This window comes from Phyllobates terribilis, unplaced genomic scaffold, assembly GCF_046119375.1.
Source record: "Phyllobates terribilis strain yellow unplaced genomic scaffold, ASM4611937v1 Scaffold_14__1_contigs__length_39327217, whole genome shotgun sequence".
NCBI classification, from domain to species: domain Eukaryota; kingdom Metazoa; phylum Chordata; class Amphibia; order Anura; family Dendrobatidae; genus Phyllobates; species Phyllobates terribilis.
The window spans coordinates 31315338-31459516 of record NW_027362774.1 but is presented as its reverse complement, the minus strand read 5'-3'; the positions used below and the strand labels follow the sequence as shown (position 1 = coordinate 31459516).

At 50.9% G+C, this 144179-nt stretch overlaps 2 protein-coding genes across 4 annotated transcripts; one reads left to right on the top strand and one right to left on the bottom strand.

Moving 5' to 3' along the window:
* The first annotated feature begins 31415 nt into the window (after positions 1–31415).
* On the top strand, positions 31416–52862 carry KATNB1 (katanin regulatory subunit B1). 2 transcript variants are annotated; one of them, XM_073659852.1, is made up of 20 exons: positions 31416–31527; positions 36076–36242; positions 36505–36635; positions 37282–37399; positions 38840–38940; positions 42792–42833; positions 42907–42990; positions 43183–43298; positions 43371–43442; positions 43569–43719; positions 43827–44014; positions 44102–44199; positions 44279–44329; positions 48839–48912; positions 49860–50009; positions 50077–50226; positions 50733–50809; positions 50897–50971; positions 52383–52499; positions 52577–52862. In XM_073659852.1, exons 2-20 carry the CDS (start codon positions 36203–36205, stop codon positions 52707–52709), a joined length of 1968 nt encoding a protein of 655 aa, XP_073515953.1. In that variant the 5' UTR covers positions 31416–31527; positions 36076–36202; the 3' UTR covers positions 52710–52862. The 2 variants fall into 2 exon arrangements, with proteins under 2 accessions (XP_073515953.1, XP_073515952.1); XM_073659851.1 differs by having other exon boundaries at positions 43827–44199.
* A 5663-nt stretch (positions 52863–58525) lies between these two features.
* KIFC3 (kinesin family member C3) lies at positions 58526–99719 on the bottom strand. Of its 2 annotated transcripts, XM_073659849.1 has the most exons (17): positions 99203–99719; positions 95601–95645; positions 94335–94442; positions 94017–94238; positions 67066–67239; positions 66564–66711; positions 66166–66296; positions 65977–66088; positions 65422–65603; positions 65247–65351; positions 65046–65176; positions 59973–60096; positions 59759–59888; positions 59449–59678; positions 58979–59116; positions 58792–58855; positions 58526–58691 (listed from the first exon to the last, which is right to left on the bottom strand). In XM_073659849.1, the coding sequence occupies exons 1-17, from the start codon at positions 99566–99568 to the stop codon at positions 58666–58668; spliced, it is 2436 nt and encodes an 811-aa protein (XP_073515950.1). In that variant the 5' UTR covers positions 99569–99719; the 3' UTR covers positions 58526–58665. The 2 variants fall into 2 exon arrangements, with proteins under 2 accessions (XP_073515950.1, XP_073515951.1); XM_073659850.1 differs by lacking the exon at positions 95601–95645.
* Between the last annotated feature and the right edge of the window lie 44460 nt (positions 99720–144179).

The following is a 144179-nucleotide window of genomic DNA, read 5'->3' as shown; positions in this document are numbered from 1 at the left end:
TTCCCAACAAAACATTTGCAGGTAGATTTCCAGATACTCCCACTTCCTTCACCCCACTCCCCGCACCCCAATCAATAAAAACCCGGGCCATGGGCAAGGGGCATCGGACGCCCCCAATCCCGGTGACAGTCAGGGTTTTTCCCGGAATAAGCTCTTCAGCGGACACCAGTTCGGGTCGGATGAGGGTTCGTTCGGCCCTAGTGTCCTTGAGGCCTACAGTGACAGTGTCCCCCACCATGACAGACTGCAAGTTTTCACAGGCCCTCCCAACCGGCCTACCCACCAAAAGAACTGATGCATTAGGCCCTGGGGCCTTGGATGGGGGGTTCTTCCTCTGCTTCTCTGGGCACGTGGCGGTGAGATGACCAGTCTGGTTGCAGAAATAACACCTCCGGGCATGAGATGCAGGCCGGGCATTGGAACGGAAAAAAGGCCTCCGGAAGGTCTGCTGGCAGGGGCAGGGATGGTGGTTGATGGCTTACCCCCTTTCCAGCTGGCGACGACCAGCTTCCGCACCTCCGGTCTCCGGTTGGCCTCGTAGGTGTCTGCGATCTGAACTGCTTTATTGGCATCTGGTGGCTCCCGATCCATCACGAACTGCCGTACCTCGGTCGGACACGTGATGTGACAGGACGTATATATACCACCGGTTCCTTCCAGGAACGTATATATACCTCCGTCCAGCCACCCTCAAACCACAATATCACATAAATACTGGTATACTGCCACCACCGATCGCTTAACAGGTGGATCGGGTACCTAGTAGGTAACGTGAATTAGCGGGTGAGGAACGTGTTTGCTCGACATAGGACAAGAAGAACGAAGCTGGTAAATAATAATGATTTACTCCCGAAAGTGGGCAGTGTTTACAAAATATATACAAGATATTATAAAGGAGACAATTTACATGTATGCATCAACAGTTATTAAAATAAAAGGGATAAGTAATAGCAAAACCTGCTCCACGAGGTGATGGTCTCAGATTTTTTTGGGGGGACGGCTCCCCGGAAATTAAATGTGATTCTTCCACGCAACGAGGAGTGCATGCGTCTGACATCCCAGGGTAAGAATGAAGTAAAATGGCCGATCTGGTTTTTAGTAAGGGGCCAAAACTCTAGGAGACACCCATGTTGTTTACCTCACACGGGGGCTCGGTTTTGTGAACCCACCCAGCTGCATAAGACATAAAAATCCTTCAGATTTCATATCTTGGTATGGGGGTATCCCACATCCAAGATGGAGACATCATGTTTGCCGTCACCAATATTCATGAAGATGGATATCAAATATGATATCTCTATGACGCTCAGAAGCTCAGAACCCATTTCCCAGGTTCCTGGTGGTCTCCCAGCCATGAAAACCACACCATCACATTTGGAAACAGGTGAACATCTCAAAAATGTGGTCCCTGTGTTTGTGACAGTCATGGGCATTATTAAAATCGACATTAAAAGTTTGTACAGTTAAACAATAGGATTGGAGGGAAAATCCAGGGTATACCAGTATGCTTGCTGACGTTTTATGGCGGTAATAAAAATTCCTTGATAGGGGGAAGCAAAAGTGAGTTCTATGTAGCCTCTTCCAAATGAGCAGGGGGTGGAGATTTAAGACATCTCTCATTTTTAAAACTAGGACAAAAATACATTTTGCCTGACAAGAACTGTACGTTTCCACTGACCGAATCCCCTGCTGAAGGCAACGTAGCCTAGACTCGGCCAAGCCGACTCAGTCGGGGTCATCATAGATGAGGGCCAGAGCTCCGAAAAACCCTCCACAGACTGGAGACAAACCGATTCCTGCAGTAACGAAAACGCCCATGACTGAGGATCGCCCTGCAGTAGAGAGATCACAATACCAACCCGCTCCTCCTCATTACCGCAGGAGTAGGGGCGAAGTTTAAAATACAATTTGCAGGCCTCCTTGAATACAAAAAACTTGTCCCTACCTCCTGAAAACCTGTCTGGGAGGGCAACCTTGGGTTCAGGCTGGACAGGAATACCTGCAGAGACCCCCACATTGGCGGCCTGTAACCGCTGCTACTGCTGCTGTATCTCACCATGGAGGTCATTCACCTCCAGAGACAGACAGTGCAGCCGCTCTGCAAGCTCTGCAACTGAACCCATACCCAAGGGAGAAAGGAAAAAAAAAGGTGCACACCCAAAAACACACATAGAAAAAAAACACCAAAATGTCAGTTCCCTTTTTTTTTTTTCTTCCTTTTCAAACGTGCTCGGTCAGCTATAATGTCACACCAGTTGTGGGAAAGACTTAGTGCAACACAGAGGGAAAAGGGAAAGGGAGCCCAGATACTAGGGAAAGGGGGAGTGGAGACCTCCTAGTCTGGTCTAGTTTGACCCTGTCTCAACTGTCGTCCCTGCATTGCCGCTTCAGCAATCGCTGTACGTGTGCCTCGCCCTACTCTCCCTGGCGTATGGCTACGGCTAGGGATGGAAGGAGCTGAGCACAAGTCAACCTCCACTAAACTCTATAGACAACAAGGGTGGACAAAACAGGGGAAATGGCTTAGCTTTAGATGAACTCCAAATAAGTACACGGCCTCCAGCTCCAGAGAGAACGAAGTACTGCTCCTGCTAAGTAGAAATGGATATAGCCGGCGACTCCCTCTCAGACACACCAGGTATTTATACACCCAGGCAGAGAGCTAATTAGCAAGAGGGAGGTGACCGCTAGGTCCTAAAGACAGCCTCTCATCTAAGAAGCTGTCTGCAATGCCAAACGTAGAGATCTCCTGCAACCCACTGCAGGGCGACTGTCACCTATGACACACCCATGACACCACTTCTCCGATGTGTCCTAATTTTCAGAGAGACAGCTCCGTAGATTGCCAGCTTTTCTACTCTGACAAATAGTATAGAGGAGGGGGAATGAGGGGTTTGGGAGAAATTCTTTATATTTCTATGACATCTCCCCCTCTTTGAGGTAGCGTAGGGGCTGATTTTGAGATCGCCCCTTAAGCCTACCTCGCGGCCCACCCTTCCTGCTAATGCTACAAGCCGTGGACCCAACTCACCCACTACCCTGACCGACTTGGGATCTAGCTTTCCGATCACCCTGACCAGTTCGGGGTACATCTTGCCCACTCCTCTGACAGGCTATGGGTACCTTCTTCCCATACTCCTGACAGACAGTGGGACACACATTTCTTTTACCTTGCCCGGTTGTCGGGCCTACCTTTCCTGTCATCATGTTTACCTTGGGAGCTGGGCTAACTATGAGGCAGCTACCCCTGACCACATCACCATCTGGCGTGACACTGGTCGGCGGCATGGGACCACTTTATTTATGATCCCCATGTTTCTCCCCATCCTTTCCCGTTACCTCTGGAGCCGTGCTAGTCATGGGGCAGCTACCACCGACCATGTCACCATCTGGCGTGACACTGGTCACCTGCACGACCTGCTTCCTGGTGTCCGTGCCTGCTTCCCTTGCCCCTAGCACTTAATCTGGCTCTTTTTAGGGGATCCTCAGCAGCATCACCCCGCAGTGTGAGGTGGCTGAGTTCTCCTTTACCAGAACACACATTTTCATTATGCATCACATTGACATTACTGACAGTGGCATTATATGACATATCGGATCTAGGAGGGTTGTCAGGAATGTATCAGGCAACCAACCATCCCAAATCAGTTCCCAATAGCACATTAGTGGGGAAATTCTTTGACACCCCCACTTCTTGTAACCCCCTCCCCACACCCCAGACCAGGAAAACTCAGGCCATCGGTATGGGACGGCCAACACCCCCAAACCCGGTGACTGTCAGGGTCTTCCCAGGAATGAGTTCTTCTGGTAACACGAACTCAGGGCGGATCAGGGTGCGTTCTGCGCCAGTGTCCTTAAGGCCAACAGTGATGGTGTTGCCCACAGTAACAGGTTCTAAGTTCTCCCGGGCCCGGCCAACCTTCCCACCCACAAAAAAAATGGCTGCAGTAGGCCCTGAGGCCTCAGATGTGGGGTTCATCTTCTGCCTCTCTGGGCAGACAAGGCTGATGTGACCCGTTTTGGCTGTCATTTTACACCCTATCCAGCTGGCGACAGCTGACTTCCGCAACTCTGGTGTATGCTTAGCCTCATAGGCATCCGCGATATGGGCTGCTTTGGTGGCCTCCTTTGGCTCCCGGTCCAGCACAAACTGTCGCACTTCCACTGGGCAAAGATGAAGAAACTGGTCCTTCACCATCAGATCCTTCAGGTCCTCGAAAGTGGTGACTGACAGTCCTTGGACCCACTGCTCAAAGTTGGTCCTGAGCCCATCTACCACATCGCCGTAGTTGTTATGTGGTCCACGTTGGAGGGCTCTGAACTTTTTCCGGTAAACCTCCGGAGTCAGCTGGTACTTTTTCTTTATCAGGGCCTGCTTGACGGCCTCATAGTCTCCATCTTGGTCTCGAGGGAGAGAAGCAAACACCTCCAAAGCTTTTCCTCGGAGTCCTGGAGTTAAATATCTGGCCCACTGGGCCTCGGGCAGCTGGTACTGCCGACAGGCTTTTTCAAATCCCCGTAGAAATATGTCCAAGTCCCCGTCTTTTTCCATTACAGAAAAAACTCAGGACAGGGTTTAAAGCTGTTGGCTCTGTTCTCGGGTCTGTGTGGTGGAGGTCTGCAGCTGGACTCAGGCTAACTCCAGCTGGTACAGAGTGTCTTGGGCCCGTTGCTCAGCTCTCTCAGCCTCTCGGTCAGCTTGGGCCCATTGCTCAGCAGCCTCTCGGTCAGCTTTGGCCTGTTGCTCTGCTCCCTCCTGGAATCTCAGGATCAGCTGCAGTCGTCCATCACGATAGTCTGCGGCGAGCTGCTCCAGGGCCATCTGCAGGTGGGGGTCCACACTACCTTGGTTGCGGGTATGGCTGGCAATAACAGGTGGGACCTCTGCAGCAGCGCCATCCGGGCCTTGGCTGGCCGCCCCATCTTCAGGGCTCTGCGGCACCTTGCAACAGTTCAGCAATCATTTGGGCCTTGTTTTTGCCCGTGGGATCAATCTGCCTCAGCTCACAGAGGGCGATGAGAGTGGTCTTCATCTGCTGGTGATACCCGGGCTCTCCACGTGTAGCTATCATTGCCAAATAAAAGATAGGACAGAAAAACAAGAGAAGGGGAGGGGATGCAACTGCTACACGTACAGTAATGTCCCAGGTAAAAATATTACAACACTGAGTCTGATTTCTTAAAACTCTGCACAGAAGTCTTGCAAGAACCGTGCAAGTTTTCAGTGACAGGAATGATTGCTCAATCCAGCCACTGATGTTCTGTAATATCCCACCGCTGCCACCAATCTGTCAGGCACGACACCGGCCGGATCATACAATATCCCACCGCTGCCGTCACTTTGTCAGATACGTCAGGGATTCGAGCACACATGATTCCGATTATCCTTTCATTGGCATTAATCTCCAACGTGGCTTAATTACACCGATTGATTTGTAAAGTTCATTGTTCTACATTTGTATTTATAAATATACACAGTTGTGCTAAAAAGTTTACACACCCCGGCAGAATTTTTCCTTTCTTGGCCTTGTTTCAGAGAATAGGAATGATAACAAAAAAGCTTTTCCTCCACTCATGGTTATTGGTTGGGTGAAGCCATTTATTGTCAAACTACTGTGTTTTCTCTTTTTAAATCTTAATGACGACAAAAAACATCCAAATGACCCTGATCAAAAGTTCACATACCCCAGTTCTTAATACCGTGTATTCCCCCTCTAACATCGATGACAGCTTGAAGTCTTTTGTGGTAGTTGTGGACTGAGATGGCCACTCCAGAACCTTCACTTTGTTCTGCTGTAGCCAATGACAGGTCGACTTGGCCTTGTGTTTTGTATCGTTGTCCTGTTGGAACGTCCAAGTACGTCCCATGCGCAGCTTCTGGGCTGATGAGTGTAAATTTCCCTCCAGTATTTGCTGATAACGTGCTGCATTCATCTTTCCTTCAACTTTTACCAAGTTTCCTGTGCCTTTGTAGCTCACACATCCCCAAAACATCAGCGATCCACCTCCGTGCTTTACTGTAGGAATGGTGTTCCTTTCATCATAGGCCTTGTTGACCTCTCTCCAAATGTAACGTTTATGGTTGTGGCCAAAAAGTTCAATTTTGGTCTCATCACTCCAAATTACCTTGTTCCAGAAGTTTTGAGGCTTGTCTCTGTGCTGTTTGGCGCACTGTAGGCGAGATACTTTGTGGCATTTACGCAGTAATGGCTTTCTTCTGGCGACTCGACCGCGCAGCCCATTTTTCTTCAAGTGCTTCCTTATTGTGCATCTTGAAACAGCCACACCGCTAGTTTTCAGAGAGTCCTGAATTTCAGCTGATGTTATTTGTGGGTTTTTGCATCCCGAACAATTTTCCTGGCAGTTGTGGCCGAATTCTTTGTTAGTCTACCTGACCGTGGTTTGGTTTTCACAGAGCCCCTGATTTTCCATTTGTTAATCATAGTTTGAACGCTGCTGACTGGCATTATCAATTCTTTGGATATCTTTTTGTATCCCTTTCCTGTGTTATACAATTCAACTACCTTTTCCCGTTGATCCGTTGACAATTCTTTTGCTTTCCCCATGACTCACAATCCAGAAACATCAGTGGCTGGATGAAAGATGTAAGAGTCTGTCTGGATCCCAGAAACTCACTCAGCTTTTATGCACACACACTGATTACAAGCAAACAGGTCACAGGTGAGGATGTTTCCTTTAGTAGCCATTCAAACCCATTTGTGTCAAATTCTGTGCATGTTATCAGGCCAAAATCACCAGGGTATGTGAACTTTTGATCAGTGTCATTTGGATGTTTTTGGTTGTCATTAAGATTTAAAAAGAGAAAACACAATAGTTTAACAATAAATGGCTTCACCCAACCAATAACCAGGAGTGGAGAAAAAGTTTTTTTGTTATTCATAGTCTCTGAAATAGGCCTAGAAAGGAAAAATTCTGCCGGGGTGTGTAAACTTTTGAGCACATCTGTATATCTTTCTCCTTTTTGTTATATAAATAATTCTATGTGTTGTAATAAAAGTGTTTGAGAGCAGGTGGCTTCATTTTCATTTCTATAATTATAAATTACCACATTGGATCTGTATCAGGGTTAGTTCAGACATTGCGATTTGTGGGGAAACAATCTGCAACAAAGTCCTCACATGTAGCCCCGCATTAAATCCTTCAGATCTCGCAGACAGTTTATTTTGTCTTCAGCAGCAACCTTTAAAAAAAAAAAAAACATGATACTTGGCTCTCCATGTGGCCCATACAGCCTGATTAGTCATCCAGATTGTTACGCTCACGCCCGGACTGACTGATGTGAGCGTGTTTAGTGGTCCCACTGGGCCACGAACTGAGGAGTGCCTGGAAGGGCATGACTAGGGGCCTCGCCAGATCTGACCACGGACGCACAGCAGCTTAATCGACTCCGTGGTCCGAGGAGGGACGTGGGAGGTGGCCCAGGTCCTACTCCAGGTCAGACTCCGGTCACAGCTGTTGACCCACACCGGGGAATGCAGGAACGGGCAGGTTTGGCTGGTATGCAGACAGGTGGGTACTGGCAGGCACGGCTGGTATGCAGACAGGTGGGTACTGGCAGGCACGGCTGGTATGCAGACAGGTGGGTACTGGCAGGCACGGAAGGTATGCAGACAGGTGGGTACTGGCAGGCACGGCTGGTATGCAGACAGATGGGTACTGGCAGGCACGGCTGGTATGCAGGCAGGTGGGTACTGGCAGGCACGGCAGGTATGCATCCAGGCGGATACTGGCAGGCACGGCTGGTATGCAGACAAGTGGGTACTGGCAGGGGCATGGCTAGTATGCAGACAGGCCGATACAGGCAGGTAGGAAAACAGGCTGGATAGGGATACAGGAACAGAGCCGCAGGTGCGGAGGGCAAGAGGAACAGGGCAGAGCTGCAGGTGCGGAGGACAAGCGGAGCAGAGCAGAGCTGCAGGTGCGGAGGACAAGCGGAGCAGGGCAGAGCAGAGACACAGGTGCGGAGGACAAGCAGAGCAGAACCACAGACGCAGAGGACAAGCGGAGCAGAGCAGAGCAGAAGCGGAGGACAAGCGGAGCATAGCAGAGCAGAACCACAGATGCGGAGGACAAGCGGAGCAGAGCAGATGCAGAGGACAAGCAGAGCAGAACCGCAGACATGGAGGACAAGCAGAGCAGAGCGGAACCGCAGGCGCAGAGAACAAGCAGAACCAGATACACACAAGGTACTTGCAATGAAGTAGCGAGTGAACACAAAACTCACAAACAGAAGTACAGAGACAACGAGTTGGAGTTAGGTGTAGGTTCAGACACTGCAGGAAAAGGGAAGGATCGGACATAGAGACAAACAGGTAACGGACTAGGACACAGTTCAGACAAGAACTGACACTGGAACGAGGTATAGGAGCGAGCCTGGGTACTCAGCCCCCAGGGTGGCGGAAATAGACTAGAAGTCACAGATACAGGTAACGGGCCTGGGTACTCAGCCCCCAGGGTGGCAGAAACAGACTAGAAGTCACAGATACAGGTAACGAGCCTGGGTGCTCAGCCCCCAGTGTGGCGGAGATAGACTAGAAGTAACAGATACAGGAACGAGCCTGGGCATTTAGCCCCCAGGGTGGCAGGAACAGACTAGAAGTCACAGATACAGGTAATGAGCCTGGATACTCAGCCCCCAGGGTGGCAGAGATAGACTAGAAGTCACAGATACAGGAACGAGCCTGGGCATTCGGCCCCCAGGGTGGCTGGAATAGACTAGAAGTCACAGATACAGGTAACGGGCCTTGGTACTCAGCCCCCAGGGTGGCAGGAATAGACTAGAAGTCACAGATACAGGTAACGAGCCTGGGTACTCAGCCCCCAGGGTGGCGGAAACAGACTAGAAGTCACAGATACAGGTAACGAGCCAGGGTACTCAGCCCCCAGGGTGGCGGAGATAGACTAGAAGTCACAGATACAGGTAACGAGCCTGGGTACTCAGCCCCCAGGGTGGCGGAGATAGACTAGAAGTCACAGATACAGGTAACGAGCCTGGGTACTCAGCCCCCAGGGTGGCGGAGATAGACTAGAAGTCACAGATACAGGTAACGGGCCTGGGTACTCAGCCCCCAGGGTGGCAGAAACAGACTAGAAGTCACAGATACAGGTAACGAGCCTGGGTACTCAGCCCCCAGGGTGGCAGAAACAGACTAGAAGTCACAGATACAGGTAACGAGCCTGGGTACTCAGCCCCCAGGGTGGCGGAGATAGACTAGAAGTCACAGATACAGAAACGAGCCTGGACATTCAGCCCCCAGGGTGGATGGAATAGACTAGAAGTCACAGATACAGGTAATGGGCCTGGGTACTCAGCCCCCAGGGTGGCAGGAATAGACTAGAAGTCACAGATACAGGTAACGAGCCTGGGTGCTCAGCCTCCAGGGTGGCGGAGATAGACTAGAAGTCACAGATACAGGTAACGAGCCTGGGTACTCAGCCCCCAGGGTGGCGGAGATAGACTAGAAGTCACAGATACAGGTAACGGGCCTGGGTACTCAGCCCCCAAGGTGGCAGAAACAGACTAGAAGTCACAGATACAGGTAACGAGCCTGGGTACTCAGCCCCCAGGGTGGCAGAAACAGACTAGAAGTCACAGATACAGGTAACGAGCCTGGGTACTCAGCCCCCAGGGTGGCGGAGATAGACTAGAAGTCACAGATACAGAAACGAGCCTGGACATTCAGCCCCCAGGGTGGATGGAATAGACTAGAAGTCACAGATACAGGTAATGGGCCTGGGTACTCAGCCCCCAGGGTGGCAGGAATAGACTAGAAGTCACAGATACAGGTAACGAGCCTGGGTGCTCAGCCTCCAGGGTGGCGGAAACAGACTAAAAGTCACAGATACAGGTAACGAGGCTGGGTACTCAGCCCCCAGGGTGGCGGAGATAGACTAGAAGTCACAGATACAGGAACGAGCCTGGGCATTTAGCCCCCAGGGTGGCAGGAACAGACTAGAAGTCACAGATACAGGTAACAAGCCTGGGTACTCAGCCCCCAGGGTGGCGGAGATAGACTAGAAGTCACAGATACAGGAACGAGCCTGGGCATTTAGCCCCCAGGGTGGCAGGAACAGACTAGAAGTCACAGATACAGGTAATGAGCCTGGGTACTCAGCCCCCAGGGTGGCGGAAACAGACTAGAAGTCACAGATACAGGTAACGAGCCTGGGTACTCAGCCCCCAGGGTGGCAGAAACAGACTAGAAGTCACAGATACAGGTAATGAGCCTGGGTATTCAGCGCCCAGGGTGGCAGAGATAGACTAGAAGTCACAGATACAGGAACGAGCCTGGGCATTCAGCCCCCAGGGTGGCTGGAATAGACTAGAAGTCACAGATACAGGTAACGAGCCTGGGTACTCAGCCCCCAGGGTGGCGGAGATAGACTAGAAGTCACAGATACAGGAATGAGCCTGGGCATTTAGCCCCCAGGGTGGCAGGAACAGACATGAAGTCACAGATACAGGTAACGAGCCTGGGTACTCAGCCCCCAGGGTGGCAGAGATAGACTAGAAGTCACAGATACAGGAACGAGCCTGGGCATTCAGCCCCCAGGGTGGCTGGAATAGACTAGAAGTCACAGATACAGGTAACGAGGCTGGGTACTCAGCCCCCAGGGTGGCAGGAATAGACTAGAAGTCACAGATACAGGTAACGAGCCTGGGTACTCCGCCCCCAGGGTGGCGGAAACAGACTAGAAGTCTCAGATACAGGTAACGAGCCTGGGTACTCAGCTCCCAGGGTGGCGGAGATAGACTAGAAGTCACAGATACAGGAACGAGCATGGGCATTCAGCCCCCAGGGTGGCAGGAACAGACTAGAAGTCACAGATACAGGCAATGGGCCTGGGTACTCAGTCCCCAGGGTGGCAGAAACAGACAAGATTCAGGACAGGACCTGGCAACTCAGCTGCACAGAACACACTGAAAGAAAGTGTTGCTCAGGCACCTCCTACTGGGTGGAGGAGGTTTAAGTATCCAGTGACTCACAGCAATAGGCTGGGGACCCATTAGGACTGTGCACACTGTAACTTTAAGAATCAGGAAGTAACAGGGCCGCCGCCCTAAGCCAGCAGACAAGAGACAAGCACACAGCAAGTAATGGAGCAAAGTGTGCAGCCTGGACTGATAGGTAAGTTGGCGGTCTTGCATTGTGGGAGATGGTAAGCCATGCCAGCACGCCGCCAGGGATGTTACACAGATCATATACAGTGGTGGCCAAAAGTATTGGCACCCCTGCAATTCTGTCAGCTAATACTCAGTTTCTTCCTGAAAATGATTGCAATCACAAATTCTTTGGTCTTATTATCTTCATTTAATTTGCTTGCAAGGAAAAAACACAAAAGAGAATGAAGCAAAAATCAAATCATTGATCATTTCACACAAAACTCCAAAAAAGGGCCGGACAAAAGTATTGGCACCCTCAGCCTAATACTTGGTTGCACAACCTTTAGCCAAAATAACTGCGAACAGCCGCTTCCGGTAACCATCAATGAGTTTCTTACAATGCTCTGCTGGAATTGTAGACCATTCTTCTTTGGCAAACTGCTCCAGGTCCCTGATATTTGAAGGGTGCCTTCTCCAAACTGCCATTTTGAGATCTCTCCACAGGTGTTCTATGGGATTCAGGTCTGGACTCATTGCTGGCCACCTTAGAAGTCTCCAGTGCCTTCTCTAAAACCATTTTATAGTGCTTTTGGAAGTGTGTTTTGGGTCATTGTCCTGCTGGAAGACCCATGACCTCTGAGGGAGACCCAGCTTTCTCACACTGGGCCCTACATTATGCTGCAAAATTTGTTGGTAGTCTTCAGACTTCATAATGCCATGCACACGGTCAAGCAGTCCAGTGCCAGAGGCAGCAAAGCAACCCCAAAACATCAGGGATCCTCCACCATGTTTGACTGTAGGGACCGTGTTCTTTTCTTTGAATGCCTCTTTTTTTTTCCTGTACACTCTATGTTGATGCTTTTTCCCAAAAAGCTCTACTTTTGTCTCATCTGACCACAGAACATTCTTCCAAAACGTTTTAGGCTTTCTCAGGTAAGTTTTGGCAAACTCCAGCCTGGCTTTTTTATGTCTCGGGGTAAGAAGTGGGGTCTTCCTGGGTATCCTACCATACAGTCCCTTTTCATTCAGACGCCGACGGATAGTACGGGTTGACACTGTTGTACCCTCGGACTGCAGGGCAGCTTGAACTTGTTTGGATGTTAGTCGAGGTTCTTTATCCACCATCCGCACAATCTTGCGTTGAAATCTCTCGTCAGTTTTTCTTTTCCGTCCACATCTAGGGAGGTTAGCCACAGTGCCATGGGCTTTAAACTTCTTGATGACACTGCGCACGGAAGACACAGGAACATTCAGGTCTTTGGAGATGGACTTGTAGCCTTGAGATTGCTCATGCTTCCTCACAATTTGGTTTCTCAAGTCCTCAGACAGTTCTTTGGTCTTCTTTCTTTTCTCCATGCTCAGTGTGGTACACACAAGGACACAGGACAGAGGTTGAGGCAACTTTAATCCATGTTAACTGGCTGCAAGTGTGATTTAGTTATTGCCAACACCTGTTAGGTGCCACAGGTAAGTTACAGGTGCTGTTAATTACACCAATTACAGAAGCATCACAGGATTTTTCAAAGGGTGCCAATACTTTTGTCCGCCCCCTTTTTTAGGTTTGGTGTGGAATTATATCCAATTTGGCTTTAGGACAATTCTTTTTGTGTTTTTTTATTGAAGACAAATTAAATGAAGAGAATAAGACCAAAGAATTTGTGATTGCAATAATTTTCAGGAAGAAACCGAGTATTATCTGACAGAATTGCAGGGGTGCCAATACTTTTGGCCACCACTGTATGGTGCAAAACATTTTTTGACAGATTTTTTTATTCTATACCGTATATACTCGTGTATAAGCTGACTTTTTCAGCACATTTTTTATGCTGAAAAAGCCCCCCTAGGCTTATGATTGGGTATATACTTTATATAGTATATACATTCCAGTGGTGGATAGTGGTGGGGGGGGTGATTGCGGAAGTGGAGGAGCGGTCCACAGGCAGGAGCCAGGTGCTGCAGCTGCCACGTGTGCCCGCTGCTAAAGAAAATGAATATTCACTCTTCTCCACGCCCATGGGAGTGGAGTGAATATTCATTTTCTTTAATAGCGCATGTCATAGAAAATATTAAGAATTTCTCTCTCCCCCTGAAACCCCTCATTTCCCCTCCTCTATACCTCTATACTATTGGTCACCAGACCAAGAGCTGACGCTCTAGAGAAGTGGCTAATATGCAAATAGCAGTATAAAAAAAGCCCCTCGCTTCCCCCCTCCCTTATCGACCATCTGTCAGAGTAAAAGTAGCTCAATAGTCCATTCAAATTAACATATCAATGTATTTCCTAGTGGCACCGGCCTACGATAAATATACACCTAGGTGAGAAGGATGCAGTTCCTGGCACTCTTGAGAAGAGTGAATATTCATTCTCTTTAGTAGCGGGCACACAGGATGGCTGAGCCGCAGCAGGAGGCTGCGGCTGCAGTGTGCACTATTGTAACATACCTGGCGGCGTCCTTGAATAGTGGTCCATCTCCCACTGTGCAAGAGCGCGCACTTGATCTCCAGTCCATTCTGCTAGCCTGGCTTCCCTCCATGCTGTCTGCTTGCCTCTGTTTCTGCTGCTTAAGGGTGGCGCCCGATCACTTCCTGCTTCTTGTAGCTGCTGCAGGCACACCCCTTGTGTGTCCTCAGCCTATTGCTGTCACCTGGTATTTAACCCAGCTCCTCCCTGGAATCCATGCCTGAGCATTGTGTTCTGTCAGTTGGCGTCCTGTCACTGATGTGCCAGGTCCTGTATGTTTCCTGCCTTGCGGTATCAGTTCCCGTGTCTGAACTGTGTCCTGTCTGAACTATCTTCTAGTCTGTTGTCTTCTGCCTATCCTGGAGGCTGTATTTCCAGGCCAGTGTGAACACGCTCCTAGCCTGTTCTTTCCGCCTTCTAGGGGCCACATACCTAGACCCGTTCCTGTATCTTGCCTGTTCCTGTCTGAACACGCTCCTAGCCTTTTCTTTCCGCCTTCTAGGGGCCGCATACCTAGACCCCCTCCTGTATCTTGCTGCTGTGTCTGTTCTTGTCTGAATACTCTCCTAGCCTGTTACCTGTTTTTCTCTATGTCCGTACCTTCCCTTTTCCTGCAGAATCTGATCCCGTACCTAACTCCTACTCGTTGTCCCTGTACTCCCGTTTGTGAGTTTGTGGCCCACTCGCTACTTCATTGCAAGTATCCTGTGTGTACCTGGTTCTGCCTTTCCCTTCCAGTCTGTTCCGTGTGAACAGAGCCCTGTCCCCTCTGCTCTCCCTTTGCTCGCTGCTCCGGCAGTCTCGCTCTGCTCTGACCCTTTGCTCGCTGCTCCGGCAGTCTCGCTCTGCTCTGACCCTTTGCTCACTGCTCCGGCAGTCTCGCTCTGCTCTGACCCTTTGCTCGCTGCTCCGGCAGTCTCGCTCTGCTCTGACCCTTTGCTCACTGCTCCGGCAGTCTCGCTCTGCTCTGACCCTTTGCTCGCTGCTACGGCAGTCTCGCTCTGCTCTGACCCTTTGCTCGCTGCTCCGGCAGTCTCGCTCTGCTCTGACCCTTTGCTCGCTGCTCCAGCAGTCTCGCTCTGCTCTGACCCTTTGCTCGCTGCTCCGGCAGTCTCGCTCTGCTCTGACCCTTTGACGCTGCTCCGGCAGTCTCGCTCTGCTCTGACCCTTTGACGCTGCTCCGGCAGTCTCGCTCTGCTCTGACCCTTTGCTCGCTGCTCTGGCAGTCTCGCTCTGCTCTGACCCTTTGCTCACTGCTCCGGCAGTCTCGCTCTGCTCTGACCATTTGCTCGCTGCTCCGGGAGTCTCGTCCTGCTCCTCTCTCGCTCACCGCTCCAGGCGGCCTTGTCCTGCTCATCTCTCGCTCACCGCTCCAGGCGGTCTCGTCTTGTTCTGCTCTTGCTCGCCGCTCTGGGCGGCCTCACTCTGCTGTTTGTCCACCACGTCTGCGGTTCTGTTCCTGAGTCCCAGTCTGTACTGGGTCCTATCCACTCGGTGCTCCAACCTGTCGTACCTGCCAGTACCTCCCTGCCTGCATACCAGTCGTGCTTTCCAGCATCCGCCAGTCTGCATACCAGCCGTGTCTGCCTATGCCCAGCAGTCTGTGTGCCAGCCTAGCCTGCCTGTTCCTGTATTCCCCTGTGTGGGTCAACAGCCGTGTCCGGGGTCTGTCCTGGAGTAGCACCTGGTCCCTCTGCTCGGTTCCTCCTTGGTGTACTGGCGTCGTATGCCGTCGTGCGACCCTGGTCGGATCGGGTGGATACTTAGTTACGCCCCTCCAGGCATTCACTCTCCGGCACGGTCCAGTGGAATCACTACATATACACGCACACGCCACTCAGCCCGGGCGTGTGCATTACAACTATTAAGGAAAATGAATATTCACTCTTCTGTAGGCCCACGGTCTCAGCGTGGAGAGGAGTGAATATCCCCGCAGCTCACCTCAGCCTCTGAGGGAGCATGGCAGAGACGTCATGTGCTGCTCAGATGCTAAGATCAGCGGCTGGCAGAACAGGACGCAGCGCTGGAGCAGAGGGAAGGAAGGTGAGTAGAAGTGTTTATTATTTTCATGTGTGCAGTGATGGGGGGCCATGTATACCAGGATGATGGCCCATGCATACCAGGATTGGGGATGAGGGGGCCATACATACCAGGATTGGGGATGAGGGGGCCATGTATACCAGGATTGGGATGAGAGGGGCTATGCATACCAGTATTGGGGATGAGGGGGTCATACATACCAGGATTAGGGATGAGGGGGCCATGTATACCAGTTCTGGGATGAGAGGGGCCATGCATACCAGGATTGGGGAATGAGGGGTCCTATAAATACCAGAATTGGGGGATGAGGGGTCCTATACATACCAGGATTAGAGATGAGGGGTGCCATGCAAACCAGGATTGGGATGAGAGGGGCCATGCATACCAGGATTGGGATGAGGGGGCCATGTATACCAGGATTGGGGATGAGGGGGCCATGCATGCCAGGATTGGGGATGAGGGGTGCCATGTATATTAGGATTGGGGATGAGGGGGCCATGCATACTTGGATTGGGGATGAGGGGTGCCATGTATACCAGGATTGGGGATGAGGGGGCCATGCATATTTGGATTGGGGATGAGGAGGCCATGCATACCGGCTCTGTGGTTAGCACTGCAGCCTCACAGCACTGGGGTCCTGGGTTCAAATCCTACCAAGTACAACATCTGCAAGGAGTTTGCATGTTCTCCCCGTGTTTGTGTGGGTTTCCTCCGGGGTCTCCGGTTTCCTCCCACACTCCAAAGACATATTGATAGGGAATCTAGATTATGAGCCCTAATGGGGACAGTGCCCATAATGTCTGTAAATTGTCTGCATTGTAAAGCGGTGTGGAATATGTTGGCGCTATATAAATAAAAAGATTATTATTATTATTATTACCACGATAGGGATGATGGGGCCATGCATACCAGGATTGGGAAAAGGGGTGCCATGCATAACAGGATAGGGATGAGGAGTACCATGCATACTAGGATTGGGGATGAGGAGGCCATACATACCAGGATTGGGATGAGAGGGGCCATGCATACCAGGATTGGGATGAGAGGGGCCATGCATACCAGGATTGGAATGAGGGGGCCATACATACCAGGAGTGGGGATGAGAGGGGCCATGCATACCAGGATTGGGGATGAGGAGGCCATGCATACCAGGATTGGGATGAGAGGGGCCATGCATACCAGGATTGGGATGAGGGGGGCATACATACCAGGATTGGGATGAGAGGGGCCATGCATACCAGGATTGGGATGAGAGGGGCCATGCATACCAGGATTGGAATGAGGGGGCCATACATACCAGGAGTGGGGATGAGGGGTGCCATGCATATCAGGATTGGGATGAGGAGGCCATGCATACCAGGATAGGGATGAGGGGGCCATGCATACCAGGATTGGGGATGAGGAGGCCATACACACCAGGATTGGGGACGAGGGAGGCCATGCATACCAGGATTGGGATGAAGAGGGCCGTGCATACCAGGATTGGGGATAAGGAGGGCCATGCATTCTGGGATTGGGGATGAGGGGTGCCATGCATACCAGGATTGGGATGACAGAGGCCATGCATACCAAAATTGTGATGAGGAGGGCCATGCATACCAGGATTGGAATGAGGGTGCCATGCATACCAGGATGGTGATGAGGAGGGCTATGCATACCAGGATTGGGGATGAGGGGGCCATACATGCCAGGATGGGGATGAGGAGTCCATGCATACCAGGACTGGGGATGAGGGGCCCATGCATACCAGGATTGGGGATGTGGGGCCCATGCATATCAGGATTGGGGATGAGGGGCCCATGCATACCAGGATTGGGATAAGGGGGGCCATGCATATCAGGATTGGGATGAGGAGGGATATGCACACCAGGATTGGGGATGAGGGGTGCCATGTATACCAGAATGGAGATGAGTGGCCCATGCATACCAGGATTGGGATGAGGAGGACCATGCATACCTGGATTGGGGATGAGGGGTCATGCATACCAGAATGGAGATGAGTGGCCCATGCATACCAGGATTTTGGATGAGGGGCCCATGCATACCAGGATTGGGGATGAGGGGCCCATGCATACCAGGATTTGGGATGAGGAGGCCATGCATACAAGGATTGGGGGTTAGGGAGCCATGCATACCAGGATTGGGGATGAGGAGGCCATGCATACAAGGATTGGGGGTTAGGGAGCCATGCATACCAGGATTGGGGATGAGGAGGCCATGCATACCAGGAATGGGGATGAGGGGGCCATGCATACCAGGATGGGGAAATTTAACAGTAGCTGCAGCATTTCCCACTCTAGGCTTACACTCAAGTCAATAAGTTTTCCCAGTTTTTTGTTGTAAAATTAGGTGCCTTGGTTTATACTCGGCTTGGCTTATACTCGAGTATATATGGTAAGTTGCTTTTCGCTGAGGGTCCGCCTGCTGGTGCCCCCGCTGTTCCATAGGACAGAATCTGGCAGAGGTCACATTAAATATTTTACAGAGGGGTAAAAATGCACCTCTTACAAATTTTGTAAGCCATTTTTAGTCCAGGAGGAGGACATAATTTGCAGTAACTCAAATCTAGAGTACATGGATAGGTATACATAATACTGTTTCATCTCATTAATAGTATGTTATAAGAATGCTATCAAGCATGAGTAGAGAGAACTTATCACCCGTCCTATCTGGCAGAATGCAGCACTGTTATCTCTTGTAGGATTGAGCATCAGTGCACATGCTCAGTCTGAGCTCCATTCTTTGAGCAGCATTGCATGTGCTCAGTCTGAGCTGCATTCTTTGAGCAGAAGTGCACATGCTCAGTCTGAGCTCCATTCTTTGAGCAGCAGTGGACATGCTCAATCTGAGCTCCATTCTTTGAGCAGCAGTGCACATGCTCAGTCTGAGCTCCATTCTTTGAGCAGCAGTGCACGTGCTCAGTCTGAGCTCCATTCTTTGAGCAGCAGTGCACGTGCTCAGTCTGAGCTCCATTCTTTGAGCAGCAGTGCACATGCTCAGTCTGAGCTCCATTCTTTGAGCAGCAGTGCACATGCTCAGTCTGAGCTCCATTCTTTGAGCAGCAGTGCACGTGCTCAGTCTGAGCTCCATTCTTTGATCAGCATTGCACGTGCTCAGTCTGAGCTCCATTCTTTGAGCAGCAGTGCACATGCTCAGTCTGAGCTCCATTCTTTGAGCAGCAGTGCACATGCTCAGTCTGAGCTCCATTCTTTGAGCAGCAGTGCACATGCTAAGTCTGAGATCCATTCTTTGAGCAGCATTGCACGTGCTCAGTCTGAGCTCCATTCTTTGAGCAGCAGTGCACGTGCTCAGTCTGAGCTCCATTCTTTGAGCAGCAGTGCACATGCTAAGTCTGAGATCCATTCTTTGAGCAGCATTGCACGTGCTCAGTCTGAGCTCCATTCTTTGAGCAGCAGTGCATGTGCTCAGTCTGAGCTCCATTCTTTGAGCAGCAGTGCACGTGCTCAGTCTGAGCTCCATTCTTTGAGCAGCAGTGCACATGCTCAGTCTGAGCTGCATTCTTTGAGCAGCAGTGCACGTGCTCAGTCTGAGCTCCATTCTTTGAGCAGCAGTGCACGTGCTCAGTCTGAGCTCCATTCTTTGAGCAGCAGTGGACATGCTCAATCTGAGCTCCATTCTTTGAGCAGCAGTGCACATGCTCAGTCTGAGCTCCATTCTTTGAGCAGCAGTGCACGTGCTCAGTCTGAGCTCCATTCTTTGAGCAGCAGTGCACGTGCTCAGTCTGAGCTCCATTCTTTGAGCAGCAGTGCACATGCTCAGTCTGAGCTCCATACTTTGAGCAGCAGTGCACGTGCTCAGTCTGAGCTCCATTCTTTGAGCAGCAGTGCACATGCTCAGTCTGAGCTCCATTCTTTGAGCACAGTGCACATGCTCAGGCTGAGCTGCATTTTTTGAGCAGCAGTGCACATGCTCAGGCTGAGCTGCATTTTTTGAGCAGCAGTGCACGTGCTCAGTCTGAGCTCCATTCTTTGAGCAGCAGTGCACGTGCTCAGTCTGAGCTCCATTCTTTGAGCAGCAGTGCACGTTGTAACGGGTCTGGGAGGCGGAACCTCTGAGCTACTATACAAGGGGGCGGTCCTTGTAAGGGAGCGGGTGGCGACCAGGGTAGACGGGCAGGAAGTCACAGCAGGTGACCGGGACAGTCTCTGAGTGAACGGGCTGGAGGTCACGGCAAGTGACCGGGGCAGTCTCTGGATGAACGGGCAGATGGTCACGGCAAGTGACCGGGGCAGTCTCTGAATGAACGGGCAGATGGTCACGGCAAGTGACCGGGGCAGTCTCTGGATGAACGGGCAGATGGTCACGGCAAGTGACCGGGGCAGTCTCTGGGTAAAGGGTTGGTACGACCTGTGGCGGCTGATGATAGACGTGAGCTCCCAGGTGAGCAGGCGAGAGTCTTTGGATGAACGGGTGGTCACAGCATGTGACGGCGGAGCCTCCAGGAAGACCAACAGACAGGCGGCAGATGAGCGCTCCCAGGTGAGCGGGCAGAAGTCTCTGGACAGGCGGGTGGTCACAGCACGTGACGGCAGAGCCTCCAGGTAGGCTAGCAGACAGGCAGCAGATGAGCGCTCCCAGGTGAGCGGGCAGGAGTCACTGGACAGGCAGGTGGTCACAGCACGTGACGGCGGAGCCTCCAGGTAGGCTAGCAGGCAGGTAGCAGATGTGTGCTCCCAGGTGAGCAGGCAAGCTGGTCCATAGACAGACTGACAGGAGTTGGAAGGCAGACCGTCGGACCTCAGGCAAGCAGGCAGGTGGCTGAAGTGCGCTCCCAGGTGAGCGGACAGGCTGGTCCTTAGACAGACTGACAGGAGTAGTAAGGCAGACCGTCGGACCTCAGACTAGCAGGCAGGTAGCAGATAATCAGGCAGGAATAAGACAGCAAGCTGGCAGGACTCTGGCAGGTATCTGGCAGGTAACTGGCAGGACTCTGGCAGGTATCTGGCAGGTAACTGGCAACGGGACCTGAGGGCTGAAGCAGAGTAGTGAACAGTGCAACAACATTGCTCGGGCACCTCCATTTTGGAGGAGGTGCCTTATATATGGTGAAGTCCTCCGGCCATTGGCCGGGGACTCCTTAGGACGGCGCGCGCGGCCCCTTTAAGAGGGAGGAAGCGCGCGCGCGCCCTAAGCACAGTGGCCGGGAAGGAGCGCGCGCTGCCAGCAGAGCGGGAGGAGGACGCCGGGCACGGAGCAGAGAGGTGAGGGGAACAGCGTCCCTGCCTAGCAGAGGGCAGGGACGCCGGCGCTACAGTACCCCCCCCTTTAGGCCCCCCCTTTTTTAGGCCAGACAGAAATTTAGCTAGGATAAGAGGGGCATGGATGTTCTCCCGGGGCTCCCACGTTCTCTCCTCAGGACCAAACCCCTTCCAATCTACTAGAAAAAAGGTCTTTCCTCTTACCCTTTTGGTGGCAAGAATGTTCTCTACCTCAAACTCGTCCTCAGCAGAAACCGTAGCAGGTGGCGTACCTGTAGACTTGGAAAAAGAGTTAAGTACCACAGGTTTGAGGAGATATACATGGAAGGAGTTAGGGATCCGTAAGTTGGCCGGGAGTTTCAATTTATAGGCCACCGGGTTGATCTGACTGATGACCTCCAGAGGACCGATGAACCGAGGCCCTAACTTGTAAGAAGGTATCTTGAGTTGGACATATTTAGATGAGAGCCAGACTTTATCTCCAGGACGAAATTGTGGAGGATCCAGGCGTTTTTTGTCAGCGTGTCTTTTCATCCGTTCGGACGACTGAAGGAGTGCGGATCGGGTACTCTCCCAAATGGAGGAAAATTTGCTAACGAGAGATTCCGCAGCCGGGTTGTCCACAGAGGTGGAGACAGGAAAAGGAATCCGAGGATGCTGACCGAAGACAACAAAAAACGGGGATTTGGAGGAGGATTCGCTCTCGTGATTGTTATAAGAGAACTCGGCCCATGGTAGGAGATCCACCCAGTCTGAATGATGGGCATTAACGAAGTGCCGGAGGTAACTGGTCAGGTTCTGATTGATCCGCTCCACTTGACCATTGGACTGTGGGTGGTAAGCGGAAGAGAAGTCTAGGGTGACGTCTAGCAGTTTACAAGTGGCTCTCCAGAAACGTGAGGTGAACTGTACCCCACGATCCGACACGATGTGGAGGGGCAGGCCATGAAGACGGAAGATGTGGCGGATAAAGTCTTTAGCCAGCTCGGGTGCAGACGGGAGGGCTGGCAGGGGAATAAAGTGAGCCATCTTGGAAAAGCGATCAGCGACCACCCAAATGACCGTACAACCGGCGGAGACGGGGAGATCAGTTATGAAGTCCATAGCAATATGCTGCCAGGGGGCAGCAGGCACAGGAAGCGAAAGGAGGCGACCGGCTGGCAGGTGTCTCGGGACTTTGTTGCGGGCGCAGGACACACAGGCAGAAACAAAGTCTATTACGTCCTTGTGCAGGGTAGGCCACCAGTAGTGCCGGGCAATAAGCTGGAGGGTCTTTTTCTGACCGGCGTGGCCAGCTAGTTTAGACGAATGGCCCCAGTGTAGGATCTTCTTCCGATCAGGTACTGAAACAAACGTCTTACCGGGAGGGAGACGATTTAGACTCACGGGAGCCACCTGCATTACTCTGGCGGGATCGATGATATGTTTAGGTTCTTCCTCGAGATCGGACACCAGAAAGGATCGGGACAAGGCGTCTGCTTTGACGTTTTTGTCAGCCGGGCGAAAATGAAGAACAAAATCAAAGCGAGCAAAAAACAAGGACCACCGGGCTTGGCGCGGGTTAAGTCTCTGGGCATGCTGGAGGTAAGCCAAGTTCTTGTGGTCAGTGTAAATTATTACCGGGTGAAGAGCCCCCTCGAGTAGGTAACGCCACTCCTCCAACGCCAGCTTGATGGCCAATAACTCTCGGTCTCCTATGGAATAGTTGCGCTCAGAAGAGGAGAAGAGTTTGGAGAAGAAGCCACAAGTTACCATTCTCCCGGAAGATGATTTTTGAGTAAGTACCGCTCCGGCTCCAGAGGAGGAGGCGTCAACTTCCAGGAAGAACTGCTTGTTGCCGTCCGGGCGATGCAGTACCGGGGCGGAAGAGAAGGCCTGTTTTAGGGAAAGAAAGGCCTCCTCTGCTTCGGGCGGCCACTCTTTGGGATTAGTACCCTTATGGGTGAGCGCGGAAATTGGGGCAGTCCGGGAAGAGAAGTGTGGTATGAAGAGGTGGTAGTAGTTAGCGAAGCCCAGGAATCGCTGAATGGCCTTCAACCCCTCCGGTCGAGGCCATTTCTCGATGGCAGACAGTTTCTCTGGATCCATTCGTAGGCCGGTCTGAGAAATAATGTAGCCCAAAAACGGAAGCGAGGTCTGCTCAAAGAGGCACTTCTCGTATTTAGCGAAGAGGTGATTCTGCCTGAGCCTGAGCAGGACCTGACGAACGTCCCTCCGGTGAGTCTGGAGATCCGGAGAGAAGACCAAGATGTCGTCCAGGTACACCACTACGCAGGAGTAGAGAAGGTCCCGGAAGATGTCATTGACCAACTCTTGAAAGACGGCAGGAGCGTTACAGAGACCAAAGGGCATTACCAGATATTCATAGTGGCCGTCCCGGGTGTTGAATGCCGTCTTCCATTCATCCCCCTGACGGATACGAACCAGGTTGTACGCCCCACGGAGGTCCAGTTTGGTGAAGATTCTAGCCCCCCTCAGACGATCAAATAACTCCGGAATGAGCGGAAGGGGGTACTTATTCTTCACCGTGATCTGGTTTAGGCCTCTATAGTCTATACAGGGACGGAGAGAGCCGTCCTTCTTTTTGACGAAAAAGAAGCCTGCTCCCGCCGGGGAGGTAGATTTCCGGATGAATCCCCTGGCCAGATTCTCCTCAATATATTCGGACATCGACCGGGTCTCAGCAGCGGATAATGGATAAATACGCCCACAGGGAGGAGTAGTACCAGGTAACAGGTCGATAGGGCAGTCGTATGGTCTATGAGGGGGTAATGTCTCTGCCTCCTTTTTATTAAAGACATCAGCATAAGACCAATAAGGAATCGGAAGTCCAGGTAGATTAGCTGGGGTAGGAGAAGGACGGACGGGATGGACGGGAACCAGACAAGTCTTATGGCAGTCCTGTCCCCAGCGAAGGACTTCTCCGGTCTGCCAGTCAAGCACGGGTGCATGTCTCTGGAGCCAAGGTAGGCCTAGCAAGAGGGCGTGGGAGAGTCCAGGCAGAACATGAAAGGAGATACTCTCAGAATGCAGCATTCCCACCTGCAGAGTAATGGATTCGGTGATGAGTTGGATGGGGCGTGGTAAGAGACCCCCATCCACGGCAGCAACAGACAAGGGTACAGCCAGAGGTTTGGTGGGGATGCGGTATTTCTCTACCAGGGACTGTGAAATAAGATTCCCGGCTGCTCCAGAGTCAAGTTGGGCTAGTTCGAAATAACGGTTCTCCCCGCAGACGATTGAGACTGACAACAGCAGAGATGGAGAGGATTTATTCTTGTCTAGGTCAACCTCTCTGAGCGAACCTAGACACAGGCGTTTCCCGACCTCTCCGGGCAGGTACGGATCCGGTGCTCCTTACTGCCACAGTAGAAGCAGCTCCCCTCGGCACGGCGTAAGTCCTGACGGGTTTTGACCATCTTGGTCTGGTCGACCTGCATAGGCTCAGGAGGGTGTACCTGGGTAGAGACGGAGGGAGTGACGGGTTTCTGAAAAGTAGGAGCTAGACGTGGTAACCTCCTCTCACGGGTGACCTCTTTGGCACGCTCCTGGAACCGTAGGTCAATCCGGGTGGCAAGAGTTATTAGGTCATCGAGAGTGGTAGGGATGTCCCGACCGGCAAGTTCATCTTTAATACGGCCGGACAGACCCTCCCAGAAGACGGATACCAGAGCGTCATTATCCCAGGCCAGCTCCGAGGCAAGGGTACGGAACCGTATGGCATATTGGCCCACGGTGAGACTTCCCTGACGGAGGCGTAGCAGTGATGATGCGGATGAGGTCTTCCGTCCGGGTTCATCGAAGACTTTCCGGAAAGCCGTGAGAAAAGCAGGCAAGTTGGACACCAGGGGGTCTCCTCTCTCCCATAGAGGATTTAGCCAGGCCAGGGCCTCCCCGGTGAGATGGGACATGATGAATGCAATTTTGGCTCGGTCGGAGTTAAACTGGTGGGACAATAGTTCAAAGTGCAGGGTGCACTGATTTATGAAGCCCCGAGCCTGGGCGGAGTCGCCTCCGAAGCGAGGAGGTGCAGAAAGCCGGGGTCCGGGGTAGGATACCATGGTATTAGTGGGCAGCGGAGCTGCCGGATTGCGAGACATGGCACTGGCGGAGGTTGCTGGTGGAGCAGTCAGAGTGTCCAGGCGAGTATTGACATTCCGCAGGTGACCCAGGATGGACTCCTGTTGGGACCTTTGACGGGACAGTTCATGACACAGGTCCGAGAGCGAGGGAGCTTGGGTGCCACCGGGTTCCATGTCCCGAGCAAACTGTAACGGGTCTGGGAGGCGGAACCTCTGAGCTACTATACAAGGGGGCGGTCCTTGTAAGGGAGCGGGTGGCGACCAGGGAAGACGGGCAGGAAGTCACAGCAGGTGACCGGGACAGTCTCTGAGTGAACGGGCTGGAGGTCACGGCAAGTGACCGGGGCAGTCTCTGGATGAACGGGCAGATGGTCACGGCAAGTGACCGGGGCAGTCTCTGAATGAACGGGCAGATGGTCATGGCAAGTGACCGGGGCAGTCTCTGGATGAACGGGCAGATGGTCACGGCAAGTGACCGGGGCAGTCTCTGGATGAACGGGCAGATGGTCACGGCAAGTGACCGGGGCAGTCTCTGGGTAAAGGGTTGGTACGACCTGTGGCGGCTGATGATAGACGTGAGCTCCCAGGTGAGCAGGCGAGAGTCTTTGGATGAACGGGTGGTCACAGCATGTGACGGCGGAGCCTCCAGGAAGACCAACAGACAGGCGGCAGATGAGCGCTCCCAGGTGAGCGGGCAGAAGTCTCTGGACAGGCGGGTGGTCACAGCACGTGACGGCAGAGCCTCCAGGTAGGCTAGCAGACAGGCAGCAGATGAGCGCTCCCAGGTGAGCGGGCAGGAGTCACTGGACAGGCAGGTGGTCACAGCACGTGACGGCGGAGCCTCCAGGTAGGCTAGCAGGCAGGTAGCAGATGTGTGCTCCCAGGTGAGCAGGCAAGCTGGTCCATAGACAGACTGACAGGAGTTGGAAGGCAGACCGTCGGACCTCAGACTAGCAGGCAGGTAGCAGATAATCAGGCAGGAATAAGACAGCAAGCTGGCAGGACTCTGGCAGGTATCTGGCAGGTAACTGGCAACGGGACCTGAGGGCTGAAGCAGAGTAGTGAACAGTGCAACAACATTGCTCGGGCACCTCCATTTTGGAGGAGGTGCCTTATATATGGTGAAGTCCTCCGGCCATTGGCCGGGGACTCCTTAGGACGGCGCGCGCGGCCCCTTTAAGAGGGAGGGAGAGCGCGCCCGCGCGCCCTAAGCACAGTGGCCGGGAAGGAGCGCGCGCTGCCAGCAGAGCGGGAGGAGGACGCCGGGCACGGAGCAGAGAGGTGAGGGGAACAGCGTCCCTGCCTAGCAGAGGGCAGGGACGCCGGCGCTACACACGTGCTCAGTCTGAGCTCCATTCTTTGAGCAGCACTGCACATGCTCAGTCTGAGCTCCATTCTTTGAGCAGCAGTGCACATGCTCAGTCTGAGCTCCATTCTTTGAGCAGCATGCTCATGCTCAGTCTGAGCTCCATTCTTTGAGCAGCAGTGCACATGCTCAGTCTGAGCTCCATTCTTTGAGCAGCAGTGCACATGCTCAGTCTGAGCTCCATTCTTTGAGTAGCAGTGCACATGCTCAGTCTGAGCTCCATTCTTTGAGCAGCAGTGCTCATGCTCAGTCTGAGCTCCATTCTTTGAGCAGCAGTGCACATGCTCAGTCTGAGCTCCATTCTTTGAGCAGCAGTGCACATGCTCAGTCTGAGCTCCATTCTTTGAGTAGCAGTGCACATGCTCAGTCTGAGCTGCATTCTTTGAGCAGCAGCGCACGTGCTCAGTCTGAGCTCCATTCTTTGAGCAGCAGTGCACATGCTCAGTCTGAGCTCCATTCTTTGAGCAGCAGTGCACATGCTTAGTCTGAGCTCCATTCTTTGAGCAGCAGTGCACATGCTCAGTCTGAGCTCCATTCTTTGAGCAGCAGTGCACATGCTCAGTCTGAGCTCCATTCTTTGAGCAGCAGTGCACATGCTCAGTCTGAGCTCCATTCTTTGAGCAGCAGTGCACATGCTTAGTCTGAGCTCCATTCTTTGAGCAGCAGTGCACATGCTCAGTCTGAGCTCCATTCTTTGAGCAGCAGTGCACATGCTCAGGTCAGGAGACCTACGGCCAGTATGTGCGTTGCATTCTGAGATGTGTATGGATGTCCGAATGAGCCATAATAGACAGTACTGGAGGAGCAGAAATCATGACCCTCCATGCAGCAACTCCGATCTAGTCATCTCTGTAGTGAGACAGCTAGAATGGAGTTGCTGTACAGAGGACGCCCTTATAGACATTACTGTGTGCACAGAAATCATGAACCTCATGTCACGCTACGTATGCGGAGAACCCAGCATATAATGATGGGAAAAGGGGAGGGAGCCCTACAACTAGGGAAAGGGAGAGTGGAGACCCCTAAACAGAGCTAATCACAAACCCTGACTCCCCTATAGACCCCCTAAATAGGTTCTGCACCTATCGCCGAGCAGGAAACCTGGCCCTAGCTGACCCTAAGGCTAGGCCCTAGGTAGGGAGGGGGAGGGGAGAGCACTAAGTCAGCCCCACTACAAGCTAAAGTACACACAGGGGAATAAAGAGGGGAATACACTTAGCTCCAAGATGACACTGGAGAAAGCACGGCAACAATCCACGAAGGAACTCCAAGGTAATTCTAGTCGACTACTAGAATCCCCTGCCTGAATAGGTGTAACACGCTATCACCAGCAACACGCTGAGGATCTGAGTGTATTTTAGGACACAGAAATGAAGTGCTGATTAACAGCAGAAAGGTAAGGGTTACCTCAGGGTCCTAAAGGGAAAGGTATAATCCCCAAGCAAGGTGAGGATCTCCGCTGGGTCCTAAAGAGACAGGAATCATAAAAGAATCAGGGAGAGGTTTGTAAGGCCAAACGCAGCGACCTTCTACAGACGGACACTGTATGACTGTCTGTCAACACTGACACACCAGTAACAGTACCCCTCCTTCTACAAGTGGTCTCTGGACACTCAGGACCAGGTTTATCTGGATGAGAGACATGGAATGAACGAACCAACCTAGGGGCATTCACCTCTGATGCTGAAAACCCACAGGTGCATTGGTAAGACCAAAAGGTATAACCAGAATCTCAAAATGCCCCAAAAAGGTATTGAAAGCAGTATTCCATTCATCCCCTTCTCTGATTGTAACCAGATTGTAGGCTCCCCTTAACTTCAACTTGGAGAACACTTTAGCTCCCACAACCTGGTTGAATAAATGCGGAATCAGAGGAAGAGCATACGGATCTCGGATGGTAATGTCGTCAACACATAATGTAAGATGTTCTGAGACATTGTGCCTGTTCCAAATTAAAACGTAAAATTCAAATACGTGCACGGAAGAACTATGACTGATACATTTGAGCATCAGGGCCGATCTGTCTTTATTACATCATCGTCACATATATAAACATTTCTTGGACATTCGTTGTAGCAATATAATTGGCTCAGCTTCTCTCTACATATGTGCTGACATCACCATACATACATCTCATTGGCTAAAGGTAATTCTATCTGCACCCATCTTTTGGATTTTAGGAATCTATTTACCTTCTAGTTTAGTTTCTTCCTTATCTCTAAGTCTCTTTAAACAGAGACATTCCTAAAACCTTCTTATCTGGTCACCGGCTTCTCTTTGGGGCCAAAGTACATGGACAAAATACACATGCTAGCTCAAAATCCATTCTAGTAAGCAGAAGATACATGTATGTCAGGCAAAATGTATTTTTGGTCCCAGTTTTAAAAAATGAAAGCTGTCTTAAATTTCCACCCCTGTCCATTTGTAAGACATAGAACTGCAGTGCTGGCCCCCACCCTAAGAATTTTTATTACCATCATAAACCCTCAGTGCAGAGCAGCGTCTAGTTTAAACTGGTCTCTCCCTCCAATTCTATTGTTTAGCTGGACAAACGTTTAATGTCAATTTTAATAATGCACAGGACTGTCACAAACACAGGGACCACATTTTTGGAATGCTCACCTTTTTCCCATTATAATAGTATATCTTGCAAAACTGAGAAACGACCTGGAAGTGGGATAATGGATTCTGAGCTTCTGAGCGTCATAGCGATTTCATATTTGATATCAATCTTCATGAATAGTGGTGACGGTCAAGATGATGTCTCCCTCTTGGATGTGGGACCCCCCCACACCAAGATATGAAATCTGAAGGATTTTTAGGTCTTCTGCAGCTGGGTGGGCTCGCAAAGCCGAGCCCCCCTTGTGAGGTAAATAATGGGTGTCTCCTAGAGTTTTGGCTGCTTTGCTAAAAACCAGCTACCTCTTGAAGCTCATCAAGAGAATGCCAAGAGTGTGCAAAGCAGTCATCAAAGCAAAAGGTGGCTACTTTGAAGAACCTAGAATATAAGACATATTTTCAGTTGTTTCACACTTAAGTATATAATTCCACATGTGGTAATTCATAGTTTTGATGCCTTCAGTGTGAATGTACAATTTTCATAGTCATGAAAATACAGAAAAATCTTTAAATGAGAGGGTGTGTCCAAACTTTTGGTCTGTACTGTATGTCAACCATGACACTCCTGTTACACTTCAGTGCAGCAACTTCGATCCAGTCATCTCTGTAGTGAGACAGCTAGAATGGAGTTGCTGTACAGAGGACATCCTTATACACAGTACTGTGTGCACAGAAATCATGACCCTCAGTGCAGTGATTCCGATCTAGTCGTGATCTCTGTAGTGAGACAGCTAGAATGGAGTTGCTGCATGTAGGACGTCCTTACACCCTCATTTGCAAAATCCTTGTGCGTAACAGTAGTTTGCAGTCTGTCCGGCACTGACCCGAAATATGGAATATCTAAAGTTCTATACGAAATATGGAATATCTAAAGTTCTATACTTCCGATAATAATGGGATCCATATTTTTAGTGGCAGGGTCAGCTAAGGAACAGTATGCATAATTTTCCATAGCTGTATGCCCCCCGGTGAGCGGTAATGCAAAAGTATAAAATAACAGACCACGGCTATGTCATGAGTGGTCTCTAAAGGAAAGTAAATTCATAATTGAAAATATGATGTCGCAAACTTCTGTGATCAACCAGCGAGAAGTTATCCCAGAAGTTAGAGATTTTAATTAAAATATGAAGGGTGGAGCCCAAACCACATGAGGTCATCGCAGGGGAGTGTGTGGGCAGGCCCCCCCTTCGACAAGACCCAGTCGAAGATGTGTCAGTACTCATGCCGGGAGGTTTATATTTTATATAGCACGGGTCACGATCGATAACAGCCAAATCAATTAGAGCGCCTCCCCTCCAACTAAACTGAATCGTCTCTGCGATTGGTATAGTAAGTTCTTCTCTAATCCCATTTTATATGTGTAACTGTATATTCTGTACTGTATTGTCTCCTTTGTAAAACCTTTTGTATATTTTTCCTAAACACTGCCTCCCTTTTTGTTTAAATATAAAATTTAATAGTCCTGTTTCTTTTGTCCTGTAATCGTTCCTGCCCGAAGCCATATACACTACCAGAATGCAGGTGTCCGATCAGGCCTGTATTATATTTTAAAATTGATCGGTGATGGCAGCGAATAATATTAATCATAATACTTTCGATAATAATAAGACCCATATTTTTAGTGGCAGGGTCAGCTGAGGAACAATATGCATAATTTTCCATAGCTGTATGACCCTCCGGTGAGCGGTAATGCAGAAGTACAAAATAACAGACCACAGCTATGTCATATGTGGTCTCTAAAGGAAGGTAAATTCATAATGGAAAATATGGCGTCGCTTGGAAGCTTCCGTGATCAACCAGCGAGAAGTTATCCCAGAGTTAGAGATTCTAATAAAAACACGAAGGCTGGAGCCCAGACCACATGAAGTCATCATCGGCAGTGTGTGGGCAGGTCCCCCGTTTCGGCATAAAAGATACAGAAGAAGGGGGGGTCAGTGTTCATTGCCAGGCCTGTATTATAAGTCAATCTGGACGGTGGCGGCAGCGAATAATGATAATCGGGCTATCGTGAAGCTGACAGTGACCGTACGGAGGTGTATACACATATTCCATGTGTTGGAATCCGGAGGTGTGACGCCATACGCTCACTGGTCGCTTGCCGATACCTACGTAGTGAGTAGTCGGGATCATGTGCTGGTGGATACCTGACGAAATCCTGACAGTGTGACGGCAACAGCGAGATATCGCGTGATCTCCCCGGTGTCGTCACTGACAGTATGAAAAAGTAATGTACAACTCTGGATGTTCACTCAGAAATCAGCCTACTTCAGATAAAGACACCGAGAAATCATCCGGTCTGTGAAGCCGGTAGATATATATATATATAATGGGGGAGGAGCTGCTCCATCCAGTGTGAGGCACAGGCGCCTGCTCCCTCTGTCCGCCAGGGGGCAGCTGCTCCGCCACCGCCGGGATGTGGCCACGCCCCCCAGAGATCAGCTGGACGCAATGATTCACTACTTCCTGTTTCCGCCAGTAACTGTCATGGTGTTAGGGCACGCACGACTCTACGTCATGACGTCAGAGGCACGCTGTGAATGTTAGGGGCGTGTCGTCAAGTTTGTTTTGAAGCTCGTTGTCAGGAAACCGCGAATGGGAGCGAAAATCATTACCAGGTATCGAGAGGAGACCGGAGAACGGCAACACCGGGGAGAGGAGACACCGGGGAGAGGGGAACGGAGAGGAGACACCGGGGAGAGGAGACACCGGGGAGAGGAGAGGAGAGGAGACACCGGGGAGAGGGGAACGGAGAGGAGAGGAGACACCGGGGAGAGGAGAGGAGACACCGGGGAGAAGGGAACGGAGAGGAGACACCGGGGAGAGGAGAGGAGACACCGGGGAGAGGGGAACGGAGAGGAGACACCGGGGAGAGGAGAGGAGACACCGGGGAGAGGGGAACGGAGAGGAGACACCGGGGAGAGGGGAACGGAGAGGAGACACCGGGGAGAGGAGAGGAGAGGAGACACCGGGGAGAGGGGAACGGAGAGGAGAGGAGACACCGGGGAGAGGAGAGGAGACACCGGGGAGAGGGGAGAGGAGAGGAGACACCGGGGAGAAGGGAACGGAGAGGAGAGGAGACACCGGGGAGAAGGGAACGGAGAGGAGAGGAGACACCGGGGAGAGGAGAGGAGACACCGGGGAGAGGAGAGGAGACACCGGGGAGAAGGGAACGGAGAGGAGACACCGGGGAGAGGAGAGGAGACACCGGGGAGAGGGGAACGGAGAGGAGACACCGGGGAGAGGGGAACGGAGAGGAGACACCGGGGAGAGGGGAACGGAGAGGAGACACCGGGGAGAGGGGAACGGAGAGGAGAGGAGACACCGGGGAGAGGAGAGGAGACACCGGGGAGAAGGGAACGGAGAGGAGAGGAGACACCGGGGAGAAGGGAACGGAGAGGAGACACCGGGGAGAGGAGAGGAGACACCGGGGAGAAGGGAACGGAGAGGAGACACCGGGAACGGAGAGGAGACACCGGGGAGAGGGGAACGGAGAGGAGACACCGGGGAGAGGGGAACGGAGAGGAGACACCGGGGAGAGGGGAACGGAGAGGAGACACCGGGGAGAGGGGAACGGAGAGGAGACACCGGGGAGAGGGGAACGGAGAGGAGACACCGGGGAGAGGGGAACGGAGAGGAGACACCGGGGAGAGGGGAACGGAGAGGAGACACCGGGGAGAGGGGAACGGAGAGGAGACACCGGGGAGAGGGGAACGGAGAGGAGACACCGGGGAGAGGGGAACGGAGAGGAGACACCGGGGAGAGGAGACACCGGGGAGAGGGGAACGGAGAGGAGACACCCGGGAGAGGGGAGAGGAGAGGAGACACCGGGGAGAGGAGAGGAGACACCGGGGAGAGGGGAACGGAGAGGAGACACCGGGGAGAGGGGAACGGAGAGGAGACACCGGGGAGAGGGGAACGGAGAGGAGACACCGGGCAGAGGGGAGAGGAGAGGAGACACCGGGGAGAGGGGAACGGAGAGGAGACACCGGGGAGAGGAGAGGAGACACCGGGGAGAGGGGAACGGAGAGGAGACACCGGGGAGAGGGGAACGGAGAGGAGACACCGGGGAGAGGGGAACGGAGAGGAGACACCGGGGAGAGAGGAGAGGAGACACCGGGGAGAGGGGAACGGAGAGGAGACACCGGGGAGAGAGGAGAGGAGAGGAGACACCGGGGAGAGGGGAGAGGAGAGGAGACACCGGGGAGAGGGGAACGGAGAGGAGACACCGGGGAGAGGGGAACGGAGAGGAGACACCGGGGAGAGGAGACACCGGGGAGAGGAGACACCGGGGAGAGGAGAGGAGACACCGGGGAGAGGAGAGGAGACACCGGGGAGAGGAGAGGAGACACCGGGGAGAGGAGAGGAGACACCGGGGAGAGGAGAGGAGACACCGGGGAGAGGAGAACGGAGAGGAGACACCGGGGAGAGGGGAACGGAGAGGAGACACCGGGGAGAGGAGAGGAGACACCGGGGAGAGGGGAACGGAGAGGAGACACCGGGGAGAGGAGAGGAGACACCGGGGAGAGGGGAACGGAGAGGAGACACCGGGGAGAGGAGAGGAGACACCGGGGAGAGGGGAACGGAGAGGAGACACCGGGGAGAGGGGAGAGGAGAGGAGACACCGGGGAGAGGGGAACGGAGAGGAGACACCCGGGAGAGGGGAGAGGAGAGGAGACACCGGGGAGAGGAGACACCGGAGAGGGGAGAGGAGACACCGGGGAGAGGGGAACGGAGAGGAGACACCGGGGAGAGGAGAGGAGACACCGGGGAGAGGGGAACGGAGAGGAGACACCGGGGAGAGGGGAACGGAGAGGAGACACCGGGGAGAGGGGAGAGGAGAGGGGAGAGGAGAGGAGACACCGGGGAGAGGGGAACGGAGAGGAGACACCGGGGAGAGGGGAACGGAGAGGAGACACCGGGGAGAGGGGAACGGAGAGGAGACACCGGGGAGAGGGGAACGGAGAGGAGACACCGGGGAGAGGAGAGGAGACACCGGGGAGAGGAGAGGAGACACCGGGGAGAGGGGAACGGAGAGGAGACACCGGGGAGAGGGGAACGGAGAGGAGACACCGGGGAGAGGGGAACGGAGAGGAGACACCGGGGAGAGGAGGGGAACGGAGAGGAGACACCGGGGAGAAGGGAACGGAGACACCGGGGAGAGGGGAACGGAGAGGAGACACCTTGGAGAGGAGAGGAGACACCGGGGAGAGGGGAACGGAGAGGAGACACCGGGGAGAGGAGACACCGGGGAGAGGGGAACGGAGAGGAGACACCGGGGAGAGGAGACACCGGGGAGAGGGGAACGGAGAGGAGACACCGGGGAGAGGGGAACGGAGAGGGGAACGGAGAGGAGACACCGGGGAGAGGGGAACGGAGAGGAGACACCGGGGAGAGGGGAACGGAGAGGAGACACCGGGGAGAGGAGGGGAACGGAGAGGAGACACCGGGGAGAGGAGACACCGGGGAGAGGAGAGGAGACACCGGGGAGAGGAGAGGAGACACCGGGGAGAGGGGAGGAGACACCGGGGAGAGGGGAGGAGACACCGAGGAGAGGAGACACCGGGGAGAGGGGAGAGGAGAGGAGACACCGGGGAGAGGGGAGAGGAGAGGAGACACCGGGGAGAGGGGATCGGAGAGGAGACACCGGGGAGAGGGGAACGGAGAGGAGACACCGGGGAGAGGGGAACGGAGAGGAGACACCGGGGAGAGGAGAGGAGACACCGGGGAGAGGGGAGAGGAGAGGAGACACCGGGGAACGGAGAGGAGACACCGGGGAACGGAGAGGAGACACCGGGGAACGGAGAGGAGACACCGGGGAACGGAGAGGAGACACCGGGGAACGGAGAGGAGACACCGGGGAACGGAGACACTGGGGAGAGGAGACACTGGGGAGAGGAGACACTGGGGAGAGGAGACACTGGGGAGAGGAGACACTGGGGAGAGGAGACTGGAGAGGAGAGGAGACACTGGGGAGAGGAGACTGGAGAGGAGAGGAGACACTGGGGAGAGGAGACACTGGGGAGAGGAGACACTGGGGAGAGGAGACACTGGGGAGAGGAGACACTGGGGAGAGGAGACACTGGGGAGAGGAGACTGGAGAGGAGAGGAGACACTGGGGAGAGGAGACTGGAGAGGAGAGGAGACACTGGGGAGAGGAGACTGGAGAGGAGAGGAGACACTGGGGAGAGGAGACTGGAGAGGAGAGGAGACACTGGGGAGAGGAGACTGGAGAGGAGAGGAGACACTGGGGAGAGGAGACTGGAGAGGAGAGGAGACACTGGGGAGAGGAGACACTGGGGAGAGGAGACTGGAGAGGAGAGGAGACTGGAGAGGAGAGGAGACTGGAGAGGAGAGGAGACTGGAGAGGAGAGGAGACTGGAGAGGAGACTGGAGAGGAGAGGAGACTGGAAAGGAGACTGGAGAGGAGAGGAGACTGGAGAGGTGAGGAGACTGGAGAGGTGAGGAGACTGGAGAGGAGAGGAGAGACTGGAGAGGAGAGGAGACACTGGGGAGGAGAGGAGACACTGGGGAGAGGAGACTGGAGAGGAGAGGAGACACTGGGGAGAGGAGACTGGAGAGGAGAGGAGACACTGGGGAGAGGAGACTGGAGAGGAGAGGAGACACTGGGGAGAGGAGACTGGAGAGGAGACTGGAGAGGAGAGGAGACTGGAGAGGAGAGGAGACTGGAGAGGAGAGGAGACTGGAGAGGAGAGGAGACTGGAGAGGAGAGGAGACTGGAGAGGAGAGGAGACTGGAGAGGAGAGGAGACTGGAAAGGAGACTGGAGAGGAGAGGAGACTGGAGAGGTGAGGAGACTGGAGAGGTGAGGAGACTGGAGAGGTGAGGAGACTGGAGAGGAGAGGAGAGACTGGAGAGGAGAGGAGACACTGGGGAGGAGAGGAGACACTGGGGAGAGGAGACTGGAGAGGAGAGGAGACACTGGGGAGAGGAGACTGGAGAGGAGAGGAGACACTGGGGAGAGGAGACTGGAGAGGAGAGGAGACACTGGGGAGAGGAGACTGGAGAGGAGACTGGAGAGGAGACACCGGGGAACGGAGAGACCAGGGACAGGAGAGGGGAACGGAAACTGTGGGCTCTGGGGGCTCAGTACTGGGGGGTCCTCTGTGATATTGGGGATGACCCTTGTGATGTTGTTGCCTCTAGATCCTTGGATCCGTCTGGTTTCCTCCCTGCTGGGGTCTTGTTGTGCTGAAGACTTGGGAAGGGGCCTTCCCCTGAATCCTCAGCTGTCTTCACCCTGTGATGTTCTTCTGTTCCTTGCCACACAGCCATGGCTATTTCAGGAGTGACCAAGACTTCTTGGAAGCTGCGTGAGTACAGTGGGCTGGGGCGGCGGGCCATGGGCAGGGCCTGTCTGGAAGGGCGGCGGGCCGTGGGCAGGGGCTGTCTGGCGGCGGGCCTTGGGCATGGGCTGCCTGGTTTGGGCCTTGGGCAGGGAGTGTCTGGCTGGGGCGGCGGGCGCTTGGGCAGTGGCTGTCTGGCGGCGGGCGCTTGGGCAGGGCAGGGGCTGTCTGGCGGCGGGCCCTTGGTGCCAGTGCTGCAGCCTGTGACCTCTTCTTTCCTGCCTTACAGAAGAAATCGTGGCTCATGCCAGTACCGTGTCCACGCTCGCCCTGGGGAAGACCTCGGGCCGCCTCCTGGCCACTGGCGGCGATGACTGCCGCGTCAACCTGTGGTCTGTCAACAAACCAAACTGTATAATGGTGAGGACGCAGCGCACTGCATGACTAGGGGCCCCTCGCTGTCGCCTCGCCCTGGCCCAGGGGGGCCCCCTCGCTGTCGCCTCGCCCTGTCTCGGGGGGGCCCCCTCGCTGTCGCCTCGCCCTGTCTCGGGGGGGCCCCCTCGCTGTCGCCTCGCCCTGTCCCGGGGGGGCCCCCTCGCTGTCGCCTCGCCCTGTCCCGGGGGGGCCCCCTCGCTGTCACCTCGCCCTGTCCCGGGGGGGCCCCCTCGCTGTCGCCTCGCCCTGTCCCGGGGGGGCCCCCTCGCTGTCGCCTCGCCCTGTCCCGGGGGGGGCCCCCTCGCTGTCGCCTCGCCCTGTCCCGGGGGGGGCCCCCTCGCTGTCGCCTCGCCCTGTCCCGGGGGGGGGCCCCCTCGCTGTCGCCTCGCCCTGTCCCGGGGGGGGCCCCCTCGCTGTCGCCTCGCCCTGTCCCGGGGGGGGCCCCCTCGCTGTCGCCTCGCCCTGTCCCGGGGGGGGCCCCCTCGCTGTCGCCTCGCCCTGTCCCGGGGGGGGCCCCCTCGCTGTCGCCTCGCCCTGTCCCGGGGGGGCCCCTTGACTGTTGGCCCTCAGATCTGCCCTGGCGGTCGGCCGCGCCCCCTTCTCGGTAATTTGGCGGTGCGTCTCCTTACAGAGCCTGACCGGTCACACGTCCCCGGTGGAGAGCGTCCGATTCAGCACCTCCGAGAATCTGATTGTGGCCGGATCTCAGTCTGGTTCTCTGCGGGTGTGGAATATGGAAGAAGCGAAAAGTAAGTGACTCCTACCGAGGAGGGGAGGGGTATAATGTGGAGAGGGGGAGGAGCTTACTGGGGAGTGGTATAATGTGGAGAGGGGGAGGAGCTTACCGGGGAGTTGTATCATGTGGAGAGGGGGAGGAGCTTACCGGGGAGTGGTATCATGTGGAGAGGGGGAAGAGCTTACCGGGGAGTGGTATCATGTGGAGAGGGGGAGGAGCTTACCGGGGAGTGGTATCATGAGGAGAGGGGGAGGAGCTTATCGGGGAGGGGTATAATGTGGAGAGGGGGAGGAGCTTACCGGGGAGGGGTATCATGAGGAGAGGGGGAGGAGCTTACCGGGGAGTGGTATAATGTGGAGAGGGGGAGGAGCTTACTGGAGAGTGGTATAATGTGGAGAGGGGGAGGAGCTTACTGGAGAGTGGTATAATGTGGAGAGGGGGAGGAGCTTACTGGGGAGTGGTATAATGTGGAGAGGGGGAGGGGCTTACTGGGGAGTGGTATAATGTGGAGAGGGGGAGGGGCTTACTGGGGAGTGGTATCATGTGTAGAGGGGGAGGAGCTTACCGGGGAGTGGTATCATGTGGAGGGGGGGGAGCTTACCGGGGAGTGGTATCATGTGGAGAGGGGGAGGAGCTTACCGGGGAGTGGTATCATGTGGAGAGGGGGAGGAGCTTACCGGGGAGTGGTATCATGTGGAGAGGGGGAGGAGCTTACCGGGGAGTGGTATCATGAGGAGAGGGGGAGGAGCTTATCGGGGAGTGGTATAATGTGGAGAGGGGGAGGAGCTTACCGGGGAGTGGTATCATGAGGAGAGGGGGAGGAGCTTACCGGGGAGTGGTATAATGTGGAGAGGGGGAGGAGCTTACCGGGGAGTGGTATAATGTGGAGAGGGGGAGGAGCTTACTGGGGAGTGGTATAATGTGGAGAGGGGGAGGGGCTTACCGGGGAGTGGTATCATGTGGAGAGGGGGAGGAGCTTACCGGGGAGTGGTATCATGTGGAGAGGGGGAGGGGCTTACCGGGGAGTGGTATCATGTGGAGAGGGGGAGGGGCTTACCGGGGAGTGGTATCATGTGGAGAGGGGGAGGGGCTTACCGGGGAGTGGTATCATGTGGAGAGGGGGAGGAGCTTACTGGGGAGTGGTATCATGTGGAGAGGGGGAGGGGCTTACTGGGGAGTGGTATCATGTGGAGAGGGGGAGGGGCTTACTGGGGAGTGGTATCATGTGGAGAGGGGGAGGAGCTTACTGGGGAGTGGTATCATGTGGAGAGGGGGAGGAGCTTACTGGGGAGTGGTATCATGTGGAGAGGGGGAGGAGCTTACTGGGGAGTGGTATCATGTGGAGGGGGGTATAATATACATGGGGGGTGCATACTGTGCACGCATTCTTTGTATATGCTTCTTGTGCCCCTTGCTGCCGCCCGTACGTCTGACCCTTTCTTCTCGCCCTCAGTACAGAGGACGCTGACGGGGCACAAGGCTGGTGTCTCCAGTCTGGATTTCCACCCGTACGGAGACTTTGTGGCGTCGGGGTCTCAGGACACAAATATTAAGGTGCAGTGAGATTAACCCTGTGTGTTACCTCCTTACTATAGACCCCCCTTCACACCCCCAGTCACGGGAGCATCGCCATCAGGTCCGGCCCATGATCCTTCACCTCCAGCAGAAACTAAGACTCCAAACCCAAGTCAGCGAGCAGCCATGAATCTGCCCCAAAATTCACCCCTAATCCCACAGTAATGACCATCTGCAGTGATGGAGTTCATAGAACCCAAAATATTGGGACCTCCACAGTGTGACCGCTCTTACAGTACAAAAGCTCTATAGTGTGACCGCTCTTACAGTACAGAGCTCTATAGTGTGACCGCTCTTACAGTACACAGCTCTATAGTGTGACCGCTCTTACAGTACAGAGCTCCACAGTGTGACCGCTCTTACAGTACAAAAGCTCTATAGTGTGACCGCTCTTACAGTACAGAGCTCTATAGTGTGACCGCTCTTACAGTACAGAGCTCTATAGTGTGACCGCTCTTACAGTACAGAGCTCTATAGTGTGACCGCTCTTACAGTACACAGCTCTATAGTGTGACCGCTCTTACAGTACAGAGATCTATAGTGTGACCGCTCTTACAGTACAGAGCTCCACAGTGTGACCGCTCTTACAGTACAAAAGCTCTATAGTGTGACCGCTCTTACAGTACAGAGCTCTATAGTGTGACCGCTCTTACAGTACAGAGCTCTATAGTGTGACCGCTCTTACAGTACACAGCTCTATAGTGTGACCGCTCTTACAGTACACAGCTCTATAGTGTGACCGCTCTTACAGTACACAGCTCTATAGTGTGACCGCTCTTACAGTACAGAGCTCTATAGTGTGACCGCTCTTACAGTACAGAGCTCTATAGTGTGACCTCTCTTACAGTACACAGCTCTATAGTGTGACCGCTCTTACAGTACAGAGCTCTATAGTGTGACCGCTCTTACAGTACAGAGCTCTATAGTGTGACCGCTCTTACAGTACAGAGCTCTATAGTGTGACCGCTCTTACAGTACAGAGCTCTATAGTGTGACCGCTCTTACAGTACACAGCTCTATAGTGTGACCGCTCTTACAGTACAGAGCTCTATAGTGTGACCGCTCTTACAGTACAGAGCTCTATAGTGTGACCGCTCTTACAGTACACAGCTCTATAGTGTGACCGCTCTTACAGTACACAGCTCTAGTGTGACCGCTCTTACAGTACACAGCCCTATAGTGTGACCGCTCTTACAGTACACAGCTCTATAGTGTGACCGCTCTTACAGTACACAGCTCTATTGTGTGACCGCTCTTACAGTACACAGCTCTATAGTGTGACCGCTCTTACAGTACACAGCTCTATAGTGTGACCGCTCTTACAGTACACAGCTCTATAGTGTGACCGCTCTTACAGTACACAGCTCTATAGTGTGACCGCTCTTACAGTACAGAGCTCTATAGTGTGACCGCTCTTACAGTACAGAGCTCTATAGTGTGACCGCTCTTACAGTACAGAGCTCTATAGTGTGACCGCTCTTACAGTACAGAGCTCTATAGTGTGACCGCTCTTACAGTACAGAGCTCTATAGTGTGACCTCTCTTACAGCACACGGCTCTATAGTGTGACCGCTCTTACAGTACAGAGCTCTATAGTGTGACCGCTCTTACAGTACAGAGCTCTATAGTGTGACCGCTCTTACAGTACAGAGCTCTATAGTGTGACCGCTCTTACAGTACAGAGCTCTATAGTGTGACCGCTCTTACAGTACAGAGCTCTATAGTGTGACCGCTCTTACAGTACAGAGCTCTATAGTGTGACCGCTCTTACAGTACACGGCTCTATAGTGTGACCGCTCTTACAGTACACGGCTCTATAGTGTGACCGCTCTTACAGTACACGGCTCTATAGTGTGACCGCTCTTACAGCACACGGCTCTATAGTGTGACCGCTCTTACAGCACACGGCTCTATAGTGTGACCGCTCTTACAGCACACGGCTCTATAGTGTGACCGCTCTTACAGCACACGGCTCTATAGTGTGACCGCTCTTACAGCACACGGCTCTATAGTGTGACCGCTCTTACAGCACACGGCTCTATAGTGTGACCGCTCTTACAGCACACGGCTCTATAGTGTGACCGCTCTTACAGCACACGGCTCTATAGTGTGACCGCTCTTACAGCACACGGCTCTATAGTGTGACCGCTCTTACAGCACACGGCTCTATAGTGTGACCGCTCTTACAGCACAGAGCTCTATAGTGTGACCGCTCTTACAGTACACAGCTCTATAGTGTGACCGCTCTTACAGTACACAGCTCTATAGTGTGACCGCTCTTACAGTACACAGCTCTATAGTGTGACCGCTCTTACAGTACACAGCTCTATAGTGTGACCGCTCTTACAGTACACAGCTCTATAGTGTGACCGCTCTTACAGTACACAGCTCTATAGTGTGACCGCTCTTACAGTACACAGCTCTATAGTGTGACCGCTCTTACAGTACAGAGCTCTATAGTGTGACCGCTCTTACAGTACACAGCCCTATAGTGTGACCGCTCTTACAGTACAAAAGCTCTATAGTGTGACCGCTCTTACAGTACACAGCTCTATACTGTGACCGCTCTTACAGTACAGAGATCCACAGTGTGACCGCTCTTACAGTACAAAAGCTCTATAGTGTGACCGCTCTTACAGTACAGAGCTCTATAGTGTGACCGCTCTTACAGTACACAGCTCTATAGTGTGACCGCTCTTACAGTACACAGCTCTATAGTGTGACCGCTCTTACAGTACAGAGCTCTATAGTGTGACCGCTCTTACAGTACACAGCTCTATAGTGTGACCGCTCTTACAGTACACAGCTCTATAGTGTGACCGCTCTTACAGTACACAGCTCTATAGTGTGACCGCTCTTACAGTACACAGCTCTATAGTGTGACCGCTCTTACAGTACACAGCTCTATAGTGTGACCGCTCTTACAGTACACAGCTCTATAGTGTGACCGCTCTTACAGTACACAGCTCTATAGTGTGACCGCTCTTACAGTACACAGCTCTATAGTGTGACCGCTCTTACAGTACACAGCTCTATAGTGTGACCGCTCTTACAGTACACAGCTCTATAGTGTGACCGCTCTTACAGTACACAGCTCTATAGTGTGACCGCTCTTACAGTACACAGCTCTATAGTGTGACCGCTCTTACAGTACACAGCTCTATAGTGTGACCGCTCTTACAGTACACAGCTCTATAGTGTGACCGCTCTTACAGTACACAGCTCTATAGTGTGACCGCTCTTACAGTACAGAGCTCTATAGTGTGACCGCTCTTACAGTACACAGCTCTATAGTGTGACCGCTCTTACAGTACAGCGCTCTATAGTGTGACCGCTCTTACAGTACACAGCTCTATAGTGTGACCGCTCTTACAGTACACAGCTCTATAGTGTGACCGCTCTTACACTACACAGCTCTATAGTGTGACCGCTCTTACACTACACAGCTCTATAGTGTGACCGCTCTTACAGTACACAGCTCTATAGTGTGACCGCTCTTACAGTACACAGCTCTATAGTGTGACCGCTCTTACAGTACAGCGCTCTATAGTGTGACCGCTCTTACAGTACACAGCTCTATAGTGTGACCGCTCTTACAGTACACAGCTCTATAGTGTGACCGCTCTTACAGTACACAGCTCTATAGTGTGACCGCTCTTACAGTACAGAGCTCTATAGTGTGACCGCTCTTACAGTACACAGCTCTATAGTGTGACCGCTCTTACAGTACACAGCTCTATAGTGTGACCGCTCTTACAGTACACAGCTCTATAGTGTGACCGCTCTTAGCCTGTTGGTCGTTTTCTCATCTCCATGTCTGTTCTCCGTAGTTGTGGGACGTGCGTAGGAAGGGGTGCGTCTTTCGATACAAGGTGAGTGCGCCTCCCACGGTTTGTTGAGAGACCCCCAACTCAACCGTCCCCTCACCGTCCGCTTTATGTTTAGGGTCACACACAGGCCGTGCGCTGTTTACGCTTTAGTCCAGATGGCAAGTGGCTAGCATCGTCTTCAGATGACCACACAATAAAGGTAAGTGGTGAGTGTGGTGTCCGACATTGGTGAGTGCGCGGGTGGACGAGGTTGTTTGCGAGGTGGTAGGTGCCGGCAGGCGAGGGAAGGGGGATTCCTTCCGGAGGAGGGGTGGGGGACACCGGCAGGCGAGGAGGGCGACCGTCTGTCTGGGGGGGGCCCGCTAGGTTGACTCTTCTTCTTCTCTTTCAGCTTTGGGATCTCGGTGCTGGGAAGTTAATGGCGGAGCTGACGGAGCACTCGGGGCCGGTGCAGATCGTGGAGTTTCACCCCAATGAGTATTTGTTGGCGTCAGCGAGTGCAGACAGGTACCGTGGGGGCCACTCGCCCAGAACTTTTCTGCTCTCCTCCGACTTGTTGTGACTCTGGTTTCTCTCCAGGACGGTTCGTTTCTGGGATCTGGAGAAGTTCCAGTTGGTGGGCTGCATGGAGGGCGACCCCACACCGTTCAGGTGAGCACCGTCTGCCGCGCTCAGCCTCATCTCTTCAGCATCCGGGGCAGGATTTCCACGTTCCTGGCGGTCGGGCTGGTGGGTCGGCCCTGGCTCCTTCAGATCAGCTTGTGTTTTCCTCGGCAGGTCCATCCTGTTCAGCGCAGACGGCGGCTGCCTGTTCTGCGGGGGCCGGGATTCGCTGCGTGTTTACGGCTGGGAGCCAGAGCGCTGCTTTGATACCATCCCTGTGCTATGGGGGAAAGTCTCGGACCTGTCTATCTGCAATAACCAGCTGGTGAGTGGTCCCCCGACGACCCTTCGGATCGGGGACCCTGAGGACTGGCAGCAGGGTCCAGGGGCAGATTGCTGCAGACATCTTTGTGTGTCCTTCATGCTTTGCAGATTGGCGTCTCTCACTTCCAGGCCAATGTGTCGTCTTTTGTGGTTGATCTAAATCGTGTAAAAATGTCTGGATCAGGATCACTGGGGTCTCTTCCCAAAGAAACGCCAGTCAGTCAGCCCGCGCCAACAGGATCGTCCCTAAGACGCAACTACGAGCGTCCATCTACCACCTGCACAAAGCCAAAAAGGTGGGTGAAAGCCCTGGTGGTGCTGCCCGTGCCTCGCGCCCGGCGCCTTTCATGCCGTGGACTAGATGGTGTCTTGTCTTCTCGCAGGATCAGCCCAACCAGTGATGAGGAGGAGAAGGAGTCCCGAGCGGAGATCCAGAACGCAGAGGATTATAAGGAGATCTTCCAGGCCAAGAATGCCATCTGTAAGTGGAAGCCATCGCCGCCTGACTGCGCCGGGCATGGAGCCGTCCTCATATCTCTCATCATTCCTCCCACCTGCAGCTCGGACACCCCCACGGAACAGTGAACCCTTCCCGCCCCCCCCAGAAGATGGTAAGATCATACGTACTCTAGGGGGATGTCTGCCCTCACTGGAGGGGTCTCCTCCTAATCATCACATTACACTGGGGGGATGTCTGCCGTCACTGGAGGGGTCTCCTCCTAATCATCACATTACACTAGGGGGCTGTCTGTCCTCACTGGTGGGGTCTCCTAATCATCACATTACACTGGGGGGCTGTCTGTCCTCACTGGTGGGGTCTCCTCCTAATCATCACATTACACTGGGGGGATGTCTGTCCTCACTGGAGGGGTCTCCTCCTAATCATCACATTACACTAGGGGGCTGTCTGCCCTCACTGGTGGGGTCTCCCCCTAATCATCACATTACGCTAGGGGGATGTCTGCCCTCACTGGAGGGGTCTCCCCCCTAATCATCACATTACACTGGGGGGATGTCTGTCCTCACTGGTGGGGTCTCCTCCTAATCATCACATTACACTAGGGGGATGTCTGTCCTCACTGGTGGGGTCTCCTCCTAATCATCACATTACACTAGGGGGATGTCTGTCCTCACTGGTGGGGTCTCCCCCTAATCATCACATTACACTGGGGGGATGTCTGCCCTCACTGGAGGGGTCTCCCCCCTAATCATCACATTACACTAGGGGGATGTCTGTCCTCACTGGTGGGGTCTCCCCCTAATCATCACATTACACTGGGGGGATGTCTGCCCTCACTGGAGGGGTCTCCCCCCTAATCATCACATTACACTGGGGGGATGTCTGTCCTCACTGGTGGGGTCTCCTCCTAATCATCACATTACACTAGGGGGATGTCTGTCCTCGCTGGTGGGGTCTCCTCCTAATCATCACATTACACTGGGGGGATGTCTGTCCTCACTGGTGGGGTCTCCTCCTAATCATCACATTACACTAGGGGGATGTCTGTCCTCACTGGTGGGGTCTCCCCCTAATCATCACATTACACTAGGGGGATGTCTGCCCTCACTGGAGGGGTCTCCCCCCTAATCATCACATTACACTAGGGGGATGTCTGCCCTCACTGGAGGGGTCTCCCCCCTAATCATCACATTACACTAGGGGGATGTCTGCCCTCACTGGAGGGGTCTCCTCCTAATCATCACATTACACTAGGGGGATGTCTGCCCTCACTAGAGGGGTCTCCTCCTAATCATCACATTACACTAGGGGGATGTCTGTCCTCACTGGTGGGGTCTCCTCCTAATCATCACATTACACTAGGGGGATGTCTGTCCTCACTGGTGGGGTCTCCTCCTAATCATCACATTACACTAGGGGGATGTCTGTCCTCACTGGTGGGGTCTCCTCCTAATCATCACATTACACTAGGGGGATGTCTGCCCTCACTGGAGGGGTCTCCCCCTAATCATCACATTACACTGGGGGGATGTCTGTCCTCACTGGTGGGGTCTCCTCCTAATCATCACATTACACTAGGGGGATGTCTGTCCTCACTGGTGGGGTCTCCCCCTAATCATCACATTACACTGGGGGGATGTCTGTCCTCACTGGTGGGGTCTCCTCCTAATCATCACATTACACTAGGGGGATGTCTGTCCTCACTGGTGGGGTCTCCCCCTAATCATCACATTACACTGGGGGGATGTCTGCCCTCACTGGAGGGGTCTCCTCCTAGTCATCACATTACACTAAGCGGATTTCTGTCCTCACTGGTGGGGTCTCCTAATCATCACATTACACTAGGGGGATGTCTGTCCTCACTGGTGGGGTCTCCCCCAATCATCACATTACACTAGGGGGATGTCTGTCCTCACTGGTGGGGTCTCCTCCTAATCATCACATTACACTGGGGGGATGTCTGTCTTCACTGGTGGGGTCTCCTCCTAATCATCACATTACACTGGGGGGATGTCTGTCCTCACTGGAGGGGTCTCCTCCTAATCATCACATTACACTAGGGGGATGTCTGTCCTCACTGGTGGGGTCTCCTCCTAATCATCACATTACACTGGGGGGATGTCTGTCCTCACTGGTGGGGTCTCCTCCTAATCATCACATTACACTGGGGGGATGTCTGTCCTCACTGGTGGGGTCTCCTCCTAATCATCACATTACACTGGGGGGATGTCTGTCCTCACTGGTGGGGTCTCCTCCTAATCATCACATTACACTGGGGGGATGTCTGTCCTCACTGGTGGGGTCTCCTCCTAATCATCACATTACACTGGGGGGATGTCTGTCCTCACTGGTGGGGTCTCCTCCTAATCATCACATTACACTGGGGGGATGTCTGTCCTCACTGGTGGGGTCTCCTCCTAATCATCACATTACACTAGGGGGATGTCTGTCCTCACTGGAGGGGTCTCCTCCTAATCATCACATTACACTAGGGGGATGTCTGTCCTCACTGGAGGGGTCTCCTCCTAATCATCACATTACACTGGGGGGATGTCTGTCCTCACTGGTGGGGTCTCCTCCTAATCATCACATTACACTGGGGGGATGTCTGTCCTCACTGGTGGGGTCTCCTCCTAATCATCACATTACACTAGGGGGATGTCTGTCCTCACTGGAGGGGTCTCCTCCTAATCATCACATTACACTAGGGGGATGTCTGTCCTCACTGGAGGGGTCTCCTCCTAATCATCACATTACACTGGGGGGATGTCTGTCTTCACTGGTGGGGTCTCCTCCTAATCATCACATTACACTAGGGGGATGTCTGTCCTCACTGGTGGGGTCTCCCCCTAATCATCACATTACACTGGGGGGATGTCTGCCCTCACTGGTGGGGTCTCCTCCTAATCATCACATTACACTAGGGGGATGTCTGTCCTCACTGGTGGGGTCTCCTCCTAATCATCACATTACACTAGGGGGATGTCTGTCCTCACTGGTGGGGTCTTCTCCTAATCATCACATTACACTAGGGGGATGTCTGCCCTCACTGGAGGGGTCTCCCCCTAATCATCACATTACACTGGGGGGATGTCTGTCCTCACTGGTGGGGTCTCCCCCTAATCATCACATTACACTGGGGGGATGTCTGCCCTCACTGGAGGGGTCTCCTCCTAGTCATCACATTACACTAGGGGGATTTCTGTCCTCACTGGTGGGGTCTCCCCCTAATCATCACATTACACTGGGGGGATGTCTGTCCTCACTGGAGGGGTCTCCTCCTAATCATCACATTACACTAGGGGGATGTCTGCCCTCACTGGAGGGGTCTCCTCCTAATCATCACATTACACTAGGGGGATGTCTGCCCTCACTGGAGGGGTCTCCTCCTAATCATCACATTACACTAGGGGGATGTCTGCCCTCACTGGTGGGGTCTCCTCCTAATCATCACATTACACTAGGGGGATGTCTGCCCTCACTGGAGGGGTCTCCTCCTAATCATCACATTACACTAGGGGGATGTCTGCCCTCACTGGAGGGGTCTCCTCCTAATCATCACATTACACTAGGGGGATGTCTGCCCTCACTGGAGGGGTCTCCTCCTAATCATCACATTACACTAGGGGGATGTCTGTCCTCACTGGTGGGGTCTCCTCCTAATCATCACATTACACTAGGGGGATGTCTGTCCTCACTGGTGGGGTCTCCTCCTAATCATCACATTACACTAGGGGGATGTCTGTCCTCACTGGTGGGGTCTCCCCCTAATCATCACATTACACTGGGGGGATGTCTGCCCTCACTGGAGGGGTCTCCTCCTAGTCATCACATTACACTAGGGGGATGTCTGTCCTCACTGGTGGGGTCTCCTAATCATCACATTACACTGGGGGGATGTCTGTCCTCACTGGTGGGGTCTCCTCCTAATCATCACATTACACTAGGGGGATGTCTGTCCTCACTGGTGGGGTCTCCCCCTAATCATCACATTACACTAGGGGGATGTCTGTCCTCACTGGTGGGGTCTCCTCCTAATCATCACATTACGCTAGGGGGATGTCTGTCCTCACTGGAGGGGTCTCCTCCTAATCATCACATTACGCTAGGGGGATGTCTGTCCTCACTGGTGGGGTCTCCTCCTAATCATCACATTACACTAGGGGGATGTCTGTCCTCACTGGAGGGGTCTCCCCCTTATCATCACATTACACTGGGGGGATGTCTGTCCTCACTGGTGGGGTCTCCTCCTAATCATCACATTACACTAGGGGGATGTCTGTCCTCACTGGTGGGGTCTCCTAATCATCACATTACACTGGGGGGATGTCTGCCCTCACTGGAGGGGTCTCCTCCTAATCATCACATTACACTGGGGGGATGTCTGCCCTCACTGGAGGGGTCTCCTCCTAATCATCACATTACACTGGGGGGATGTCTGTCCTCATTGGTGGGGTCTCCTCCTAATCATCACATTACTTTGGGGGGATGTCTGTCCTCACTGGAGGGGTCTCCTCCTAATCATCACATTACACTAGGGGGGCTGTCTGTCCTCACTGGTGGGGGTCTCTGGATGGTTGGATCAGATGTAGGTTGGTAGTATGGAGTCCTGCCGCCATGTGCTGTTCTCCTTCACATCTTCTGTATTATTTACCCGCAGACTCCGCTGTGATGAAGGACGCCATGCCTGCAGCGCCGGAGGCCAGTACTCCTATGCCCTCCACCAAGAGAAATGTATGTACTGCTGTGTGAATATAGGAGGGCGGGGCGGTGTCCTGGGGCCGGGGCGGTGTCCTGGGGCCGGGGCGGTGTCCTGGGGCCGGGGCGGTGTCCTGCGTCCCTTTCAGGATGAGGCAATCCTACCAGTTAGTAGTGTCTCATTAAGGAGCCTTGTCACATGACTTGGAATATAAGCACCAGGCTCGGTGTTTCGGGGTGCAGACACTGTGTTTCGGGGTGCAGACACTGTGTTTCGGGGTGCAGACAGTGTGTTTCGGGGTGCAGACAGTGTGTTTCGGGGTGCAGACAGTGTGTTTCGGGGTGCAGACAGTGTGTTTCGGGGTGCAGACAGTGTGTTTCGGGGTGCAGACAGTGTGTTTCGGGGTGCAGACAGTGTGTTTCGGGGCGCTGCCCCTCCTCAGTGTAAAGTGTGAGTTCTGGTCGGGTGAGAGGCGTCAGGCCGCTCCTCTTCCTCTCTGCAGAGACGGTTTGGATATCTCCCAGAGGAGCACTGCGGCTTTATAAGTCTCCTCACCTGACGGCTTAAAGGGGTTTTCACACAAACAAAAGCTCATTTGAATAATTGTCTGTGTCTGACCGTGCAGGAACGTACCACACCTCCTGGGCAGGGGGAAGCAAGAGAGTATACAGACAGGACAGCGGGGGAGTCATCCTGTGGGGTAAAACATTTCACTGCCTGTTTATAAACAATGTTTTACCCCACAGGATGACTCCCCCGCTGTCCTGTCTGTATACTCTCTTGCTTCCCCCTGCCCAGGAGGTGTGGTACGTTCCTGCACGGTCAGACACAGACAATTATTCAAATGAGCTTTTGTTTGTGTGAAGCCCCCGGTAACGTGTCTCAGTCCGCCAGGAGAAATGTTACCCCTAGGTACCCGCCTGTAGGTGGCGCACGTCTGTCGGAGGCCTCATGTTTTGTTCTGTTTTCTTCCGCTGTTTAGTGTGAACAGTTCCCCCGGCCTCCAGTGGCGACTTCCACACCCAGCGTCTGCCCGGACCCCCCAGCGGCTCCAGCTGTGCCCAATAACCCCCCGGTGATATCAGCTGCCCGCAATGAGCCCATCGGCCTTAAAGCGGCAGACTTTCTCCCAGTAAGTAAGGCTGGGGCGAGGCGGGTGAGGCCTGAATTTTGGGCAGAACGTCGTCTTCTTCCTGCAGGTTTTGAAGGGCTCGTCTCCAGCAGAGATGGTGGATGAGGACGCGGTGTGTCAGATCCGCAAGGGCCACGACACCATGTGCATGGTGCTGACCAGCCGGAGGCGCAACCTGGACACCGTGAGGGCCGTGTGGAGCACGGGGGACGTGAAGGCAAGAGCTGGCCGCTCCGGGACGGCGGGGGTGCTGGCGGGCGGGGGAAGGGGGGTGTCCCGCAGAGGTGGGGATGCTGGCCGGTAAAAACAGACAGGGAGGGGACGTGCCGAAGGCCGGTGTGGCGGCAGATATGGGGGGGTGAGGTGTCGGCAGATATGGGGGGCTGGGGGCTGATGTGTCGGCAAATATGGGGGGTGACGTACCAGGGGCCAGTGTGTCAGCAGATATGGGGAGGCCAGGGTGTCGGCAGATATGGGGGGGGAACGTGTCGGAGACCAGGGTGTCGGCAGATATGAGGGATGGGGAAGGGGGCCAGTGTGTCGGCAGATATGAGGGATGGGGGGGTCCCGGGAGCCAGTGTGTCGGCAGATATAGGGGGGGGGGGTTTCCGGTGTGTCAGTTTCCGGTGTCGGCAGATATGGGGAGAGGGGGTTCTGGGGGCCGGTGTGTCGGCAGGTGGGGACTGGTCTGTCTGACGGGGTGCTCTGCTGTTTTTGTTGTAGACTTCCATGGACTCTGCTGTGGCTGTTAATGATCTTTCTGTGGTCGTGGATCTTCTAAACATTATCAACCAGAAAGCGTAAGTGTCGCAGCCAGGTTTCAGCGCTGCCAGCTACCGCCGCCACCGCTGGTCGTGGCCATCACTGATGCGTCTCTTCTTGCTCAGGTCTCTGTGGAGGCTGGATCTCTGCCTGACCGTATTGCCTCAAATCGACAAACTGCTGCAGAGCAAGTATGAGAGGTGAGTGGCGAGGAGAGCGGCCGCCATCATGGCTTCGTGTTCCGCTGACTGCCTTCTGTCTTCCCCCTCGGCTGGCTGCTGCCTTCTCCCCCTCGGCTGGCTGCTGCCTTCTCCCCCTCGGCTGGCTGCTGCCTTCTCCCCCTCGGCTGGCTGCTGCCTTCTCCCCCTCGGCTGGCTGCTGCCTTCTCCCCCTCGGCTGGCTGCTGCCTTCTCCCCCTCGGCTGGCTGCTGCCTTCTCCCCCTCGGCTGGCTGCTGCCTTCTCCCCCCCCCTTCCCGGCTTGCTGCCTTTTCCACCCCCAGCTCGCTGTCTTCTCCCTCTTCTCCCCGCCGGCTGGCCCTCTTCTCCCCGCCGGCTCGCCCTCTTCTCCCCGCCGGCTCGCCCTCTTCTCCCCGCCGGCTCGCCCTCTTCTCCCCGCCGGCTCGCCCTCTTCTCCCCGCCGGCTCGCCCTCTTCTCCCCGCCGGCTCGCCCTCTTCTCCCCGCCGGCTCGCCCTCTTCTCCCCGCCGGCTCGCCCTCTTCGCCCTCTTCTCCCCGCCGGCTCGCCCTCTTCTCCCCGCCGGCTCGCCCTCTTCTCCCCGCCGGCTCGCCCTCTTCGCCCTCTTCTCCCCGCCGGCTCGCCCTCTTCGCCCTCTTCTCCCCGCCGGCTCGCCCTCTTCTCCCCGCCGGCTGGCCCTCTTCTCCCCGCCGGCTGGCCCTCTTCGCCCTCTTCTCCCCGCCGGCTGGCCCTCTTCGCCCTCTTCTCCCCGCCGGCTGGCCCTCTTCGCCCTCTTCTCCCCGCCGGCTGGCCCTCTTCGCCCTCTTCTCCCCGCCGGCTGGCCCTCTTCGCCCTCTTCTCCCCGCCGGCTGGCCCTCTTCGCCCTCTTCTCCCCGCCGGCTGGCCCTCTTCGCCCTCCTCGCCCCGCCGGCTGGCCCTCTTCTCCCCCTCTTCTCCCCGCCGGTTGACCCTCTTCTCCCCCTCTTCTCCCCCTCTTCTCCCCGCCGGTTGACCCTCTTCTCCCTCCTCGCCCCGCCGGTTGACCCTCTTCTCCCTCCTCGCCCCGCCGGCTGGCCCTCTTCTCTCCCTCTTCTCCCCGCCGGTTGACCCTCTTCTCCCTCCTCTCCCCGCCAGTTGACCCTCTTCTCCCTCCTCGCCCCGCCGGTTGACCCTCTTCTCCCTCCTCGCCCCGCCGGCTGGCCCTCTTCTCCCCCTCTTCTCCCCGCCGGTTGACCCTCTTCTCCCTCCTCGCCCCGCCGGTTGACCCTCTTCTCCCTCCTCGCCCCGCCGGCTGGCCCTCTTCTCCCCGCCGGTTGACCCTCTTCTCCCTCCTCGCCCCGCCGGTTGACCCTCTTCTCCCTCCTCGCCCCGCCGGTTGACCCTCTTCTCCCTCCTCGCCCCGCCGGTTGACCCTCTTCTCCCTCCTCTCCCCGCAGCTATGTACAGACCGGCTGCGTCTCCCTCAAGCTTCTCCTGCAGAGGTTCTTGCCGCTGATCTCGGAGACGCTGTCTGCTCCGCCCTCGGTGGGTGTGGATATTACACGGGAGGAAAGGTGAGCGCGGGTGTGTGAGCGCAGGGCCGTGGCCGTCAGACGTGGCCCACGCTGCAGTCATCATCTCCTCTCTGCAGGCTGATGAAGTGTAAGCTCTGCTACAAGCAGCTGAAGGGCCTGTGCGCGCTGGTGTCCGGCCGGGCCTCGCAGAGCGGCCGATACGGGAGCGCCTTCCGGGAGCTGCAGCTGCTCCTGTCCGGGCTGGACTGATGAGGACGGATGAGCGGCCTTCTGTACCAGGTGACGGGGCGGCATGGAGGCCACACTGTCTCTGTGAGACGGGCGCTGGTCACGGGGTCTGTCCGCCTCTTACCTCGCTGTATGTGTCTCTTTATGGTATAATTAAACAAGTGTCATATTTTTCACGACTCGTCCGATGCTGCGAATAAAGGCAAGAACGCGGCGACCATCGTATAAAATCCTCTGTAATAAACGCTATCTACAGAAATATATCAACATACAAATGTACACAGGCAGCAGGCGAAGGGTTAATGGAGCCATCGAGTTGCACCAACGATCCGCTGCACTGAAGGTGGTGATCTGCTGCCATCAGGCGAGAGGAGGATGGAGGACCGAGCTGCTGCCATCAGGCGAGAGGAGGATGGAGGACCGAGCTGCTGTCGGGAGGGGTGGGGAGGATGGAGGGCCGAGCTGCTGTCGGGAGGGGTGGGGAGGATGGAGGACCGAGCTGCTGTCGGGAGGGGTGGGGAGGATGGAGGACCGAGCTGCTGTCGGGAGGGGTGGGGAGGATGGAGGACCGAGCTTCTGTCGGGAGGGGTGGGGAGGATGGAGGACCGAGCTGCTGTCGGGAGGGGTGGGGAGGATGGAGGACCGAGCTGCTGTCGGGAGGGGTGGGGAGGATGGAGGGCCGAGCTGCTGTCGGGAGGGGTGGGGAGGATGGAGGGCCGAGCTGCTGTCGGGAGGGGTGGGGAGGATGGAGGGCCGAGCTGCTGTCGGGAGGGGTGGGGAGGATGGAGGGCCGAGCTGCTGTCTGGAGGGGTGGGGAGGATGGAGGGCCGAGCTGCTGTCTGGAGGGGTGGGGAGGATGGAGGGCCGAGCTGCTGTCGGGAGGGGTGGGGAGGATGGAGGGCCGAGCTGCTGTCGGGAGGGGTGGGGAGGATGGAGGGCCGAGCTGCTGTCGGGAGGGGTGGGGAGGATGGAGGGCCGAGCTGCTGTCTGCAGGGGTGGGGAGGATGGAGGGCCGAGCTGCTGTCGGGAGGGGTGGGGAGGATGGAGGACCGAGCTGCTGTCTGCAGGGGTGGGGAGGATGGAGGGCCGAGCTGCTGTCTGGAGGGGTGGGGAGGATGGAGGGCCGAGCTGCTGTCGGGAGGGGTGGGGAGGATGGAGGGCCGAGCTGCTGTCGGGAGGGGTGGGGAGGATGGAGGACCGAGCTGCTGTCGGGAGGGGTGGGGAGGATGGAGGACCGAGCTGCTGTCTGCAGGGGTGGGGAGGATGGAGGGCCGAGCTGCTGTCTGGAGGGGTGGGGAGGATGGAGGGCCGAGCTGCTGTCGGGAGGGGTGGGGAGGATGGAGGGCCGAGCTGCTGTCGGGAGGGGTGGGGAGGATGGAGGACCGAGCTGCTGTCGGGAGGGGTGGGGAGGATGGAGGACCGAGCTGCTGTCTGCAGGGGTGGGGAGGATGGAGGGCCGAGCTGCTGTCTGGAGGGGTGGGGAGGATGGAGGGCCGAGCTGCTGTCTGGAGGGGTGGGGAGGATGGAGGGCCGAGCTGCTGTCGGGAGGGGTGGGGAGGATGGAGGGCCGAGCTGCTGTCGGGAGGGGTGGGGAGGATGGAGGACCGAGCTGCTGTCGGGAGGGGTGGGGAGGATGGAGGGCCGAGCTGCTGTCTGCAGGGGTGGGGAGGATGGAGGGCCGAGCTGCTGTCTGGAGGGGTGGGGAGGATGGAGGGCCGAGCTGCTGTCGGGAGGGGTGGGGAGGATGGAGGACCGAGCTGCTGTCGGGAGGGGTGGGGAGGATGGAGGGCCGACCTTCGGGGGAGGAGGGGTGGAGGGCCGAGCTGCTGCCGTCGGGAGGGGTGGGGAGGATGGAGGGCTGACCTTCGGGGGTGGGGAGGATGGAGGGCCGAGCTGCTGTCGGGAGGGGTGGGGAGGATGGAGGGCCGAGCTGCTGTCGGGAGGGGTGGGGAGGATGGAGGGCCGAGCTGCTGTCGGGAGGGGTGGGGAGGATGGAGGGCCGAGCTGCTGTCTGGAGGGGTGGGGAGGATGGAGGGCCGAGCTGCTGTCTGGAGGGGTGGGGAGGATGGAGGGCCGAGCTGCTGTCGGGAGGGGTGGGGAGGATGGAGGGCCGAGCTGCTGTCGGGAGGGGTGGGGAGGATGGAGGGCCGAGCTGCTGTCTGGAGGGGTGGGGAGGATGGAGGGCCGAGCTGCTGTCGGGAGGGGTGGGGAGGATGGAGGGCCGAGCTGCTGTCGGGAGGGGTGGGGAGGATGGAGGGCCGAGCTGCTGTCGGGAGGGGTGGGGAGGATGGAGGGCCGAGCTGCTGTCGGGAGGGGTGGGGAGGATGGAGGGCCGAGCTGCTGTCGGGAGGGGTGGGGAGGATGGAGGGCCGAGCTGCTGTCGGGAGGGGTGGGGAGGATGGAGGGCCGAGCTGCTGTCGGGAGGGGTGGGGAGGATGGAGGGCCGAGCTGCTGTCGGGAGGGGTGGGGAGGATGGAGGGCCGAGCTGCTGTCGGGAGGGGTGGGGAGGATGGAGGGCCGAGCTGCTGTCTGGAGGGGTGGGGAGGATGGAGGGCCGAGCTGCTGTCTGGAGGGGTGGGGAGGATGGAGGGCCGAGCTGCTGTCGGGAGGGGTGGGGAGGATGGAGGGCCGAGCTGCTGTCGGGAGGGGTGGGGAGGATGGAGGACCGAGCTGCTGTCTGCAGGGGTGGGGAGGATGGAGGGCCGAGCTGCTGTCGGGAGGGGTGGGGAGGATGGAGGACCGAGCTGCTGTCTGCAGGGGTGGGGAGGATGGAGGGCCGAGCTGCTGTCTGGAGGGGTGGGGAGGATGGAGGGCCGAGCTGCTGTCGGGAGGGGTGGGGAGGATGGAGGGCCGAGCTGCTGTCGGGAGGGGTGGGGAGGATGGAGGACCGAGCTGCTGTCGGGAGGGGTGGGGAGGATGGAGGGCCGAGCTGCTGTCTGGAGGGGTGGGGAGGATGGAGGGCCGAGCTGCTGTCGGGAGGGGTGGGGAGGATGGAGGACCGAGCTGCTGTCGGGAGGGGTGGGGAGGATGGAGGGCCGACCTTCGGGGGAGGAGGGGTGGAGGGCCGAGCTGCTGCCGTCGGGAGGGGTGGGGAGGATGGAGGGCTGACCTTCGGGGGTGGGGAGGATGGAGGGCCGAGCTGCTGTCGGGAGGGGTGGGGAGGATGGAGGGCCGAGCTGCTGTCGGGAGGGGTGGGGAGGATGGAGGGCCGAGCTGCTGTCGGGAGGGGTGGGGAGGATGGAGGGCCGAGCTGCTGTCTGGAGGGGTGGGGAGGATGGAGGGCCGAGCTGCTGTCTGGAGGGGTGGGGAGGATGGAGGGCCGAGCTGCTGTCTGGAGGGGTGGGGAGGATGGAGGGCCGAGCTGCTGTCGGGAGGGGTGGGGAGGATGGAGGGCCGAGCTGCTGTCGGGAGGGGTGGGGAGGATGGAGGGCCGAGCTGCTGTCGGGAGGGGTGGGGAGGATGGAGGGCCGAGCTGCTGTCGGGAGGGGTGGGGAGGATGGAGGGCCGAGCTGCTGTCGGGAGGGGTGGGGAGGATGGAGGGCCGAGCTGCTGTCGGGAGGGGTGGGGAGGATGGAGGACCGAGCTGCTGTCGGGAGGGGTGGGGAGGATGGAGGACCGAGCTGCTGTCGGGAGGGGTGGGGAGGATGGAGGACCGAGCTGCTGTCTGCAGGGGTGGGGAGGATGGAGGGCCGAGCTGCTGTCTGGAGGGGTGGGGAGGATGGAGGACCGAGCTGCTGTCGGGAGGGGTGGGGAGGATGGAGGACCGAGCTGCTGTCTGCAGGGGTGGGGAGGATGGAGGGCCGAGCTGCTGTCTGGAGGGGTGGGGAGGATGGAGGGCCGAGCTGCTGTCGGGAGGGGTGGGGAGGATGGAGGGCCGAGCTGCTGTCGGGAGGGGTGGGGAGGATGGAGGGCCGAGCTGCTGTCGGGAGGGGTGGGGAGGATGGAGGGCCGAGCTGCTGTCTGCAGGGGTGGGGAGGATGGAGGGCCGAGCTGCTGTCTGGAGGGGTGGGGAGGATGGAGGGCCGAGCTGCTGTCAGGAGGGGTGGGGAGGATGGAGGGCCGAGCTGCTGTCGGGAGGGGTGGGGAGGATGGAGGACCGAGCTGCTGTCGGGAGGGGTGGGGAGGATGGAGGACCGAGCTGCTGTCTGCAGGGGTGGGGAGGATGGAGGGCCGAGCTGCTGTCTGGAGGGGTGGGGAGGATGGAGGGCCGAGCTGCTGTCTGGAGGGGTGGGGAGGATGGAGGGCCGAGCTGCTGTCGGGAGGGGTGGGGAGGATGGAGGACCGAGCTGCTGTCGGGAGGGGTGGGGAGGATGGAGGGCCGAGCTGCTGTCTGCAGGGGTGGGGAGGATGGAGGGCCGAGCTGCTGTCTGGAGGGGTGGGGAGGATGGAGGGCCGAGCTGCTGTCGGGAGGGGTGGGGAGGATGGAGGGCCGAGCTGCTGTCGGGAGGGGTGGGGAGGATGGAGGGCCGAGCTGCTGTCGGGAGGGGTGGGGAGGATGGAGGGCCGAGCTGCTGTCGGGAGGGGTGGGGAGGATGGAGGGCCGAGCTGCTGTCGGGAGGGGTGGGGAGGATGGAGGGCCGAGCTGCTGTCGGGAGGGGTGGGGAGGATGGAGGGCCGAGCTGCTGTCGGGAGGGGTGGGGAGGATGGAGGACCGAGCTGCTGTCGGGAGGGGTGGGGAGGATGGAGGACCGAGCTGCTGTCGGGAGGGGTGGGGAGGATGGAGGACCGAGCTGCTGTCGGGAGGGGTGGGGAGGATGGAGGACCGAGCTGCTGTCTGCAGGGGTGGGGAGGATGGAGGGCCGAGCTGCTGTCTGGAGGGGTGGGGAGGATGGAGGACCGAGCTGCTGTCGGGAGGGGTGGGGAGGATGGAGGACCGAGCTGCTGTCTGCAGGGGTGGGGAGGATGGAGGGCCGAGCTGCTGTCTGGAGGGGTGGGGAGGATGGAGGGCCGAGCTGCTGTCGGGAGGGGTGGGGAGGATGGAGGGCCGAGCTGCTGTCGGGAGGGGTGGGGAGGATGGAGGGCCGAGCTGCTGTCGGGAGGGGTGGGGAGGATGGAGGGCCGAGCTGCTGTCTGCAGGGGTGGGGAGGATGGAGGGCCGAGCTGCTGTCTGGAGGGGTGGGGAGGATGGAGGGCCGAGCTGCTGTCGGGAGGGGTGGGGAGGATGGAGGGCCGAGCTGCTGTCGGGAGGGGTGGGGAGGATGGAGGACCGAGCTGCTGTCGGGAGGGGTGGGGAGGATGGAGGACCGAGCTGCTGTCTGCAGGGGTGGGGAGGATGGAGGGCCGAGCTGCTGTCTGGAGGGGTGGGGAGGATGGAGGGCCGAGCTGCTGTCGGGAGGGGTGGGGAGGATGGAGGGCCGAGCTGCTGTCGGGAGGGGTGGGGAGGATGGAGGACCGAGCTGCTGTCGGGAGGGGTGGGGAGGATGGAGGGCCGAGCTGCTGTCTGCAGGGGTGGGGAGGATGGAGGGCCGAGCTGCTGTCTGGAGGGGTGGGGAGGATGGAGGGCCGAGCTGCTGTCAGGAGGGGTGGGGAGGATGGAGGACCGAGCTGCTGTCGGGAGGGGTGGGGAGGATGGAGGGCCGACCTTCGGGGGAGGAGGGGTGGAGGGCCGAGCTGCTGCCGTCGGGAGGGGTGGGGAGGATGGAGGGCTGACCTTCGGGGGAGGGGGGGTGGAGGGCCGAGCTGCTGCCGTCGGGAGGGGTGGGGAGGATGGAGGGCCGACCTTCGGGGGAGGGGGGGTGGAGGGCCGAGCTGCTGCCGTCGGGAGGGGTGGGGAGGATGGAGGGCCGACCTTCGGGGGAGGGGGGGTGGAGGGCCGAGCTGCTGCCGTCGGGAGGGGTGGGGAGGGTGGAGGGCCGACCTGCTGTTGTCGGGGGAGGCCGGCCTGCTTCCGTTGGGGGAGGGGGATGATAGAGGGCCAATATGCTGTTGAGTGTGGGGGTGCGAGTCTCTCCTGTGAGGTGGAGGTGATCTGTTGCAATCAGGGGGGGCCAATCCGCTGCCGCACTGAAAACAAAAGAAGATGATGGGTCAGTGTCCTTCAGCATTGCCCACCATGCGCGGCCTCATCACCCCACGTGTCCCCTATAATGAGGGGGCTGTGTACCTGATGCTGGCAGCTTCTTGCGCACTGATGATGGTCTTGCTCCCCGTGTTGAGGGGCTGTCACTCTGGTAAAGAGGAGAAAATGCTGTGATATCACGTCCACACGTAGGGGTTCCCACGGCGTAAGGGTCTGCACTGGGGGGGTCTCCGATCTACTGCCACATACTGACCCTTGAGTCATGGCCTACCTCAGAACTCTCGGTTCCTGCCGCCGGCAGCAGCTGCTCTGTCTTCCTGGTTGGGACCCCCAACTCCACAGATCGAACTCTGTCCCCAAACCGTAAGGAACAGAGAGACTCGTTCATGTTCTCCTCCACCGGTGCCACCTGTAGAGAAGTATAGCGCTTGGGACTGGTTGAACTGCTAGTGCTGGAGAATCACATCAGCCATATGGGCCTGAAGGGCTCCCCCTCTATGGAGCTTGCTTGGGGTTTTGGTCAGTATGATGGGTCATTGTGAATGTGCGGTCATCACTTATCTCATGTGGCCGCTCGTTCACATGGTGTAAGTACGGGTATGAAAGTCGGGCTTCACGTCATGGGGACTCGTGAGCCACTTGTACAGAGACCTTGTCAGCGGGTCCCAGGAGGGGCTATATTTCGGGGCTTGGACACTGTCCAGACGGGAACAGAAGCAGTCAGACCATGGGTGGTATTACCTGGAGGAGCAGCAGAGCTTTCCCATCCCTGCTCAGCGCTTCCTGCAGCAGGTACGTGAGCTTGGAGTTGCGGTATGGAACGTAGGCTTGTTGAGATCGCAGAGCTGAGAAGACGTCACCCAGAGCCGATAAGGAACGATTGATGCACTGCGCCTCCCGCAAGCGATCGCCAGCCGCCCCTGACCGTGACACCCGCTCCGACCCGGCCAGGTCCACCAAGTAGAGCTTTCCTGATGAGAGGAGTCAATGACGCCATCACAAATGCCTCCGGCTGCAGGGTTTTCCCGCACCGCCTGCTCACGTCACTCACCCGTGGTACCGATCCCTGTGCTGGTCTCCTGCCCCTTCACTGACAGGATGAGGAGGGCGTGGGAGCGGGAGCTGTGGGTGTTAAGATTGGTGTGTTCTGTGGCTCGCTGTTTACGCCCAAGCTCCAAAATCTGGGAGGGAGAATCGGACACGATCTGTACGGGTGACGTCAGAAGTAGGGCTGCGCTGTCACACCAGCGTCACTACCGGCTCACCTTATTTATATCCAGCATGGTCCTCACACTGCGCTGCGTCAGACCTGGCACATACAGCTCACCAGCGCCCCCCGGAGCCATCTTTATATCCAGAGAGCTGTGACAGTCAGAGCCCAGCAAATCCCTATGGTCAAAAAGAAGGGTTAGAGAAAGAGGGCGAATATAGGGAGAAAGCCATAGAGAGCAGATATAGGGAGAAAGCCATAGAGAGCGGCTCTAGAAAGAAGGCAGCCAAAGAGGGCGGATATAGAGAAAAAGCCATAGAGAGCGGCTCTAGAAAGAAGGCAGCCAAAGAGGGCGGATATAGAGAAAAAGCCATAGAGAGCGGATATAGGGAGAAAGCCATAGAGAGCGGATATAGAAAGAAGGCAGCCAAAGAGGGCGGATATAGAGAAAAAGCCATAGAGAGCGGCTCTAGAAAGAAGGCAGCCAAAGAGGGCGGATATAGAGAAAAAGCCATAGAGAGCGGCTCTAGAAAGAAGGCAGCCAAAGAGGGCGGATATAGGGAGAAAGCCATAGAGAGCGGCTCTAGAAAGAAGGCAGCCAAAGAGGGCGGATATAGGGAGAAAGCCACAGAGAGCGGCTCTAGAAAGAAGGCAGCCAAAGAGGGCGGATATAGAGAAAAAGCCATAGAGAGCGGCTCTAGAAAGAAGGCAGCCAAAGAGGGCGGATATAGGGAGAAAGCCATAGAGAGCGGCTCTAGAAAGAAGGCAGCCAAAGAGGGCGGATATAGAGAAAAAGCCATAGAGAGCGGCTCTAGAAAGAAGGCAGCCAAAGAGGGCGGATATAGGGAGAAAGCCATAGAGAGCGGCTCTAGAAAGAAGGCAGCCAAAGAGGGCGGATATAGAGAAAAAGCCATAGAGAGCAGATATCAGGAGAAAGCCATAGAGAGCGGATATAGAAAGAAGGCAGCCAAAGAGGGCAGATATCGGGAGAAAGCCATAGAGAGCGGCTCTAGAAAGAAGGCAGCCAAAGAGGGTGGATATCAGGAGAAAGCCGTAGAGAGCGGCTCTAGAAAGAAGGCAGCCAAAGAGGGCGGATATAGAGAAAAAGCCATAGAGAGCAGATATAGGGAGAAGGCCATAGAGAGCGGATATCGGGAGAAAGCCATAGAGAGCGGCTCTAGAAAGAAGGCAGCCATAGAGAGCGGATATAGGGAGAAAGCCATAGAGAGCGGCTCTAGAAAGAAGGCAGCCAAAGAGGGCGGATATCGGGAGAAAGCCATAGAGAGCGGCTCTAGAAAGAAGGCAGCCAAAGAGGACGGATATAGAGAAAAAGCCATAGAGAGCAGATATAGGGAGAAGGCCATAGAGAGCGGCTCTAGAAAGAAGGCAGCCAAAGAGGGCGGATATCGGGAGAAAGCCATAGAGAGCGGCTATAGAAAGAAGGCAGCCAAAGAGGGCGGATATCAGGAGAAAGCCATAGAGAGCGGCTCTAGAAAGAAGGCAGCCAAAGAGGGCGGATATAGAGAAAAAGCCATAGAGAGCAGATATCGGGAGAAAGCCATAGAGAGCGGATATAGAAAGAAGGCAGCCAAAGAGGGTGGATATCAGGAGAAAGCCATAGAGAGCTGCTCTAGAAAGAAGGCAGCCAAAGAGGGCGGATATAGAGAAAAAGCCATAGAGAGCAGATATAGGGAGAAGGCCATAGAGAGCGGATATCGGGAGAAAGCCATAGAGAGCGGCTCTAGAAAGAAGGCAGCCATAGAGGGTGGATATCAGGAGAAAGCCATAGAGAGCGGATATAGGGAGAAAGCCATAGAGAGCGGCTCTAGAAAGAAGGCAGCCAAAGAGGGCGGATATCGGGAGAAAGCCATAGAGAGCGGCTCTAGAAAGAAGGCAGCCAAAGAGGGTGGATATCGGGAGAAAGCCATAGAGAGCGGCTCTAGAAAGAAGGCAGCCAAAGAGGGCGGATATAGAGAAAAAGCCATAGAGAGCAGATATAGGGAGAAGGCCATAGAGAGCGGATATCGGGAGAAAGCCATAGAGCGGCTCGAGAAAGAAGGCAGCCAAAGAGAGCGGATATCGGGAGAAAGCCATAGAGAGCTGCTCTAGAAAGAAGGCAGCCAAAGAGGGCGGATATCGGGAGAAAGCCATAGAGAGCAGCTCTAGAAAGAAGGCCGCCAAAGAGGGCGGATATCGGGGAGAAAGCCATAGAGATCGGATATAGAAAGAAGGCAGCCAAAGAGGGCGGATATAGGGAGAAAGCCAAAGAGGGCAGATATAGGGAGAAAGCCATAGAGAGCGGATATAGAAAGAAGGCAGCCAAAGAGGGCGGATATAGGGAGAAAGCCAAAGAGGGCGGATATCGGGAGAAAGCCATAGAGAGCTTATATAGAAAGAAGGCAGCCAAAGAGGGCGGATATAGGGAGAAAGCCATAGAGAGCGGATATCGGGAGAAAGCCATAGAGAGCGGATATAGAAAGAAGGCAGCCAAAGAGGGCGGATATCGGGAGAAAGCCATAGAGAGCGGCTCTAGAAAGAAGGCAGCCAAAGAGGGCGGATATAGAGAAAAAGCCATAGAGAGCAGATATAGGGAGAAGGCCATAGAGAGCGGATATAGGGAGAAAGTCATAGAGAGCGGATATAGGGAGAAAGCCATAGAGAGCGGATATAGGGAGAAAGCCACAGAGAGCGGATATAGGGAGAAAGCCATAGAGCGGCTCGAGAAAGAAGGCAGCCAAAGAGAGCGGATATCGGGAGAAAGCCATAGAAAGCGGATATAGGGAGAAAGCCATAGAGAGCGGATATAGGGAGAAAGCCATAGAGCGGCTCGAGAAAGAAAGCAGCCAAAGAGAGCGGATATCGGGAGAAAGCCATAGAAAGCGGATATAGGGAGAAAGCCATAGAGAGCGGATATAGAAAGAAGGCAGCCAAAGAGGGCAGATATAGGGAGAAAGCCATAGAGAGCGGATATCGGGAGAAAGCCATAGAGAGCGGATATAGAAAGAAGGCAGCCAAAGAGGGCGGATATAGGGAGAAAGCCATAGAGAGCGGATATCGGGAGAAAGCCATAGAGAGCGGCTCGAGAAAGAAGGCAGCCAAAGAGGGCGGATATCGGGAGAAAGCCATAGAGAGCGGATATAGGGAGAAAGCCATGGAGAGCAGCTCTAGAAAGAAGGCAGCCAAAGAGGGCGGATATCGGGAGAAAGCCATAGAGAGCGGCTCTAGAAAGAAGGCAGCCATAGAGAGCGGCTCTAGAAAGAAGGCAGCCAAAGAGGGCGGATATAGAGAAAGCCATAGAGAGCGGCTCTAGAAAGAAGGCAGCCAAAGAGGGCGGATATAGAGAAAAAGCCATAGAGAGCGGATATAGGGAGAAAGCCATAGAGAGCGGATATAGAAAGAAGGCAGCCAAAGAGGGCGGATATAGGGAGAAAGCTATAGAGAGAATGCAGCCAAAGAGGGCGGATATAGGGAGAAAGTCATAGAGAGCCGATATAGGGAGAAAGCCATAGAGAGCGGCTATAGAAAGAAGGCAGCCAAAGAGAGCGGATATAGAGAGAAAGCCATAGAGAGCGGCTCTAGAAAGAAGGCAGCCAAAGAGGGCGGATATAGAGAAAAAGCCATAGAGAGCGGATATAGAAAGAAGGCAGCCAAAGAGGGTGGATATAGGGAGAAAGCCATAGAGAGCGGCTCTAGAAAGAAGGCAGCCAAAGAGAGCGGATATCGGGAGAAAGCCATAGAGAGCGGCTCTAGAAAGAAGGCAGCCAAAGAGGGCGGATATAGAGAAAAAGCCATAGAGAGCAGATATAGAAAGAAGGCAGCCAAAGAGGGCGGATATAGGGAGAAAGCCATAGACAGCGGATATAGGGAGAAAGCCATAGAGAGCGGATATAGAAAGAAGGCAACAGAAAGCGGATATAGAGAGGGCGAAGACAGAAAGCGGATATAGAGAGAGGGCGAAGACAGAAAGCGGATATAGAGAGAGGGCGAAGACAGAAAGCGGATATAGAGAGAGGGCGAAGACAGAAAGCGGATATAGAGAGAAGGCGACAAAGCGGATATAGAGAGAAGGCGAAGACAGAAAGCGGATATAGAGAGAAGGCGAAGACAGAAAGCGGATATAGAGAGAAGGCGAAGACAGAAAGCGGATATAGAGAGAGGGGGCGAAGACAGAAAGCGGATATAGAGAGAGAGGGCGACGACAAAGCGGATATAGAGAGGAGAAGACAGAAAGCGGATATAGAGAGAAGGCGAAGACAGAAAGCTGATACAGGGAGAGGGCGAAGACAGAAAGCGGATATAGAGAGAGGGCGACGACAGAAAGCGGATATAGAGAGAGGGCGAAGACAGAAAGCTGATACAGGGAGAGGGCGAAGACAGAAAGCAGATATAGAGAGAGGGCGACGACAGAAAGCGGATATAGAGAGAGGGCGAAGACGGAAAGCGGATATAGAGAGGGCGAAGACGGAAAGCGGATATAGAGAGGGCGAAGACGGAAAGCGGATATAGAGAGGGCGAAGACGGAAAGCGGATATAGAGAGGGCGAAGACGGAAAGCGGATATAGAGAGAGGGCGAAGACAGAAAGCGGATATAGAGAGAAGGCGACAGAAGGCGGATATAGAGAGAAGGCGACGACAGAAAGCGGATATAGAGAGAAGGCGACGACAGATAGCGGATATAGAGAGAGGGCGAAGACAGAAAGCGGATATAGAGAGAGGGCGACGACAGATAGCGGATATAGAGAGAAGGCGACGACAGATAGCGGATATAGAGAGAGGGCGAAGACAGAAAGCGGATATAGAGAGAAGGCGACGACAGATAGCGGATATAGAGAGAGGGCGAAGACAAAAAGCAGATATAGAGAGAAGGCGACGACAGATAGCGGATATAGAGAGAGGGTGAAGACAGAAAGCGGATATAGAGAGAAGGCGACGACAGATAGCGGATATAGAGAGAGGGCGAAGACAGAAAGCGGATATAGAGAGAAGGCGACAAAGCGGATATAGAGAGAAGGCGACGACAGAAGGCGGATATAGAGAGAGGGCGACGACAGAAAGCGGATATAGAGAGAGGGCGACGACAGATAGCGGATATAGAGAGAAAGCTGAGATAGAGGTGCGCTGGACTCACCTAAGCGTCTCGTTGTAGATTTCGGCCATGCTGACACTCAGGTGATGCTCCCAGCTCCTGGATCGTTCGCTCACCTCTGACAGGAGCAGGCGGAGGGCCCGCTGGTTTATCCCAGGATTAGAAGCAGTACCCTGCGGAGTGAACAGATTTAACCAAATGTTCTCCCATAGAGCCGATCCCCTCCTCTCTACTGGCCCTCACCTCCATGCTGTATGTTTTACCAGATCCTGTCTGTCCATAGGCCAGAATACAGACATTGTACCCGTCCAGACAGGACGTGATGAGCGGAGAGACCTCATCAAACACCTATAAGACAAGAGAGCAGATGCAGCAGTGTCCTCCCGCGCTCCTCGGCATATACCTGCCCTTCTCCTACCTCCTCCTGTGTTGTGCACGGAGGGAAAACTTTGTCGAGCTCGAAGCTCTGTTTTTTTCCTTTGTTAGCGACATGCAAGATCCCATCATCATTCTGGTCAAAGGTGACGATGTTCTGTGCCCCCGGACCAGTACCATCGTCCAATGTGATGGGCCGCACACGAGCGAGCACGCGGATGTTCCCTGATGAGACAGGAGCTCTGTGTCCTTATGATAAAGTAATGAGAGCTGTGCAGATACTACAGCCCCACAGTCACTATTCTCTGGGTCACCTCCATGAGGTACCTGGTGATGGCATGGAGACCCAGAAAGTGACAGCACTTACCTCGGAGACGCACCAGTTGGTTGTGGCACTCACCTCGGAGACGCACCAGTTGCTTGTGGCACTCACCTCGGAGACGCACCAGTTGCTTGTGGCACTCACCTCGGAGACGCACCAGTTGGTTGTGGCACTCACCTCGGAGACGCACCAGTTGGTTGTGGCACTCACCTCGGAGACGCACCAGTTGGTTGTGGCACTCACCTCGGAGACGCACCAGTTGGTTGTGGCACTCACCTCGGAGACGCACCAGTTGGTTGTGGCACTCTTTGCGCAGATAAAGTTCCCTCTTGTATTTGGAGAGGAGCTCGGCGTTGGTGTCTTGAACACTCTTCACAGCTTGCGAGAACTATGAAATGCGCAGAGTTATGGCAGATCATGTCCATGTTCCCACTATCCTTCCACCTGGCCTCTTACACTGCGTACCTCATCTCGGGCCTCTCGCATGACCTTGTACACCAAGCCCGGAAAGTCTCGCACCTGTCTCTTCAGAACATTGTAGTCATGGGTCAGAGTACGGAGCGCTGGCTGTAACATGAGGAGATTCCTGCGGACACCTAACCGGAAACATCGAATGCTGTGATGGGGGACCGGAAAGACCATCAAAGCTTTACATGTTTCTAGAAAGCTCATGGCTTCTGCCCAGAAATCTGAGAACAAATCATCTATAGAAGACACCACAGGTGAAGTGAGGGGTGGAGATACAGATTGGGGCAGCACCAGGAGATTGGGGCAATGTCCAGGAGCCAATAAAAGGGATGGTCAGAAGTGCTGCATCCGATCCACAATTGCTCAATGGTGGTTTAGTGTTGTCGGGCACTCACCATCCAAGCTCTGATGCACCGCTCTCATCTCCTCCTGGGCTCGCTCAAATGCCTCAGACACAGCGAGTTCCTTCTCCTCCTGCAGGGACCGGAACTCCTGCACCATCTGCTCCTGCGCATGATCCAGCTCTGCGGCATACAGTGCCACCTGTAGGGGACGAGGGTACAGCTTCAGGGATCTCTTATATGCTGGTGATAGCTGGGGGTTCTGATCTAAGGTACCTAGGTAGTCGGGGGCTCTGACCCTGATCTCTGCTTGAGAGGTAGACGGGGGTTCTGATCTCTGCTGGAGGAGTTCTTGGGGGCCCCAATCTAAGGCACATAGGTAGTTGGGAGCCATGAACTATGCTGGAGAGAAAATTGGGGGTCCTAATCTAAAGCATGAAGGCATTCTGGGGCTCTGATCTCAGCCGGAGAGGTAGTCAGGGATTCCAGTCTCAGAGGTTGCTGGATGTCCGGATCTAAGGTGCGGTGGTAACTGTTGAGCGGATGTTCTCCTGACCTGAGCGTGGAGCTTGGATGCTTCTTGTTGTTCACGCTGCAGTTGCTTCTTGATGTCTTGTACGACCTGGTTCTGTCCATCCAGTTGTTCCTGGAGATGGAGGCTCCTGTCCTCTGCTTGGCTCAGCGCGTCCTTCATCGCACCAGATTCAACCTCAATGGTCTTCAACACATACTGCAAAAGAGAGTACATATGTCACACACAATACGCACGTCATATAGAAGACACATGAAAATGAGCTCTTCACAAAGGAAGAGGAGAGGAACTCTAATGTACCTATTGGATGTAAGATTCCTAAAAGTCAATATTAACCTTTTTAAAAGGGGCCTTGCCACATTCCCATATAAGACACCGGCATGTCTCTAAACAAGGAGAAACGTTACACCTTAGTTCTTAGGTCTCTCACCCAGCCAAATCAGATCCTCTGCTTTGCACTGACGAGAGGCAAAAACCCTGAAACAGTCTTACCTACAGATTAGTATTGTAGGAGCACTATGATCCATATATACTCAAATATATCAAAAAATGTATTGAAGTACATGTAATATATATAGACACAGCCAAAAAGACTGTTATAATAAAAGCAGTATGGTACATAGACGGAAATACAGAAACAATAACCACAGCAATGGCTGCTACAAATCCATATGTGGGAGTAGGCAGTGCTTACTACAGGGCCCTGTGTGAAAGTGATTGCCCCCTAAACCTAATAACTGGTTGGACCCTTAGCAGCAACAACTGCAATCAAGAGTTTATGATAACTGTCAGAGTCTTTACAACGCTCTGGAGGAATTTTTGCCGCTCATCTTTTCCAGAATTGTTGTAAATCAGCCACAATGGAGGTTTCCGAGCATGAACCGCCTTTTTAAGGTTCGGCCACAGCATCTCAATTGGATTAAGGTCAGGACTCTGACTAGGCCACTCCAAAGTCTTAATTTCTCCCTCCCCTATGACAGCTCCACGGAGAGAGGAGATCCGCCCTTCAAGGACCTCTCCCCACATCAGTTGATTTCCTGTCCTTGACGGGGGACCTGCAGTGCGCGGTACCAGGATGAAGAAAGAAGAAAGTTACCTTTAAAGAAGAGTCAGGCCTGGCAGGTCCGATCCAGGCAGCGGGGGTTCCCTGCCTCGGCCGGCGCAGTGACCTGACGTGCCACCGCTGGGTCAGGCGGGCCTGCAGGGTGAGCAGAGTAGCGCAGCCGCGGCACCACGCTGTTGGTGCCGGGCTTACCTTCTGCGCATGCGCGGGGACACGCTGGAAGTCTCTCCTCCATGACGCGGCAATGGGGGCGTGACCGGAAGTGACCCGGCACTGAGCCGGGAAAGAAAAAAAAAAAAAGTTTCTTTAAAAATATGGTGCAGGATTTAAAAGAGAGCATGGAATGCTTGGGAGACGCTCTACATGCTACAGAGGCCCTCATCCCAACGGAGGAATCTGCCGAGCAGGAAACCTCACAGGTTCCCCTAGAGGAACCAGGCATGGACCCTTCCCATCATCATGGTCATGGTAGCAGGAGCGGAAGATCTGGAAGGTCTACCCAGTGCAGCAAAGATTCTAGCGCACCTTCAACCTCCACAGGAGATCCTTCAGCGAGGCTGGTTCCTACCCCAGTATCCCCTGGTTGCGTCAGATGGGTAAGAGATCTCCTTGAATGCGTGAATGTTCACTTTTTTAAATTGGGGGCCCCCCCTTTTTTTCTTCTTTTTAAGGAAGAATAAGCACAGGCAAGACTAAGCACAGGATTTGTGCCCTCTGCCCTGAAGAACTGCCCGCTTCATACATAAAAAGGCTCTGCAGTTCTTGTGTAGAGCCCCGAGGGCTCGGCCGCTACAGGGGTATTGCACCTCAGACCAGAGGTGTGATATTCCACTCTCGGGTAAGGATGGAGTGTGGACCGGGGCTCAGTTAGCTGCATACAGCACACACACCCCATTTCCCAGGGACAGCTCAACGGTGCTCCCACTAGACAGAAGTGCAGGCACAACTGACTATGTCCCTGTCTGGAGTGGGGAGGGGGGTGGAACACCCAGTGCTGTAGGGGCAGATAGGGGTTGGTTCCTGAGCGTAGGTAGGAGCCCATTGGTTGCTGGTCACCTGGGCTCATGGCTAGAAGGAGGTATAAAAGGTGGGCACCATCTTAGATCTAGGTTCAGTCTGTGAGGAGAGGAGAGCTGACAGGGAGCAGCAGCTCAGGCTGAGTGCTGCTCCAGAGGCAGGCCTAGGGAAGAGGCCGGGGCCTGAGAGGAGAAGGAGAAGTGGGCCTGGAGAAGAGGCCAAGGAGGAGGTGAAGGGGAGCTGAGATTCTGGCTCATCTCAGCTCCAAGAGAAAGGAACAGAAACAGAAAGGAACTGCAAAGAAGGAGAGACAGAGAAACAGAAGGGCTCAGGAACAAGAAGGTGGAAGGGACCCTAAGAACCCACGAGAATCCAGGGTGAAGGGTCAGGCAGATTAAGGGTACCGGATCCCAAGTTGGTGGAGGAGAAACAACCCTCAGCCAAAGACCGGTCGTCGTGATCATATATTGGTGCGACACCTCACTACATCCACTAGGAAGGCACCATATAGGACGGCGGAGGACGGGGCCCACGTTTAACCGCACAGGTCCGCGGCAGCTGGACAAAAGTGGGTCACTGGTGAGGCAGGCCAGAGAAAGGATAAAAGGGGGTCCTGAGCCAGACTTCTGAACTGCCTGGGAGTTGACCGAGCCCCACACCTGGTGGACGCAGCACGGCTCGGGCAGTCATTGCCAGCTGAAGTGACTTGGAAACTAACTGTGAGTAAAGACCCTGGACTGTAACTTGTTGTCTGTGTGCTCCTTCACGCCTCCAGCACTATTAGCACCGGGACTCTCACTACCATCACTCCCACCATCCACTACACTGCCCTGGGGCCGCACTCTTCCCGTGGGGAGTCACATCACCTCAGCTGCACACGTCATCAGCCCCAGCGGACTGCCTCGCAGCGGCGGTTCCTAATAACCGCAATCCACGGGTGGCGTAGTCGGACATTATCTGAAGCGCATAGCAGACTGCCATTGGCCTGACCACCCTGAGCCGCGGGACCGGGCCGCCACCACTACTACCCCCAACGTCTCCCTATCGCCCGGTTCCGCGTGCCCCACGGCCCAGGGGGCGAGTCAGCTTTGGCGTAGTCGGCAGGATCGTGACCAACCCGCCACAAACGGGTATTGCGTGCCTGAAGAGAATTACACATATACCTTAAAAAGAAGTTTCCCGCCGTCCGGAGTCGTTTCCCGCCATCCGTAGCCGATTCCCGCCATCAGACGCCATCTTGGACCGTTTCCCGCCATCTTCATCCGTCTTTCCCGCCCTGGCAGAGCGGACGCCATTATGGGTGCACCAAAAGACAGCAGGAAGCCACCTCCCATCGTGGGCCAGGTACTAGAATGGCGCCAAAGAAGAAGCCCGCCCCCACCAGCCATGAATGCAGCAGTGGAGATGTCCATCAACATGGGGGGGGCTGCCCCTGAAAGTGATTGTCAGCAGAATGCCCCAGGACCACCCCCTCCGGGGGCGGAAAGAGAAGAAAACTGTGGGGCAGGGCGCGGTCTGGATCAGTCTGGCCAGGCCGCACCCGGAGATGGAGGGGGAAATCAGTGCCGGTACCCTGGTAAAGGGCCTGCTGCAAGCAACACCACCATGCAGCCTCACCGAGCTGTTAGCCCATCTCCCCAAGGAGGATCCCGAATACACACGGGCGGCGCTGGAAGAACTGGACCGGAGGATGGTCCGGGCGCAGCAAGAAGTGATCGCCGTATGGAAGGAGGAAGTGGCCCGGCGGGCTGTGATCTTGCAGCCGAAGGCGCCAGCAATAAGCAGCGCACCAGCCAGTGAGGGCCGAGCGGAGGCCGAGGACGACGCCGCGGAGAAGGCCGCGACAGCAGAGGCAGGTAACGGAGACGCCCCTGCACCGAATCCTAGGGCCGCCGACCTGCCCCTGCACCCCGTCGCGGAGCCCCACGCACCGGGACCCGCTGTTGACACCGTGCCCTCACCGCCATCAACCAGCCCCCAGGCCGTCGACGCTGCCAGCGAGCCCCGCCCCACGCCGTGCCCTCTGACCCCGGGCGTGCTCAGCCAACCGCCACCGCAGGCCCGGTCGCAAGGCCTAGCGCCCCCGTACGCCGCCTGTCGACGGGAGTACTGCCGCCAACAGCTGGAGGTGTTCGAGAGGGAGCAGCGGGAGCGGCGCATGAAACAGGAGAAGCTGCAGGCCCAAAGTGCGGAGCAGAAGATGAAAGCCCGACGAGATCCCCGAGCTGCCCGCGGTCCCCGAGTCACCGGGACTGTCGTGAAATTTCACATGGAACATGGCTGCGGTTTCATCCGAGACCCCGAGACCATCAGCGACGTGTTTGTGACAAGGAGAGATGTGGAGAGTCACCTACCGGAAGGCCATCGTGGGCGGGATCTATTCCCAGGCGACGTGGTGTCTTACACCCGACACCAAGGCGTGAAGGGGTGGTACGCCCTACACGTCCGCCGAGTAGTAGAGGAGGAGGAACAGCACTACTCGGACGCTGAGTACCAGGAGGGCCCGGACGGGCCTGAAGATCCGTATGAGGAGGAAGAAGGAGCGTCACAAAGACACCGTTACCAGTGAACGGTAAAGTGGCATTGTAAATAGTTACCCGTAAGGGTGCAAAGGAACTGTGTGGGACTGTTTCAAATTGAGTGTGATCGCCGTTGGGACTGCTATAGGACTGTATGAAAATTATCCCCTAAGTAACCTGGCTGAGGACTGAGAACAGCCACCCCTCTTCCCCTAACAGGCTGAGGACTGTGAGCAGCCATTCCCCTATCCCCACCGGCCGAGGACTGGGAACGGCCAATCCCTTGTAAATAGTTGCGCTTCTTAAAGCGCCCCCTACTGGTTTTATAAAAAGAACCGCAACGTCTACCTCAAAGTTAAAATGGACTGTTGCACCTTTAAAAAGAAAGAACACCTGGTCGCAAGTTGCACCGCGGCCATGAATCAAGAACCCAAGAATGTGCTTTAGTTAAAAATGTTTTAGATTTTATATGCTGCTAAATAGTAATGAAAAAGTTTTCTATAATGTCTAGTGAAAAGAAAAGTGTGTCCCATAAAGGGAGTTGAACCGTATTGTCTGTTTCTAATGTGAAAAGTTTTAAAAAGTTTTGCATGTCCTGTAAATAACTGTTTTTGCTCTTTTCCAGCCCGAGGACGTGCTGTGCTTTACCAGGGGGGAATGTAGCGCCCCGAGGGCTCGGCCGCTACAGGGGTATTGCACCTCAGACCAGAGGTGTGATATTCCACTCTCGGGTAAGGATGGAGAATGGACCAGGGCTCAGTTAGCTGCATGCAGCACACACACCCCATTTCCCAGGGACAGCTCAACGGTGCTCCCACTAGACAGAAGTGCAGGCACGACCGACCATGTCCCTGCTGGAGTGGGGAGGGAGGGGTGGAACACCCAGTGCTGTAGGGGCAGATAGGGGTTGGTTCCTGAGCGTAGGTAGGAGCCCATTGGTTGCTGGTCACCTGGGCTCATGGCTAGAAGGAGGTATAAAAGGTGGGCACAATCTTAGATCTAGGTTCAGTCTGTGAGGAGAGGAAAGCTGACAGGGAGCAGCAGCTCAGGCTGAGTGCTGCTCCAGAGGCAGGCCTAGGGAAGAGGCCGGGGCCTGAGAGGAGAAGGAGAAGTGGGCCTGGAGAAGAGGCCAAGGAGGAGGTGAAGGGGAGCTGAGATTCTGGCTCATCTCAGCTCCAAGAGAAAGGAACAGAAACAGAAAGGAACTGCAAAGAAGGAGAGACAGAGAAACAGAAGGGCTCAGGAACAAGAAGGTGGAAGGGACCCTAAGAACCCACGAGAATCCAGGGTGAAGGGTCAGGCAGATTAAGGGTACCGGATCCCAAGTTGGTGGAGGAGAAACAACCCTCAGCCAAAGACTGGTCGTCGTGATCATATATTGGTGCGACACCTCACTACATCCACTAGGAAGGCACCATATAGGACGGCGGAGGACGGGGCCCACGTTTAACCGCACAGGTCCACGGCAGCTGGACAAAAGTGGGTCACTGGTGAGGCAGGCCAGAGAAAGGATAAAAGGGGGTCCTGAGCCAGACTTCTGAACTGCCTGGGAGTTGACCGAGCCCCACACCTGGTGGACGCAGCACGGCTCGGGCAGTCATTGCCAGCTGAAGTGACTTGGAAACTAACTGTGAGTAAAGACCCTGGACTGTAACTTGTTGTCTGTGTGCTCCTTCACGCCTCCAGCACTATAAGCACCGGGACTCTCACTACCATCACTCCCACCATCCACTACACTGCCCTGGGGCCGCACTCTTCCCGTGGGGAGTCACATCACCTCAGCTGCACACGTCATCAGCCCCAGCGGACTGCCTCGCAGCGGCGGTTCCTAATAACCGCAATCCACGGGTGGCGTAGTCGGACATTATCTGAAGCGCATAGCAGACTGCCATTGGCCTGACCACCCTGAGCCGCGGGACCAGGCCGCCACCACTACTACCCCCAACGTCTCCCTATCGCCCGGTTCCGCGTGCCCCACGGCCCAGGGGGCGAGTCAGCTTTGGCGTAGTCGGCAGGATCGTGACCAACCCGCCACAAACGGGTATTGCGTGCCTGAAGAGAATTACACATGTACCTTAAAAAGAAGTTTCCCGCCGTCCGGAGTCGTTTCCCGCCATCCGGAGCCATTTCCCGCCATCTTCATCCGTCTTTCCCGCCCTGGCAGAGCGGACGCCATTATGGGTGCACCAAAAGACAGCAGGAAGCCACCTCCCATCGTGGGCCAGGTCCCAGAATGGCGCCAAAGAAGAAGCCCGCCCCCACCAGCCATGAATGCAGCAGTGGAGATGTCCATCAACATGGGGGGGCTGCCCCTGAAAGTGATTGTCAGCAGAATGCCCCAGGACCACCCCCTCTGGGGGCGGAAAGAGAAGAAAACTGTGGGGCAGGGCGCGGTCTGGATCAGTCTGGCCAGGCCGCACCCGGAGATGGAGGGGGAAATCAGTGCCGGTACCCTGGTAAAGGGCCTGCTGCAAGCAACACCACCATGCAGCCTCACCGAGCTGTTAGCCCATCTCCCCAAGGAGGATCCCGAATACACACGGGCGGCGCTGGAAGAACTGGACCGGAGGATGGTCCGGGCGCAGCAAGAAGTGATCGCCGTATGGAAGGAGGAAGTGGCCCGGCGGGCTGTGATCTTGCAGCCGAAGGCGCCAGCAATAAGCAGCGCACCAGCCAGTGAGGGCCGAGCGGAGGCCGAGGACGACGCCGCGGAGAAGGCCGCGACAGCAGAGGCAAGTAACGGAGACGCCCTTGCACCGAATCCTAGGGCCGCCGACCTGCCCCTGCACCCCGTCGCGGAGCCCCACGCACCGGGACCCGCTGTTGACACCGTGCCCTCACCGCCATCAACCAGCCCCCAGGCCGTCGACGCTGCCAGCGAGCCCCGCCCCACGCCGTGCCCTCTGACCCCGGGCGTGCTCAGCCAACTGCCACCGCAGGCCCGGTCGCAAGGCCTAGCGCCCCCGTACGCCGCCTGTCGACGGGAGTACTGCCGCCAACAGCTGGAGGTGTTCGAGAGGGAGCAGCGGGAGCGGCGCATGAAACAGGAGAAGCTGCAGGCCCAAAGTGCGGAGCAGAAGATGAAAGCCCGACGAGATCCCCGAGCTGCCCGCGGTCCCCGAGTCACCGGGACTGTCGTGAAATTTCACATGGAACATGGCTGCGGTTTCATCCGAGACCCCGAGACCATCAGCGACGTGTTTGTGACAAGGAGAGATGTGGAGAGTCACCTACCGGAAGGCCATCGTGGGCGGGATCTATTCCCAGGCGACGTGGTGTCTTACACCCGACACCAAGGCGTGAAGGGGTGGTATGCCCTACACGTCCGCCGAGTAGTAGAGGAGGAGGAACAGCACTACTCGGACGCTGAGTACCAGGAGGGCCCGGACGGGCCTGAAGATCCGTATGAGGAGGAAGAAGGAGCGTCACAAAGACACCGTTACCAGTGAACGGTAAAGTGGCATTGTAAATAGTTACCCGTAAGGGTGCAAAGGAACTGTGTGGGACTGTTTCAAATTGAGTGTGGTCCCCGTTGGGACTGATATAGGACTGTATGAAAATTATCCCCTAAGTAACCTGGCTGAGGACTGAGAACAGCCACCCCTCTTCCCCTAACAGGCTGAGGACTGTGAGCAGCCATTCCCCTATCCCCACCGGCCGAGGACTGGGAACGGCCAATCCCTTGTAAATAGTTGCGCTTCTTAAAGCGCCCCCTACTGGTTTTATAAAAAGAACCGCAACGTCTACCTCAAAGTTAAAATGGACTGTTGCACCTTTAAAAAGAAAGAACACCTGGTCGCAAGTTGCACCGCGGCCATGAATCAAGAACCCAAGAATGTGCTTTAGTTAAAAATGTTTTAGATTTTATATGCTGCTAAATAGTAATGAAAAAGTTTTCTATAATGTCTAGTGAAAAGAAAAGTGTGTCCCATAAAGGGAGTTGAACCGTATTGTCTGTTTCTAATGTGAAAAGTTTTAAAAAGTTTTGCATGTCCTGTAAATAACTGTTTTTGCTCTTTTCCAGCCCGAGGACGTGCTGTGCTTTACCAGGGGGGAATGTAGTGCCCCGAGGGCTCGGCCGCTACAGGGGTATTGCACCTCAGACCAGAGGTGTGATATTCCACTCTCGGGTAAGGATGGAGAATGGACCAGGGCTCAGTTAGCTGCATGCAGCACACACACCCCATTTCCCAGGGACAGCTCAACGGTGCTCCCACTAGACAGAAGTGCAGGCACGACCGACTATGTCCCTGCTGGAGTGGGGAGGGAGGGGTGGAACACCCAGTGCTGTAGGGGCAGATAGGGGTTGGTTCCTGAGCGTAGGTAGGAGCCCATTGGTTGCTGGTCACCTGGGCTCATGGCTAGAAGGAGGTATAAAAGGTGGGCACAATCTTAGATCTAGGTTCAGTCTGTGAGGAGAGGAGAGCTGACAGGGAGCAGCAGCTCAGGCTGAGTACTGCTCCAGAGGCAGGCCTAGGGAAGAGGCCGGGGCCTGAGAGGAGAAGGAGAAGTGGGCCTGGAGAAGAGGCCGAGGAGGAGGTGAAGGGGAGCTGAGATTCTGGCTCATCTCAGCTCCAAGAGAAAGGAACAGAAACAGAAAGGAACTGCAAAGAAGGAGAGACAGAGAAACAGAAGGGCTCAGGAACAAGAAGGTGGAAGGGACCCTAAGAACCCACGAGAATCCAGGGTGAAGGGTCAGGCAGATTAAGGGTACCGGATCCCAAGTTGGTGGAGGAGAAACAACCCTCAGCCAAAGACCGGTCGTCGTGATCATATATTGGTGCGACACCTCACTACATCCACTAGGAAGGCACCATATAGGACGGCGGAGGACGGGGCCCACGTTTAACCGCACAGGTCCGCGGCAGCTGGACAAAAGTGGGTCACTGGTGAGGCAGGCCAGAGAAAGGATAAAAGGGGGTCCTGAGCCAGACTTCTGAACTGCCTGGGAGTTGACCGAGCCCCACACCTGGTGGATGCAGCACGGCTCGGGCAGTCATTGCCAGCTGAAGTGACTTGGAAACTAACTGTGAGTAAAGACCCTGGACTGTAACTTGTTGTCTGTGTGCTCCTTCACGCCTCCAGCACTATTAGCACCGGGACTCTCACTACCATCACTCCCATCATCCACTACACTGCCCTGGGGCCGCACTCTTCCCGTGGGGAGTCACATCACCTCAGCTGCACACGTCATCAGCCCCAGCGGACTGCCTCGCAGCGGCGGTTCCTAATAACCGCAATCCACGGGTGGCGTAGTCGGACATTATCTGAAGCGCATAGCAGACTGCCATTGGCCTGACTACCCTGAGCCGCGGGACCGGGCCGCCACCACTACTACCCCCAACGTCTCCCTATCGCCCGGTTCCGCGTGCCCCACGGCCCAGGGGGCGAGTCACTTGCATAGAGCAGACGATCTCGGAAGAAACCCCAAGATTTGCATCCGAGATTAGATCTACAGTGAGATCAGGGGTAGAGAATACCTTTAGATCTTTTCAAGGGGGTAAAAATAGGAAGCATAAAAAGAGTAGTGCCACTATCTCCGTTACTGCATCCAGTAATTCAGAGGACGATGGGGGTCAGAATCTTCCAGCTCTTCCTCGCATACATCCTCCTCTCTGGAAGATAGGAGTGGGCGGAATTGTTCCCCCATAGTTGAAACCGATAGTTTGGTTAAAGCAGTAAGATCCACTATGGGGCTGATAGATCCACGTCTGGAGAAATTCGTTGAAGACATCATGTGTGGTGGGTTGGATCAGAAAAAACGTAGAGCTTTTCCACTAAATGAGAAAGTCCAGTCCCTAATTAAAAAGGAATGGGACAGGAAAGGAAAGGACTGGGACAGGAAAGGAAAGGAAAGGACTAGGGCAGGAAAGGACTGGGACAGGAAAGGAAAGGACTGGGACAGGAAAGGAAAGGACTAGGGCAGGAAAGGACTGGGAAAGGAAAGGACTGGGAAAGGAAAGGACTGGGAAAGGAAAGGACTGGGAAAGGAAAGGACTGGGAAAGGAAAGGAAAGGACTGGGACAGGAAAGGAAAGGACTGGGAAAGGAAAGGACTGGAACAGGAAAGGACTGGAACAGGAAAGGACTGGGAAAGGAAAGGACTGGGAAAGGAAAGGAAAGGACTGGGAAAGGAAAGGAAAGGACTGGGAAAGGAAAGGAAAGGACTGGGACAGGAAAGGAAAGGACTGGGAAAGGAAAGGAAAGGACTGGGAAAGGAAAGGACTGGGAAAGGAATTCTTTCTACCCCTAAAAGAAAATATCCATTTTATGACCCTGTCTGTTTTTTTTTTTGAGAAAAAGCCCCAAAATTAGACGTGGCCATTGCCAAGAGTCTAGGGATGAGGTTTTGAATCCCATCCCTTTAATGCGTGGTGCAGCTGCCTTTCTGGCGGATGCTTCAGCTGACTCCGTCAGGATGGCAGCCGGATCCGCAGCCTTTTCCAACGCGGCCCGACGAGCACTGTGGCTTACGTGGGACCTTCAGATGAAGTCCAAGTTATGTTCTATTCCCTGTGAGGGTGAGTTTCTGTTTGGACCCACTCTAGACAACATTCTGGATAAAGCAGGAGATAATAAACCACCCTCTCCGTCCCATCGCATAAAAGATCTTTTCGGACTAGGAAGTTTATCCATAGGAAGTCCCCTAAAGAGCAGGATAAGTGGGAAGATAGGAGGAAAAAGAAAAGAGGGTTCATGTTTGGGGGTCCCTCCAATGATAATAGGAAGCCCTCCCAATGAAGTTTTTCCCCAGGAGGGAGGAAGGTTATACCGCTTTCTTTCGGCCTGGGAAAGGATCTCCAGCAGTGCCTGGATTTTGGGCCTGATAAAATCAGGTTTAAAATTACATTTCATGACTGTTCCCAGACAAAACTTTTCAGTAACTCCCTTACGGACCTCCGTAAAGGAGCAGTTAGCCCTAGAACAGGAGGTGTTAGGTCTCGTAGACAAAGCAGTCCTGCAGGAAGTTCCCCTCCTGGAAAGAGGAGAAGGTTTCTACTCCCCGATGTTCTTGGTGAAGAAACCAGACAGGGACATTCAGGACGATTATAAACTTAAAGAAGTTGAACAAGTCACTGGAATCTCAAACTTTCAAAATGGAGACCATAAAGACAGCTATAAAAATCTTGTTTCCAGATTGTTTTATGGTCGTCCTGGACTGGAAGGACGCTTATTATCACATCCCCATACACAAAGACTCTCGTAGGTTCCTCAGAGTAGCGGTCTCTGTGCGTGGGAGAATAAGACACTATCAGTATACAGCTCTATCGTTTGGTCTGGCTGTCGCCCCCAGAGCATTTACCAAGTGGATGTCAGAAGGGATGGCACACCTGAGGGAGCGAGACATCCTGATTGTCCCATACCTGGACGATTTTTTGATTGTGGACAGCTCCATACAGCAGTGCAAGGAGCCGCTAGAGGAGGTCATGAAGTCCTTAGTAGGGTTAGGTTGGCTTTTAAACCTGAAAAAATCAAGAACCGAGCCAAAAAAAGTGCAGCAGTTCTTGGGTCTCTTATTGGACTCTGAGAAACAAGAATGCCGCCTTCCAAAGAAGAAAAAATGAAAGATTATGAGCCAGATGTCCCGAGTGATAGATCTCCCCTCGATGACTCTGAGAAAGGCGCGATGTCCCTTCTGGGCTCCATGACCTCCTGCTTACTGGCAGTTCAATGGTCCTAAATCCACACCAGGGGATTACAGTGGGAAGTTTTGGATACAGAGATTTCTCTAGGAGGTCATTTAGAATAACTCAGTTAAAGCAGGGCGAATGGATGCTGAATCAGTCCATCTTTCACCAGATTATGGAGATGTGGGGGTCCTTCACCAACAGTCTAAACACGAAAGTAGATCAGTTTTGCTCTATAGATCCAGGGGGGAACCCTTTTGCTCTGGATGCCTTCATGATTCCGTGGAATCACAGCCTAGCTTACGCCTTTCCTCCGGTCATCCGAATACCTGCCGTTCTAAGGAAGATCAGGGAGGACAGAGCCAGGGCAATCCTGATCACTCCCTTTTGGCTGAAAAGAACATGGTTTAATTGGCTAAGAGTGATGTCCATTACAGATCCTTGGGAGCTTCTGGTTCTTCTCTCCCAGGGTCCAGTTTGTCATCTCTAGGTATCAAGTCTGCACCCTACAGCCTGGAATTTGAGGGGGCACTCCTGAGGGATAGAGGGTTTTCCCAGAATCTGGTCTCTACTCTCCTCCAGAGCAGAAAACCTGTCACCACTAGAGCCTATGGGAAAACGTGGGGCCAGTCCCAAAGGGGGAATTCCTATCCCGGCCATCTTAGAGTTTCTCCAAAGGGGTTTAGAAAAAGGTTTAGCCACAAGTACCCTGAAAGTCCAGTCTGCTGCGTTGGGAGCCCTGTACAATTATAGTTTAGCTGCAGATCGCTGGGTAGCTAGATTCATAAAAGCTTCCACTAGATCTAGACCCATCATTAATCAGAGAGTACCACCTTGGGATTTATAGTCCTGTTAGCCTTAACCAAGACTCCGTTTGAACCTTTAGATAAATCTTCTCTTATGAATTTATCCCTCAAAACGGCATTGTTGGTAGCTTTGACTTATCGAGGCCCTATCTGCTGGTCCTCCCTTTACACAGATCCCGGAGGATATTCTTAGGCCAAACCCAGCCTATTTGCCTAAGGTGGCGTCTCGATTCCACAGGTCCCAGGAGGTTACTTTTCCATCTTTTTGCCCTAATCCCAGAAATAAAGGGGAACAAGATCTCCATAAGCTAGACGTCAGGAGGTGTTTGTTGCATTATCTATCAGCCACCAGAGATTGTAGGAGGGATAGGGCTCTTTTTGTGTTTTCAGGGTGCTCGAAAGGGGCTAAAAGTCTCGAGGTACGCTGTCGAGGTGGATAAGAGATGCTATCTCTCTGGCATACTCTTCAAGTGGGGGGATCTACTCCGGATGATATAAGACCTCACTCAACCAGAGCAGTGGTAACTTCCTGGACGGAAAGATCCAATGTCGCCATAGAGCAAATATGTAAGGCGGTGACATGGTCTTCCCCCTCTATCTTTTACAAACGTTTGGATTTTACCTCTTCCTCTAACCTCACCTTTGGGAGAAGGGTTCTGGAAGCCGTTGTCCTTCCCTAATATACAATTCTATGCAATTCTCTCCATGGTGCTGTCATGGGGGAGGGGAAAAGACGTGGTTACTTACCGGTAACAGGATTTCTCTGAGCCCATGACAGCGCCCGTACATTACCTCCCTGCCCGCTTGGTGAGCATATTTATTTGTTAATTTTGTTTTAATCACAAGGTGTCCCTGATAAGCATGACAATGATGTTGGTTCTTTTTGTGTAATAACTTGGAGGTCCTCTCCTGCTCTGTAAACAACTGATGTGGGGAGAGGTACTGCCCTTTTTATCTGTAGGTTTCCTGTCCTTGAAGGGTGGATCCTCTCTCTCCGTGGTGCTGTCATGGGCTCAGACAAATCCCATTACCAGTAAGTAACTACATCTTTTGTTTTTCTTGAGCCATTCAGAGGTGGACTTGCTGGTGTGTTTTGGATCATTGTCCTGCTGCATAACCCAAGTGCGCTTCAGCTTGAGGTCACGAACAGATGGCCGGACATTTTTTGGTAGACAGCAGAACTCATGGTTCCATTTACAACAGCAAGTCTTCCAGGTCCTGGAGCAGCAAAACAGTCCCAGACCATCACACTACCACCACCATATTTTACTGTTGGTATGATGTTCCTTTTCTGAAATGCTGTGTTACTTTTACGCCACATGTAATAGGACATACACCTTCCAAAAAGTTCATTGTTTGGGGGAATACTCTGTGGACTGACGAGACAAAAGTCTTGGTGATCATCATGATGTTTTCTGGCAAAACCTAAACGAGCCTTTATGTTCTTTTTGCTCAGCAGTGGTTTTCGTCTTGATACTCCGCCATACTGCCATTTTTACCAAGTCTATTTCTTATGGTGGAGTCATGAACACTGACCTTAGCTGAGGCAAGTGAGGTTTGCAGTTCCTTGGATGTTGTTGTGGGGTCTTTTGTGACCTCTTGGATGAGTCGTCGCTGTGCTCTTGGGGTAATTATGGTCGGCCACCCATTCCTGGGAAGGTTCACCACTGTTCCATGTTTTTGCCAATTGTTGATAATGGCTCTCACTGTGGTTCGCTGAAGTCCCAAAGCTTTAGAAATGGCTTAACTCTTTCCAGACTGATAGATCTCAATTACTTTGTTTCTCAGCTTCCCAAAGATGTGATAAACCACAGTTAATTTATTTAAAGGGGGGGGGATCACTTTTTCACACAGGGCCCTGTAGGTTTGGATTTCTTTTTCCCATAATAATAAAGACCTTCATTTATAAACTGCATTTTGTGTTACTTCTTTTATCTTTGTCTAATATTTACATTTGTTTTGTGACAAACATGCAAAAGAATAAGAAATCAGGAGGGGGGGCAAATACTTTTTCACACCACTGTATGTCGTATGAAGGGATCAGTGATTTATTACATTGAGGAATCTATTCTATACCCTGAAACACTGTATCTGTGTATGGAGTGATTGATTTGGAGTTGTATCCTAAGTCATGTGACACGGCTCGTTAAAGGGTCAATATTGACTTTTAGAATTGCTACTTCCAATAGGAGGCGCTGACGTTCCTGCCTACTTACTCTCTGATGAGGCAATTTGCATATTTAAATTCCCAGGGGAGCTTTGTATGGCGTAAAAGCCTCCGTACACCAACTCCGTGCTTCCCACAAGGAGAAACTTTACCCCATAGAATACACAAGTCACATTACATACATACACACATACACACTGCACACATCACACATACACATCATACACATCATACACACTGCACACATACACATACACACTGCACACATACACATACACACTGCACACATCACACATACACATCATACACATACACACTGCACGCATCACACATACACACTGCACACATCACACATACACACTGCACACATCACACATACACATCATACACATACACACTGCACGCATCACATCATACACACTGCACACATACACATCATACACATACACACTGCACACATACACATCATACACATACACACTGCACACATACACATACACACATCACACATACACATCATACACATCACACATCATACACACTGCACACATCACACATACACATCATACACATACACACTGCACGCATCACATCATACACACTGCACACATACACATCACATCATACACATCATACACATCACACATACACACTGCACACATCACACATACACATCATACACACTGCACGCATCACACATACACATCACACACACACATCATACACATACACACTGCACACATCACACATACACATCATACACATACACACTGCACACATCACACATACACATCATACACATACACGCATCACACATCACACATACACATACACACATCACACATACACATACACACTGCACACATCACACATCATACACACTGCACACATACACATACACACTGCACACATCACACATACACATCATACACATACACACTGCACGCATCACACATACACATTACACACATACACACTGCACACATCACATCATACACATACACACTGCACACATCACACATACACATCATACACATACACACTGCACACATCACACATACACATCATACACATACACACTGCACACATCCACATCATACACATACACACATCACACATACACATCATACACATACACACTGCACACATCACACATACACATACACACTGCACACATCACACATACACATCATACACATACACACATCACACATACACATCATACACATACACACTGCACACATCACACATACACATACACACTGCACACATCACACATACACATCATACACATACACACTGCACACATCACACATACACATCATACACATACACACTGCACACATCCACATCATACACATACACACATCACACATACACATCATACACATACACACTGCACACATCACACATACACACTGCACACATCACACATACACACATACACATACACATCCACACTGCAGGCATCACATCATACACACTGCACACATACACATCATACACATACACACTGCACACATCACACATACACACTGCACACATCACACATACACATTACACACATACACACTGCACGCATCACACATACACACTGCACACATCACACATACACACTGCACACATCACACATACACATTACACACATACACACTGCACGCATCACACATACACATCATACACATACACACTGCACGCATCACACATACACATTACACACATACACACTGCACGCATCACACATACACACTGCACACATCACACATACACACTGCACACATCACACATACACATCATACACATACACACTGCACGCATCACATCATACACACTGCACACATACACATCATACACATACACACTGCACACATACACATCATACACATACACACTGCACACATACACATCATACACATACACACTGCACACATCACACATACACATACACACATCACACATACACATCACACATCATACACACTGCACACATCACACATACACATCATACACATACACACTGCACGCATCACATCATACACACTGCACACATACACATCACACATACACATCATACACATACACACTGCACACATCACACATACACATACACACTGCACACATCACACATACACATACACACATCACACATACACATCATACACATACACACTGCACACATCACACATCATACACACTGCACACATACACATCATACACATACACATCATACACATACACACATCACACATACACATACACACATCACACATACACATCATACACATACACACTGCACACATCACACATACACATCATACACATACACACTGCACACATCACACATACACATCATACACATACACACTGCACACATCACACATACACATACACACTGCACACATCACACATACACATCATACACATACACACTGCACACATACACATCATACACACATCACACATACACATCATACACATACACACATCACACACATACACACTGCACACATCACACATACACATCATACACTGCACACATCACACATACACATACACACTGCACACATCACACATACACATCATACACATACACACATCACACATACACATCATACACATACACACTGCACACATCACACATACACATCATACACATACACACATCACACATACACATCATACACATACACACTGCACACATCACACATACACATCATACACACTGCACACATCACACCATACACATACACACTGCACACATCACACATACACATCATACACATACACGCATCACACATACACATCATACACATACACACATCACACATACACATCATACACATACACATCACATCATACACATACACACTGCACGCATCACACATCACATCATACACACTGCACACATACACATCATACACATACACTGCACACATCACACATACACATCATACACACTGCACGCATCACACATACACATCATACACACTGCACGCATCACACATACACATCACATCATACACATACACACTGCACGCATCACACATACACATCATACACATACTGCACACATCACACATACACATCATACACATACACACTGCACGCATCACACATACACATCATACACATACACACTGCACACATCACATACACATACACACTGCACACATACACATACACATCATACACATACACATACACACTGCACGCATCACACATACACATCATACACATACACACTGCACGCATCACACATACACATCATACACATACACATCATACACATCACATCATACACATACACACTGCACACATCACACATACACACTGCACACATACACATACACACTGCACACATACACATACACATCATACACATACACACTGCACACATCACACATACACATCATACACATCACACATACACATCATACACATACACACTGCACGCATCACACATACACATCATACACATCATACACATACACATCACATCATACACATACACATCATACACATACACATCACATCATACACACTGCACGCATCACACATACACATCATACACACTGCACACATCACACATACACATCATACACATACACACATCACACACATACACACTGCACACATCACACATACACATCATACACTGCACACATCACACATACACATCATACACATACACACTGCACACATCACACATACACATCATACACATACACGCATCACACATACACATCATACACATACACACATCACACATACACATCATACACATACACACTGCACACATCACACATACACATCATACACACATCACACATACACATCACATCATACACACTGCACACATACACATCACATCATACACATACACATCATACACATACACACTGCACACATCACACATACACATCATACACATCACATCATACACACTGCACACATACACATCACATCATACACATACACAAATCACACATACACATCATACACATACACACTGCACACATCACACATACACATCATACACATACACACTGTACACATCACATCATACACATACACACTGCACGCATCACACATACACATCATACACATACACACTGCACACATCATACACATACACACTGCACGCATCACACATACACATCATACACATACACACTGCACACATCACACATACACATCATACACATACACACTGCACGCATCACACATACACATCATACACATACACACATACACATCATACACATACACACTGCACACATCACACATACACATCATACACACTGCACACATACACATCACATCATACACATACACACTGCACACATCACACATACACATCACATCATACACACTGCACACATCACACATACACATCATACACATACACACTGCACGCATCACACATACACATCACATCATACACACTGCACACATCACACATACACATCATACACATACACACTGCACGCATCACACATACACATCATACACATACACACTGCACGCATCACACATACACACTGCACGCATCACACATACACATCATACACATACACACTGCACGCATCACACATACACATCATACACATACACACTGCACGCATCACACATACACATCATACACATACACACTGCACGCATCACACATACACACTGCACGCATCACACATACACATCATACACATACACACTGCACGCATCACACATACACATCATACACATACACACTGCACACATCACACATACACATCATACACATACACACTGCACACATCACACATACACATCATACACATACACACTGCACGCATCACACATACACATCACATCATACACACTGCACGCATCACACATACACATCATACACATACACACTGCACGCATCACACATACACATCATACACATACACACTGCACGCATCACACATACACATCATACACATACACACTGCACGCATCACACATACACATCACATCATACACACTGCACACATCACACATACACATCATACACATACACACTGCACACATCACATCATACACATCACATCATACACACTGCACACATCACACATACACATCATACACATACACACTGCACACATCACACATACACATCATACACATACACACTGCACACATCACACATACACATCACATCATACACACTGCACACATCACACATACACATCATACACATACACACTGCACGCATCACACATACACATCACATCATACACACTGCACGCATCACACATACACATCATACACATACACACTGCACGCATCACACATACACATCATGCACACTGCACGCATCACACATACACATCATGCACACTGCACGCATCACACATACACATCATGCACACATCACACATACACACTGCACACATCACACATACACACTGCACGCATCACACATACACATCATACACACTGCACACATCACACATACACATCACATCATACACACTGCACGCATCACACATACACATCACATCATACACATACACAAATCACACATACACATCATACACATACACACTGCACGCATCACACATACACATCATACACATACACACTGCACGCATCACACATACACATCATACACATACACACTGCACGCATCACACATACACATCATACACACTGCACACATCACACATACACATCACATCATACACACTGCACGCATCACACATACACATCATACACACTGCACGCATCACACATACACATCACACATACACACTGCACACATCACACATACACATCATACACACTGCACGCATCACACATACACATCACATCATACACACTGCACGCATCACACATACACATCATACACACTGCACACATCACACATACACATCACATCATACACACTGCACGCATCACACATACACATCATACACACTGCACGCATCACACATACACATCACATCATACACACTGCACACATCACACATACACATCATACACACTGCACGCATCACACATACACATCATACACACTGCACACATCACACATACACATCATACACACTGCACACATACACATCACATCATACACACTGCACACATCACACATACACATCATACACACTGCACACATCACACATACACATCATACACATACACACATCACACATACACATCACATCATACACACTGCACGCATCACACATACACATCACATCATACACACTGCACACATCACACATACACATCATACACATACACACATCACACATACACATCACATCATACACACTGCACGCATCACACATACACATCACATCATACACACTGCACACATCACACATACACATCATACACACTGCACGCATCACACATACACATCATACACACTGCACACATCACACATCACATCATACACACTGCACGCATCACACATACACATCATACACACTGCACGCATCACACATACACATCATACACACTGCACGCATCACACATACACATCATACACACTGCACACATACACATCACATCATACACACTGCACACATCACACATACACATCATACACATACACACTGCACACATCACACATCACACATACACACTGCACACATACACATCATACACACTGCACGCATCACACATACACATCATACACACTGCACACATCACACATACACATCATACACACTGCACACATCACACATACACATCATACACATACACACTGCACACATCACACATACACATCATACACATACACACTGCACGCATCACACATACACATCATACACATACACACTGCACGCATCACACATACACATCACATCCACACTGCACGCATCACACATACACATCATACACATACACACTGCACACATACACATACACATCATACACATCCACACTGCACACATCACACATACACATCACATCATACACATACACACTGCACACATCACACATACACATCACATCATACATATACACACTGCACACATCACACATACACATCATACACATACACACTGCACACATACACATCATACACACATCACACATACACATCATACACATACACACTGCACGCATCACACATGCACATCATACACACTGCACGCATCACACATACACATCATACACATACACACTGCACACATCACACATACACATCACATCATACACACTGCACACATCACACATACGCATCACACATACACATACACACTGCACGCATCACACATACACATCATACACATACACACTGCACACATCACACATACACATCATACACATACACACTGCACGCATCACACATACACATCACATCATACACACTGCACACATCACACATACACATCATACACATACACACTGCACGCATCACACATACACATCATACACATACACACTGCACACATCACACATACACATCATACACATACACACTGCACGCATACACATCATACACACTGCACACATCACACATACACATCATACACACTGCACACATCACACATACACATCATACACACTGCACACATCACACATACACATCATACACATACACACTGCACACATCACACATACACATCATACACATACACACTGCACACATCACACATACACATCATACACATACACACTGCACACATCACACATACACACTGCACACATCACACATACACATCATACACACATATACACATCACATCATACACACTGCACGCATCACACATACACATCATACACACTGCACGCATCACACATACACATCATACACATACACACTGCACACATCACACATACACATCATACACATACACACTGCACACATCACACATACACATCATACACATACACATACACACTGCACGCATCACACATACACATCATACATATACACACTGCACACATCACACATACACATCACATCATACACACTGCACACATCACACATACACATCATACACACTGCACGCATCACACATACACATCACATCATACACACTGCACACATCCACATCATACACACTGCACACATCACACATACACATCATACACATACACACTGCACACATCACACATACACATCATACACATACACACTGCACGCATCACACATACACATCATACACATACACACTGCACGCATCACACATACACATCATACACATACACACTGCACGCATCACACATACACATCATACACATACACACTGCACACATCACACATACACATCATACACACTGCACACTGCACACATCACACATACACATCATACACACTGCACACTGCACACATCACACATACACATCATACACATACACACTGCACACATACACATCACATCATACACATACACACTGCACACATCACACATACACATCACATCATACACATACACACTGCACACATCACACATACACATCACATCATACATATACACACTGCACACATCACACATACACATCATACACATCACACATACACATACACATCATACACATACACACTGCACACATCACACATACACATCATACACACTGCACGCATCACACATACACATACACACTGCACACATCACACATACACATCATATCATACACACTGCACACATACACATCACATCATACACATACACACTGCACACATCACACATACACATCATACACACTGCACGCATCACACATACACATACACACTGCACGCATCACACATACACATCATACACATACACACTGCACACATCACACATACACATCATACACATACACACTGCACGCATCACACATACACATCACATCATACACACTGCACGCATCACACATACACATCATACACATACACACTGCACGCATCACACATACACATCATACACATACACACTGCACACATACACATACACATCATACACACTGCACACATCACACATACACATCATACACACTGCACACATCACACATACACATCATACACACTGCACACTGCACACATCACACATACACATCATACACATACACACTGCACACATCACACATACACATCATACACATACACACATCACACATACACATCATACATACACATCATACACATCATACACATACACACTGCACGCATCACACATACACATCATACACATACACACTGCACGCATCACACATACACATCACATCATACACACTGCACACATCACACATACACATCATACACACTGCACACATCACACATACACATCATACACACATCACACATACACATCATACACATACACACTGCACGCATCACACATACACATCATACACATACACACTGCACGCATCACACATACACATCATACACATACACACTGCACGCATCACACATACACATCATACACATACACACTGCACACATCACACATACACATCATACACATACACACTGCACACATCACACATACACATCATACACATACACACTGCACACATCACACATACACATCATACACATACACACTGCACACATCACACATACACATCATACACACTGCACACATCACACATACACATCATACACACTGCACACTGCACACATCACACATACACATCATACACATACACACTGCACGCATCACACATACACATCATACACATACACACTGCACGCATCACACATACACATCATACACATACACACTGCACGCATCACACATACACATCATACACACTGCACACTGCACACATCACACATACACATCATACACACTGCACACATCACACATACACATCATACACACTGCACACATCACACATACACATCATACACACTGCACACATCACACATACACATCATACACATACACACTGCACACATACACATACACATCATACACACTGCACACATACACATACACATCATACACACTGCACACATCACACATACACATCATACACACTGCACACATCACACATACACATCATACACACTGCACACTGCACACATCACACATACACATCATACACATACACACTGCACACATCACACATACACATCACATCATACACATACACACTGCACACATCACACATACACATCATACACATACACACTGCACACATCACACATACACATCACATCATACACATACACACTGCACACATCACACATACACATCACATCATACATATACACACTGCACACATCACACATACACATCATACACATACACACTGCACACATCACACATACACATACACATCATACACATACACACTGCACGCATCACACATGCACATCATACACACTGCACGCATCACACATACACATCATACACATACACACTGCACACATCACACATACACATCATACACACATCACACATACACATCACATCATACACACTGCACACATCACACATACACATCACATCATACACACTGCACACATCACACATACACATACACACTGCACGCATCACACATACACATCATACACATACACACTGCACACATCACACATACACATACACACTGCACGCATCACACATACACATCATACACATACACACATACACATCATACACATCATACACACTGCACGCATCACACATACACATCACATCATACACACTGCACGCATCACACATACACATCATACACATACACACTGCACACATCACACATACACATCATACACACATCACACATACACATCACATCATACACACTGCACACATCACACATACACATCACATCATACACACTGCACACATCACACATACACATACACACTGCACGCATCACACATACACATCATACACATACACACTGCACGCATCACACATACACATACACACTGCACGCATCACACATACACATCATACACATACACACTGCACGCATACACATACACATCATACACACTGCACACATCACACATACACATCATACACACTGCACACATCACACATACACATCATACACACTGCACACATCACACATACACATCATACACATACACACATCACACATACACATCATACACACTGCACACATCACACATACACATCATACACACTGCACACATCACACATACACATCATACACACATATACACATCACATCATACACACTGCACGCATCACACATACACATCATACACACTGCACACATCACACATACACATCATACACATACACATACACACTGCACGCATCACACATACACATCATACACACTGCACGCATCACACATACACATCATACACACTGCACACATCACACATACACATCACATCATACACATACACACTGCACGCATCACATCATACACATCATACACACTGCACACATGCACGTCGTACGCACACGTCGAACGCCTTATACACATCACATACTATCAGCTTGAGCATGGTAAGATGTCGTTCTTGCCTGGAATGTCCTTCACGTCCTCATGGCTTCATCCATCCCCATCAATCAGATGGTTCCTGTGAAGTTCCAGGACTGTTAGGAGCCATTTCTGGTCTATCTATTGAATAAGACCTGCTCCGTTGAGGCTGCAGGAGGCCGGTGAGGACAAGAACCTTTCAGGTAGGAATCACGATGACATTTCTACTTTCTCTGGATCTGCGGATGTGGTCGGTGGCCCGGTGCCAGCGGAGCGGGACGTTGGGGGCAGACTTGTGGTGGTATGGGGTCACGGTTGGGATGCTGCCCTCTCCGCTTTTCAGCTGGCAGCCGGAACATTTTTGTATAGTTCTAGTAAGACATGACACATGATTAACCTTTATCTGCGGCGGTTGAGAGAGCTGGCACTCCCTTAATCTGCGATTCAACCTCTCCTCTTCCTCCACCCTCTCTCGTACGGAGTCCCTCGCTCGAAGTTCCGCCTCGGCCAGCCTCTCCGCTTTCTGCTGAACCTCGAGTTGTAAAGTGCAAATGAGTGCCTTTCTCTCAGCCTCCTCGTGCTCCAGGCGCAGGAGACGTTGCCTCAGAGCCGACAGTTCCTGGATCACAAAAACCAAGAAAGCAGCTTGTCACAGGAGAGCGCCAGTGTGGGGTCTGACCTCAGCCCCGAGGTTGCAGGGAGGGCATGGTGTTACCTGACTATTTTCACTGTCCAGTTGGCTCCTCAGATGCCGCAGCTCCTGCCTCAGACGTCCGTTCTCTGACACCAGGAGGTCACGGTGCTTCTCCAGATCTGTGTCCCCCTAAAAGTAAAGGATTCGGCTTATTCCTGACTCCATGTGAAAAGAAGTATCGCTTATGTGAGGAAGTGGCCACTTACTAAAGACTATGAGACTTTTCCAGCACGGAGCTCCGTTTCCATCGATATTATTATTGTGCTTTATTAGAGGTTGCCGGCTGTGCTTTATTAATGTTCTGCTTGCTCGTCACTTTATGTACACTAATATAACTTGTAAAGTGTCCAGCATTCCACTAATCTCATCAGTATCTCAGGAGACTCTAACCATTGTTCAAACAGCGACTAAGCCAATTGTGTAAGTGTTGAAAGAAGATCCGGTGGAGCCTTCACCACAGGGAGTCTCACATGTAGACCCAGGTGATGCGGTCGACCTGAGAAAGATCTCTCCACTAGTGAACACTGAGCTTTGGGGGTGTGGGGAGGTGAGAGCAGTTCTGCCCATTCAGGGGGCTGAGCCCACTGAAGGAGAAAATAAGCCACATGTTTAGTGAGGAGTTGGTGGAATGATGTCGAAGGGAGAGGATCTAATCTGAGGACATGGATGGATCGATGGCATATGGAGTCGAGCAAACCAGTACCAACTGGGCTGGATAAACATGCTACAGGAGTGGGATATGTAGTTGGGATTTACACTTTCTAAAAGGACTGTTGTGACTGGATACCTGTGCTTCCGTCTGGTGAATGGTGGACTGTGGCTACAGACTATACTGGCAGGAGATACAAAATCTGTGGGCCAACCAAAAGTTGGGAGACAGTGAGTATGGTCTGATACAAAGTCAGTGGAACTACTGATCCCAGGTTGGGAACTTGAGGACTGAAGAACTGTATTTTGACCATTTACCTGGAGTTGTATTACCATGGATGTGAGGAATAAAATATTGTTGCATCGTTAACCTGCTTAGGTGATTATTAAAATCCACAACCTCAGATCATCACAGCTAAGAATAGTTCCTGGTTTCCCTGGATCTGCCGCTAAGTGTGGCTAAGATTTGTGGTGGTTCACCAGGGGGTGTCCCTATTTTCAGGTTGCTGATAGCAACATTCAATATTCTCCATCATGTTTCTAATAGGACAGATACCTACATATTATCCCCAACTGGAGATGATGGGGTCACTTGTGGGATTCAGATCCAAGAGTATTCTACTACTAAGCTCAACTTACCAGCTGGGGCTGAAGACTAGATATCTCCTCAACCTGGTGCTTCATCTGTAAAACACAGGTACAAAACGTGGGAGTAACCACATGACCCACAATGTTGCCACACAAGCCATAAAGATGACTACAAGCCCCATTATAGTGCAACGCAAACCATAACGATGACCACAAGACCCACGATGGTGCCACACAAACCATAAGGATGACCACAAGACCCATGATTGTGCCACACAAGCCATAAGGATGTCCACAAGATCCACGATGGTACCACACAAACCATAAGGATGACCACAAGACCCACGATGGTACTACACAAACCATAAGGATGACCACAAGACCCACGATGGTACCACACAAACCATAAGGATGACCACAAGACCCACGATGGTACCACACAAACCATAAGGATGACCACAAGACCCACGATGGTACCACACAAACCATAAGGATGACCACAAGACCCACGATGGTACCACACAAACCATAAGGATGACCACAAGACCCACGATGGTACCACACAAACCATAAGGATGACCACAAGACCCACGATGGTACCACACAAACCATAAGGATGACCACAAGACCCACGATTGTGCCACACAAGCCATAAGGATGACCACAAAACCCATGATTGTGCCACACAAACCATAAGGATGACCACAAGATCCACGATGGTACCACACAAACCATAAGGATGACCACAAGACCCACGATGGTACCACACAAACCATAAGGATGACCACAAGACCCACGATGGTACCACACAAACCATAAGGATGACACAATACCCACGATTGTGCCACACAAGCCATAAGGATGACCACAAGACCCATGACTGTGCCACACAAGCCATAAGGATGACCACAAGACCCATGATTGTGCCACACAAATCATAAGGATGACCACAAGACCCACGATGGTACCACACAAACCATAAGGATGACCACAAGACCCACGATGGTACCACACAAACCATAAGGATGACCACAAGACCCACGATGGTACCACACAAACCATAAGGATGACCACAAGACCCACGATGGTACCACACAAACCATAAGGATGACCACAAGACCCACGATGGTACCACACAAACCATAAGGATGACCACAAGACCCACGATGGTACCACACAAACCATAAGGATGACACAAGACCCACGATTGTGCCACACAAGCCATAAGGATGACCACAAGACCCATGATTGTGCCACACAAACCATAAGGATGACCACAAGATCCACGATGGTACCACACACACCATAAGGATGACCACAAGACCCACGATGGTACCACACAAACCATAAGGATGACCACAAGACCCACGATGGTACCACACAAACCATAAGGATGACCACAAGACCCACGATGGTACCACACAAACCATAAGGATGACACAATACCCACGATTGTGCCACACAAGCCATAAGGATGACCACAAGACCCATGATTGTGCCACACAAACCATAAGGATGACCACAAGATCCACGATGGTACCACACAAACCATAAGGATGACCACAAGACCCACGATGGTACCACACAAACCATAAGGATGACCACAAGACCTATTATTGTGCCACACAAACCATAAGGATGACCACAAGACCCACGATGGTACCACACAAGCCATAAGGATGACCACAAGACCCACGATGGTACCACACAAACCATAAGGATGACACAAGACCCACGATTGTGCCACACAAGCCATAAGGAAGACCACAAGACCCATGATTGTGCCACACAAGCCATAAGGATGACCACAAGACCCACGATGGTACCACACAAACCATAAGGATGACCACAAGACCCACGATGGTACCACACAAACCATAAGGATGACCACAAGACCCACGATGGTACCACACAAACCATAAGGATGACCACAAGACCCACGATGGTACCACACAAACCATAAGGATGACCACAAGACCCACGATGTTACCACACAAACCATAAGGATGACCACAAGCCCCATGATTGTGCCACACAAAGCATAAGGATGACCACAAGACCCATGATTGTGCCACACAAACCATAAGGAAGACCACAAGACCCACGATGGTACCACACAAAACATAAGGATGACACAAGACCCATGATTGTGCCACACAATCCATAATGATGACACAAGACCCACGATTGTGCCACACAAGCCATAAGGATGACCACAAGACCCATGATTGTGCCACACAAGCCATAAGGATGACCACAAGACCCATGATTGTGCCACACAAATCATAAGGATGACCACAAGATCCACGATGGTACCACACAAACCATAAGGTTGACCACAAGACCCACGATGGTACCACACAAACCATAAGGATGACCACAAGACCTATTATTGTGCCACACAAACCATAAGGATGACCACAAGACCCACGAAGGTACCACACAAACCATAAGGATGACACAAGACCCACGATTGTGCCACACAAGCCATAAGGAAGACCACAAGACCCATGATTGTGCCACACAAGCCATAAGGATGACCACAAGACCCACGATGGTACCACACAAACCATAAGGAAGACCACAAGACCCACGATGGTACCACACAAAACATAAGGATGACACAAGACCCATGATTGTGCCACACAAACCATAAGGATGACCACAAGACCCATGATTGTGCCACACAAACCATAAGGAAGACCACAAGACCCACGATGGTACCACACAAAACATAAGGATGACACAAGACCCATGATTGTGCCACACAAGCCATAAGGAAGAGCACAAGACCCATGATTGTGCCACACAAGCCATAAGGATGACCACAAGACCCACGATGGTACCACACAAACCATAATGATGACCACAAGCCCCATGATTGTGCCACACAAACCATAAGGATGACCACAAGACCCATGATTGTGCCACACAAACCATAAGGAAGACCACAAGACCCACGATGGTACCACACAAAACATAAGGATGACACAAGACCCATGATTGTGCCACACAAGCCATAAGGAAGACCACAAGACCCATGATTGTGCCACACAAGCCATAAGGATGACCACAAGACCCACGATGGTACCACACAAACCATAATGATGACCACAAGACCCACGATGGTACTACACAAACCATAAGGATGACCACAAGACCCACGATGGTACCACACAAACCATAAGGATGACCACAAGACCCATGATTGTGCCACACAAACCATAAGGAAGACCACAAGACCCACGATGGTACCACACAAAACATAAGGATGACACAAGACCCATGATTGTGCCACACAAGCCATAAGGATGACACAAGACCCACGATTGTGCCACACAAGCCATAAGGATGACCACAAGACCCACGATGGTACCACACACACCATAAGGATGACCACAAGACCCATGATTGTGCCACACAAGCCATAAGGATGACCACAAGACCCACGATGGTACCACACAAACCATAAGGATGACCACAAGACCCATGATTGTGCCACACAAACCATAAGGATGACCACAAGACCCATGATAGTGCCACACAAGCCATAAGGATGACTAAAAGACTCACAATGGTGCCACCCAAGCCATAAGGATGACCACAAGACCCATGATTGTGCCACCCAAGCCATAGTGATGATCACGTCTCACCTCTTGAAGCTTCTTGCACATATCTTCGTTCTCCTTCTGCTTCTGGTGTAACATGTCCTGCATCTCGTACAACTTGATATGTAACATTTGGTCTTTCCCACGTTGTTCCTTTCCATGACCGGCGCTGTCACGTTCCAGCTGTCTGATTTCTGCTGGCTGATCACATTTGGTCTGTCTCTCATCTTGTACTCTGGGCTCTACCTGCAGTCTTGTTAGCTGCAGCTGTACGTGGGTGTCTCTTGGGGTCCCATGTTGGTTGCCGAGCCCCTGCTGTCTCTTTCCTGGAGGGCTTTTCTCCTCCTGATGTGCTCTCCATGCTTGGACCTTTGCCATTGGTGGCCTCTGTGTCACCCTCAGATGCTGCATTGCGCCGCTCTCCTGAGGCTTTTGCTCTTCTAGGTCTGGGGGTCTCTTTCCATCTTGTTTCCAGGGTCCCACCGTGATCAGAGGGCCAGGAGGACCATAAGTCCTCCCCAGTACGCACCACCAGCAGCCTGGGACGGAGAGAATGGCAGAGGGTTAGAATAAACGGCACACGGATAAGGGAGCTACACTTCCATGAACACCATGTCCCCGTAAGCCCTGCATTATACATCATATACTCATCCCTGGACCCTATATATGATGTACGGCCCCTAATAACCTGCACATTATATACTGAGCAATACCCTTCCCTCGAAGGTTACATACTGATAACAAGAATCTTACATATGATACAGACACCCCCCACCCAGAACCTATACATGATATACAGACACCCCTCACCCAGAACCTATACATGATATACAGACACCCCTCACCCAGAACCTATACATGATATACAGACATCCCTCACCCAGAACCTATACATGATATACAGACACCCCCCACCCAGAACCTATACATGATATACAGACACCCCTCACCCAGAACCTATACACGATATACAGACACCCCCCACCCAGAACCTATACATGATATACAGACACCCCTCACCCAGAACCTATACATGATATACAGACACCCTCACCCAGAACTTATACATGATATACAGACACCCCCCACCCAGAACCTATACATGATATACAGACACCCTCACCCAGAACCTATACATGATAGACACCCACCCAGAACCTATACGTGATATACAGACACCCCCCCATCCAAAACCTATACATGATATACAGACACTCCCCACCCAGAACCTATACGTGATATACAGACACCCCCCACCCAAAACCTATACATGATATACAGACACTCCCCACCCAGAACCTATACGTGATATACAGACACCCCCCACCCAGAACCTATACGTGATATACAGACACCCCTCACCCAGAACTTATACATGATATACAGACATCCCTCACCCAGAACCTATACATGATATACAGACACCCCCCACCCAAAACCTATACACGATATACAGACACCCCTCACCCAGAACCTATACATGATATACAGACATCCCCCACCCAAAACCTATACATGATATACAGACACCCCCCACCCAGAACCTATACATGATATACAGACATCCCCCACCCAAAACCTATACATGATATACAGACATCCCCCACCCAAAACCTATACATGATATACAGACATCCCCCACCCAAAACCTATACATGATATACAGACACTCCCCACCCAGAACCTATACGTGATATACAGACACCCCCCACCCAGAACCTATACGTGATATACAGACACCCCTCACCCAGAACTTATACATGATATACAGACATCCCTCACCCAGAACCTATACATGATATACAGACACCCCCCACCCAAAACCTATACACGATATACAGACACCCCTCACCCAGAACCTATACATGATATACAGACATCCCCCACCCAAAACCTATACATGATATACAGACACCCCCCACCCAAAACCTATACACGATATACAGACACCCCTCACCCAGAACCTATACGTGATATACAGACACCCCCCCACCCAAAACCTATACATGATATACAGACACTCCCCACCCAGAACCTATACGTGATATACAGACACCCCCCACCCAAAACCTATACATGATATACAGACACTCCCCACCCAGAACCTATACATGATAGACACCCACCCAGAACCTATACGTGATATACAGACACCCCCCACCCAAAACCTATACATGATATACAGACACCCCCCACCCAGAACCTATACATGATAGACACCCACCCAGAACCTATACGTGATATACAGACACCCCCCACCCAAAACCTATACATGATATACAGACACTCCCCACCCAGAACTTATACATGATGTACAGACACCCCCCACCCAGAACCTATACATGATATACAGACACCCCCCACCCAGAACCTATACATGATATACAGACACCCCCCACCCAGAACCTATACATGATATACAGACACCTCCCACCCAGAACCTATACATGATATACAGACACCCCTCACCCAGAACCTATACATGATATACAGACACCCCCCACCCAGAACCTATACACGATATACAGACACCCCTCACCCAGAACCTATACATGATATACAGACACCCCCCACCCAGAACCTATACATGATATACAGACACCCCCCACCCAGAACTTATACATGATGTACAGACACCCCCCACCCAGAACCTATACATGATATACAGACACCCCCCACCCAGAACCTATACATGATATACAGACACCCCCCACCCAGAACCTATACATGATATACAGACACCTCCCACCCAGAACCTATACATGATATACAGACACCCCTCACCCAGAACCTATACATGATATACAGACACCCCCCACCCAGAACCTATACACGATATACAGACACCCCTCACCCAGAACCTATACATGATATACAGACACCCCCACCCAGAACCTATACACGATATACAGACACCCCCCACCCAGAACCTATACACGATATACAGACACCCCTCACCCAGAACCTATACATGATATACAGACACCCCTCACCCAGAACCTATACATGATATACAGACATCCCTCACCCAGAACCTATACATGATATACAGACACCCCTCACCCAGAACCTATACATGATATACAGACACCCCTCACCCAGAACCTATACATGATATACAGACACTCCCCACCCAGAACCTATACATGATATACAGACACCCCCCACCCAGAACCTATACATGATATACAGACACCCCTCACCCAGAACCTATACATGATATACAGACACCCCCAACCCAGAACCTATACATGATATACAGACACCCCTCACCCAGAACCTATACATGATATACAGACACCCCCCACCCAGAACCTATACATGATATACAGACACCCCCCACCCAGAACCTATACATGATATACAGACACCCCCCACCCAGAACCTATACATGATATACAGACACCCCTCACCCAGAACCTATACATGATATACAGACACCCCCCACCCAGAACCTATACACGATATACAGACACCCCCCACCCAGAACCTATACATGATATACAGACACCCTCACCCAGAACCTATACACGATATACAGACATCCCTCACCCAGAACCTATACATGATATACAGACACCCCTCACCCAGAACCTATACATGATATACAGACACCCCCACCCAGAACCTATACATGATATACAGACACCCCTCACCCAGAACCTATACATGATATACAGACACCCCTCACCCAGAACCTATACATGATATACAGACACCCCTCACCCAGAACCTACACATGATATACAGACACCCCTCACCCAGAACCTATACATGATATACAGACACCCCTCACCCAGAACCTATACATGATATACAGACACCCCCCACCCAGAACCTATACATGATATACAGACACCCCTCACCCAGAACCTATACATGATATACAGACACCCCCCACCCAGAACCTATACACGATATACAGACACCCCCCACCCAGAACCTATACATGATATACAGACATCCCCCACCCAGAACCTATACATGATATACAGACACACCCCACCCAGAACCTATACATGATATACAGACACCCCTCACCCAGAACCTATACATGATATACAGACACCCCTCACCCAGAACCTATACATGATATACAGACACTCCCCACCCAGAACCTATACACGATATACAGACACCCCCCACCCAGAACCTATACACGATATACAGACACCCCCCACCCAGAACCTATACATGATATACAGACACCCCCACCCAGAACCTATACACGATATACAGACACCCCTCACCCAGAACCTATACATGATATACAGACACCCCTCACCCAGAACCTATACATGATATACAGACACCCCTCACCCAGAACCTATACACGATATACAGACACCCCTCACCCAGAACCTATACATGATATACAGACACCCCTCACCCAGAACCTATACATGATATACAGACACCCCTCACCCAGAACCTATACACGATATACAGACACCCCCCACCCAGAACCTATACATGATATACAGACACCCCTCACCCAGAACCTATACATGATATACAGACACCCCCCACCCAGAACCTATACATGATATACAGACACCCCTCACCCAGAACCTATACATGATATACAGACACCCCCCACCCAGAACCTATACATGATATACAGACACCCCTCACCCAGAACCTATACATGATATACAGACACCCCCACCCAGAACCTATACATGATATACAGACACCCCTCACCCAGAACCTATACATGATATACAGACACCCCTCACCCAGAACCTATACATGATATACAGACACCCCCCACCCAGAACCTATACATGATATACAGACACCCCTCACCCAGAACCTATACACGATATACAGACACCCCTCACCCAGAACCTATACATGGTATACAGACACCCTCACCCAGAACCTATACATGACATACACCCACCCAGAACCTATACATGATATACAGACACTCCCCACCCAGAACCTATACATGATATACAGACACCCTCACCCAGAACCTATACATAATATACAGACACCCCTCACCCAGAACCTATACATGATATACAGACACCCCCACCCAGAACCTATACATGATATACACCCACCCAGAACCTATACATGATATACAGACACCCCTCACCCAGAACCTATACATGATATACAGACACCCCTCACCCAGAACCTATACATGATATACAGACACCCCCACCCAGAACCTATACACGATATACAGACACCCCTCACCCAGAACCTATACATGATATACAGACACCCCTCACCCAGAACCTATACATGATATACAGACACCCCCCACCCAGAACCTATACATGATATACAGACACCCCTCACCCAGAACCTATACATGATATACAGACACCCCCACCCAGAACCTATACATGATATACAGACACCCCTCACCCAGAACCTATACATGATATACAGACACCCCCCACCCAGAACCTATACATGATATACACCCACCCAGAACCTATACATGATATACAGACACCCCCCACCCAGAACCTATACATGATATACAGACACCCCTCACCCAGAACCTATACATGATATACAGACACCCCTCACCCAGAACCTATACATGATATACAGACACCCCCCACCCAGAACCTATACATGATATACAGACACCCCTCACCCAGAACCTATACATGATATACAGACACCCCCCACCCAGAACCTATACATGATATACAGACACCCCTCACCCAGAACCTATACACGATATACAGACACCCCTCACCCAGAACCTATACACGATATACAGACACCCCCCACCCAGAACCTATACATGATATACAGACATCCCTCACCCAGAACCTATACATGATATACAGACACCCCTCACCCAGAACCTATACACGATATACAGACACCCCCCACCCAGAACCTATACATGATATACAGACATCCCTCACCCAGAACCTATACATGATATACAGACACCCCTCACCCAGAACCTATACATGATATACAGACACCCCCCACCCAGAAACTATACATGATATACAGACACCCCCCACCCAGAACCTATACATGATATACAGACACCCCTCACCCAGAACTTATACATGATATACAGACACCCCTCACCCAGAACCTATACATGATATACAGACACCCCTCACCCAGAACCTATACATGATATACAGACACCCCTCACCCAGAACCTATACATGATATACAGACACCCCCCACGCAGAACCTATACATGATATACAGACACCCCCCACCCAGAACCTATACATGATATACAGACACCCCTCACCCAGAACCTATACATGATATACAGACACCCCTCACCCAGAACCTATACATGATATACAGACACCCCCCACCCAGAACCTATACATGATATACAGACACCCCTCACCCAGAACCTATACATGATATACAGACACCCCCCACCCAGAACCTATACATGATATACAGACACTCCCCACCCAGAACCTATACATGATATACAGAAACCCCTCACCCAGAACCTATACATGATATACAGAAACCCCTCACCCAGAACCTATACATGATATACAGACACTCCCCACCCAGAACCTATACATGATATACAGACACTCCCCACCCAGAACCTATACATGATATACAGAAACCCCTCACCCAGAACCTATACATGATATACAGACACCCCTCACCCAGAACCTATACACGATATACAGACACCCCTCACCCAGAACCTATACATGATATACAGACACCCTTCACCCAGAACCTATACATGATATACAGACACCCCCCACCCAGAACCTATACATGATATACAGACACCCCCCACCCAGAACCTATACATGATATACAGACACCCCCCACCCAGAACCTATACATGATATACAGACACCCCCCACCCAGAACCTATACATGATATACAGAAACCCCTCACCCAGAACCTATACATGATATACAGACACCCCTCACCCAGAACTTATACATGATATACAGACACCCCCCACCCAGAACCTATACATGATATACAGACACCCCCCACCCAGAACCTATACATGATATACAGACACCCCTCACCCAGAACCTATACATGATATACAGACACCCCTCACCCAGAACCTATACACGATATACAGACACCCCCCACCCAGAACCTATACACGATATACAGACACCTCTCACCCAGAACCTATACATAATATACAGACACCCCTCACCCAGAACCTATACATGATATACAGACACCCCCCACCCAGAACCTATACATGATATACAGACACCCCTCACCCAGAACCTATACATGATATACAGACACCCCCCACCCAGAACCTATACATGATATACAGACATCCCCCACCCAGAACCTATACATGATATACAGACACCCCCCACCCAGAACCTATACATGGTATACAGACACCCTCACCCAGAACCTATACATGATATACAGACATCCCTCACCCAAAACCTATACATGATATACAGACACCCCCCACCCAGAACCTATACATGATATACAGACACCCCTCACCCACAACCTATACATGATATACAGACACCCCCCACCCAGAACCTATACATGATATACAGACATCCCCCACCCAGAACCTATACATGATATACAGACACCCCCCACCCAGAACCTATACATGGTATACAGACACCCTCACCCAGAACCTATACATGATATACAGACATCCCTCACCCAAAACCTATACATGATATACAGACACCCCCCACCCAGAACCTATACATGATATACAGACACCCCTCACCCAGAACCTATACATGATATACAGACACCCCTCACCCAGAACCTATACATGATATACAGACACCCCCCACCCAGAACCTATACATGATATACAGACACCCCTCACCCAGAACCTATACATGATATACAGACACCCCTCACCCAGAACCTATACATGATATACAGACACCCCCACCCAGAACCTATACATGATATACAGACACCCCTCACCCAGAACCTATACATGATATACAGACACCCCTCACCCAGAACCTATACATGATATACAGACACCCCTCACCCAGAACCTATACATGATATACAGACACCCCTCACCCAGAACCTATACACGAGATACAGACACCCCTCACCCAGAACCTATACATGATATACAGACACCCCTCACCCAGAACCTATACATGATATACAGACACTCCCCACCCAGAACCTATACACGATATACAGACACCCCCCACCCAGAACCTATACACGATATACAGACACCCCCCACCCAGAACCTATACATGATATACAGACACCCCCACCCAGAACCTATACACGATATACAGACACCCCTCACCCAGAACCTATACATGATATACAGACACCCCTCACCCAGAACCTATACATGATATACAGACACCCCTCACCCAGAACCTATACATGATATACAGACACCCCCACCCAGAACCTATACATGATATACAGACACCCCTCACCCAGAACCTATACATGATATACAGACACCCCTCACCCAGAACCTATACATGATATACAGACACCCCTCACCCAGAACCTATACATGATATACAGACACCCCCCACCCAGAACCTATACATGATATACAGACACCCCTCACCCAGAACCTATACACGATATACAGACACCCCTCACCCAGAACCTATACATGATATACAGACACCCCCCACCCAGAACCTATACATGATATACAGACACCCCCCACCCAGAACCTATACATGATATACAGACACCCCTCACCCAGAACCTATACATGATATACAGACACCCCTCACCCAGAACCTATACATGATATACAGACACCCCCCACCCAGAACCTATACATGATATACAGACACCCCTCACCCAGAACTTATACATGATATACAGACACCCCTCACCCAGAACCTATACATGATATACAGACACCCCCCACCCAGAACTTATACATGATATACAGACACCCCTCACCCAGAACCTATACATGATATACAGACACCCCTCACCCAGAACCTATACATGATATACAGACACCCCTCACCCAGAACTTATACATGATATACAGACACTCCCCACCCAGAACCTATACACGATATACAGAAACCCCTCACCCAGAACCTATACACGATATACAGACACCCCTCACCCAGAACCTATACACGATATACAGACACCCCTCACCCAGAACCTATACATGATATACAGACACCCCTCACCCAGAACCTATACATGATATACAGACACCCCCCACCCAGAACCTATACATGATATACAGACACCCCCCACCCAGAACCTATACATGATATACAGACACCCCTCACCCAGAACCTATACATGATATACAGACACCCCCCACCCAGAACCTATACATGATATACAGACACCCCCCACCCAGAACCTATACATGATATACAGAAACCCCTCACCCAGAACCTATACATGATATACAGACACCCCTCACCCAGAACTTATACATGATATACAGACACCCCCCACCCAGAACCTATACATGATATACAGACACCCCCCACCCAGAACCTATACATGATATACAGACACCCCTCACCCAGAACCTATACATGATATACAGACACCCCTCACCCAGAACCTATACATGATATACAGACACCCCCCACCCAGAACCTATACATGATATACAGACACCCCTCACCCAGAACCTATACATGATATACAGACACCCCCCACCCAGAACCTATACATGATATACAGACACCCCTCACCCAGAACCTATACATGATATACAGACACCCCCCACCCAGAACCTATACATGATATACAGACATCCCCCACCCAGAACCTATACATGATATACAGACACCCCCCACCCAGAACCTATACATGGTATACAGACACCCTCACCCAGAACCTATACATGATATACAGACATCCCTCACCCAAAACCTATACATGATATACAGACACCCCCCACCCAGAACCTATACATGATATACAGACACCCCTCACCCAGAACCTATACATGATATACAGACACCCCCCACCCAGAACCTATACATGATATACAGACACCCCTCACCCAGAACCTATACATGATATACAGACACCCCCACCCAGAACCTATACATGGTATACAGACACCCTCACCCAGAACCTATACATGATATACAGACACCCCCCACCCAAAACCTATACATGATATACAGACACCCCTCACCCAGAACCTATACATGATATACAGACACCCCCCACCCAGAACCTATACATGATATACAGACATCCCCCACCCAAAACCTATACATGATATACAGACACCCCTCACCCAGAACCTATACATGATATACAGACACCCCCCACCCAGAACCTATACATGATATACAGACATCCCCCACCCAGAACCTATACATGATATACAGACACCCCCCACCCAGAACCTATACATGGTATACAGACACCCCTCACCCAGAACCTATACATGATATACAGACACCCCCCACCCAAAACCTATACATGATATACAGACACCCCTCACCCAGAACCTATACATGATATACAGACACCCCCCACCCAGAACCTATACATGATATACAGACATCCCCCACCCAGAACCTATACATGATATACAGACACCCCCCACCCAGAACCTATACATGGTATACAGACACCCTCACCCAGAACCTATACATGATATACAGACATCCCTCACCCAAAACCTATACATGATATACAGACACCCCCCACCCAGAACCTATACATGATATACAGACACCCCTCACCCAGAACCTATACATGATATACAGACACCCCCCACCCAGAACCTATACATGATATACAGACATCCCCCACCCAGAACCTATACATGATATACAGACACCCCCCACCCAGAACCTATACATGGTATACAGACACCCTCACCCAGAACCTATACATGATATACAGACATCCCTCACCCAAAACCTATACATGATATACAGACACCCCCCACCCAGAACCTATACATGATATACAGACACCCCTCACCCAGAACCTATACATAGTATACAGACACCCTCACCCAGAACCTATACATGATATACAGACACCCCTCACCCAGAACCTATACATGATATACAGACACCCCTCACCCAGAACCTATACATGATATACACCCACCCAGAACCTATACATGATATACAGACACTCCCCACCCAGAACCTATACATGATATACAGACACCCCCCACCCAGAACCTATACATGATATACAGACACCCCTCACCCAGAACCTATACATGATATACAGACACCCCTCACCCAGAACCTATACATGATATACAGACACCCCTCACCCAGAACCTATACATGATATACAGACACCCCTCACCCAGAACCTATACATGATATACAGACACTCCCCACCCAGAACCTATACATGATATACAGACACCCCTCACCCAGAACTTATACATGATATACAGACACCCCCCACCCAGAACCTATACATGATATACAGACACCCCTCACCCAGAACCTATACATGATATACAGACACCCCTCACCCAGAACCTATACATGATATACTGACACCCCCCACCCAGAACCTATACATGATATACAGACACCCCCCACCCAGAACCTATACATGATATACAGACATCCCCCACCCAGAACCTATACATGATATACAGACACCCCCCACCCAGAACCTATACATGATATACAGACACCCCTCACCCAGAACCTATACATGATATACAGACACCCCCCACCCAGAACCTATACATGGTATACAGACACCCTCACCCAGAACCTATACATGATATACAGACATCCCTCACCCAAAACCTATACATGATATACAGACACCCCCCACCCAGAACCTATACATGATATACAGACACCCCTCACCCAGAACCTATACATGGTATACAGACACCCTCACCCAGAACCTATACATGATATACAGGCACCCCTCACCCAGAACCTATACATGATATACAGACACCCCTCACCCAGAACCTATACATGATATACAGACACCCCTCACCCAGAACCTATACATGATATACAGACACCCCTCACCCAGAACCTATACATGATATACAGACACTCCCCACCCAGAACCTATACATGATATACAGACACCCCTCACCCAGAACTTATACATGATATACAGACACCCCTCACCCAGAACCTATACATGATATACAGACACCCCTCACCCAGAACCTATACATGATATACAGACACCCCTCACCCAGAACCTATACATGATATACAGACACCCCTCACCCAGAACCTATACATGATATACAGACACCCCCCACCCAGAACCTATATAAGATATACAGACACCCCCCACCCAGAACCTATACATGATATACAGACACCCCCCACCCAGAACCTATACACGATATACAGACACCCCCCACCCAGAACCTATACACGATATACAGACACCCCTCACCCAGAACCTATACATGGTATACAGACACCCTCACCCAGAACCTATACATGATATACAGACATCCCTCACCCAGAACGTATACATGATATACAGACACCCCTCACCCAGAACCTATACATGATATACAGACACCCCCACCCAGAACCTATACACGATATACAGACACCCCCACCCAGAACCTATACACGATATACAGACACCCCTCACCCAGAACCTATACACGGTATACAGACACCCCTCACCCAGAACCTATACATGATATACAGACACCCCCCACCCAGAACCTATACATGATATACAGACATCCCCCACCCAGAACTTATACATGATATACAGACACCCCCCACCCAGAACCTATACATGATATACAGACATCCCCCACCCAGAACCTATACATGATATACAGACACCCCCCACCCAGAACTTATACATGATATACAGACACCCCCCACCCAGAACCTATACACGATATACAGACACCCCCCACCCAGAACCTATACATGATATACAGACACCCCCCACCCAGAACCTATACATGATATACAGACACCCCCCACCCAGAACCTATACATGATATACAGACACCCCCCACCCAGAACCTATACATGATATACAGACACCCCTCACCCAGAACCTATACATGATATACAGACACCCCTCACCCAGAACCTATACACGATATACAGACACCCCCCACCCAGAACCTATACATGATATACAGACACCCCCCACCCAGAACCTATACATGATATACAGACATCCCTCACCCAGAACCTATACATGATATACAGACACCCCTCACCCAGAACCTATACACGATATACAGACACCCCCCACCCAGAACCTATACATGATATACAGACACCCCTCACCCAGAACCTATACATGATATACAGACACCCCTCACCCAGAACCTATACATGATATACAGACACCCCTCACCCAGAACCTATACATGATATACAGACACCCCTCACCCAGAACCTATACACGATATACAGACACCCCTCACCCAGAACCTATACATGATATACAGACACCCCCACCCAGAACCTATACATGATATACAGACACCCCTCACCCAGAACCTATACACGATATACAGACACCCCTCACCCAGAACCTATACATGATATACAGACACCCCTCACCCAGAACCTATACATGGTATACAGACACCCCCCACCCAGAACCTATACATGATATACAGACATCCCTCACCCAGAACCTATACATGATATACAGACACCCCCCACCCAGAACCTATACATGATATACAGACACCCCTCACCCAGAACCTATATACGATATACAGACATCCCTCACCCAGAACCTATACATGATATACAGACACCCCCCACCCAGAACCTATACATGATATACAGACACCCCTCACCCAGAACCTATACATGATATACAGACACCCCTCACCCAGAACCTATACATGATATACAGACACCCCTCACCCAGAACTTATACATGATATACAGACACCCCTCACCCAGAACCTATACACGATATACAGACACCCCCCACCCAGAACCTATACATGATATACAGACACCCCTCACCCAGAACCTATACATGATATACAGACACCCCTCACCCAGAACCTATACATGATATACAGACACCATTCACCCAGAACCTATACATGATATACAGACACCCCTCACCCAGAACCTATACACGATATAGACACCCCCCACCCAGAACCTATACACGATATACAGACACCCCCCACCCAGAACCTATACACGATATACAGACACCCCTCTCCCAGAACCTATACATGATATACAGACACCTCCCACCCAGAACCTATACATGATATACAGACACCCCTCACCCAGAACCTATACATGATATACAGACACCCCCCACCCAGAACCTATACATGATATACAGACACCCCCCACCCAGAACCTATACATGATATACAGACATCCCTCACCCAGAACCTATACATGATATACAGACACCTCCCACCCAGAACCTATACATGATATACAGACACCCCTCACCCAGGACCTATACATGATATACAGACACCCCTCACCCAGAACCTATACATGATATACAGACACCCCTCACCCAGAACCTATATATGGTATACAGACACCCCCCACCCAGAACCTATACATGATATACAGACACCCCTCACCCAGAACCTATACATGATATACAGACACCCCTCACCCAGAACCTATACATGATATACAGACACCCCTCACCCAGAACCTATACATGATATACAGACACCCCTCACTCAGAACCTATACATGATATACAGACACCCCCCACCCAGAACCTATACATGATATACAGACACCCCTCACTCAGAACCTATACATGATATACAGACACCCCTCACCCAGAACCTATACATGATATACAGACACACCTCACCCAGAACCTATACATGATATACACCCACCCAGAACCTATACATGATATACAGACACCCCCCACCCAGAACCTATACATGATATACAGACACCCCCCACCCAGAACCTATACATGATATACAGACACCCTCCACCCAGAACCTATACATGATATACAGACACCCCCCACCCAGAACCTATACATGATATACAGACACCCCCCACCCAGAACCTATACATGATATACAGACACCCCTCACCCAGAACTTATACATGATATACAGACACCCCTCACCCAGAACCTATACATGATATACAGACACCCCTCACCCAGAACCTATACATGATATACAGACACCCCTCACCCAGAACCTATACATGATATACAGACATCCCTCACCCAGAACTTATACATGATATACAGACACCCCCCACCCAGAACCTATACATGATATACAGACACCCCCACCCAGAACCTATACATGATATACAGACATCCCTCACCCAGAACCTATACATGATATACAGACACCCCTCACCCAGAACCTATACATGATATACAGACACCCCTCACCCAGAACCTATACATGATATACAGACACCCCTCACCCAGAACCTATACATGATATACAGACACCCCTCACCCAGAACCTATACATGATATACAGACACCCCTCACCCAGAACCTATACATGATATACAGACACCCCTCACCCAGAACCTATACATGATATACAGACACCCCTCACCCAGAACCTATACATGATATACAGACACCCCTCACCCAGAACCTATACATGATATACAGACACCCCCCACCCAGAACCTATACATGATATACACCCACCCAGAACCTATACATGATATACAGACACCCCTCACCCAGAACCTATACACGATATACAGACACCCCTCACCCAGAACCTATACATGATATACAGACACCCCTCACCCAGAACCTATACATGATATACACCCACCCAGAACCTATACATGATATACAGACACCCCTCACCCAGAACCTATACACGATATACAGACACCCCTCACCCAGAACCTATACACGATATACAGACACCCCTCACCCAGAACCTATACATGATATACAGACACCCCTCACCCAGAACCTATACATAATATACAGACACCCCCCACCCAGAACCTATACACGATATACAGACATCCCCCACCCAGAAGCTATACATGGTATACAGACACCCTCACCCAGAACCTATACATGATATACAGACATCCCTCACCCAGAACCTATACATGATATACAGACACCCCCCACCCAGAACCTATACATGATATACAGACATCCCCCACCCAGAAGCTATACATGATATACAGACACCCCCCACCCAGAACTTATACATGATATACAGACACCCCCCACCCAGAACCTATACACGATATACAGACACCCCCCACCCAGAACCTATACATGATATACAGACACCCCCCACCCAGAACCTATACATGATATACAGACACCCCCCACCCAGAACCTATACATGATATACAGACACCCCCCACCCAGAACCTATACATGATATACAGACACCCCTCACCCAGAACCTATACATGATATACAGACACCCCTCACCCAGAACCTATACACGATATACAGACACCCCCCACCCAGAACCTATACATGATATACAGACACCCCTCACCCAGAACCTATACATGATATACAGACACCCCTCACCCAGAACCTATACATGATATACAGACACCCCTCACCCAGAACCTATACACGATATACAGACACCCCCCACCCAGAACCTATACATGATATACAGACACCCCTCACCCAGAACCTATACATGATATACAGACACCCCTCACCCAGAACCTATACATGATATACAGACACCCCTCACCCAGAACCTATACATGATATACAGACACCCCTCACCCAGAACCTATACATGATATACAGACACCCCTCACCCAGAACCTATACATGATATACAGACACCCCTCACCCAGAACCTATACACGATATACAGACACCCCTCACCCAGAACCTATACATGATATACAGACACCCCCACCCAGAACCTATACATGATATACAGACACCCCTCACCCAGAACCTATACACGATATACAGACACCCCTCACCCAGAACCTATACATGATATACAGACACCCCTCACCCAGAACCTATACATGGTATACAGACACCCCCCACCCAGAACCTATACATGATATACAGACATCCCTCACCCAGAACCTATACATTATATACAGACACCCCCCACCCAGAACCTATACATGATATACAGACACCCCTCACCCAGAACCTATACATGATATACAGACACCCCTCACCCAGAACCTATACATGATATACAGACACCCCTCACCCAGAACCTATACATGATATACAGACACCCCTCACCCAGAACCTATACATGATATACAGACACCCCTCACCCAGAACCTATACATGATATACAGACACCCCTCACCCAGAAACTATACATGATATACAGACATCCCTCACCCAGAACCTATACATGATATACAGACACCCCTCACCCAGAAACTATACATGATATACAGACATCCCTCACCCAGAACCTATACATGATATACAGACACCCCCCACCCAGAACCTATACATGATATACAGACACCCCCCACCCAGAACCTATACATGATATACACCCACCCAGAACCTATACATGATATAGACACCCTCCACCCAGAACCTATACATGATATACAGACACCCCTCACCCAGAACCTATACACGATATACAGACACCCCCACCCAGAACCTATACACGATATACAGACACCCCTCACCCAGAACCTATACATGATATACAGACATCCCTCACCCAGAACCTATACATGATATACAGACACCCCCCACCCAGAACCTATACATGATATACAGACACCCCCCACCCAGAACCTATACATGATATACAGACATCCCCCACCCAGAACCTATACATGATATACAGACACCCCCCACCCAGAACTTATACATGATATACAGACACCCCCCACCCAGAACCTATACACGATATACAGACACCCCTCACCCAGAACCTATACATGATATACAGACATCCCTCACCCAGAACCTATACACGGTATACAGACACCCTCACCCAGAACCTATACATGATATACAGACACCCCCCACCCAGAACCTATACATGATATACAGACATCCCCCACCCAGAACCTATACATGATATACAGACACCCCCCACCCAGAACTTATACATGATATACAGACACCCCCCACCCAGAACCTATACACGATATACAAACACCCCCCACCCAGAACCTATACATGATATACAGACACCCCCCACCCAGAACCTATACATGATATACAGACACCCCCCACCCAGAACCTATACATGATATACAGACACCCCCCACCCAGAACCTATACATGATATACAGACACCCCTCACCCAGAACCTATACATGATATACACCCACCCAGAACCTATACATGATATACAGACACCCCCCACCCAGAACCTATACATGATATACAGACACCCCCCACCCAGAACCTATACATGATATACAGACACCCTCCACCCAGAACCTATACATGATATACAGACACCCCCCACCCAGAACCTATACATGATATACAGACACCCCAAACCCAGAACTTATACATGATATACAGACACCCCTCACCCAGAACCTATACATGATATACAGACACCCCTCACCCAGAACCTATACATGATATACAGACATCCCTCACCCAGAACTTATACATGATATACAGACACCCTCACCCAGAACCTATACACGATATACAGACACCCCTCACCCAGAACCTATACATGATATACAGACACCCCTCACCCAGAACCTATACACGATATACAGACACCCCTCACCCAGAACCTATACATGATATACAGACATCCCTCACCCAGAACTTATACATGATATACAGACACCCCCCACCCAGAACCTATACATGATATACAGACATCCCTCACCCAGAACTTATACATGATATACAGACACCCCTCACCCAGAACCTATACATGATATAGAGACACCCCCCACCCAGAACCTATACATGATATACAGACACCCCTCACCCAGAACTTATACATGATATACAGACACCCCTCACCCAGAACTTATACATGATATACAGACACCCCTCACCCAGAACCTATACACGATATACAGACACCCCTCACCCAGAACCTATACATGATATACAGACACCCCCCACCCAGAACCTATACATGATATACAGACACCCTCCACCCAGAACCTATACATGATATACAGACACCCCTCACCCAGAACCTATACATGATATACAGACACCCCCCACCCAGAACCTATACATGATATACAGACACCCCCCACCCAGAACCTATACATGATATACAGACATCCCTCACCCAGAACCTATACATGATATACAGACACCCCTCACCCAGAACCTATACATGATATACAGACACCCCTCACCCAGAACCTATACATGATATACAGACACCCCCAACCCAGAACCTATACATGATATACAGACACCCCTCACCCAGAACCTATACATGATATACAGACACCCCCCACCCAGAACCTATACATGATATACAGACACCCCCCACCCAGAACCTATACATGATATACAGACACCCCTCACCCAGAACCTATACATGATATACAGACACCCCTCACCCAGAACCTATACATGATATACAGACACCCCTCACCCAGAACCTATACATGTTATACAGACACCCCTCACCCAGAACCTATACATGATATACAGACACCCCTCACCCAGAACCTATACATGATATACAGACACCCCTCACCCAGAACCTATACATGATATACAGACACCCCTCACCCAGAACCTATACATGATATACAGACACCCCCCACCCAGAACCTATACATGATATACACCCACCCAGAACCTATACATGATATAGACACCCTCCACCCAGAACCTATACATGATATACAGACACCCCTCACCCAGAACCTATACACGATATACAGACACCCCTCACCAAGAACCTATACACGATATACAGACACCCCTCACCCAGAACCTATACATGATATACAGACACCCCTCACCCAGAACCTATACATGATATACAGACACCCCCCACCCAGAACCTATACATGATATACAGACACCCTCCACCCAGAACCTATACATGATATACAGACACCCCTCACCCAGAACCTATACATGATATACAGACACCCCTCACCCAGAACCTATACATGATATACAGACACCCCCCACCCAGAACCTATACATGATATACAGACACCCCTCACCCAGAACCTATACATGATATACAGACACCCCTCACCCAGAACCTATACATGATATACAGACACCCCCCACCCAGAACCTATACATGATATACAGACACCCCCCACCCAGAACCTATACATGATATACAGACACCCCCCACCCAGAACCTATACATGATATACAGACACCCCCCACCCAGAACCTATACATGATATACAGACACCCCTCACCCAGAACCTATACATGATATACAGACACCCCTCACCCAGAACCTATACATGATATACAGACACCCCTCACCCAGAACCTATACATGATATACAGACACCCCTCACCCAGAACCTATACATGATATACAGACACCCCTCACCCAGAACCTATACATGATATACAGACACCCCTCACCCAGAACCTATACATGATATACAGACACCCCTCACCCAGAACCTATACATGATATACAGACACCCCACACCCAGAACCTATACATGATATACAGACACCCCCCACCCAGAACCTATACATGATATACAGACACCCCTCACCCAGAACCTATACATGATATACAGACACCCCTCACCCAGAACCTATACATGATATACAGACACCCCCCACCCAGAACCTATACATGATATACAGACACCCCTCACCCAGAACCTATACATGATATACAGACATCCCTCACCCAGAACCTATACATGATATACAGACACCCCCCACCCAGAACCTATACATGATATACAGACACCCCTCACCCAGAACCTATACATGATATACAGACACCCCTCACCCAGAACTTATACATGATATACAGACACCCCTCACCCAGAACTTATACATGATATACAGACACCCCTCACCCAGAACCTATACATGATATACAGACACCCCTCACCCAGAACTTATACATGATATACAGACACCCCTCACCCAGAACCTATACACGATATACAGACACCCCTCACCCAGAACCTATACATGATATACAGAGATCCCTCACCCAGAACCTATACATGATATACAGACACCCCCCACCCAGAACCTATACATGATATACAGACATCCCCCACCCAGAACCTATACACGATATACAGACATCCCTCACCCAGAACCTATACATGGTATACAGACACCCCTCACCCAGAACCTATACATGATATACAGACACCCCTCACCCAGAACCTATACATGATATACAGACACCCCCCACCCAGAACCTATACATGATATACAGACACCCCTCACCCAGAACCTATACATGATATACAGACACCCCTCACCCAGAACCTATACATGATATACAGACACCCCTCACCCAGAACCTATACATGATATACAGACACCCCCCACCCAGAACCTATACATGATATACACCCACCCAGAACCTATACATGATATACAGACACCCCCCACCCAGAACCTATACATGATATACAGACACCCCCCACCCAGAACCTATACATGATATACAGACACCCTCCACCCAGAACCTATACATGATATACAGACACCCCCCACCCAGAACCTATACATGATATACAGACACCCCCCACCCAGAACCTATACATGATATACAGACACCCCTCACCCAGAACTTATACATGATATACAGACACCCCTCACCCAGAACCTATACATGATATACAGACACCCCTCACCCAGAACCTATACATGATATACAGACACCCCTCACCCAGAACCTATACATGATATACAGAGATCCCTCACCCAGAACCTATACATGATATACAGACACCCCCCACCCAGAACCTATACATGATATACAGACATCCCCCACCCAGAACCTATACATGATATACAGACACCCCTCACCCAGAACCTATACATGATATACAGACACCCCCCACCCAGAACCTATACATGATATACAGACACCCCTCACCCAGAACCTATACATGATATACAGACACCCCTCACCCAGAACCTATACATGATATACAGACACCCCTCACCCAGAACCTATACATGATATACAGACACCCCCCACCCAGAACCTATACATGATATACACCCACCCAGAACCTATACATGATATACAGACACCCCCCACCCAGAACCTATACATGATATACAGACACCCCCCACCCAGAACCTATACATGATATACAGACACCCCTCACCCAGAACTTATACATGATATACAGACACCCCTCACCCAGAACCTATACATGATATACAGACACCCCTCACCCAGAACCTATACATGATATACAGACATCCCTCACCCAGAACTTATACATGATATACAGACACCCCCCACCCAGAACCTATACATGATATACAGACACCCCTCACCCAGAACCTATACATGATATACAGACACCCCTCACCCAGAACCTATACATGATATACAGACACCCCCACCCAGAACCTATACATGATATACAGACACCCCCACCCAGAACCTATACATGATATACAGACATCCCTCACCCAGAACCTATACATGATATACAGACACCCCTCACCCAGAACCTATACATGATATACAGACACCCCTCACCCAGAACCTATACATGATATACAGACACCCCTCACCCAGAACCTATACATGATATACAGACACCCCTCACCCAGAACCTATACATGATATACAGACACCCCTCACCCAGAACCTATACATGATATACAGACACCCCTCACCCAGAACCTATACATGATATACAGACACCCCTCACCCAGAACCTATACATGATATACAGACACCCCCCACCCAGAACCTATACATGATATACACCCACCCAGAACCTATACATGATATAGACACCCTCCACCCAGAACCTATACATGATATACAGACACCCCTCACCCAGAACCTATACACGATATACAGACACCCCTCACCCAGAACCTATACACGATATACAGACACCCCTCACCCAGAACCTATACATGATATACAGACACCCCTCACCCAGAACCTATACATGATATACAGACACCCCTCACCCAGAACCTATACATAATATACAGACACCCCCCACCCAGAACCTATACACGATATACAGACATCCCCCACCCAGAAGCTATACACGGTATACAGACACCCTCACCCAGAACCTATACATGATATACAGACATCCCTCACCCAGAACCTATACATGATATACAGACACCCCTCACCCAGAACCTATACATGATATACAGACACCCCTCACCCAGAACCTATACATGATATACAGACACCCCTCACCCAGAACCTATACATGATATACAGACATCCCCCACCCAGAAGCTATACATGATATACAGACACCCCCCACCCAGAACTTATACATGATATACAGACACCCCCCACCCAGAACCTATACACGATATACAGACACCCCCCACCCAGAACCTATACATGATATACAGACACCCCCCACCCAGAACCTATACATGATATACAGACACCCCTCACCCAGAACCTATACATGATATACAGACACCCCTCACCCAGAACCTATACATGATATACAGACACCCCTCACCCAGAACCTATACACGATATACAGACACCCCTCACCCAGAACCTATACATGATATACAGACACCCCTCACCCAGAACCTATACATGGTATACAGACACCCCCCACCCAGAACCTATACATGATATACAGACATCCCTCACCCAGAACCTATACATGATATACAGACACCCCCCACCCAGAACCTATACATGATATACAGACACCCCTCACCCAGAACCTATACATGATATACAGACACCCCTCACCCAGAACCTATACATGATATACAGACACCCCCCACCCAGAACCTATACATGATATACAGACACCCCTCACCCAGAACCTATACATGATATACAGACACCCCCCACCCAGAACCTATACATGATATACAGACACCCTCCACCCAGAACCTATACATGATATACAGACACCCCTCACCCAGAACCTATACATGATATACAGACACCCCCCACCCAGAACCTATACATGATATACATACACCCCTCACCCAGAACCTATACATGATATACAGACACCCTCCACCCAGAACCTATACATGATATACAGACACCCCCCACCCAGAACCTATACATGATATACAGACACCCCCCACCCAGAACCTATACATGATATACAGACACCCCTCACCCAGAACCTATATATGGTATACAGACACCCCCCACCCAGAACCTATACATGATATACAGACACCCCTCACCCAGAACCTATACATGATATACAGACACCCCTCACCCAGAACCTATACATGATATACAGACACCCCTCAACCAGAACCTATACATGATATACAGACACCCCTCACCCAGAACCTATACATGATATACAGACACCCCCCACCCAGAACCTATACATGATATACAGACACCCCTCACCCAGAACCTATACATGATATACAGACACCCCTCACCCAGAACCTATACATGATATACAGACACCCCTCACCCAGAACCTATACATGATATACAGACACCCATCACCCAGAACCTATACATGATATACAGACACCCCTCACCCAGAACCTATACATGATATACAGACACTCCCCACCCAGAACCTATACATGATATACAGACACCCCTCACCCAGAACCTATACATGATATACAGACACCCCTCACCCAGAACCTATACATGATATACAGACACCCCCCACCCAGAACCTATACATGATATACACCCACCCAGAACCTATACATGATATACAGACACCCCCCACCCAGAACCTATACATGATATACAGACACCCCCCACCCAGAACCTATACATGATATACAGACACCCTCCACCCAGAACCTATACATGATATACAGACACCCCCCACCCAGAACCTATACATGATATACAGACACCCCTCACCCAGAACCTATACATGATATACAGACACCCGTCACCCAGAACCTATACATGATATACAGACACCCCTCACCCAGAACCTATACATGATATACAGACATCCCTCACCCAGAACTTATACATGATATACAGACACCCCCCACCCAGAACCTATACATGATATACAGACACCCCTCACGCAGAACCTATACATGATATACAGACACCCCTCACCCAGAACCTATACATGATATACAGACACCCCCACCCAGAACCTATACATGATATACAGACACCCCCCACCCAGAACCTATACATGATATACAGACATCCCTCACCCAGAACCTATACATGATATACAGACACCCCTCACCCAGAACCTATACATGATATACAGACACCCCTCACCCAGAACCTATACATGATATACAGACACCCCTCACCCAGAACCTATACATGATATACAGACACCCCTCACCCAGAACCTATACATGATATACAGACACCCCTCACCCAGAACCTATACATGATATACAGACACCCCTCACCCAGAACCTATACATGATATACAGACACCCCTCACCCAGAACCTATACATGATATACAGACACCCCTCACCCAGAACCTATACATGATATACAGACACCCCCCACCCAGAACCTATACATGATATACACCCACCCAGAACCTATACATGATATAGACACCCTCCACCCAGAACCTATACATGATATACAGACACCCCTCACCCAGAACCTATACACGATATACAGACACCCCTCACCCAGAACCTATACACGATATACAGACACCCCTCACCCAGAACCTATACATGATATACAGACACCCCCCACCCAGAACCTATACATGATATACAGACACCCCCCACCCAGAACCTATACACGATATACAGACACCCCCACCCAGAACCTATACACGATATACAGACACCCCTCACCCAGAACCTATACATGGTATACAGACACCCTCACCCAGAACCTATACATGATATACAGACACCCCCCACCCAGAACCTATACATGATATACAGACATCCCCCACCCAGAACCTATACATGATATACAGACACCCCCCACCCAGAACTTATACATGATATACAGACACCCCCCACCCAGAACCTATACACGATATACAGACACCCCCCACCCAGAACCTATACATGATATACAGACACCCCCCACCCAGAACCTATACATGATATACAGACACCCCCCACCCAGAACCTATACATGATATACAGACACCCCCCACCCAGAACCTATACATGATATACAGACACCCCTCACCCAGAACCTATACATGATATACAGACACCCCTCACCCAGAACCTATACACGATATACAGACACCCCCCACCCAGAACCTATACATGATATACAGACACCCCCCACCCAGAACCTATACATGATATACAGACACCCCTCACCCAGAACCTATACATGATATACAGACACCCCTCACCCAGAACCTATACATGATATACAGACACCCCTCACCCAGAACCTATACATGATATACAGACACCCCTCACCCAGAACCTATACACGATATACAGACACCCCTCACCCAGAACCTATACATGATATACAGACACCCCCACCCAGAACCTATACATGATATACAGACACCCCTCATCCAGAACCTATACACGATATACAGACACCCCTCACCCAGAACCTATACATGATATACAGACACCCCTCACCCAGAACCTATACATGGTATACAGACACCCCCACCCAGAACCTATACATGATATACAGACATCCCTCACCCAGAACCTATACATGATATACAGACACCCCCACCCAGAACTTATACATGATATACAGACACCCCTCACCCAGAACCTATACATGATATACAGACACCCCTCACCCAGAACCTATACATGATATACAGACACCCCTCACCCAGAACCTATACATGATATACAGACACCCCTCACCCAGAACCTATACATGATATACAGACACCCCTCACCCAGAACCTATACATGATATACAGACACCCCCCACCCAGAACCTATACATGATATACAGACACCCCTCACCCAGAACCTATACATGATATACAGACACCCCTCACCCAGAACCTATACATGATATACAGACATCCCTCACCCAGAACCTATACATGATATACAGACACCCCCCACCCAGAACCTATACATGATATACAGACACCCCTCACCCAGAACCTATACATGATATACAGACACCCCCACCCAGAACCTATACATGATATACAGACACCCCTCACCCAGAACTTATACATGATATACAGACACCCCTCACCCAGAACCTATACATGATATACAGACACCCCTCACCCAGAACTTATACATGATATACAGACACCCCTCACCCAGAACCTATACATGATATACAGACACCCCTCACCCAGAACTTATACATGATATACAGACACCCCTCACCCAGAACCTATACATGATATACAGACACCCCTCACCCAGAACTTATACATGATATACAGACACCCCTCACCCAGAACCTATACACGATATACAGACACCCCTCACCCAGAACCTATACATGATATACAGACATCCCTCACCCAGAACCTATACATGATATACAGACACCCCCCACCCAGAACCTATACATGATATACAGACATCCCCCACCCAGAACCTATACATGATATACAGACACCCCTCACCCAGAACCTATACACGATATACAGACACCCCTCTCCCAGAACCTATACATGATATACAGACACCCAGAACCTATACATGATATACAGACATCCCTCACCCAGAACTTATACATGATATACAGACACCCCCCACCCAGAACCTATACATGATATACAGACACCCCCCACCCAGAACCTATACATGATATACAGACACCCCCCACCCAGAACCTATACATGATATACAGACATCCCTCACCCAGAACTTATACATGATATACAGACACCCCCCACCCAGAACCTATACATGATATACAGACACCCCTCACCCAGAACTTATACATGATATACAGACACCCCTCACCCAGAACCTATACACGATATACAGACACCCCCCACCCAGAACCTATACACGATATACAGACACCCCCCACCGAGAACCTATACACGATATACAGACACCCCTCACCCAGAACCTATACATGATATACAGACACCCCTCACCCAGAACCTATACATGATATACAGACACCCCCCACCCAGAACCTATAAATGATATACAGACACCCAGAACCTATACATGATATACAGACACCCCCCACCCAGAACCTATACATGATATACAGACATCCCTCACCCAGAACTTATACATGATATACAGACACCCCCCACCCAGAACCTATACATGATATACAGACACCCCCCACCCAGAACTTATACATGATATACAGACACCCCCCACCCAGAACCTATAAATGATTTCTATACACCCCTCACCCAGAACCTATACATGATATACAGACACCCCCCACCCAGAACCTATACATGATATACAGACACCCTCCACCCAGAACCTATACATGATATACAGACACCCCTCACCCAGAACCTATACATGATATACAGACACCCCCCACCCAGAACCTATACATGATATACAGACACCCCTCACCCAGAACCTATACATGATATACAGACACCCTCCACCCAGAACCTATACATGATATACAGACACCCCCCACCCAGAACCTATACATGATATACAGACACCCCCCACCCAGAACCTATACATGATATACAGACACCCCTCACCCAGAACCTATACATGATATACAGACACCCCTCACCCAGAACCTATACATGATATACAGACACCCCTCACCCAGAACCTATACATGATATACAGACACCCCTCACCCAGAACCTATACATGATATACAGACACCCCTCACCCAGAACCTATACATGATATACAGACACCCCTCACCCAGAACCTATACATGATATACAGACACCCCCCACCCAGAACCTATACATGATATACAGACTCCCCTCACCCAGAACCTATACATGATATACAGACACCCCTCACCCAGAACCTATACATGATATACAGACACCCCCCACCCAGAACCTATACATGATATACAGACACCCCTCACCCAGAACCTATACATGATATACACCCACCCAGAACCTATACATGATATACAGACACCCCCCACCCAGAACCTATACATGATATACAGACACCCCCCACCCAGAACCTATACATGATATACAGACACCCTCCACCCAGAACCTATACATGATATACAGACACCCCCCACCCAGAACCTATACATGATATACAGACACCCCCCACCCAGAACCTATACATGATATACAGACACCCCTCACCCAGAACTTATACATGATATACAGACACCCCTCACCCAGAACCTATACATGATATACAGACACCCCTCACCCAGAACCTATACATGATATACAGACACCCCTCACCCAGAACCTATACATGATATACAGACATCCCTCACCCAGAACTTATACATGATATACAGACACCCCTCACCCAGAACCTATACACGATATACAGACACCCCTCACCCAGAACCTATACATGATATACAGACATCCCTCACCCAGAACTTATACATGATATACAGACACCCCCCACCCAGAACCTATACATGATATACAGACACCCCCCACCCAGAACCTATACATGATATACAGACACCCTCCACCCAGAACCTATACATGATATACAGACACCCCTCACCCAGAACCTATACATGATATACAGACACCCCCCACCCAGAACCTATACATGATATACAGACACCCCCCACCCAGAACCTATACATGATATACAGACATCCCTCACCCAGAACCTATACATGATATACAGACACCCCTCACCCAGAACCTATACATGATATACAGACACCCCTCACCCAGAACCTATACATGATATACAGACACCCCCCACCCAGAACCTATACATGATATACAGACACCCCCCACCCAGAACCTATACACGATATACAGACACTCCTCACCCAGAACCTATACATGATATACAGACATCCCTCACCCAGAACTTATACATGATATACAGACACCCCCCACCCAGAACCTATACATGATATACAGACACCCCCCACCCAGAACCTATACATGATATACAGACACCCTCCACCCAGAACCTATACATGATATACAGACACCCCTCACCCAGAACCTATACATGATATACAGACACCCCCCACCCAGAACCTATACATGATATACAGACACCCCCCACCCAGAACCTATACATGATATACAGACATCCCTCACCCAGAACCTATACATGATATACAGACACCCCCACCCAGAACCTATACACGATATACAGACACCCCCACCCAGAACCTATACATGATATACAGACATCCCTCACCCAGAACCTATACATGATATACAGACATCCCTCACCCAGAACCTATACATGATATACAGACACCCCCCACCCAGAACCTATACATGATATACAGACATCCCTCACCCAGAACCTATACACGATATACAGACACCCCCCACCCAGAACCTATACATGATATACAGACACCCCCCACCCAGAACCTATACATGATATACAGACACCCTCCACCCAGAACCTATACATGATATACAGACACCCCTCACCCAGAACCTATACATGATATACAGACACCCCTCACCCAGAACCTATACATGATATACAGACACCCCCCACCCAGAACCTATACATGATATACAGACACCCCTCACCCAGAACCTATACATGATATACAGACACCCCCCACCCAGAACCTATACATGATATACAGACACCCCCCACCCAGAACCTATACATGATATACAGACACCCCTCACCCAGAACCTATACATGATATACAGACACCCCTCACCCAGAACCTATACATGATATACAGACACCCCTCACCCAGAACCTATACATGATATACAGACACCCCTCACCCAGAACCTATACATGATATACAGACACCCCTCACCCAGAACCTATACATGATATACAGACACCCCCCACCCAGAACCTATACATGATATACAGACACCCCTCACCCAGAACCTATACATGATATACAGACACCCCTCACCCAGAACTTATACATGATATACAGACACCCCTCACCCAGAACCTATACATGATATACAGACACCCCTCACCCAGAACTTATACATGATATACAGACACCCCTCACCCAGAACCTATACACGATATACAGACACCCCTCACCCAGAACCTATACATGATATACAGAGATCCCTCACCCAGAACCTATACATGATATACAGACACCCCCCACCCAGAACCTATACATGATATACAGACATCCCCCACCCAGAACCTATACATGATATACAGACACCCCTCACCCAGAACCTATACATGATATACAGACACCCCTCACTCAGAACTTATACATGATATACAGACACCCCTCACCCAGAACCTATACATGATATACAGACACCCCTCACCCAGAACTTATAAATGATATACAGACACCCCTCACCCAGAACCTATACATGATATACAGACACCCCTCACCCAGAACCTATACATGATATACAGACACCCCTCACCCAGAACCTATACACGATATACAGACACCCCTCACCCAGAACCTATACATGATATACAGACACCCCTCACCCAGAACTTATACATGATATACAGACACCCCTCACCCAGAACCTATACACGATATACAGACACCCCCCACCCAGAACCTATACATGATATACAGACACCCCTCACCCAGAACCTATACATGATATACAGACACCCCTCACCCAGAACTTATAAATGATATACAGACACCCCTCACCCAGAACCTATACACGATATACAGACACCCCCCACCCAGAACCTATACACGATATACAGACACCCCCCACCGAGAACCTATACACGATATACAGACACCCCTCTCCCAGAACCTATACATGATATACAGACACCCAGAACCTATACATGATATACAGACATCCCTCACCCAGAACTTATACATGATATACAGACACCCCCCACCCAGAACCTATACATGATATACAGACATCCCTCACCCAGAACTTATACATGATATACAGACACCCCTCACCCAGAACTTATACATGATATACAGACACCCCTCACCCAGAACCTATACACGATATACAGACACCCCCCACCCAGAACCTATACACGATATACAGACACCCCCCACCGAGAACCTATACACGATATACAGACACCCCTCTCCCAGAACCTATACATGATATACAGACACCCAGAACCTATACATGATATACAGACATCCCTCACCCAGAACTTATACATGATATACAGACACCCCCCACCCAGAACCTATACATGATATACAGACATCCCTCACCCAGAACTTATACATGATATACAGACACCCCCCACCCAGAACCTATACATGATATACAGACACCCCCACCCAGAACCTATACATGATATACAGACACCCCTCACCCAGAACCTATACATGATATACAGACACCCCCCACCCAGAACCTATACATGATATACAGACACCCCTCACCCAGAACCTATACATGATATACAGACACCCTCCACCCAGAACCTATACATGATATACAGACACCCCCCACCCAGAACCTATACATGATATACAGACACCCTCCACCCAGAACCTATACATGATATACAGACACCCCTCACCCAGAACCTATACATGATATACAGACACCCCCCACCCAGAACCTATACATGATATACAGACACCCCTCACCCAGAACCTATACATGATATACAGACACCCTCCACCCAGAACCTATACATGATATACAGACACCCCCCACCCAGAACCTATACATGATATACAGACACCCCCCACCCAGAACCTATACATGATATACAGACACCCCTCACCCAGAACCTATACATGATATACAGACACCCCTCACCCAGAACCTATACATGATATACAGACACCCCTCACCCAGAACCTATACATGATATACAGACACCCCTCACCCAGAACCTATACATGATATACAGACACCCCTCACCCAGAACCTATACATGATATACAGACACCCCTCACCCAGAACCTATACATGATATACAGACACCCCCCACCCAGAACCTATACATGATATACACCCACCCAGAACCTATACATGATATAGACACCCTCCACCCAGAACCTATACATGATATACAGACACCCCTCACCCAGAACCTATACACGATATACAGACACCCCTCACCCAGAACCTATACATGATATACAGACATCCCTCACCCAGAACTTATACATGATATACAGACACCCCCCACCCAGAACCTATACATGATATACAGACATCCCTCACCCAGAACTTATACATGATATACAGACACCCCTCACCCAGAACCTATACATGATATACAGACACCCCTCACCCAGAACCTATACATGATATACAGACACCCCTCACCCAGAACCTATACATGATATACAGACACCCCTCACCCAGAACCTATACATGATATACAGACACCCCCACCCAGAACCTATACATGATATACAGACACCCCCCACCCAGAACTTATACATGATATACAGACACCCCTCACCCAGAACCTATACATGATATACAGACACCCCTCACCCAGAACCTATACACGATATACAGACACCCCTCACCCAGAACCTATACATGATATACAGACACCCCCCACCCAGAACCTATACATGATATACAGACACCCTCCACCCAGAACCTATACATGATATACAGACACCCCTCACCCAGAACCTATACATGATATACAGACACCCCCCACCCAGAACCTATACATGATATACAGACACCCCCCACCCAGAACCTATACATGATATACAGACACCCCCCACCCAGAACCTATACATGATATACAGACACCCTCCACCCAGAACCTATACATGATATACAGACACCCCTCACCCAGAACCTATACACGATATACAGACACCCCTCACCCAGAACCTATACACGATATACAGACACCCCTCACCCAGAACCTATACACGATATACAGACACCCCTCACCCAGAACCTATACATGATATACAGACACCCCTCACCCAGAACCTATACATGATATACAGACACCCCCCACCCAGAACCTATACATGATATACAGACACCCTCCACCCAGAACCTATACATGATATACAGACACCCCTCACCCAGAACCTATACATGATATACAGACACCCCCCACCCAGAACCTATACATGATATACAGACACCCCCCACCCAGAACCTATACATGATATACAGACATCCCTCACCCAGAACCTATACATGATATACAGACACCCCTCACCCAGAACCTATACATGATATACAGACACCCCTCACCCAGAACCTATACATGATATACAGACACCCCTCACCCAGAACCTATACATGATATACAGACACCCCTCACCCAGAACCTATACATGATATACAGACACCCCTCACCCAGAACCTATACATGATATACAGACACCCCTCACCCAGAACCTATACATGATATACAGACACCCCTCACCCAGAACCTATACATGATATACAGACACCCCTCACCCAGAACCTATACATGATATACAGACACCCCCCACCCAGAACCTATACATGATATACACCCACCCAGAACCTATACATGATATACAGACACCCCTCACCCAGAACCTATACACGATATACAGACACCCCTCACCCAGAACCTATACACGATATACAGACACCCCTCACCCAGAACCTATACATGATATACAGACACCCCTCACCCAGAACCTATACATGATATACAGACACCCCCCACCCAGAACCTATACACGATATACAGACACCCCTCACCCAGAACCTATACATGACATACAGACACCCCTCACCCAGAACCTATACATGATATACAGACACCCCCACCCAGAACCTATACATGATATACAGACACCCTCCACCCAGAACCTATACACGATATACAGACACCCCTCACCCAGAACCTATACATGATATACAGACATCCCTCACCCAGAACCTGTACACGATATACAGACACCCCCCACCCAGAACCTATACATGATATACAGACACCCCCCACCCAGAACCTATACATGATATACAGACACCCCTCACCCAGAACCTATACATGATATACAGACACCCCTCACCCAGAACCTATACATGATATACAGACACCCTCCACCCAGAACCTATACATGATATACAGACACCCCCCACCCAGAACCTATACATGATATACAGACACCCCTCACCCAGAACCTATACATGATATACAGACACCCCTCACCCAGAACCTATACATGATATACAGACACCTCTCACCCAGAACCTATACATGATATACAGACACCCTCCACCCAGAACCTATACATGATATACAGACACCCCCCACCCAGAACCTATACATGATATACAGACACCCCTCACCCAGAACCTATACATGATATACAGACACCCCCCACCCAGAACCTATACACGATATACAGACACCCCTCACCCAAAACCTATACATGATATACAGACACCCTCCACCCAGAACCTATACATGATATACAGACACCCCCCACCCAGAACCTATACATGATATACAGACACCCCTCACCCAGAACCTATACATGATATACAGACACCCCCCACCCAGAACCTATACACGATATACAGACATCCCTCACCCAAAACCTATACATGATATACAGACACTCCCCACCCAGAACCTATACATGATATACAGACATTCCCCACCCAGAACCTATACACGATATACAGACACCCCCCACCCAGAACCTATACATGATATACAGACACTCCCCACCCAGAACCTATACATGATATACAGACACCCCTCACCCAGAACCTATACATGATATACAGACACCCCTCACCCAGAACCTATACATGATATACAGACACCCCTCACCCAGAACCTATACATGATATACAGACACCCCCCACCCAGAACCTATACATGATATACAGACACCCCTCACCCAGAACCTATACATGGTATACAGACACCCCCCACCCAGAACCTATACATGATATACAGACACCCCTCACCCAGAACCTATACATGATATACACCCACCCAGAACCTATACATGATATACAGACATCCCTCACCCAGAACCTATACATGATATACAGACATCCCTCACCCAGAACCTATACATGATATACAGACACTCCCCACCCAAAACCTATACATGATATACAGACACTCCCCACCCAAAACCTATACATGGTATACAGACACCCCTCACCCAGAACCTATACACGATATACAGACACCCCTCACCCAGAACCTATACATGATATACAGACACCCCCCACCCAGAACCTATACATGGTATACAGACACCCCTCACCCAGAACCTATACATGGTATACAGACACCCCTCACCCAGAACCTATACACGATATACAGACACCCCTCACCCAGAACCTATACATGATATACAGACATCCCTCACCCAGAACCTATACATGATATACAGACACCCCCCACCCAGAACCTATACATGATATACAGACATCCCTCACCCAGAACCTATACATGATATACAGACACCCCCCACCCAGAACCTATACATGATATACAGACACCCCTCACCCAGAACCTATACATGATATACAGACACCCCCCACCCAGAACCTATACATGATATACAGACACCCCCCACCCAGAACCTATACATGATATAAAGACATCCCTCACCCAGAACCTATACATGATATACAGACACCCCTCACCCAAAACCTATACATGATATACAGACACCCCCCACCCAGAACCTATACATGATATACAGACACCCCCCACCCAGAACCTATACATGATATAAAGACATCCCTCACCCAGAACCTATACATGATATACAGACACCCCCCACCCAGAACCTATACACGATATACAGACATCCCTCACCCAGAACCTATACATGATATACAGACACTCCCCACCCAAAACCTATACATGATATACAGACACCCCTCACCCAGATCCTATACATGATATACAGACACCCCCCACCCAGAACCTATACATGATATACAGACACCCCTCACCCAGAACCTATACATGATATACAGACACCCCTCACCCAGAACCTATACATGATATACAGACACCCCTCACCCAGAACCTATACATGATATACAGACACCCCCCACCCAGAACCTATACATGATATACAGACACCCCCCACCCAGAACCTATACATGATATACAGACACCCCTCACCCAGAACCTATACATGATATACAGACACCCCTCACCCAGAACCTATACATGATATACAGACATCCCTCACCCAGAACCTATACATGATATACAGACACCCCTCACCCAGAACCTATACATGATATACAGACACCCCTCACCCAGAACCTATACATGATATACAGACACCCCTCACCCAGAACCTATACATGATATACAGACACCCCCCACCCAGAACCTATACATGATATACAGACACCCCCCACCCAGAACCTATACACGATATACAGACACCCCTCACCCAGAACCTATACATGATATACAGACACCCCTCACCCAGAACCTATACATGATATACAGACATCCCCCACCCAGAATCTATACATGATATACAGACACCCTTCACTCAGAACCTATACATGATATACAGACATCCCCCACCCAGAACCTATACATGATATACACCCACCCAGAACCTATACATGATATACACCCACCCAGAACCTATACATGATATACAGACACCCCTCACCCAGAACCTATACATGATATACAGACACCCATCACTCAGAACCTATACATGATATACAGACATCCCCCACCCAGAACCTATACATGATATACAGACACCCCCCACCCAGAACCTATACATGATATACAGACATCCCTCACCCAGAACCTATACATGATATACAGACACTCCCCACCCAAAACCTATACATGATATACAGACACCCCCCACCCAGAACCTATACATGATATACAGACACCCCTCACCCAGAACTTATACATGATATACAGACACCCCTCACCCAGAACCTATACATGATATGCAGACACCCCTCACCCAGAACCTATACATGATATACAGACACTCCCCACCCAGAACCTATACACGATATACAGACATCCCCCACCCAGAACCTATACATGATATACAGACACCCCCACCCAGAACCTATACACGATATACAGACACCCCTCACCCAGAACCTATACACGATATACAGACACCCCTCACCCAGAACCTATACATGATATACAGACACCCCCACCCAGAACCTATACATGATATACAGACATCCCCCACCCAGAACCTATACATGATATACAGACACCCCTCACCCAGAATCTATACACGATATACAGACACCCCTCACCCAGAACCTATACATGATATACAGACACCCCCACCCAGAACCTATACATGATATACAGACATCCCTCACCCAGAACCTATACACGATATACAGACACCCCTCACCCAGAACCTATACATGATATACAGACACCCCCCACCCAGAACCTATACATGATATACAGACACCCCTCACCCAGAACCTATACATGATATACAGACACCCCTCACCCAGAACCTATACATAATATACAGACATCCCTCACCCAGAACCTATACATGATATACAGACACCCCTCACCCAGAACCTATACATGATATACAGACACCCCTCACCCAGAACCTATACATGATATACAGACACTCCTCACCCAGAACCTATACATGATATACAGACACCCCTCACCCAGAACCTATACACGATATACAGACACCCCCCACCCAGAACCTATACATGATATACAGACACCCCCCACCCAGAACCTATACATGATATACAGACACCCCCCACCCAGAACCTATACATGATATACAGACACCCCCCACCCAGAACCTATACATGATATACAGACACCCCCCACCCAGAACCTATACATGATATACAGACACCCCCCACCCAGAACCTATACACGATATACAGACACCCCTCACCCAGAACCTATACACGATATACAGACACCCCTCACCCAGAACCTATACACGATATACAGACATCCCTCACCCAGAACCTATACATGATATACAGACACCCCTCACCCAGAACCTATACACGATATACAGACATCCCTCACCCAGAACCTATACATGATATACAGACACCCCCCACCCAGAACCTATACATGATATACACCCACCCAGAACCTATACATGATATACAGACACCCCTCACCCAGAACCTATACATGATATACAGACACCCCTCACCCAGAACCTATACATGATATACAGACACCCCTCACCCAGAACCTATACATGATATACAGACACCCCTCACCCAGAACCTATACATGATATACAGACACCCCTCACCCAGAACCTATACATGATATACAGACACCCCTCACCCAGAACCTATACATGATATACAGACACCCCTCACCCAGAACCTATACATGATATACAGACACCCCCACCCAGAACCTATACATGATATACAGACACCCCCCACCCAGAACTTATACATGATATACAGACACCCCTCACCCAGAAATTATACATGATATACAGACACCCCTCACCCAGAACCTATACACGATATACAGACACCCCTCACCCAGAACCTATACATGATATACAGACACCCCCCACCCAGAACCTATACATGATATACAGACACCCCCCACCCAGAACCTATACATGATATACAGACACCCCTCACCCAGAACCTATACATGATATACAGACACCCCTCACCCAGAACCTATACATGATATACAGACACCCCTCACCCAGAACCTATACATGATATACAGACACCCCTCACCCAGAACCTATACATGATATACAGACACCCCTCACCCAGAACCTATACATGATATACAGACACCCCTCACCCAGAACCTATACATGATATACAGACACCCCCCACCCAGAACCTATACATGATATACACCCACCCAGAACCTATACATGATATAGACACCCTCCACCCAGAACCTATACATGATATACAGACACCCCTCACCCAGAACCTATACACGATATACAGACACCCCTCACCCAGAACCTATACATGATATACAGACATCCCTCACCCAGAACTTATACATGATATACAGACACCCCCCACCCAGAACCTATACATGATATACAGACATCACTCACCCAGAACTTATACATGATATACAGACACCCCTCACCCAGAACCTATACATGATATACAGACACCCCTCACCCAGAACCTATACATGATATACAGACACCCCTCACCCAGAACCTATACATGATATACAGACACCCCTCACCCAGAACCTATACATGATATACAGACACCCCCACCCAGAACCTATACATGATATACAGACACCCCCCACCCAGAACTTATACATGATATACAGACACCCCTCACCCAGAACCTATACATGATCTACAGACACCCCTCACCCAGAACCTATACACGATATACAGACACCCCTCACCCAGAACCTATACATGATATACAGACACCCCTCACCCAGAACCTATACATGATATACAGACACCCCCACCCAGAACCTATACATGATATACAGACACCCCCCACCCAGAACTTATACATGATATACAGACACCCCTCACCCAGAACCTATACATGATATACAGACACCCCTCACCCAGAACCTATACACGATATACAGACACCCCTCACCCAGAACCTATACATGATATACAGACACCCCCCACCCAGAACCTATACATGATATACAGAAACCTATACATGATATACAGACACCCCCCACCCAGAACCTATACATGATATACAGACACCCTCACCCAGAACCTATACATGATATACAGACACCCCTCACCCAGAACCTATACATGATATACAGACACCCCTCACCCAGAACCTATACATGATATACAGACACCCCTCACCCAGAACCTATACATGATATACAGACACCCCTCACCCAGAACCTATACATGATATACAGACACCCCTCACCCAGAACCTATACATGATATACAGACACCCCCCACCCAGAACCTATACATGATATACAGCCCCCCACCCAGAACCTATACATGATATAGACACCCTCCACCCAGAACCTATACATGATATACAGACACCCCTCACCCAGAACCTATACACGATATACAGACACCCCTCACCCAGAACCTATACATGATATACAGACATCCCTCACCCAGAACTTATACATGATATACAGACACCCCCCACCCAGAACCTATACATGATATACAGACATCACTCACCCAGAACTTATACATGATATACAGACACCCCTCACCCAGAACCTATACATGATATACAGACACCCCTCACCCAGAACCTATACATGATATACAGACACCCCTCACCCAGAACCTATACATGATATACAGACACCCCTCACCCAGAACCTATACATGATATACAGACACCCCTCACCCAGAACCTATACATGATATACAGACACCCCCCACCCAGAACCTATACATGATATACAGACACCCCTCACCCAGAACCTATACATGATATACAGACACCCCTCACCCAGAACCTATACACGATATACAGACACCCCTCACCCAGAACCTATACATGATATACAGACACCCCCCACCCAGAACCTATACATGATATACAGACACCCTCCACCCAGAACCTATACATGATATACAGACACCCCTCACCCAGAACCTATACATGATATACAGACACCCCTCCAACCCAGAACCTATACATGATATACAGACACCCCCCACCCAGAACCTATACATGATATACAGACACCCCTCACCCAGAACCTATACATGATATACAGACACCCTCCACCCAGAACCTATACATGATATACAGACACCCCTCACCCAGAACCTATACATGATATACAGACACCCCTCACCCAGAACCTATACATGATATACAGACACCCCTCACCCAGAACCTATACATGATATACAGACACCCCTCACCCAGAACCTATACATGATATACAGACACCCCTCACCCAGAACCTATACATGATATACAGACACCCCCCACCCAGAACCTATACATGATATACAGACACCCTCCACCCAGAACCTATACATGATATACAGACACCCCTCACCCAGAACCTATACATGATATACAGACACCCCCCACCCAGAACCTATACATGATATACAGACACCCCCCACCCAGAACCTATACATGATATACAGACACCCCTCACCCAGAACCTATACATGATATACAGACACCCCTCACCCAGAACCTATACATGATATACAGACACCCCTCACCCAGAACCTATAAACCTATACATGATATACAGACACCCCTCACCCAGAACCTATACATGATATACAGACACCCCTCACCCAGAACCTATACATGATATACAGACACCCCTCACCCAGAACCTATACATGATATACAGACACCCCTCACCCAGAACCTATACATGATATACAGACACCCCTCACCCAGAACCTATACATGATATACAGACACCCCCCACCCAGAACCTATACATGATATACACCCACCCAGAACCTATACATGATATAGACACCCTCCACCCAGAACCTATACATGATATACAGACACCCCTCACCCAGAACCTATACACGATATACAGACACCCCTCACCCAGAACCTATACACGATATACAGACACCCCTCACCCAGAACCTATACATGATATACAGACACCCCTCACCCAGAACCTATACATGATATACAGACACCCCTCACCCAGAACCTATACATGATATACAGACACCCCCCACCCAGAACCTATACACGATATACAGACACCCCTCACCCAGAACCTATACATGACATACAGACACCCCTCACCCAGAACCTATACATGATATACAGACACCCCCACCCAGAACCTATACATGATATACAGACACCCTCCACCCAGAACCTATACACGATATACAGACACCCCTCACCCAGAACCTATACATGATATACAGACATCCCTCACCCAGAACCTGTACACGATATACAGACACCCCCCACCCAGAACCTATACATGATATACAGACACCCCCCACCCAGAACCTATACATGATATACAGACACCCCTCACCCAGAACCTATACATGATATACAGACACCCCTCACCCAGAACCTATACATGATATAGACACCCCTCACCCAGAACCTATACATGATATACAGACACCCCTCACCCAGAACCTATACATGATATACAGACACCCTCCACCCAGAACCTATACATGATATACAGACACCCCCCACAAAGAACCTATACATGATATACAGACACCCCTCACCCAGAACCTATACATGATATACAGACACCCCTCACCCAGAACCTATACATGATATACAGACACCTCTCACCCAGAACCTATACATGATATACAGACACCCTCCACCCAGAACCTATACATGATATACAGACACCCCCCACCCAGAACCTATACATGATATACAGACACCCCTCACCCAGAACCTATACATGATATACAGACACCCCCCACCCAGAACCTATACACGATATACAGACACCCCTCACCCAAAACCTATACATGATATACAGACACCCTCCACCCAGAACCTATACATGATATACAGACACCCCCCACCCAGAACCTATACATGATATACAGACACCCCTCACCCAGAACCTATACATGATATACAGACACCCCCCACCCAGAACCTATACACGATATACAGACATCCCTCACCCAAAACCTATACATGATATACAGACACTCCCCACCCAGAACCTATACATGATATACAGACATTCCCCACCCAGAACCTATACACGATATACAGACACCCCCCACCCAGAACCTATACATGATATACAGACACTCCCCACCCAGAACCTATACATGATATACAGACACCCCTCACCCAGAACCTATACATGATATACAGACACCCCTCACCCAGAACCTATACATGATATACAGACACCCCTCACCCAGAACCTATACATGATATACAGACACCCCCCACCCAGAACCTATACATGATATACAGACACCCCTCACCCAGAACCTATACATGGTATACAGACACCCCCCACCCAGAACCTATACATGATATACAGACACCCCTCACCCAGAACCTATACATGATATACACCCACCCAGAACCTATACATGATATACAGACATCCCTCACCCAGAACCTATACATGATATACAGACATCCCTCACCCAGAACCTATACATGATATACAGACACTCCCCACCCAAAACCTATACATGATATACAGACACTCCCCACCCAAAACCTATACATGGTATACAGACACCCCTCACCCAGAACCTATACACGATATACAGACACCCCCACCCAGAACCTATACATGATATACAGACATCCCTCACCCAGAACCTATACATGATATACAGACACCCCCCACCCAGAACCTATACATGATATACAGACATCCCTCACCCAGAACCTATACATGATATACAGACACCCCCCACCCAGAACCTATACATGATATACAGACACCCCTCACCCAGAACCTATACATGATATACAGACACCCCCCACCCAGAACCTATACATGATATACAGACACCCCCCACCCAGAACCTATACATGATATAAAGACATCCCTCACCCAGAACCTATACATGATATACAGACACCCCTCACCCAAAACCTATACATGATATACAGACACCCCCCACCCAGAACCTATACATGATATACAGACACCCCCCACCCAGAACCTATACATGATATAAAGACATCCCTCACCCAGAACCTATACATGATATACAGACACCCCTCACCCAGAACCTATACATGATATACAGACACCCCTCACCCAGAACCTATACATGATATACAGACACCCGTCACCCAGAACCTATACACGATATACAGACACTCCCCACCCAGAACCTATACATGATATACAGACACCCCCCACCCAGAACCTATACACGATATACAGACATCCCTCACCCAGAACCTATACATGATATACAGACACCCCTCACCCAGAACCTATACATGATATACAGACACCCCTCACCCAGAACCTATACATGATATACAGACACCCCTCACCCAGAACCTATACATGATATACAGACACCCCCCAC

Coding starts and splice junctions, on each gene's coding strand:
- KIFC3 (XM_073659849.1), bottom strand. CDS start 99,568: ATGCAGCATCTGAGGGTGACACAGAGGCCACCAATGGCAAAGGTCCAA. Junction 94,443..95,600: donor CTAGTCTTCAGCCCCAGCTG/GTAAGTTGAGCT, acceptor CTTTACTTTTAG/GGGGACACAGATCTGGAGAA. Junction 67,240..94,016: donor CTCAACCGCCGCAGATAAAG/GTTAATCATGTG, acceptor TCTCTTTTGCAG/TATGTGTTGAAGACCATTGA.
- KATNB1 (XM_073659851.1), top strand. CDS start 36,203: ATGGCTATTTCAGGAGTGACCAAGACTTCTTGGAAGCTGC. Junction 37,400..38,839: donor GAATATGGAAGAAGCGAAAA/GTAAGTGACTCC, acceptor TCTCGCCCTCAG/TACAGAGGACGCTGACGGGG. Junction 52,500..52,576: donor GATATTACACGGGAGGAAAG/GTGAGCGCGGGT, acceptor TCCTCTCTGCAG/GCTGATGAAGTGTAAGCTCT.